The 144,179-nt window shown below is 37.1% G+C and overlaps 1 protein-coding gene, 1 long non-coding RNA gene and 1 pseudogene across 2 annotated transcripts; 1 reads left to right on the top strand and 2 right to left on the bottom strand.

Annotated features, from left to right (window-relative positions):
* Positions 1-33,697: 33,697 nt before the first annotated feature.
* Positions 33,698-34,694, top strand: LOC131874466 (uncharacterized). The gene is made up of 2 exons (XR_009371833.1): positions 33,698-33,958; positions 34,046-34,694. It is a non-coding gene; the product is annotated as an uncharacterized LOC131874466 (long non-coding RNA).
* A 1,017-nt stretch (positions 34,695-35,711) lies between these two features.
* On the bottom strand, positions 35,712-130,299 carry LOC131032426 (uridine 5'-monophosphate synthase). The gene is made up of 7 exons (XM_059218063.1): positions 130,096-130,299; positions 125,168-126,176; positions 112,411-112,494; positions 82,505-82,587; positions 82,260-82,347; positions 81,904-82,161; positions 35,712-35,972 (listed from the first exon to the last, which is right to left on the bottom strand). The coding sequence occupies exons 2-7, from the start codon at positions 125,936-125,938 to the stop codon at positions 35,841-35,843; spliced, it is 1,416 nt and encodes a 471-aa protein (XP_059074046.1). The 5' UTR covers positions 125,939-126,176; positions 130,096-130,299; the 3' UTR covers positions 35,712-35,840.
* A 7,054-nt stretch (positions 130,300-137,353) lies between these two features.
* LOC131033797 (uridine 5'-monophosphate synthase-like) lies at positions 137,354-138,154 on the bottom strand (annotated as a pseudogene).
* Positions 138,155-144,179: the final 6,025 nt, after the last annotated feature.

Below are 144,179 nucleotides of genomic sequence, written 5' to 3'. Positions count from 1 at the left end.
ATGTAGATAGAAGGATTGAACTAGGAGTGTATGTAAAAGTAAGAAAGATTCGCTTGTAGACGGAGATTGGGACACGGGATGAAGCTACAGACCTGAAATTAGCAATAAAATATCAAGACAATGTTGTCCTCCAAGTTTGAGCGAAAGTTGACGGGATGATGGCGCCCGGAGTGCACACGGTCCTCCGAAAAATCCGCGAAATGAAGGGGGATCTGTTCATCTCTGCACAAGGATTCTAAATCTTCAATTATAGCCGCGTACCTGCAACCTACACATAGAAAAGAGAGGACGATTGGGGGGTTAGGGATTAGGGGTTTGCCTTTAGGTCAAACCCCGGTTTTGGAATTAACCAAGAAATGAGAATGTTGTAAATGTAAATGTTTGTAATGTAATCAAGTACTGATACCTTGTTGTAAGAATGTTTGTATTCTTACATGCGAAGGTGTAATGATGTTGTATGTTGTATGTTGTAAGTGATCTCCTCTTCAATGGTTGAATCCTTGTCTTGAATGCAACACCTAGCCTTGAATGGAGACCTAGAATGCTCAATTGCTTGAAGGAATGCTTGAATGCTTGAATGTTTGAATGTTTGAATATCACTTCCGCCTCTTGCCCGCATATATTTTTCCTCCTTTTTTCCTACCACCCTTTCTGGGAGGAGAAATGTAATTTATATACTTGTCAATTAGGGTTAGGAGACTGATTTTTCCGACCTTAGGCCAACCTAGGAACATCATTTTCCAAATTGCAAACTTAAAGACCCGATGCCCAACAAGAGACCGGGCCCAAAATAGGGCCAGGGACCAGGGCGCTGGGCGCCATGGTCCTAAGGGACCAGGGCGCTAGGCGCCATGGTCTTGAAGGACTAGGGTGCTGGGTGCCATGGTCCCACCTCCCAGGACAGCAGGGTGCAAGGAGGATCAGGCCAAGGTGCAAAAAGATGCAATTTTTGATGTCGCAAGCAGGTTTCGGGGTCTCCATTTAGGTTCAACGTTGCGCCACCATCGTGAAGACCCAAATGTAGTCAAAATTGCAAGTATCACAATTTTAGGACGCTACATAAGGATATGGCATGGTCATTATGAAAGGTATCAATGGCAGTTTGTCTTTCATTTTTCCAATCAATAAGTTCAAGGTGGATTAGAGGTAAGGGGTCCTCAGATTGAGATGTTTCGAGGGTATTAAGGGTCATGATAGAGATGTCAAAGTTTTTGATATGTACTTCAATGTCTAGAATGGTACTCTTGTTAGAATGACCTCTTGCAAGTAGCTCCTGATTAACCTTGATTAAGCCCAAGTCAACCGAGTGTGATTCTAATTTAAGTGGGCTAGTTCCTAACATTTTCCCTGCATACATATGAATGACATTGACTCCTACATCTTCTTCATAGCAAGTTTCTTCAACTGATTCTTCAGGAATGATAGGAATCGCATTCCCATTCATTAGAATTTGTCTCACTTGCAACTTGCAATGTGCAGATTTGTTCATATAGTTTTTTATTTGTTTCTTCTATTTTTCTTGCTATATCTTTTCTTCTCTCATATTCAACTTCTTTTGGACTGAGATTGAGTGTTTTCAACCTTGCTATTAGCTCTCCTTGATTTGTACTAGCTTCTTGCTTGTTTTGATTAAGAGTTGATGTTGCTTGGGAAGTGCCTTTAGTTTGTTTTTCTTGTTGATTAGAAGCTTGCCTCTTTCGCCATTTCATGTTTGCTTGTGCTTGTTTCTTGGCAAATGTTTCTTCCCTTTCAATTGCAAGTTGTTCTTGTTTGTTTTCATATTCCTCTTATTGTTGGCTAGAAGATGTGTCCTCTAGTAGAGTAACTTGTCCATACCCTAAGCCTGATTTGTCTATAGCCTGCTGAGTATCAGGTTGGATAGGTTCTGAGATACCTTCTTTTCATTTTCCTACAGGACCCGTTCCAGTGTATCCCATTTTTTGAAGGATGTTAAATCCTTTTCCATATTTTTCGGTAGGTATTCTGACATTGTTGACCTTTTATTGGACGTCTTCATCCTTGTATAGCCATTGTAGCACATCTTTGTCTTTTGTTTCCTCTGATAAGGTCCCAGTACTAACAAATGCTCCATCAAATATTAGAAGATGTTTTACAGTTGGTTGTTGTTTAGATTTTGATGGTTTTTTAGTAGGATTTAGCAGAAAGTGGTAATAGAGATATTGAATATTCTTTGTTCCCTTGATCTCTTAGCTGCATTTGTTTTTCCATACTAGACAAAATTGAGGCAAATGATTTTTCTTTGGATGGTGTGTTTGAAAACGATGCCTCCCTATTATGAGGAACAATGACCTCTTGAGCTAGTTTTAGATTACTACAGTACTGGAATGGATTTGAATCTGCTGAGATCGTGATTTCTTGCCCATTGTAGGGAAATTTCAGGCACAGATGATATGTTGATGGAATAGATTGTATGTCATGTATCCAGGGTCTTCCCAAGAGTATCTTGTATGATAAGTCCAAGTCTAGAACTTGGCATGTTGTGTCTTTCTACAAAGGTCCCACTCTGATGGGTAATATCATAATTCCTTTAGAGGAATTCTCTTCTTCATCATATGCTTTGTGATCTTTTTTCGAGGATCAACTGCATCTTCTGAATAACCTAGAGAACGGACAAGACTTAATGAGAAAATGTTTAAGCCAACTTCCTCATATATTAGGACATGTTTAACACACGTCTTATGAATGAGGACTTCGATATGCAAGGGAGAATTATGGTGATGTTACAAGGACATGTTGTCTTCTTCGGTGAATGATAAGAAGTGAGGGATTGTGAGATGTCCCACCATGGTTTGGAATTGATCTATATCAAGATCCTTGGACACAGTTGTATCTACTAATGCTCTTTCAAGAATTTCTTTGTGTGCAGGTGAAAGCTTTAAAAGTTCTAAGATGGGTATCTAAGCAGGAGTTTTCTATAATTGATCCACTAGGCTGTATTGTTTTGTAGTGGATGATGTGTTAGTTGTAGGACCCGGCAAAACAACTTTGGCTTTGCTTCTTGTGATAGCATGAGCAGGTTCTTGATGTTTTTTTTCTTTAACCATAATCACATTTACCACATTATCATATGCATGAGCATAGTTCACCTTTGCTTTACCCTTACCATTATGTGTTGTTGATGATTCGCCCTTCTCATAGTTAGGAAGTGGAGTTTTGAAAGTTGTATGAGATTCATTTGTCGTATGTCCATCCATAGTTATCACTCCATTACCAATTAAATCTTGGATGACATGTTTCAACCGCTAACAATTATCCGTGTGGTGTCCCTTGTTTCGATGGAAATCACAATAATGGTTGTCGTTCCACTAAGAGGGTTTCACTTGAGGTTCAAAGTTTCTTCCTTTTGGAAAAGTAATCAATTTGTTTGTGAGAAGCATCTTTAATGCTGACCCAAGTGGTTCACCAATGTTTTTAAATTTCCTCCGAAAGAAATTGTTGAAAGTTGATTTTTGGTGATTGTTGTTTTGTTGAGTCGTTGCTGAGTGAGTGGATAAACTGAAAACTGGTTGTTTTGGTTTTACATTGTTGTTATCCACTATTCCATCATTGATGATATTTTGATTTCTATTCCAAAATGTTGGCTTATCATTGTTATAGTTGTTAGTGTTGTTAGGAGGATGAACTCCTTCTTTGTATAGCTTCAACTCACCCTTATTTACCATAGCTTCCTCCATTCTGATTCCATTATCAATCATATTTCCAAAACTTTGATGGCCTTTCATTTTTAGATGATAACTCATTTGATAATTTAGGTTGTCGATGAATATGTCCATTTTCTCGTATTCTACCACCATACGAGGATATCATGAAGCTAACTGCTTCCATCTCTGTAGCAACATCATGAAAGGTTCTCCACTCTTTTGTTTAGCATTACATAGGTCTAGCATTGTGACCTCATGTTGTATGTTGTAAGAGTATTCTGAAACAAACTTATCCACCAATTCTGTGAATGATCTAATTCCAGGTGGAAGTTTAGAGAACCATTACATAGCTAGTCCACTTAAGCTCTTTGGAAATAATCTCATCGGGTAGGTGTCCTCATGTGCAAACTCCATACTCAATTTGCAAAATTCTCATATATGATCTTGGAGATCGGTGCTTCCATCATATTTATCGTGTCTAGGAGTTTCACAACATGTAGTAAATGGTATCATGTTTAGATTTGTGTCGAATGGGTAAGGACAGATTTCTTGAAGTGAGTATCTTCTAACATTTCCTCTCTGCATATCTTGAATCTATGTTTGCAGTGTTTCTATTTGTTTTGTAAGAGCTGTGATAGGATTATCAACATGATGTATTCTTGTATAACCCTGAGTTTGTGTTCTAGTATGATCTTGATCTCTTCTTATATCATCTTGACTATTTCTTGTGACCTCATTAGATTTATCTTTGTTGAGAATTTCTACATCATCCCTTTTGGGAATAGAAGTTTCCTCGTTAGTTCTTGTGTTATTAGGTATTCATGCGTTGTCCTTTTTGTGACTGTAAATCTCTTCATGTCGTTCATTATCATGGGAAGGGTCACTTCTCTTTTGTCCTAATTTTCTCACATCAAAATCTTGGGGGAGTGTAGCACCAAATTTTGCTAACATTAGGAAGTATTTTTCTTTTTCTCCCTCCAATATTCTCTCCATAAATTTATCGAATTTAGGATCTTGTTTGATTTCTCTGATATGTTGTTATGTTATGTCCTCTTCTTATTATATTTCATTTTGGTATTCCATGTTCTTATAATCTTCAGTCATTTCAAATGCCTTTGTTTCTATTTCAGCAATCTTTTGTCTCTGTGCTCTAGTTAAAACAAGCATACATGTGTGTTGAATATTGTGCAAGTATTTGATTGTCTAAAAGGTGTTTCGATAAGTGACCAACTGTCAACGTAGCTATGGTAGAGTGATATGACACGAAAAGATAATTCAAGTGTTTCAAAGTTTGCAAGTTTTGCGATCTCGGTTGTGGAGTGCAATGATGATGATGTTGATAAAACCAAGTCCAATAGGAACGATATATCCTACAATGTGGGACAAGGTTATCCTAATCAAATGTTGTAGTTTCGTTATAGAGGATGATAGATCTTGATGAGAAACTATGTTTTGAGTGATCAGTTTATCAAAGAGGGTGATGATGCACTTTGAGATGTTAGATCTTGGACTTGTTGAAGATGAATACTTGAAAAACCTTGGGGTGCCTAGTTCTAGAATCCAATTTGACAAAAGATAACTTGACCAAGCGAACCAAGAAGACAACCTAAGCACAGAATGACAAATATCGGGTGTTTTTTCTCACTGTAAATTGACCAAGCAAACATGACAGATCTGAAAAAGACATGCAAGGAGACAGCTCTGGACTGACAGAGACAGAAATTCGTATGACAATTTAGATAGTCTGAGACAATAATTCATACAACCCCATATGATAAACTAGGAATACCATACTACAAAGGCATAACCTCGTGTGATACTTCTCACAAAATCAAATGACAAATGATAACACAAAATCCTCTGCTATTCTGACTTGTATAACAATTCCCATAAAAACTAGACGATAAACTATCTTTCTCATACGACAAACTAGAAATCTTGTACGACTGAGGATAGAGCAGAGACAAAAAAATTGCTTTGACAAATTTTTTACCAATGATGTTTGATGTTTTGATTTTGTTTTCCAGTTTTAGATGTCTAAGTTTCTATTTCAGGGATGAAAACACGGAAAACACATGATATGATAAGTGACCTCAAGCACAGCATACTAAATCCTAAAGAAGTTGGCTGAGAGAGAAAACCTTTGCTTGCAAACTTAGGTACACACCCAATAGCTAATCAAAATACAGTCATTGAGTCTCACGCAATGGATTCTCAATGTCATATTATCCGAATCCAAACGCTAATGGGGGCACAATATGGCAAGTGTCTTGGGAGAGTTACTATCTCTCTTGCACAAAGATTATCCCCCTTTCGGAGGTGAATCGAGTAGCTTCTATCTTAGAGTTCATAGTAAGGATTTTTGTTTGGAATTACCCCTTGCAGTCACGCAAACACGATTGAGGCCTATAGCCCAACAAAGTACTAAAATAAGAAGTAGTCACGCAAGCATGATTGAGACCGTGAGGCCCTACTAAATGTACGATATGAGAGATCTCAAAAGATAAAACTCAAATTATCCCATCCTTCGAGACTTTAATCCCAAGAGGCCTATTTTTTAGAGTGAGTCAGAAAGCTTAGGTCTAGTTGTACTCACTTGGGTCATTCTCACAGGGTGATTACTTTTTCCCACTGTGACAGGCCCGCTAAAGGTATTCAAATCTCAAACATAGAAGCGCTTCAAGGGTCGGGATTTCTGATTGTCCAAATTTACAAGAGCATACTCTCCTATCTTTTAGACAACTTCTCAAGCATAGAAAATAAGATGTTCACCATTAACAAAATAAGTGTACCTAGAAAACTTAAGAATACACAAAGTCTTGTTGATTTTCCTTTAGGCAACCTGCAAAACAATTACATTAGTAATCATATTGTTTTGAAGAAATGAAGCTTTGGCAAGCGTAATCTTCAACAATCATTCTGCAAAAACCAGTTAGGCTGCTAGAAAACTCACAAACAAACCAAGGTCAGCATTAGTGATATCCAAATTGAAGCACGCAAACCCTAAAATGCAAATTGTTTTAAAGCATAGAAGCAAAAACTCGTACGAGTATTCTCACCTGCTCGTACGAGTATTCTCACATAACTATGCGAGTGCACAAAGAAACTCATATGGTACTGTAAAGGTACGCGTACGAGATTCCAGAGCAGGGCTGGCCAGAAACCCGTGAGATAGAAGATTTGATGATAAGAGAGGCCAAGAAACTAGATTTCCTACCCCATGGTGGGCACCAAAATGTCATGTGTGTGAAGTAGGATACCTGCAGGTGCAACACAAACACTCAATAGATCATTACAAGCATGGTTAGCAAATTGAAATCAAATGAAAGATAAACCATGACAAAGCGACCTATCGCCTCCTAAGAGATGCGAGTGTGGATTTTCTTTCAGATATGGATAAGAAATCCCAATGACTTGACTACACCTAGATGGAGGATTTAAAATGATATGATATGCAAGCTAGATGAGATTGATTATGCTAGATTGATCCAAGAGGCTAATTAAGCTAATGATATGCATGATTAAGCTATGATGATGATGCAATTAAGCTATAATAGATATTGATTATGCTATATGAATCAACAATTATGCTAGAATATGATCAAATTAAACTAGATCTAAGATGCAATTTCCTATAATAACAATGCTTAAATGATATGCTAGAATGGATATGTCTATAGTAACAATGCCTAAAATGACATGAGATGCAATCCTTTGTGCTCCAAAATGGGGGATATTTATAGGATTTCCAAGGCTAGGGGTGAGGTGGCAAGAATCAACTGTCAAGATTGAGTCTGAAGATATCAAGGGTGAAATTGGAGGAGGTTGGAGAAGAGGTTGGAGGGAGGGACACTTGTCATCTCTTTGGTGACAAGTGTCAAGGAGCCTTGCTCATAAGAGGGAAAGTGTCGAAGGGAGGAGACATGTGGCATAAGTGTCATGTGTCTCAATGGGAGGATATCCAACCTATAGGAGGTTAAAATAAGGAGGTTAGGATGTGCAAGATAGGATAGGGTTAGTTAAACCTAGGGTTAGGTGGAATTGGTTAGGTTAGGGGATTGTTAGGTTAGGTGATTATAAGTTAGAAGGCATGTGGGTAATTTGAATTAATAAATTCAAATAATAGGAAAAGGATAATTAACTTTTAACAACTCATAAATTGATTTGTTTTAATTAATTAGGGGATTAGAAGAAATGAATTAAATGGGGGGAGGATTAATCAGATTAATTAATCAAAGGGGACTATTGAGATCAACCTATTAAATAAATCCTTAGATTTATTAATAAGTAGATGAATGAGGGAATTTAATCAAATTGCTAATGAATTCAATTAAATTGGGAAGGGGGTTTAATTAAATAATTGCTTATTTAATTAATTATCTTCAAACCATTTTTAGGTGTATACAAAAAGAATTAACAATTAAACAAATATATGTGAATTGAAAAGTGTTGTTTTCTTTACCATTCACTCAGCAATACAAAATGATAAATATATGGAGGACAAGCATAGAATATAAATGTGAAAAGTAATGTGGACATATTCAAATATTTATGAATTGTAGAGTGTAATCTAAAATGTAGATAAAATATTAAACACAAGTGAATCCAAAAACACTATTATATAACTTTGTAAACTATGAAAAAATACACCAATTATTTCATAATACTTATAATCAAATATCATTTATTTTGTGTTCAAAGATACATATACATTCAAAATATAAATATAATAAATAATTTAAATTATAGGTGAGCCATAAATTTATGCATAACATAATATTCAAGCTTTAATGGTAAGCACATCACAAGAAAATAGCATACTTCACATTATGTGATGTAGAATAAAATTTAAAGCTAAGAATAAAACATTTTTGGGATAACAACGAGAGAGTTCAGGTCCCAATAACATACTTACAATTTAATATCCAAAAAAAAGATTAAAAGGTCAGAAGAACTACTTGGGGATCTCAAATTATCTCTTACTAACTGGATTGAGTTGTAGTTTCTGTTTCAATTCGTTGGAATGTCATCCATTCGTTGGATCTCCATTTCAATTCCAGACCCCATGATTCCATCATTCCTCGGGCCTTCCCTGCTAAATAAATTCCTTCCCAAATCTTGTCTTCTTTGAATGTTTGGGCACATCTCCGATAGTGCTTTGCTAGCATATCAGGTACCATCAACACAAATGCAACAATTACATTTCTCAGCGAGCTTTATGCAGAGGCAATCAAATTCTCAGTTATGTCAACCTCTGACTATGCCTCCAAATCCTCCATGTTGTCTATCTCTAACTCGGTTTCCATTACTTTGCATAGTTAGTAGAGGTTATAGCTAGGTTCTATTCTCATCCAGTCCTTGGTATGTGTATCATGTTTGACTCTTCCTTCTATTTCTCCCACAACATTCTTTATTTTCTGCATCAAATCTTTTTTTACACTTTGAAACCAAGCATATTCCTATCAAGTATCATTTTTTATGGGAATAAGTTAGTAAGAAGAAAGTTAAACTTGAATATGTTTCTACTAAAGATTATATTGCAAATGTGTTTACTAAGCTCTTGCCAAAAGATGCTTTTGAAAAGCTGAGACAAAAGTTAGGAGTGATTTCACTCCATCATTGAAGTGTTAGATTGCTCAAGGGGAGTATCTATTGTATTATTTTATGCCCCTTTTTTAGTGTGTGTAGGTTTGTTTATGAATTTGTATCAGTCTTTGGTTGATTAGAATTTGATATCAGTCATTGATGTCAAAGGGAGTGCGGTTTCTCAAGGGAGATGTATTGTTTTTCTTGGTTTCATGAGGTTGCAAAAGGAAATGGAGTTTCCATCAATGACAAAGGGGGAGTTTGTTGGAATATCTGTCATTGATGTCAAAGGCTTGTTTTGTATGCTAAGATGTTGTTTGCGAATTTTTGTTGAGTTTCATGTGTGCCTAGTTATTTGAGCTCCCTATGTGCCTAGATGAGAAGCTTGAGTTACTTGATTACCTACTTGAGGTGCTTGTATGCATGTTGGAGCTGCTTAGTTGCTTGGTTGAGCATTGTGTGTATCTACTTCAACTAGTTGTGTGCCTACTTGTCTTCTATCGGAAACTTAGTTAGATTGTTTGCCACATCATCAGATGAATTTTCAAATATGATGACAACATTTCCTTGGTTTATTTGAATATTTGTTTATGACCCCACATGATTGAGGCTCCATGTTCTCTTTTCTAAAGATTGCTTTAATTATATTACTCCGGCTTCAGAATTAATTGAATTTTACTCTATAAGGATGGAGCGTTTCTTTTGGGAGACCACTTCATTAATTCTTTTCAAAAGGAAAACACTATTCATTCGTATTGTGGGAGATAAACTCTTTTACATGTGTTGTGTGAGCTACATCAGGTGGAAGATGTTTTTTTGCAAAGTTCGTGTAGGACATTGCTTGCAGAGTTTGTGCCTATTTTCTTTTAATTTATAACAAAGATGATTTTTAAAGACCTAAAAAGATGGCATAAAAAATACGACCTTTTTTAATTATTGGTGCTATGTAATCACGCCTTTCAGTTTGAGACAACAATATTAAATTCATTGTCTTCATAAAACATTTTTGGCATGGATAAAAGCCTTTATTGGTGTCATTCAATTTCCTTTTTAGGATGGTTGTGTAAATAGAAGATTCTAAAAAAAAATTGTATCTCCTAGATATACGTTTTTCTAAAGAGAGTTTTTTTGGTATTATGGGGTCGTAAAATGTTTGCATTGTGTTGTCACTGATGTCTACGAGTATAGGATGGCTACCGGTATGGGAGATGTATGTGCAGCACTATCATTGATACATACCGGATGTGATATCTTTGATGTCACATAGTTTTCTAGGTCACCGGTAAGGGAGAGAATGTCATTGATGTCAATCAGTATAGGATGGCTACCGGTATGGGAGATGTATGTGCAGCACTGTCATTGATACATACCGGATGTGATGTCTTTGATGTCACCTAGCTTTGCAAGTCATCGGTAAGGGAGAGAATGTCATTCAGCACAATGGCCATTGGAGTCACCAGTACACAAGTTAGTGTTTGACTTGTGTTCAAGATATGGAAAGGAAACCAGTATGATATAACAACCAGTAAACGATGACATCTGTAAGAGAGAAAGATGTTGGTCGATTGATTGTGATGAAGAGGGAGAATGTTATTGTCACGAACCCTATTTTTCCATAATTATTTAATGTGAAATGAAAATAGAACTGATAATGAAATAAGAAAGGATATCGAATGTACTGTTATGAATTATGTACAATTGAATGATCAGTAATAATTTTTATTGTAAATTGGGATCGTCATTGCTAATGAGCGATTGAGTGCAAAGTGAATGCAGGAACAGGTGAACAATGATGAAGGCGAGAACATGGTTTAGGTAGAGTTGTCTTAGCTCTTGTATTTCGTTAGGATAGATGGAATCTTTCACACACCACATTAGGATTTATAATTTGCATCTTGAAAATGTGGATGATTTAAATGATCTTATGGAGTGTTTGTTCAAACTGAAATGATGAAATTGGAATGAGTAGTAGATTGATTTAAATGTTTATATATGTGCATTAATTGCATGATGTGAGTAGTGTTTGAAATAAATATAAGTTGTCTGAGTAATTGTGAAATAGTATGTTTTATGGTTAAAAGAGATAAATGTGTAAATGATTCGAAAACGAATATCGACCCTAGGTTTTTATGTCCTTCTTGTTCAGGTAGGTAAATATATTAAAAGAGTACTTTCGAGTTTAAATTTTGTAAATTGAATAATAGTCCAATATATACATATGAGAAATTTATTCAATTATATACATATATCAATAACCAATTATCATGAAATTTGACTTCGTCAAATTGTTTTGTCTATTCATACGAAATTTGTCTAATAATAATAATTTCATCTATTTGTAAATATTGAATAATGTATTGTATTTATGAAATTAAACTAAGTAATGAAAATTCGATATATATATATCAAAGAAAGGGTTTATTAAAAAACAAAGTTTAATGTTAATATTAAAAGAAGAGTCATTTAATATTATCACTTTATTAAACATGCCATATTACACATATAATATAATATATATCCCTTTATAAAACATAATAACATAGGGTGGCGGGTTGAACAAGGTGTTCGACCGTTTAAAGCAAATGAAATAGCCACTTTGGTCGATGTAAACTCCTCCACCCACGGTAGCCTTCCTCCATCCTCAGTAGCTGTTGTTAAAAGCTTTAAACGCAGATCAAACGGTGGGAGCCAGAGTTAGTTAAGGTAGGCGTAGCTTAAGGAGATACCACCGCCTACCACCACTACCTCCATCAAAACATAAACACCGTGCAAACCTCCTTCCTATTTATAAACCAAACACCACGTGCATGAAACTCCTATTAAAGGATACTCCACGTGCAGATCCAATATGGAAGTAGGCGTAGTTTAAGGGATTACTTCAGTCATATTCAACTTTGATTTCACATCGACCACGTTGCAAACATAAACCGTGATGATTATACACGTGAGGTGGCATGAATTAATAAAAGACATGGGTTATCATCCCACGTAAACACCTTGATCGACATGTATAAGTTATTTATTTAAACTTTGCATATTTTAAGGGAAGTCATTTTTAGTAAAGTGGACATAGTCTTGGAATTAAAAGCCACACGGATAACCAATAATTATGAATTTAACAGCTTAGTGGTGTGGTATTTAATTCATATGACTGCATGGAGATTATAGTTACAACCACATAGTGGAACAACAAATAAGATCCATAGGATAGCAGCAAACATAGCCAAGATTAGAAGAAATAGACGTATGCACACACTCATTCATTCATTCTTTTCTCACATGAGATTAGAAGAGCGATAATTTCTTGAAGGGAGGGTTAGAATAGTTTGATAGAAAGGAAGAATAGTTTGATAGAGAGGTAGAATAATTCGATAGAAAGGAAGAATAGTTGATAGAGAGGTAGAATAGTTTGATAGAAAGGAAGAATAGTTTGATAGAGAGGAAGAATAGTTTGAGATAGAGGAAGAATAGTTGGATGTAGAGGAAGAATAGTTGGATAATATTGTGGAGATTGAGCGATAGAGAGATATAAGAATAGTTGGAGAGAAAGAGAGACTTGTGATCAAGGCGTGGAATCATTTGACGAAGAACGACAAGGTCAACCTCTTTGTACCATCTTGAAAGAAAGAAGGCAAATGTGAAGAGGGAAGCAAATCCATCACCTCAAGCTAGTAACAAGAGCATAAGGAGGTAGGATCTACCTTAATTCTTTGGTCATTATGCAAGGATAGTAAGTGAGTCATGAAGTTATACAATGTTTATTAGAATGAAGTTTGATTAAGTCAAGCCATGATTAGAACAAAATTGTTTGAACTCGCTTTTGAATAGTCTTATGGAGAAATGTATGATGAGGTATATATGATAAAATAACTAAGAACATGCATGGAAGATGTTAAAAGTAGTAGGAATTGCATAAAGATTGCTTTACATATTCTCTAAAGGATGATATAGTTTTAGACCTATGCAATATACTAATGGAAGAGTTAGAGTCGAAAAAGGAATCATTGTTAATTGTTCAAAAATTATGTTCATGTAAATAGAGATACAATAGTGAAATAATTTCTCAAAGGTTGTAGATAAACTTAGTAAAACTCTCCTAAATGAGATTATCCAATCCTCTAAGAATAAAGTAAGAGGTTAGAGAGAGAAACTATGAGATTGAACCACGAAGAAGATGAAATAATAGGATAACGACTTATTAAATAATGAAGTTATTTTGATATCACAAGGAAAGAATTACACTTTGGAATTTTGTATGAAAAGTAAAGATGGTAATCAAGTGCCTCATTTGAAAAGCCTTATAGATAGGCGTTTTATGAACTTGTATCATATTAGATTGTCGTTATGGAAAATTAGTGAAGTTGGTGTGTTAAGTTTAAAATCATGAAAGGTCACATATTAGTATTAAACTAAATATGAGGTTTTGAGAAAAGCAGTAAATGAACCACGACACTTGGAAAGATAGAGAGAGTTTAGATGAGATAAACTTAGAATTCTAAACCATAAGAAATGGAATGCATGTTAATGAGTATGCTATGTTTTGATAATTGAATAAAAGAATGTCTACTCATTTTATTCAATTTTATATGTAAGATACATACATGTGTTACACCTTCTTAATATTTTTAATCTTGTCTTTAAATTGCTTGAAATATAGAAGGGAAAGGTTGTCTTCTTTTAGATGTATATTTGATTATCCATAGAAGATTGTTTCCTATCAGATAGGATTGGTTTTAAATTAAAGATTTATTTTATCAATTTCTATTCAAACAAAATATTGTCTTCTTAGCATAGTATTTTTATCTTGCAAGAAATAGGAAGCTAGAAATAAAAGGCGAAAGATTGTCTTCTGTATGAATTTATGTGAACAAAGCTAGATAGACTTGTGCTTGTGGAAAGTTACCTTCCAAGACGGGTGCCGAATGTGGATTATAGAGAGTATAGTTGCTTTTCCAACTATCTATTTTTGTTGTGAATGGCATTATACTCGGTCGAGTAATCAAATTGAATTAACCATTGAAATAATGAAATTCTTTTATTTTATCCTCTCTATCATATCCTAGATTGATAATGAATGCTTGTTTCTTAAAAGAGTTAGAAAAATGAAAATTCTTGTATCATCTAGGCACGCACCAGATTCCATCTTGCCTTTCGAATTTCTTTTGCTAAGCAATTCGTGCAGGGTCGGGTATTCTTGATTGACCAAGAATTCCGGGGAAGCGTAAGCTTCAAGGTTGGGCGGAAAAAGTGCTTGAATCTTGTTTTCATCTTCATGCTAAAGATTGCATTGGCGATAGCTTAGGTTGCAGATCAACGGATGCATCTCACCCTTTACTTATATTATTTTGTTATCGAACTTATGGCAACTTGAAATGCGTAAGTATTGTATGATTGAAATACTACTTATATCGATTTATTGAATAAAGAATATTTATCTTTTATATAAACTTCGTGTTTACTACGATCTAAATTGAATGATCAAATGAAGCTATGGATGGAAAAATCAAATGAAATAGATTTAGTAACTGATTTATGAATTTATTTAAGAATAAAGAGTATTTTGGCTATATTTGAAAGTTAGCTCGATTTATGTCTTTACAGTTATGAAGAATCACATCAACACCAGAGGAGAAGTATGTGTAGGCCACAAGTATGTTGTGTGGATATCAAATAGTAGGACTCCCACCGGATAAAGATGCAATCACCATTTGAAGAGAAGACTGACAGTGAGTGTGCCCAAACCGGATTACATGTGCCTATTTGAAGATATGTTGCTCAAACAGGGAAGCCACATTGGTGCAATGCAAGACGTAGATGACAAGGATCCACTCCCACCGGTAAGTGGAGCTTATCTCCTATTATGCATGGAATGCATCATAGTCCTCCAAGATAAGAGAGAAGAGTAGAAGGAAGGTGATTGAAGGCTCACACCGGATGAACTGGTGAAACACTAAGTTGCCTTAGGTGCATGAGATTAGGGATGTTTACCAGATCTGCAATGGTAGACATGATGAGTTGTCGGCATAGAGATTGAAGGATATGTTTATCACCTTGACAAACCAGTTGAGATGATGTTTGGGCTGATGATGAAGAAGGCAAGGTTGAGAAGCTATAGACAGAGAGTGCAACCAGAATGCAGATGCCTCTAATGGAAACAGTTGAAGATTGATGACATGGTGTCATCAAACTGCCTGTCAGCAAGTATGTGAACCGGTAAGAGAGAAAAGAGGCTAAGTAATATGCTCCTACCTGATGAAGGCGAGCATGTGATGGACTGATATGTTTGGAAACCAGAAAAGGTGCTCCACATGAAGAGGTGCCAAGTGCGAGGTGATGGCAGAGCGGTTAGGGTATAACCGGCAGAGTTAGTGTGTCGGTAGATGAACCTGGTAATGGTGTTGGTTGGTGATCCTATCCAGACCGACATAGATGACCCAGCAATGACCCAGCAAAGATGGATGTGGATAAAGATGCCACATAGAGTTGATGTGGTAAGCATGCATGGACAGGGCGACATGTTGAATTGGTAAAGTGTCAGGCGGTAAGGTAGATGGTGACAGGTCAACATTTATATCAACTCTGTGTTTCACGGGATGCGTAGCAGAGGTTTGTGGCTCAAGATCAAATGGACAACAGAGATCCAGGACAAAGTGATTGATCAGATTGAAGTAGGTGAAGGATAACACCAAATCATTGTTGGTGATTGACCAAGAGATCAGCCGACAGGTTAGAAGCAAATTGCTAAATGAGGATGGCGTGTTCCAGAAGGCACGACAATGGCGGGATTGATTGATGAGTTGCATTTCATCAATCAAGGAGATTAGATCTCATGAGATCTGATTGGATTTGGTTTCCCTTGAGGTCAATAAAGAAACCCTAACCGCCCAAAGTTTGAATTGGTTTTTGGCGAGAAAACCAGTTTATAAATATGCAAGCCAAAATTGATGATAGTTTTTGTTGAATGATAGGGTGGTGTTGCTAGTGAAGAAGAAGAAGAGATTGAGTGTGAGATAGAATCGGGTTGAAGAGTTCAACCGATAAAAAGTGACGCAGCCGGTAGTCTATCATTGAGTCTGAGAGAAAAATGTACTGGTAGGGATTGAACCGGAAGAGAAGAGGCAAAGAGGATTGTAGAAAAGAGAAGAGCACAATGAGAAACAAAAGAGAATCGGTAAGATGAGTACCGGCAACAATCAGATAGTGGACATCTGACTAAGTGAAGTAGACTGGTGGAGACCAGCAGTATAGCAGAGAGAAGAGAGAAACAGCAAAGAGCAAAACCGGCAGAGAACAAAACTGGCAAAGAAGAAGAAGCTACTAAACTGCTGAAGGTGCAGCAAAAAGTAAGTTGCATCAGGAGATAGGGTTCCAGCTGAGAGGTGAGCAGAGAACCGGCAGAGAATTAGAGAGAGGAGAACCAGAAGAGAGATTTGCAGAAGAGTTACAAAGTTCATTTGTAACATGGCTATTACTTTTGTAATTGATTATATTCATTGAAGATCATTGAGTTGGAGCTCGGTGTAGGGGTTGGCGCTCCTTGGGTTGGTGCCCTAAACATTGTAATAAGATTTTCATTGTGAGGTTGGATTGGTGCAATAGACTCCAATAGCATTTCTCACCGATGTTTTTTCCATCTTGGGTTTTTCTCGTACATCTGGTGTTATGTGATGTCCCTTTCATGTGTGAGTGCATTTGTGTTAGTCTCCCCTCTAACCGGTAAGTCTTCTTTCTTTTAGATCTGCTAATCGGTATACACACATAGGATAGAAAAGAGAAAAGTTTGTAAACCACTAATTCACCCCCCTCTCAGTGGAACATTGTGTCTAACAATTGGTATCAGAGCATAGGTTCCCAGTTGATAAGATTTCTCTAGCTGTTAGATTTTGTCTTAAGGACACAATGGTCTATTTAGTGTCAATCTCAGCTCCGGTATTTGATGGTTTAAACTATTGCATTTGGAGTTGTAGAATGGAAGTTCAGTTGTCCTCTCTAGGGTATGATGTTTGGATGTCTGTTGTAAATGGTTTCCCTAGTAAAGTGAGTCCTCCCACTGATTCAAATGTAGAAAGAAGAAACCAGTGGAATGATGTAGCAATGAAGACTATACTCCGTGGGTTATTTGATGATCTCCTCACAGGTGGACACATGCAGATCGGCAAAAATCTTATGGGAAAGATTGAAGAAGCTCTATGAAAATGAGCCTACCACTGCAGAACCGGTTTGTGAAGAAAAGATGAGAAATGCAACTCATGCATCTATAGATGATGAAGGCAGATCTCATTGTAGCCACAGCAATGATGAAGAAGGAACTCACCTCTTCATAGCTCAAGAATCAAAGGATGAGAGACACATCTGTGAATGATTATGCCGATCACTCCCACTGACAAGATATGTTTGGTAGTGATAGTGAAGATGAAGAAGAAGAAAAAATAGAAGTTGATCTTGAAGAAGAACTTGTAAGTGCACTTGAAGTACTTAGTAGAGTGAGAAATGAGTACAAGTTATTCAAGAATGTTGCAATTGTGGAGCAAAACCGGTTGATCAAATGCTTTGAAAAATCTGAGAAATGTGTCTCAGAAATGAAGAATCAACAAGATGACACCAAGTTGTGCCAGTGTAATGATCTAGCATCTGAGCTAGAAGTAAAAGATAAAGAATATCAACAGCTAGTGGGAGAAATGGAGAGACTCCAAAATGACCTTGAAAAATGTCAGGATGAACTCAAGGTGAGAATATGGTTTGATGGCAGCAGTGATGCCTTGGACAAAATATTGAAAAAGAAAAAGCATGTCAAGGACACCAGAGGATTAAGAAGTGGTGTTGGTGAATGCTCCACCAGCAAGAATGTCCCCCACGATGATATTTTGCTTGTTTCCTCAAATGGAGATAACAAGGGACAAACCTTCATAGTTAGATATGCTCCCGGAAGAAGGTAGATCTAACCACAACCAATGAAGACATGCAGACAAGGATGGAGATTGTTGCTACAATTCAGACCCCAAAGGAAAAGGAAAGATGGGAGAAGACAGGTTCACTGGAAGCAAGAACATGAGAAGACAGCAAAGAAGACCTCCTACCAGTAGACGACAAAGAAATTCTACCACCCACAAGACAAAGCAAGTGTGGAAAAAGAAGAGATCAGATGGAAGAAATGCAGAGAGTGGACAATCCAAGATCCATCCCCGAAGAAGTAGAAATGGAGATGCCAAACTAGTAAGATCTCCACATGCATGGTTGAACAAATTTGTAAGTCATATGCCATTCTTTACCAATTACTGCTTCTCTTGCAAAGATTATGGTCATCGGGCAAATGAATGCATAAAAAGGTTTAGAAATAAGAATGTTAGATGTCCAAGAAGTAATACATATGGCCATAATATGTCAAGATGTAGAAACATGCATAGATCTGCTCCTATGCATAATAAGATGAGTCCTTTTGTTGCCGCAAGAAATGTAAACTATGTATGTTATATATGCAATGGACTTGGGCATAGAAAATATGAGTGCAGGAAGAAGAACTCATAGTTCCATGGCAACCAGTGGAACTACCATGCTCAGTATAGTTGCAGTTATAGAAGATATGAGCAGCAAAGACCTACATGGAACAAGATGAAAAGTGTACCTGCACATGAAAGGAATCCATGGAGATCGGCAGCTGACTACAATGGCATGATCAGAAAAGGAAGAGAAAACCAGTATGTTAGAAGGTTCCCCAATCATGAGATCGGCATGGATGATGTGTGCTATTATAACACTGCTTCCGATTATGTGGCAAAATCTAGAAATGGAAGGACCCATCAGCAACAGAAGGTAAGACCTGCTCCCAAGACTAAAATTGGGATGAAAAATGAAGTCATGCAGGTATGGAAGAAGAAAGAAGAGAGTAGGACCTTGGACTGGCACTGTGCATGAATGCACAGGTAATATCTCCTAAGGCTTAAAGGAGATGCATGACCTTAGCGGGAGTAGTACACTGACCTTATCATTCATCCCCTCAGTGAAGAAGGACACATGGAAGAACAAGTTGTTGTTGGTATAAAGGAAGAAAATGAGACGATAAGTGTGTGTAGTCATTGACTTGGCTACACACCTACAGATGAAAGATAGAACACTACTACATGTGTTAATGGATGGGAAATTTGCAATTGGGATCAGATGCAAATTGACATAGGAAGTCAGGAGTTATAGGAAGGTACTCCAGTAGCGATGATGGACCAGTACAAGAAACTAGTATGTGCATGATGTTACCAGGATGTGTGCTAATAGGTACTTGTGGGTTATGTAAGATAATAAGGTTCGAGATCATTGTATTAGCCCCGATAACATGGAAAGAGGAGGTTATGTCTCAGGATCATGTCATAGGTTGTGGTAGATATAATGAAGTTGATAGATCATTAGATTGATCACATATGCACAGCTCAACTGGTATATGGAGAATATTGGAGCACCAGTTTTGAACCTAACAGGCAATATGGACCTGAGATGTATGACTCGGGGGGAGTTCAGGTACTCATAATGTAGAACAGGCATGCTTGAACTCATGGGTTTACTAGTTGCATCAACTGCACAAGATGGAAATTGTTGTAGGAATACCCAAGAGAATTTCATGAGTATGGATATCCACCTTTCCCAATTGGTAGCACTCATAGTACAATCACAACTGATATCAGAAGGGGAGAGTTGCAGTTTGATCGACAGGTAAGCAGTATTCACTGACACATGGGCCTTCTATTAGTTTCAATCTTTCTTATTCATTAAGGTTTCGGTTCGCATATACACTTGGGTGTTGAACAATTGGTATCAAAGACCCACATCTCAAAATGCAAAGTATGAAAGTTAAAGGAGAAGATGCATCCGGTAGAGCAAAAGGGGAGAAAAATCTATGTCAGTGCCCGGTAAACACAAGGAGGAGAACATGCTTTGACAATTCCCTTTTCCATTGTTGTCAAAGGGGGAGGGAGATTATGTAGTATGTCGCACACTACATGTGTGAGAAACCATGGACCACACAATGGGGGAGAAAGAGAATATGTAGTATTCCGGATACTACATGTGTTGACATCAATGCCAAAGGGGGAGATTGCTGGTAGTGTGTTTTCATTGATGTCAACCGGTATAGGATGGCTACCGGTATGGGAGATGTATGTGCATCACTGTCACTGATACATACCGGATGTGATGTCTTCGATGTCACCTAGTTTTGCAAGTCATCGGTAAGGGAGAGAATGTCATCGATGTCCACCGGTATAGGATGGCTACCGGTATTGGAGATGTATGTGTAGCACTGTCATTGATACATACTGGATGTGATGTCTTTGATGTCACCTAGTTTTGCAGGTCACCGGTAAGGGAGAGAATGCCATTTAGCACAATGGCCATTGGAGTCACCAGTACAAAAGTTTGTGTTTGACTTGTGTTGAAGATATGGATAGGAGACCAGTATGATATAACAACTAGTAAATGATGACATCTGTAAGAGAGCAAGATGTTGGCCGGTTGATTGTGATGAAGAGGGGGAATGTTATCAAGAATCACATCAACACCAAAGGAGAAGTATGTGCAAGCCACCGGTATGATGTGTGGATATCAAACAGCATGACTCCCACCAGATAAAGATGCAGTCACCATTTGAAGAGAAGACTGACAGTGAGTGTGCCCAAACCGGATCGCATGTGCCTATTTGAAGATATGTTGCTCAAATAGGGAAGCCACATTGGTGCAATGCAAGACGCAAATGACAAGGATCCACTCCCACCAGTAAGTGGAGCTTATCTCCTATTATGCACGGAATGCATCATAGTCCTCCAAGATAAGAGAGAAGAGTAGAAGGAAGGTGATTGAAGGCTCACACTGGATGAACTGGTGAAACACTAAGTTGCCTTAGGTGCATGAGATCAGGGATGTGTACCGGATCTGAAAAGGTAGACATGGTGAGTTGTCAGTGCAAAGATTGAAGGATATGTTTATCACCTTGACAAACCAGTTGAGATGATGTCTAGGTTGATGATGAAGAAGGAAAGGTCGAGCAGCTATTGACAGAGAGTGCAATCGAAATGCAGATGCCTCTGATGGAAATAGTTGAATATTGATGACATGGTGTCATCAAAGTTCCTAGTTGCAAGTATGTGAACCGGTAAGAGAGCAAAGAGGATAAGTAATGTGCTCTTAGCTAATGAAGGTGAGCATGTGATGGGTTGATATGTTTGGCAACCGGAAAAGGTGCTCCATCGGAAGAGATGCCAATTATAAGGTGATGGCAGACTGGTTAGGGTATAACTGACGGAGTTAGTGTCTCGATAGATGAACCATGTAATGGTGTTGGCCGGTGATCCTATCCAGACTGACATAGATGACTAAGCAAAGATGGATGTCGATAAAGATGCCACGTAGAGTTGATGTGGCAAGCATGCATGGATAGGTCGACATGTTGAGTTGGTAAAGCGTCAGGCGGCGAAGTAGATGGTGACAGGCCGACATTTATGTTGACTGCGTATTTCACTGGATGCATAGCAGAGGTTTGCAGCTCGAGGTCAAACGGACAACAGAGATCCAAGACAGACTGATTGATCAGATCGAAGTAGGTGAAGGATAATGCCAAACCATTATTGGTGATCGACCAAGAGATCAGCGGATAGGTTAGAAGCAAATTACTAAATGAGGATGGTGTGTTATGGAAGGCATGATAATGGTGGGATTGATTGATGAGTTGCAGTTCATCAATCAAGGAGATCAAATCTCATGAGACCTGATTGGATTTGGTTTGCCTTGAGGTCAATGAAGAAACCCTAACTGTCCAAAGTTTGAATTGTCTTTTGGCGGGAAAACCAGTTTATAAATATGCAAGCCAAAATCGATGATAGTTGTTGTTCAATGATAGGGTGGTGCTTCTAGTGAAAAAGAAAAATCAGTCAGTCAAGTGCTCAATGAGAAGAAGAAGAAGAAGAAGAGACTGAGTGTGAGATAGAATCGGGTTGAAGAGTTCAACCGGTAAAAAGTGAGGCAATCGGTAGTCTACCATTGAGTTTGAGAGAGAAATGTACTAGTAGGGACTGAACTGGCAGAGAAGAGGCAAAGAGGATTGCATAGAAGAGAAGAGAACAATGAGAAACAGAAGAGAACCGGTAAGCTGAGTACCAGCAGCAATCAGATAGTGGACATCTGACTGAGTGAAGTAGACTGGTGGAGAGCAGCAGTGTAGTAGAGAGAAGAGAGAACCGGCAGAGAGCAAAACCGACAAAGAAGAAGAAGAGATTGAACAGGTGAAGGTGCAGCAAAAAGTAAGTTGCATCAGGAGATAGCATTGCATCAGAGAGGTGAGCAGAGAACCGGTAAAGAATTGGAGAGAGGAGAACCGGAAGAGAGATTTGCAAAAGAGTTACAAAGTTCATTTCTAACATGGCTATTACTTTTTTAATTGATTATGTTCATTAAAGATCACTAAGTTGGAGCTCGGTGTAGGGGTTGGTGCTCCTTGGGTTGGTGCCCTAAATCAGGGGTTTGTGCTCCTTGGGTTGGTGCCCTGAATCAGGGGTTTGTGCTCCTTGGGTTGGTGCCCTAAACATTGTAATAAGATTTCCATTGTGAGCCTAGATTGGTGTAGTAGACTCCAATAGCATTTCTCATCGAGGTTTTTCCCATCTTGGGTTTTCCTTATGCATCTGGTGTTATGTGATGTCCCTTTCATGTGTGAGTGCATTTGTGTTAGTCTCCCCTCTAACTGGTAAGTCTGCTTTCTGTTAGATTTGCTAATCGGTATACACACATAGGATTGAAAAGAGAAAAGTTTATAAACCACTGATTCACCCCCCTCTCAGTGGTACATTGTGTTTGTTGGTTCTCAAACCCACAGATTGGAAATCCAAGAGATTTTCAAAATCTCTTACTGATTTCTCAATCAGCCTTAGCCAATGAATGGGAATGGTCAAAGACCAAATTCCTCTGCACTTTAGGCTCCACTAGACCTAGGTGGGTATACCCCAATCTCCCAACCATAAAGAGATTTCTTTATAGTGAATTTAAATTATTTAATCTAGCTGATTACAGGAGTGGCAAACAATTTCCTGCAACTATGCTTTATGTCGTGCTTTTAACTTATTTTAATCTAAAAAATTGAGTATAATTGGATGCGAATAAAAGTTATAACAGAATGTCGCTGGAACTAAGAGTAATTATGAAAGAACAAGGCAAGTAAAAACTAGTAATATATTTCTCCAGTGAGGACTTTGTGCATACTTAATCTATTCACAAGAAACCAGAAACAGACCAGTGCCTTATCTGGCAGTTTACATGTCACTTAATGGACAAATAGTTGTAATCTTTGGAGACAGTGTGAAGAAACAAACTATCACTGCAATATCTTCAATGTATGCTATGAGAACAACAAAAACTATTATATTATCTCTATACCAACAGATGATAGAACATTGCAACAAATCTTCCTCGGATTTATCTGAAAGATTTTAAATCATTAACATCATATGACATGAAATGATCTGAAGATGAAAACATCGAACCTTGTATATTAATTTTTGGGAACAGTTGGTGTACAAAAACTGTAGACTCACAAATAATTCATGATTACACTTGTTTGCACAAAATGGGTTTTCATTTCTGTAGACTTATCTTACATAACATTATAGGTTCCAACACGCAATCTGGAAAGATAATCCTCTCTTAGAGTACGAAATGACTCATCATATATACATGACTTAAAAGATGCGAATGAAAGGACACACCCTTTCATTAGCACAAACTAAAACTAACAAAAAAACTAATTGACTCCCTAATTGCTAAAACAGAACAAAATACAAATGACACAAACTAATGCTTTTCGTCCAGCCGCTGACCACATTTCTGGATATGTCGAAGATATCCTTTGTTCTTGTATGTGCAGGCGTTGAAAATAATATCCCTAACCGCGATCTCTGTTGTAACAAAAAATTTGACATGTTCCCCTGTTTCATTCATGTGCAATGTATCCACACAAGCAATGCTAAGGGCTTAACTGAGAAGAGCTCTGCACTCAGTAATCCACTGATGATTGTCCTTCATGACCCCTGTATCATCCACTACACATGGAAATCCATGATTGACGATCTCTTTACACTCCTCATACTCAATATTTAAATATGTTGTGAATCCTTAATGAGTGTCAATTAGTTCGTTGACCTTGTTGATTCTTTGTTACTCAGAGCCAGATCTTGTAGGAGCATATTTAACCTATCAAGGATCCTCTGGTGCGACATTGTGTTATCCATATTTTTCTGGTAGACGGTCCAGAATTCTTCCAATATCTTCTGGAGATTTTCAAATCATTTAGTCAATAAGACACATGATGTGTCTATCCTTATACTCTGCATCCTTTCCTTCAATTTTTTGTTTTCCTTGTGCAATTCTTCGCACTTATTTTTCAATTTGGATTCATCCATTATCTGTGGTACAGGTTGTCCCCTACTTCTCAAGAGTTCCTCATATAATGCTTTATACTTTCCTGCCTCTTTCACCAACATTTTTATCTGTGCTTTATTTAGCTTCAAAATGTCAACCCCCATATCTGTTGTGACCATGGGATCAACCTCACGACCTTTAACTTCATCATGTGTCCAAAAGCTTTGTCCACATCTATGATTTTTGGCATTTTATTTGGGGGATACAGAGCCCATAGAAGCATGACCTCATCATCTAGATCATACCTTGATCCAATAAAAATATCATCCACACCTTGGATATCCAATTTGAAATCCTTCTTGTCTAAATGGAATAAACTGTCAAAAATGAAAGAAGCACTAAGGTCCCAGCCTGGAAAAAGAATTATTCCTGCTTCTGTTAGGAGTTGCCTTCCCCTCTGAGGGGTCATGCCTTCCAACTCTTCATTTATGTCTACCTTCAGTTTCTAAAGCATCTCTGCCTCATTCTCTGGTGTTACATCAGGCATGGCCTCTCTCAACTTCTTCCCTTTCAAATGATATAAGAAGGATTTAAATTCCTTCAACCTGATGAACTCGTCATCAGATACAAAAGAGGTATGCTCCTCTAACCTGACATCTACGTCTGTGTTTAGTCTTGCAATAGTTAGTTCGTGTGCTTTAGGCTCTTCTTCCCTTTCAGACCTCCTAATTCTTGAAATAGCTTCATTTTCTCTTGACTCGCTCTCTGCCTCTTCTTCCTCTCCTATCTCCTGCAACCATTGTTTCTTCTCATCCTGTTTCCGTTCTAAATCTTGGACTATCTGCATAGCCTCCTTGTCCCTGAAGATATCCTAGGCTTCAACATACTCATGAAAGTAATCACCCAGATTTTTCTTTTTCCTGCCCTGGTGGATATAAGCCCTCAAGGTCATAGTTCTTCCGACCTGTGTGCTCATAGAGGTTGTAATCTTCTATCAACCTCTTGTCAATGATCTCATATGCCTTTGTGGAAACAATTGTGAAATCACCGAAATGTAAGGTCTTGGGCAAGAAAACTTGTTTATGAGCACCGCCGAAATGTTGTGCATTTGAGACACTCATCTGCCTTACAATCTCCAAGTAGGCTATTCTGCCAAGCGCAGGCTTCGACAGCACATAAGGATCTCCTTCAAATCCAAAAACTCTTACATAGGTGAAGTCCTAGCACACATACCAGTCACCCCAATTGTGGTTTACTCTAGGATCTCAATGCTCATGGGGTCTAAGGAATCTTTTGATTTCCTCCAAAAATGACGCATCAAAAGAGACTCCAAAAGCTCTGAATAAAAGATGCACAAAAAATTCTTCAAAGTTGATATAGTGGGATTTTATGAAACGTGAGTCCCACAATGACCACCATAACTATACAGGTTGCTCCTCTCCATCTTTACCACGAATATTCAACTTTAACTCCTCAGACCACATTCCCATGAATCATCCATAAAACAAGACAACATGCATTAACAAAGAATAGAACTTAAAAGATTTGTCGGGCTTATTTTGAAGGCTTAAGAAACCCTCATGTATCTTCTCAATAACATAAGTGGCATAGTCTAATTGTCTCGGCTCATGCATCTGTGTGTCGACAGCAAAGACCAGAGGTCCTATCCGAGCTATATCTGGGACTTCAACTCCTCCCACTTGACTGCATGCCATATAGGTATATTATAGATATTGCCTGAAGATATTGATATCAAATGGGGGCCCATCCTCTTCTGTCAATTTTCCCTTTTCAACCTTATGAATGGCCAAATTCCACCAATTGTACACGGTGTCCATCTTTGTATACTCTTCTTCTAATTTCTCAAAAGACAAAGGAATATCAGATTCAAAACCTATACTAAAAACCTCCTAGATGGTGGCTACTGAGATATGGATGAAAGTGTCACCATTTGGAAACTGAATACATCTTTTTGCAGCATTGTAAGCCCTAGCCAATGTTTTCATCAATTGGACATTCACAAAGACGTTAGGGACTACAAGCTTACCCAATCCAGTCATCCATGGGTTTGAAATTGGGGTCGGCTTATTTCTCCTTGAATAATGATACAAGAACAATTCGTGACCCCTAATCCTGGTCCAGACATTGCCAATTTCCTTGAAATCATCCTCTAACTGGTCACGGATGGGTAGATTAACCTTTGATCTCCGAGATTTGGCTCCTGGTGAGCTCATTTGATCAATCACATCCTGGTTCAACTTTCATTTCTACGCACCTTCTCCCCCTTTAGGCTTCTTAGAAGTGCTTTCAGAGACTTCTATGACCTTCCTCTTACCCTTGGAACTAGAACCCTCCATATTTGAATCCTTCAAGCTTTCTGTAGTTCAATTCTTTGTAGTTTAACTTTGCTTCAATCTCTCTTTTAGTTTCAAACTGTTATGCAAAATCCTTGTACCGACTCTTCATATATAGATTTGACGGATTAGAAGCATTTACTCAATTGAAATCCTACTATGATTTGCCTCATGCGAACACCAATCTACCCGTTCTTTGCATTTAATAATGGTGGGTCGATCCGTTTGCAATCAGAATTCGCAACGGCTAGTTGGGATAACTTTTTCGATAATTCAACCAATTGGAGCCACTCATCCTTTCGGTCGGCATAAGTCTCACCGATCACTTCACCTCCTGGCTATGTTATACTTTCACCTTTATATCATATCGGCGTATGTCATTACAATACACCCTCCTTTTATTCCTCGGTGGCATTCTTCCCATCGGGTTTCGGCATAGCTCCAAATATTTTCCTCCAATAGTGAAAAGTTATTTTGATGAATCCTCCTTAGTAAACTGTATCTCATTGGTTACATAGGGTCACTTTATCGGGTATCGGAACAACTCATTTTATGTTTTTTCGATGACCCAATGATATTTTCCTCATGCTTGCGCTTCTTTTTACCTCTCTGGTCTATCGGCATATGTTTTCCCGATGAAACCTCCCTCTTGTCTATTGTGTTGCAAAACTTATCGGGTGTCGGGACAACCCTTCTTGTCATTTCAGATTCCTCATCGAGTATTGGTGTAGCTGAAAATGTCTTCCTTCGAGGAGACGATGTCATCCCGATGACTTCACCTTGTTACTCTTTTAGTGACCTCATTTCCACCCGCCATGATATTTACCCTATCGGGTATCGAGGTAGCTTTTTCTTACACTGTCCGATGTCCCGATAAATTCAAAACATCCGCTCTGCATTTTCCTTCCTCAGTGTAGGTTATACTGATAACCTCATTTATGTGCCCGACTTTTTCTTCCTCATCGGGTATTGGCGTAACCCAAAACTCCTCTCACCAATGATTTGAGTTATCTCGATGGCTTTGTATTTCTGCCTTTTGGTATTGACTCATTGGAGTAAGTTATGTTGATGACACCGCCTTTGCCACTTAGCCCATTAGGTATCGGAGTAGCGCGGGATGAAATTCTCCGATGACCCGATGTCATCACTAACCTCCACTATGCATTCTCGTTCATCGGTGTAAGATGTGCTGAAAATCTCATCAGTTATCGGCATAACATTTTTCGCATGCCCCTGATGTGTGAATGTTATGTCGATAGGTTCTTTCATGGTCTATGCTATTCGGTCTTATCGGGGTAACTTACACCGATAGCTCAAATTTGATAGTTATGCTTAATCAAGCTCCCCTTCATATATCATTTGCACTGCAACCTTTCATGGAAACTTCATAGGTGCTATTTAAATGACAAAGTCTATGACATAGACCCAGAGAATGTCTTATAAGAATCCCAATACTATCATAATGCAAATCCCTCATGTAGTCCCTATTCAGTGCCAACCCTTAGCATGCCCTAGCGGTACTTGTCCAATTATGAAAAACAAGCCACGGGAGGGTTTTCCTGGTACTGTAACATACTTCCTGCACATAAAATTCAGCAATGAATGCTCTTATGATGAAAATGTACATATAAAACATCAAAGAAAAAGCACAAAATATTTTATAAAATGGTGTACTAACAGTGTCTATCATAAAATACTTTCAGCGGAGCTTGTGGATTTTATGCATTTTTATAAACTACTGGAGCACACAAAAAAAAACTAATCCTTTTTATAAAGGGCGTGTTGGCTTTCTAGTTCGGGTGATGTATGTTTTATTGTTTTGGCTACATATGCTTCAGGTGATGAAATGTCAAATATTTGTGTTCGGTGTGATTTTTCTAGCATGAAACAAGGTTTCCAAAAAGTTTCGCTAGTTGTTCTTATGTGTGCAAGATTAGAATGGCGGGTGTGTGGCTAAGTATTTTCTGTTAGGTTCAGTTCGAGGTCCCAAGCTTGGTCTTATCTCCATTCTTAGAAGAAAATCTTGAGGCATCTAAAAAGAACAAGTCCACTGAAGTTACTAAAGTATGGTGTTTGCTTAATACTTCCCATGCAAGTATTGTAATTAATTTCTATCTTGTATCGATTTTTGCATCAGACTCTCAAATCAAGTTCAAGGATATATATTGGGATCTGAGACTGCAATGTTTGAAAGACTATGTTTGTCCATTTAATATATTTGAAGAAATATACTTGAGATGGTGCTCGGATTGAATTAAGTGTTACAATTTATCAAGAGTTTGGGTTTTGTGTGTGAAGTTGGTGCTTATGAGTTGATGAGTTGGTGATTTAAAGGATTGGTGCCCTTTGTGAGTTGAAGCTCACTTTTGTATTGTTGGGTTGGTGTCCATTATAAATATTAATAATATGAGTTTGTTAATACCATGGTTTTTTACCCAAAAGGGTTTTCCACTAGAAATTCTTGTGTCTAGCTTTCACTGATTTATTTTTCATGCTTTATGTTTGTCTTTGTGGGTTCAAGATTTAAATTCTTCAAATACTGATTCAACCCCATCTCAGTATTTGTTGTGCACTTCTCACACACAACTTCAAACTCAGCTTCATTTATCATTGAATTTAATAGACTTACAACTTATTGCTCTACAGAGTTAGACTCTTATGAGATTGCAAATAAATATAGAAAGTCATGTGTTATATATAGGAAGTCACACACCTACAGAGGATAGTGATGTTTACAATAGTAATATTTTCTAAACTACCCATAAAGTGTGTGAAATATTCATAGTAGTTAATGTAATACCTTTTGAAATATACTCCAAAATATTTCTCAAAATTAATCTTCAAAATAGGTCTCCAATGCTAATATAGAGTGTACAAATCTAGCTAAAATAGCTGGAATTACAATCCCCAATAGCCGATCTATAGAAAGAGATAGCTATGGAAGAAGGTTCAAGCTACAGGCAAAGAAAGAATTGAGCCACCAAGGTGTAGATCTATATGAGGAGTTTGCAACATTTATTCTAAAAGTGAAGCTATTGATTTGAAATGAAAGGACATCGAAGGATTTGAAATCCCTACCATCGATAAGTGAGATGTAATATTTTACTACCTAGCCACTGACTGAAGAAGATGATTGCCACCATCTTATAGGATTTTATAACTATTTTTTTATGCCAGTCAAACGAAAGCCATTATAGTTTGTCAAGTTGAAGGATTGATTTGAATGAGAAAATAAGATGGGATTTTGTGTTGAACTGTCAACCAGAGAAATTTCATGCAATAAAATGGCCCCATCCAAGAGGTCAATCAATAAATCATCTAAACAAAATTGGTAAAAGGTGAGTCAATTTTTAATTAATTGCAACTATTCAAAGAAACACATATGTTGCCAAATCGTGTGAAATATTGCAAAGAAGTGAGGTGGTAGATACCTTAGAAAATACCATAGACTAAAGAAAACATAGTGTTAGAGAAGAAAGAGAGTTCACCATTAAATCTTGTAGTGAAAGTATAAGATAAGATAAGTCAATAAGTTGCCATGTTTCAAGGATACTCAAGGTTGTGGTAAGGAAGGTCGCACTTTGGAAGGAAAAGGGATGAAGCTATTCCTCCTGACTTATACTTGATTGATAGAATTGCATTAAAATCCCCTCCCAAAATAAAGGGTTCATTAGAAAAGCTTGCCAAAACTTTATATTAAATCCCATAGTAGCTATTTCGCAACTATTGAGCTTGGACAAGAAATGTTAAGTGGAAATAGTGATTGTATATAGTGACTTTAATTTTGCTTTGGCTTGAATATTATGCACCTGAATATGTTTAGTATTCCACAAGACTCCTAAACCCCCAGACACTCCAAGGGAGGAGGCCACATATCCCTACTTTTTGCATAACCTAAATGGTTGAATTGCCTCTAGTTTTAAGAATTTTGGCTATTGAAGCATAAGCAAATCTTCCCCAAAAGTTTCCAACTAAGACTTTACAATGCATCTTTTGTTAGGGGCATTTAATCCCCTAACATTCCATGACACAATCTTCATGTTTCTCATGGAAAATGACACATTCTCCACAATCTCATATTCTCATCTAGTGTTGATTGTATCCTTGCTTTGATCTCTTCCTCTGTTTTGGAAAACTTTTGCCTTCTAACACCATTACCTTTAGGCTTTTCATAGAAGACTTCTTGGGTACTGATAAAGGAGTCTGATGAATAACTAATTGAGATAAAAGACTATCTACAGAATCATTCGAGCATATCTCAATTTTCAGCTCCTCTTCATTATTATCAAAATAATCAATTATATGGCAATAGCCATCAAGATAGTGGATAGCTCTTCATCCTTTGATTCTACCGCCCCCGTAGCATAAACATCTTGAGAAACTTGAGGCACAACATCTTCATCTTGAGCTACTTCATATGCTATTTCCTCTATAATTTGCAAACGTGTTTTCAAGAGCATTTTTTCAACAATAAAGTCCATATCTCTTGCTAAGAAGGAATCCTTAAATTTAAAAGAATCCATCTGCCTTGAAGACATTTGCAACTTGCTTTGTTTTGATAATTTCCCTCCTATTAGGCTTGTTGAAGCACCTATGAATGAGCATGTAAGGATTGATAATTTACTGTGCCATTGCATCTCGTGACCAAATCTTACATATAGAGGGAAGCCCTTTATAAACCTCATGGGATTTAAGAGATTGAAGCATATACTGACTATGACCAACTTTATGAGTTAGTCTCCAGTTGTGGTCTTGGAACAATAAAGAGAGTTAACATTTTCATCTAGAGATAAGTTCCAAATGAGGAGAGGACTTGGATGTCGAAATTAGCAAGGTACTTTCAAAAGGCCATGTAGAAATATTTATTTCTAGAAAACGAAGCAAATCTTGCTTTCTAGACACAAAAAATAGGTGAGGGTTGGATATTGGGTCCTCACAAACTATAATATACACCTCCTCCCAAGCCATGCAAGCTGAAGTAAAGTGTCCAGTTGTATGGGTATTTGACTTCACCACCTGAGGGTCTTCCACAATGATCTTTTGAATACGTTTTACAAAGTTGGACTAGATATGAATCTACTTAGGGAAGGGTTTAGACAGATCTATCAAAACACACACCCAAAGAGGAAGATTTGTGTGTTCAAAAGGCTTAAGATCATGCCTAATAAAGATAACCATCTGGTTAGCTAAAATCTGAACAATGTCCAAATCTCTAAACTCAAGTGGGAGAGACAACAAATCGACCTAAAAAGGGGCAAATTTAACAAGGGAAGAAGATGGGTCAAAATTGAGAAATTGGATTTGGGTATATGGCCCAAAACCCTCAAAGAAGGTGGATTTAGATCAATGAGCTAGATATCTTGAAGAATTATCAAAAAAAATGGTAATTAAAAACCCACTCCATCCATATATGTAAAATACTTGCAGTACTCTTGACCAAGAAGAGTTAATCCACGAGGATAGCTTAGAAATATCAAGGATGTACCACAAACCTCATGTGATTCTATATAATCTTCCTTTCAAGCAAACGCAAGATCAGGAGAATTAATTGACCTATTCTACTTATATTCTCAAGAGATTATTCAAACCTTGTGAGTTGAAATGGTTTAGAACTTGAAACCAAGAGTTTGCATGCCCTACAGTTGTGAACAAAATGTTCATCTTTGTGTGCCAAGAAAGAGCTTGATATGAAGTTATGAATTCATATGTCTTGCTTGTGAGTTGGTTAACAAATTGACAAGTGTATACATGTGATCATTACAAATGATTGATTATGTCCTTTTTGATGATGAGTGAATTTTCAAGAACTGATTGATTGTTTGATATTCGAATCGATGAATGCATGATGACTTGATAATTGATTGACATTCAACATTAGATGATTGATCATTATTGATATTTGATGATTAACAATTGATCTATCAATGGTTGCTGATGGAATGATGCATGATGATGAATTTTTGGTGGATTGATAGATTTCTTAATTGATGCTTGAAGGAATTGATATTTCAATGAATTGCCTAGATGACTTGAAGCTAGCATGAATTGCTTGATCAATGGCTTCAATGGGAATTGTTGGTCAATGAATGTTGAGTATATGATTGATCTATATAGAATGAATTGTACGAGTGTTTTATTGTTGTGGTTGATAATTTATTCAATATTCTATTTGATGAATGAATTCATACGTGATGGTCTTTTCAAATGAAATGCTCTCCCCTTATATAACTTCTCATGTGAGGGAGTCACAGTAATTGATAATTAGGTTCTTTGCAAGAGTTACAACCTTTCATAGTTAATCACTACCCATGGGTAATTATATTTTATTTTATTAAAACTCACCAAATTCTTTGGATAAACTTAATGCTGAGGTTGGTTGAACATACATTTAGTCAACTAAATAACCTTTTTAACAAATACCACTAATAAACATTTACACAACCTTTTTAACAAATACCACTAACAAACATTTACACATTGAGACTTATTACTAACCTCATACTAATTATATAATATTTTCAACACACCTCTTCTTTACAAGTATCAAATGCCTTTTTATATCTCCATATACCCCTAAAGAGATGCCTCCTTTTTGGGATAGATGCATCTCTTAAAGAGACATAACTCTTATTAACAAACTATCCTTGTCTACAAACTAACTCATCAAAACTAACTCATCAACAAACTCATTGGTTAAAAAATGCTTTCCAATCAACCTTCATCGAATCTTTGGCTAGAATACCACCTACTGAAACATTTTCTTGCATACAATCATTAGCAACTTAGCATTATTCAAGCATAATAATTTAAAATTTAAATTTTATTTTGGCACCACCCTTGGAGCCCTAGCTCCTCCCTCTCATGTTGATATTTATGTTTTGCTGCGCACCAAAGGAAGCATGGTCGGATTTGGACAATTTTCCAATATGAATGGCACCTCCAAGACTAAAACACTGCTGATGTGAACAGGTTGGATGAAAGCTTAACCTGTGTTAAATTCAATCATACATTCAGCCCTGCAGATTCGTAATCAGTTCCGTACTTTTTTCTGGGCAGGTTATAGGTGTAGAAAACTAAAACTAGAGTGCAAAGGAAGGACAGTCCAGGTTGAGCCATCATTAAGTGCCATTCTTGGTGCTCATATTGCCAATGCACAGCTCATTATTGAGAGGCACCTGCAACTACAGTCATTCCAGGTCAATCTAGCAGCGATTTAGTGGCAGATCAGATTAGATCAGCATGAATAAACGAAAATACCTGCAGATCTGAAAAAGCTCTATACAGCACTGGATAGGGAGGTCATCGCCATTCATTGTACCTGCAGAAGTCAACTGTGGTGTGCTAAAACATTGAGGGTTACACCACAGCGGCAGATCCAGACGCCTATTTCCAGACCAGGTCTATTTTGAGTTGATGCTGAAGTGGATGGTAGCTGAGAACCCAGCAGACCTAGGGTATCTTACTGAGCAACTAATCCAGTCTGAACCAAACCAAATTTGACAGCATCACCGAGGTGCATCACAGTCCAACATTCATTCCTTACTGTAGTTCATTCCTCTATGCACAGTGAAGCGTGCCATTACCTATAATGCTGCTGTTGTAATTTGGGAACCCACTGATGAAGTCGTTGTAAAGACATCTGGTTTTCTCGAAAGTAACATGTACTTAATATTTGCAGAAAGTATCATGGACTGATCTCTTTAGATATGGGTGTTTGTTTGAGAATTATTGTTTCATATCTGGTTATTCATTCCAGTTTACAGTTTTCTGATTATCCCTGTTAGGGTTTTGACAAATTTATAACACCTGTTAGTTTTGAGTTCGGAACCTGGAATTTAGTAAGAACCACTAAAATAAATACAATATTAATTTGAAAATGGAATGGGTAAGCAAATTCCACCATTAGAAATGTATATTTGAATTATTTATAGATATATTTAATACTAATTTATAAAATATTAAAAAAACATTACATTGTTATTAGAAAAATAAATACTATAACTTATTAAAGAAAAACAATTATTCAATTGAATATATATACAAAGATCAAAAATAATAAAGAAATAAGAGTATACTGAAAACATCCAATATAGTTCAGAAGTGTGTATACTCGGCATAAATTTTCCACAATCCTTGTAGTATTTGCAAGAGGATTTCTGGGACAAACTGTGTATCTTTTGCCAAACTGTTTTTCTTTTTTGATACAAAAATAGATATACAGTGTGTCCCAAAAATACTCTGCCAAAGAGTGTATACTCCTTAAAATAGTATCATGGTTCATAAAGTTTATAAAAGTACTCATGATCGGCCATAATTATAATATCAGTGTGTAGATCATTCAATAAATACATAAGCCACTCAAACCACTACTGACATCTAAATTTGATGAAAATGCAGCCTCTTAAAATTTGCCTTTTGCTTTCAGTTTTACAGTTAAAAATCTTATCGATGATTTAAGGTTGAGAATTTCTACTGTATTTCATGCTAATTCGTAATTGTAAAAGAAACAAAAGAATCTTTTCATAAAAAAATTGAATAATAAAACAAGACTAGTGTATGTTTTATAATTTATTTTATGTAGTCATGATAACAGTTACAAGAATAATTATCAAACATGCAAGCAAGTACTTATTTAGTTTTTCTCATCCTTATGATGGATCACTGAGTCTGATCTGAGACATTGATGCTATAAACTAGCGCACAGTTACATGTAACAAGAAACTCAGCTCAAACAAAAACTTTTATTTTAATTAAGTACCAGAAAAACAAGGCATCCACCGGCAGTACCAAAATATTATGAAGAAGGCTCATTGAGTACAAGTTAATTGCATTAAAAACTACCCACATTGAATCATATACCCAAAGACTTTTGATATGCATTCCACCCTGCAGATCGGTATTGTTTTGCTACCCCTGCTTTATCCTTCGCTTTGACAATACCACGGCCCACAATTATTATGTCACTACCCCTTTCCGAAACAACCTGCATCAAAGCACAAAACCACTTGTTTGAATTATTAGGATAGAGGAACCAATTGGTATGCAGGCTCCAATGCTTGTGTATGGTTATAAAAAGATGATTTCTTTTTTAATTTTGAAATTATGAAATCTATCAGTTGTGAATTTATCAGTAGTAATTAAATGAAAAACACTTCATATAACAAGCTAGATCAAAAAAAGCAAAAATCATGTGATGAAACATAGGCAGGCACAGCAAACAAAATGGCTTCTACAGAAGCTTTGAACAAAAATTCACCTTTGTATTTGATGGCATCCTAGCAAAATAATGTTGATGTGGGATTATCTTTGATGAGGTGCTTACCTTAAATCTTTGGTTTAAGCAGTTAACTTGTTAAGTAAGCCAGCATAAAAATTTGAGTCATTCAAACTACCATGTAAGTGTGAGTGGTGCAATGCTAGCCTTAACAACTACTGAGACATTAAAGACTTTTTATTTTAAGTTGTTCATCATATTATGTATCTGAAATTTGAATACCACTATGTAATGTTTTTAGTTCTGACATTCCGAGTTTCCTACAAAAACCTTCTTCAGGAAAATTACAAGATCAATACGAGGTCCTAACCCTTACATAAAGTGGATGACTTTGGCTATCAATATTATAGTCAACTTATTGTCAGATCCATGGGAAAAGTACCCAAGATATAATGACTAAGTGACTGTAGGTGGAGAAAATCGAATCTGAGATCTTATGGCACAAGATTCAGATAATTCAACATCTTATCAATGGAGTACCTACAAAATAACACACATGCAAAACTGAAAACAAACAAAAAATCTCACTACATTGTTCTCCTACCAATCAAGATCTTGTGTTCAACATATGGGTGCTCTCAGAAGCACGTGCACAAGAAGCTATGATGGACAGATATGAAGATATCAAATATGATGAAATGACACAGAGATGAGAAATCAAGGAGATGATGAGCACAATGAACAAATATGAAAACTTGAATGCAAGAGAAAACTTCGAAAATGCAAGCATGCAAATGAAAGATTGAATTGCTAGATGATTGAAAGAGAGAGGGATTGGGTTTAAATAGTTGTTCTCCGGGTGGATCCAGATTGTGGGATGAATATGGGATAATAGTAGATTAGTGGTATAGGAGAAATGGGTGGTAAGGAGTGTTTAGTTTTTTATTTTAAATACATGGAATGAATAAATAATGAAATATACTTTATTTAATGGATTTAATGAATTAATGATATGAATATTAATAATATAAAGGAGAATGAATACATTAAAATATAGTGAATAATGGACAATGGAAATAATGAAATACGACTATGAATATGAATAGTATAATGGAAAATGAGGAATTAATATTATAATGGATCCACCTTGATGATGATTAGAAAATTGAGATTTGATAAGAGGACACTTTTTAAGGGAAATTTTTATGTGTCTACAATGACAATTACCATTCATCCGGAACTGCAAGCCAGATCATTAAAAATGAATCAAGTCAGATGGAATTATGATTTACTCAAATTCGCACATGAAGGCCCCAAAGCAATTTTTGAATATATGAGGAACTCAAACAAAGAGGAATTGTTCTAACACAGTTGAAGATAGAATGAGATGGAAGTGAAATGGCAGTGGAGAATGCACCACCCAGTTAGCATGGCGGATACTATGCATTAATCTTATATATGGTGGATACATCTGTTTTAGGGCTTTCACGTCATTGTATAGAATGCACCACCTAGTGGACATTGTCTTCAACCCTCTTAATAATGGTGTATGGGCCATACCAAAGAGGATAGATCTTAAAAAGGGTTTTGTGAGTCATTTTTGTAAATCAAGCCATACTCAATCACCAACCCTGAACTCATGCAGTGCCCAGTGCTTATGGTGGCAAGCTTGTAATTATCATTAGCTTTTTACATGGAAGTTTGCACTTGCTGCTGAATGCTCAATATGCTTCATAAACTTGGCTCTAATCCTAAGGAGTTTCCACACCAAAGAGTAGCACAGGATAGGTTATATCAATTGACACCAGCACTCAGAAAACCAAACAAAAGGGCCATCTTCAGTAGAGTTAAGAAGCGATCTGTTGTAACCATGTTGAATAAAAGGTGCACTTTCATCCCAAGTGCAAAACTTCTTGGAATTGCACACTCCCAGAAGATGCACTATGGTCCTATTCACCACCTTTGTTTGTCCAGCAATCTTAAGATGGCACAAAATAGACTGTTAACCAGTGTTCCACGATCGGTGGGGACGGGTTTTAAAGACGGGGGACAAAGGGCCTAAGTTTGGGGATGACGAGGGGACGGCAAGGTGGTGTGGCGGGGTGAAGCTGCTGATATAGTTATAAATATACTTATAGTACTTGAAAAACTAGTTTTGAAAAGATGTATAAAAATATAACAGTATAAGAATTACATTTCAAATGAAACTATAGGAAATTAGTAAAATACTAAAATTATAAAATAGCAAAATTTGAAAAACTAAATCTAAATATGAAGATTTCTTGAATGCTAATTGCTAAGTAAAATTTGACAAATGAAATTGTCAAATTGGAGATTTCTATTATATCGAAAATATGAATATCTAATGTCGTATGAGATATCACAAAGTCTATAAAGATGATTACATGATTCATCATTACAATGAGTAGCAAATAAAGATACTAATAGCAATAGCATTAAAAAAGACAAAATGCCAAAATGTCAAAACTCAAAATGTAGCAAAGGGAGGCCTTTAATCATCTACAAACTCCTAAGCACTGGAATTGCTGGACTACTCAAGGTCAACATCCCTCAACCTCACACCAACGAGCCCTGCATCTAAAGTGGTAGGATCATCCTCATCAATCTATGAAGGCCCCTCTGCCTCTACATCCCATCGTGTCGCTGGACTCTCCTTGTACACAAGTGTCTTGCGGTCCATGAGATGCAAAGCACTGTTTACAGCCACAATCTTCTCTGCTCTCTTAGAGGTAAGTTTGTTCCTCTTAAGAGAGTGGATGAAGCTATATGTAGACCAGTTCCTCTCATTAGCTGAAGAACTAGAAACCTGGGATAGAAGACGAATAACTAGAGTGGTGGTCAAAAATTTCGGACCATGACAATTCCACCACAAAAGTGGGTCCTCTTGTGCCATCGTTCCTATATCCATCTTTGTCGTCTCTGAATAGCCCTAAGAGTGGCAAATCTTCCCCAATTAGTGCCAATTATGCCGACATCTCTAGAATCATACATCTTCTCTATGCACCTAAAGAAACTCACGTTCACCTCATCATCCTGAATCGGTGTCACTCTTCCCGATCTAGCCTTGTACCACTTAGGATTCAAGGCAAATGTAACCATATGCAAAGGAGTGTTCAACTTGTCACATTTGCTCTGAATGATTGGTCGGATGTGCTCATTGTAGAATGCTAGAAAGGGGTCCTTCACTCGCACAGCAACCCTCATCTCGTCAAGCATAGAGTCGATACACTCATACACCTCTCCAAGATTAGGGGCATCCCCATCCCCATATTTGATGACCTGGAATACTAGAGAAATGGAGACAATGTATTTCACATTAGTCCAAAACACATCACTCTTCACCATCTCCTTCACCCTTCTCCCCTGCTTTGTCTTGGCCTCGGCCCACCTATACCACTCATTAGTCATAACCATGAGTTGCAATGCCTCTTGCAATTCAATTATTCTCTCCAAGAAAATGAAATAGGATGCATATCTGGTCTCAATTGGTTTCAAGAACTCCTTCGTGAAGGTCCTGAAGAGTGCATGTGAAGTGTGGTGGTTGCAGATAAACATCTACACATCTCTCACATCATTGACCACTCCTCTAATCTAGTCAATCTTCCCCATGTCCTTGAGTGCATTGTTCATTGCATGCACACAACATGGGATCCACCAAATATGTCTATAGGCTGCCTCAATGAGTTTCTCTACTGCTCTACACACATGGGCTGCATCTATCACTACTTGGACCAAATTTTGTGGCCCAACCTCCTCAATAGCCTCCCTGAGGACCTAAAACTGATAATCAACATCTTTGCGATACACTGTACAATCAACTGCTCTAAGGAAGTATGGGCCCTCTGCACATGTGACCATGATGTTGATGAGTGGACAATGGCTAATGTTCATCCACCCATCCATAACTATGCTGCACCCAGATGCCACCCAACATGTTTTCATCTTCTCCATCAAAATATTTATCTTGGAATAGCTCTTATCCAAGATTGAGGTACTCAATTTTGTCTCACCTGGTGGCACATATGATGGTCCTCCCTTCGCCACCATAGACATCATCTCATTACAATGAGACTTTGAAACATGAAATGGGATGCCATTGGCAAAGAAGAACTTGCCAATGGACTCATCTATTTCATCCTTTAGCTGCACATTAAACAAATCAGTTATGGGGTTACTCTACGATGTGTGCAACTTGTGTTTCCATGTTCCCCTAACCTCTCGTGATTGGGGCATGGCACTAGAAGTGAAAGTGGATGGTCTAAACATCATTATGCTCGTCTATGATGCATGAGGAGTAGGATGTTGCACTTGCTGGCCTTGCTAAAAGGCTGCCCTAGCAAACAAAGTAGTAGGGACTGAAGCATATGTGTCATCTAGAATGCCCCAAAGCTTGTTCATCTCAATTTTGTACTCCATATTTTTAGTTTCCTTCAAAAACTTACAATGATCCACACCTTTTCTTATCCAAAAAAGTAAATGTGCATTTACTCTAGTGATGCTACCAAACCATTCAACCCCACAAATGTTGCACTTCCACTTCCTTGTTCCCCCACCTGTACATGATGTACCTTCTACTCTTGAAGCAATCTGTCTTAGAGGTGATCTAGGATCATAAGCACCCCTAGCAAACTGTGCCAACAACTCAGAAGGGCAACCTGTACTAGCTGGTCCACTCGCCATGGAACTAGATTGAGCTCTAGGATCAGCCCCATGGTCACCCCCCTCATTCTCAGGTTCAAATTCTGAATCATGTTCACTATGAGAATGGATTTTCATCTCATCCTCACTCATGTTTAATTCAAATCTGTTAAGTATTATATATTAACAATATAAAATCTAAATTAAATATTTTAAACTACTAAATTTCAGTTTATTAAATGTTAATATTAAAAAGGTAAAAAAATAAAACAAAATAATATCAAATTTAAATTTATTAAATGAATTTTTTCAATAAAAGTTTAGTATAAATAAAATAATATTTAATTTTTATAAACATCCAATATTAAAATTTAAGCGGCATAATTAACTCTTTATAAAAGACAAACAAACCTAAATAAAATTAACTAGGTAAATTAGAAAAACTCTAAAGATGAAATGTGTACGTGCACCGGTATTTCTAGTCGAAGTCGTGAAGTTTTTGGCTCTACAAGTCAACACTCAATGAAAGCACTAGAAAGAAACTTTTCGAACTAAATAGTTGTCACACTTTACTTGCTGATTCAAAATGAAAGGGTAGTCTAAACAATTGAACTTGACGTTGTCATGCTTTGCTCAATAATCAGACTCTTGGTAATGCAAAAAATCATAATAGTTGGCTACATAGCATTGTGCCCTAAGAGAAAAATCCATGCTTGACTATGACTTCTTCGAAACTCACAAAGTAATATAGTGTTTCAACCAACAACAGGCTTTCATTTATCGAAAACCCTAAGAAAAACCACAACCACCTTTTTTCATATGAATTTTCATGCGAATTTCAACAATTTTAATACATTATTTTAATGTTCGTCGAATTTTGAATTTTAGGCATGAAATTGAGAAACACCTTGAGAACCCTATATAAGGCAATCATTTATCATTCACAATCTAAGAATTCACAAGCTATCATTCCAATTCAAGAGTCCTAATTCCTTCATTCAAGAGCAGATCTGAGTACAAGGAGCAAAGCTATAGCAACTTATTTCACAATGGAATTTGTTAAGATTTGTCATGTTATTGCATCAACACTTTCAGCTCAAGATTTCAATGACAAATTCTTCTCTACACCCCATTTCCAAATCTGTACTTTTGTGTTAGCTTCCAATTCTGTATCTTTCTATTTAGGCTAAGTATTGTCGATTTTCCTATCATTTTACCTTGTCATTGCATAGCCACATCAAATCAACTCAAATCAAATGAGGAAATAATCATACAAAGCATCTAGTTCTCCTTTTGGACTGAAGTTGGATCTTGTTGGCTATTTCTTCCAATGAATGTAGTGATTTGGGAATTAAGATCTTAGTTTATGTCTCTAGGCTAAGGCCCCATTTCACTACGCTCGATGCAAATATTAAATGCCTAGGTAACTAAAAAGTAAATGAGATCATTATAATTAAATTCAAAAAATGACACCTAGGACTTAAGTTAACATGTCAATAAGTCCCCACTAAGAAATTTCTAGGTACAAGACATTAATCATTCTAACACAACACCTTAAGTGCAACTTAGGGAGAAGGAATTATTATGCAAATGACGCAAGAAGCAATATGATTACCAATGTACAAATTGTTGGCATTTGACATAACTGATACAGATACAGGTGATGCAGTTGAAGATGGATGACTGCACCGGTAAAGGATAGAAGTCTATTTGTGATGAAGAGATTGAGATTCTATGAATAGATGACATGATCAGTTATTTGTATTGTCATTGCTGGCAACTGATGTCAACTGATGTTCCTAATGTTTTGTTTTGTCATCTAAATGATTTGGTTTACCGGAAGACGGCTAAAGTCTATGAAATAGGACTTTAACCGGTAAAGCAGAGTTGTTTTGATTGGATCCGTTGATCGGCGATGATTGGTGATTTGCGGTTTGGATGGTAAACTTGTATCATGGAAAGGAGTATCTGACTGGAACTGGAACTTCTGGAGATTACTGGAAGGCGTGTTTCAAATTTATGATGAAGTTTTGCTAAGGTTTTAGTAGGGTTTAAAGACTGGTGAAGAAATCATCAAACCGGTAATGATTTCTGTTATGACGGTGATCAACGGTGAGTCTACATAAAGTTGGTAACACGACACAACCCGCGTGAAAGATTTAATTGTTGTTTTGGTGCGATTCAAGGAAGATTTTCTTGGGAATCAGCAAAATGCTTAGTAGAGTGTTTTGAGGATACAGATCGGATTTTCGTGATGGGTTATGATCAACCAACGGTTGATATTGCATTGTAATTTGTTGTAATGATCTATATAGCGATCTATGATGATCTCTTATGATTTGAATTGTAAATTCATGATGTAATTAGGTTTTGTAGCCGACCTAGTTGAGATGACTATTTAGGATGACACAATTGATGTTTATGGTGTTGGTGGTCTTAGAGAATGTGTTAAGCCATCCAAGTGAAGTGTGAGATCTGCTTGAGAGTTGCATAGTGTTGTATATAACTGGATCTAATCAAGCAAGCAGAGAAGTGCAAGTAAACAAATCATTTTCTCATTGTCGTTTCCTAACAGTAGCAGTAGGTTAAATCCCTTAACAGGGTAGGTCCTAACAGGCCTTAAACATTTAAGTCCCCTAATAGGGCAGGTCTCAAAAGAGTGTTAAATCCTCTCATGAGATTGATCCTAACAGATCATCAAGCTCCTAACCGGGCTGCAAGGCAAATTCCCTAACCGGGTGACTCCTAACAGGGTCTGCTCCTAACCGGGCATATTGTAAGCTCCTATAGACCTAAGCTCCTAACAAGGCGTACTTTGAAAGACTACAAATATTTGTGGGTACCAAGTCCCACCGTGGTTTTTCCCTATTTGGGTTTCCACGTCAAAAACTTATGGTGTTCATGTGTGGAATGTTTTTCATGTGATGTTCTTGTTTATTTCATGCAATATTTCTGAAACGTCAGTTATGATGTTTTATCAGAAGTTTATCAGAGGTTACTGGTACTGATAAGTTGTTTGAGAAAGTTTTTTATCTTATTGATGACGTTAATGAGTTGGCAAATGATCAAGTTTATATGATTGCTTTGGTGGTGAAAGTATTGATAAATGATTTGATTAATGTGTTAAGCAAATCTGATAAAGAGGGTATTAGATCTAATTACACAAGTTGAGATATTTGTTAAATGGTTTCAGATCTGAGATAAGTTTGTTTTTTGAGTTAAAGTTTCAATTGGTCTTAATATTGACTCACCCCCCCTCTCAGTATTAATCGGATCCTCATAGGATTAACAATTGGTATTAGAGCTTTGGTCCTCTGTGTGCAGAAGGCTTAACCGCTTGAGGAAAAGATTTTGAGGAATTCAAGATGATGAAGAAAGAGGGTCCCAAGTTCAACAAGGATAATTACAAGATCTGGAAAGACAGAATGAAGATCTACATCAAAGGTCTCGGTGCACAATATTGGAAGCAAGTTGAAACAACATATGTTGGTCCTACTACTACTCCCTTGACACCGAATGAAGTCAAAGAGCAGCAAGATAACATGCAAGCCCTATAAGCTATTGTAAGTACTTTATCTGATTCAGAATATATTGATGTTCAAGGATTGGAAACTGCAGGTGAGGTTTGGGAAAAGTTAGAGACAATCTATGGAGGAGATGAGCATGTTCAAAGAGCCAAAGAGGAAAGCTTGAGAGGAAAGTTCGATGACATGAGAATGCTTAAAGGAGAGAATATTGGACAATATGGTTAGAGAATCAAAGAAGTTGTTGGCGGCATAAAGAGTGTTGGAAGTAAAATAGGAGATGATACAATAGTAAGTAAAATGCTCAGAACTCTTCAACCTCAGTATGCTGTAAGAGTATCGGCAATCCAAGAACTTGGATCTATTTCAAAGGATAAGGTAACTGTTGATTCATTGATTAGTAAGCTTACAGCTTTTGAGTTAAATAGTTTTGACAATAGTGTGACAAAATCTATTGAATCTGCCTTTAAAGCTTTTGTTACCGGTTCATGTGCTAGAAAAGGAAAAGATATATGTCAAAATCATGAGCGCAGGACAAATCATTGAAGTAACCGGGGAAATGAAGACAATGAAGATCAAGTGATGGAACTTGAGCCATTATTAGCAAAACGATTTCCAAGAGGCACTAGTAAGTATAAAGGAAAGCTAGCTTGGAAGTGTTTCTCTTGTAAAAAAATTGGTCATATTGCTGCTAACTGCCCTAACACCGATAAGATAAGAAAGAAAAGTTTAGAAGATTCAAAGGAAAGGGCAAGAAACATTGTTATGTTGCAGTAGATGAAGGAGTGACCAATGAGGAGTCTGAAGAAGAAGCAATGAAGAAATTGTGTTTGTAGCCGTGAAGGAGGAACTGTCAGATGAAAAGGCACTAGCACTAGTATCTCATATGGAGAATAGTGATGAATGGATTATAGACAGTGGTTGCTCACACCACATGACCGGAGATAAAAGTAAGTTCATAACCCTTAATGAATTTAATGGGGTGTTGTTAGATTTGGAAATAACTCTCCTTGCATGGTGAAAGGTAAAGGTTCAATCTCTCTAAATGGGAAGAGTAATGTTGATGACGTATTTTGGGTTGAGTTTAAGAGTGGAGTCTGCAGAATTCTTGGAGGTAAGGGTGAATCGATTGCTACTGGGAAGCAAACTAGAGGTAACTTATTCCATTTGAATAGTAATATTAATAATTGTCTGGTTGCAAGAATGGAAGACAGTTGGTTATGGCATAAAAGATGTTATGTTAATTTTGATAATTTGGTTAAGATAAGCAAGTAAAGTGTTGTAAGAGGATTACCCCAACTTGCCAAACCGGATAGTGGGATATACAAAGATTGTCAAATCGGTAAGATGACCTTTATTTCTTTCAAGAGCAAGAAAGGTATTTTTTAGAATGTTTTAGATTTGGTACATACTGATCTCTGTGGCCCTATGAGAACAAAGAGTTATTACGGTGATAGGTATTTCATGATCTTCACCGATGACTATTATAAAATGATGTGGGTAACATTTTTGGGAGAGAAATCAGAAGCATTTAATAAATTTAAATCATTTAAAGCTCTGGTTGAGAAGGAAACCGGTAAGAACTTGAAGTGTTTAAGATCAAACCTGTGAATTTGTTAAGTATTGTGATAAACAGGGTATAAAGAGACAAATGTCTGCTCCGAGGACACCACAGCAGAATGGCATAGCGGAAAGGATGAACAGAACAATAGTTGAAGCTGCAAGAACCATGTTATTACAGGGTGATATATTCAAAATGTTTTGGAGAGAAGCGGTCAGTACTGTTGTATACACTTTAAACCGGGTACTGGTAAAAAGAGGTAACAATAAGACATCCTATGAGCTATGGTATGGAAAAACTTCTTGTATTAGTTATTTTAAAATCTTTGGAAGTCAATGTTTTATTAAGAGAGATAACTACACTGAGAAATTTGATGCAACATCTGATGAGGGAATTTTTCTTGGTTACTCTTCTAAGAGTAAAGCATATAAATGTTACAATAAGAGAACTAAGAAAATTATTGAAAGTGCTAATGTAAAAGTTGATGATTTATCTGATAAGTTTGAAGGTACAAGCAGATCTGAACCTGAAAAGGATGATAATGAGGAACAGTTTGTGATCATTGAACCAGAAGCAAAGAATAATGAAGAATAGGCAAATGCAGAACTAGGTGCTCAACCAGTTGTTGACATGTATTTTGTACACAATCATACACAGAATAAAATACCAATAGGCATCTTATCCTCTCTTGAGAAAATAGTCTCTAACTGCTGAAGATACGCATGAAGGATCAGTTAGGTAGACTCCAAGGTTCTTTTAGTAGGGTCTCTACGTGTGGACAAGCTTCCAGCGGTATGATGTGATTTGCTGTTTCCTCCAAGGGGCCTTACGTATTCCGAAAGTTCAAGATTTTCTAAACTAAAGGAACTTTCAAAAATAACAAAAGGAGTAGGGTTTAAAAGAGGTCTAATCTAGCCTAACCCTATGAATGACTTAGTATGGATGAGACTTGGCAAGATTCAACCAACTTCAATTTTGCCATAAGATAACAACTCAATTGAAATTAGTGCGATCTTCTAAGGTAATAAAATGATACTCAATACATCAAAGATCAAGGACACTACTACGAAGGTACATATCCAAGATTCAATAATGATTGAAGATTAAAGGACTCAATGTATTCTCCAGTCGACCACGCAAGGCGTTCCTACAATCAGCAAGAAGCTAGTGGTTTGGATTACGAATCGTACCAAATATCAAATCTCACACTTAGTCTTTCAAATTAACAAACTACTTTGATTGAGCACGATTCAAGTAGATCAAACAACCATGAAGATAACTCAAGAAATTTGCAACAAAACACCATAACTTCAATATTTTATTGATTTCCAAGTCATCATGTACAACAATTGCTTGAATTTCTCTCTTCAAAGCTCAATCTTACTACAAAATGAAATTGCTTCTAACTCTAATCTCTCTTACATCAACTATTAACTCTCACTCTATTTCACTATTTCTCTATTACCCAATGAAATGAAAAATGGGGGTATAAATAGCATCCCCAATTACAATGAAAGGTCCAGATTGAAAGTAAATCAATGGACAAGATCATGACACCTAAACCCTAATTAGGGTTTGTTACAAATGGCCTCCTTTTTACTGAACAATATTAAATACATAGCCAAATATTAAATTTGGCACAAAAACCTAGGAGGCATAAACCAATGAGAAATAAGATGTCATGTCATCTGTAACAACCTTTCATCTAGAATCTTATTCCCTTTCCAATTCTCTTTCTTAGCATATGCAATGAATTTTGTCACGATTCCTTCGATTTCTGCGATTGGAATCTCGAGAAGATTCTTCATACTCTCTTCTAAGTGGATGACCTGATCAAATGCATCTAGAAGAGCCGCGTCCCAAGTAGATTCAAGTTCCTTCGTCCTCTCAATCAGGAGCATGATGGCGAACATCTGATCATACTGTTCATCTGTAACATTTGCGTCCTTGCAAAAGATGACCTTGATTCTATCCTCTAATTCCTGCATATCCACCTCAAATACTCTGTCCTGGATCGGATTGATCACCTCCTCAACTTGGCTACATCTAGTACTGATGTCCTCAAAGAAAACATTCTTCATATGGAGTAAGGTTGACCAATGAAACAAACTGTGAGGTTCTCCATCCAAGATCCTCTCCTGCGCTAAAATCTTCCTTGATGTGTGTCTAATAACTTTCAAGACAGGAATGATAACATCCTTGGTATGGGCGAATGCAGCTACTGTTATCATCAAATTGTGGATCATCTCGAGAACCTGGATAGCTTGATGAATAAACTTCATCATCCTTGTTACAAACTCTACGGCCATTGTATGAGATCTATCCATCCAATTACTTGTACGTTGGACCATGTTCCTGAATCTTTCTGCTTCATTGATTGATTGAAGCGGCAATGCTTGTACTGGTGATCTAACTGGATCCTGACGTCCCAAAGGTTCATTGATGTGACTGAAATATGTCCTCCACGCACCGACCTCTCTCTCAAGCTTTTTGTTCTTCTCCATTTCTTCTCTAAGCTTGTCTTTCAATGCCTCAAATGAATCGGTAGCATCATCTAGAGTCTGTTCTGTTGTAGGTGGTCCTAACTCAAAAGTCTGTATATCATATTCTTCTGCTAGGATCTCACCTTCATATTTGTCTGCTGCCGGTGTAGCTATCTGCAATTTCCTGGATCCAGTCTCATCTCGAATCATCTTGGACATCTTGGTAGCCTTTCTCTTCTCTGTTACTTCGTGTGAACGTCCAACAAGGCTCTCTAAATCAATTGCATTGTCTTCGTCCTCTACTACGATCACCTTGGTTAATCTTTCCTTCAACCAATCTGGGATAATTGATCTTGTTTCTTGAACTTGAATCTCTTTATGCATTATTTCTTCTTGTCTGGGAGGAGATGTTATTTCATTGTCTTCTTTGCCTTCATCTAACTCATAGTCTTGGAGAGATCCATCTGGTGAACCATGATGTGCCTGTCCTTCCTCCTGTCTATCGTTCTGTACCATCGACTCCATGGATTCTTCCACTTGAATTGTTCTTTTCTCAGGTCTAGAAGAAGTACCGAATGATCGATCTCTGTTAGCCTCTTGTTTCTTCTTGGAAGACTCTCTCTTTCCAGGTCTCTCTTTCCTCTTCGAACCTCTTGGATGGAGATTGCCCTCACTGGCACATCGAAGGTTACCTTCACCTGAATTTCTAGGATTAGGATTGCCTTCACTCACACTAGCGCCACCTTCGGCAGGTTTCTCTTCCAAAGTGAAAGACATAGCTATGCCTTGTTCTCTCAACTTCTGATGCTGAATGTCAACCCATCTGCGAGTACAAGACAAGACTGGTGCCATCAAAGTATCTAAATCCACGACCTCGGGCTCATTCCAATCCAACCTTATTGATTTGCTTTCTCGATCATAGGAAGACTGGATATGTCTGCCACTGTCCTGAGCTTGGTCGACCACTCTGTAAATCCTGCATTTCCTGATGAAATCCAAAGGCAATCTAGAATGCATTTTTCGTTTCACTTCAAGATCATCTAAGAGATTCATCATAAAATCTTCAATCTGATACTCATGCCTAAACCTTCTACCGACCGTCTCCTCTAAATGTCCATGTGGATCAAAGCTTTCTCTCAAAGCAAAAGATGAAAAAGAGTACAAGGCTAACTCCTTCTCTGCGTCATCCATGGCTAAAGCATTAGGACATACCTCAACTGAATTACCCAAAATGATAGGTACTGGAACTCCATTCTGATGTCTGTGTCTGAATGCCTTCACATATGCTGCCAACTGTCTTGTTACTTCAAGTAACACAATTCTGTCTGTCGGATATCTCGGCAACATGTATGGTGGTAAAGGACATCCATGCACTCTAATATAAGTGAACTTCGGAAACTGAATGAACCAAGCACCGTACCTCTTTATGAATTCCTGGGCATCCTGAGATAACCTGTTGTGAATCCCACCTTGCAACGTCCTTGTGATGTTCATCGTGAAAGTATCATTAACCAACTTATAGTTGCTCCCTGGCGGATGATGCAAGTAGGCATAGGAATCACAAGCTCTGACCTCGCCGGGTCCTCTTCCAATCACTCCTCTGTGAGGTAGTCCTGCGTACTCAACACTCCTGATCAAGGCATAGATGACGTATGAACTCATGTGGAAGGACTTAGTAGCCTTGAGTCTCCTCAACTGTACGTCTAAGCAATGGCTAATCATCCTAGCCCAATGTATTGTACCTTTCCCTTGAACAATCACCTGGATGAAATAAAACATCCACTTCTCGAAATAGAAGGCATGAGGGGCTCCTGCAACTCGGTTGAGCATGGTAATCAAATCTCTGTACTCCTCCTGGAAATCAATCCTGTGCGGTGTGTTCGGGACCTTGCTCAGACGGGGACGGCTTTTGAGTAGCCAGTTCTTATTGATAATGCTTAGACAAGCATCTGGATCATCTTCGTACATTGATCTGGCTCCCTCTATGCTCTTGTATATCATGTCCCTGTGCTCTGGAAGATGGAAAGCTTCACTTATAGCTTCCTCTGAAAGGTACGCCAAAGTGTTTCCCTCATTGGACACGATCGTTCTGGACTGTGGATCATAGTGACGGGCACACTCGATCATCAATTCATGGCACTGAACAGCTGGAGGAAAGCCGGCCGCCTTAATGATACCACTCTCGATTATTCTCCGGGCGACAGGTGATGGCTTACCAATGTAAGGGACCTCTCGAAACTTCTTCGTGCTAAAGTTCCCCAAGTTTGTATCTCCAATGTTGCTCCACTTCGACACGATCTTGGTCTCCACTTCTTCAGTCTTCTGATCTTCTTTCATGAGAGCTGAGCGACTGGTGGATGCTCCCACCTTCGGGGTCGTCATACCTACACAACATTTCATAATGAGAAGCTAGATTTTGCAATAAATAACATAAATTAGAGGAGAATTTTTAGGAAACTTCGTGATAAGTCTTTGAGTTATCATTTCCTAAAATAAAACGATTGAGCTAGGAATTCAAAATTCAAAATTCAAAACTTAAAAATATGACGATGAATAAATAAAGCAATAAAAATCAAATCGCCATACCTCAATAGAGAGCTAACTCTAGAATGCAAAAAGACAAAATTCGCCTAGGCAAAATTGAGGTATGAATGATCTTCAACGTTATCTCCTCAAGAAATCAATTTCGCCACCTTTGTCTTCAATGTGATCTTCAAGTTCACCTTTAACGTGGTCTTCAAATTCTGGCAAATTCGCTCAATATAGATCTATCGCACCACCTTTGATTACTAACGCCACCTTTGGATGAAATTCGCACCACCTCAAACACACTTCGCACTTCCTTCGATTGGGATGAAAGCTCGCACTTTGAATGACAAAACAATGATGTAGAAATAATAGTTTTTACCCCCCTTATATAGCGTTCACATCACAATTCACCCTCAAGGCCGACTTGATAAAATATAGCAATTTCAAACGATTTTTAAAATAAAATAACAAGGCCGACTTACATGCATGAGCGCTCTTGTTCGATTTTTAATGATTAATTAATAATCAATTAAATGCCTTTCGTTTTTTAATTTATAAATTTCGATTTTTAATAAAGGCAAAATAATTAATAAATGCCTAACGCCATATTAAATGCTAATTAAATAGGATTTTCAAAACTCATCGATCTTAGCATTTAAAATAAATTTAAAAAAGGTTTATTTGGCGCCAAAAATTTGAAAATGAAGAAGACGTACCTCATCGCCCTGGTCCCTTGGAGAGGGACAGGAGCGATCCAAGATTTTGTCATAATTCTTGCAATTTTCAACGTTCAACTCCTTCATTTCCACGTTCCAAATCGATCATCTTGTTGGGTTCTTCGAATTAGATTGCCTTGCATGTAGGCATGAGTGTATTTAGATGTATCATCGCCCTTGTCCCTTGGAGAGGGACAGGAGCGATCCTAAGGTTTTCGCTTGAAACTCTCCATTTTAATACGGATTTTTCCTTGTATCATCTTCCAAATGCCATTTAAAACCTTGTGCGTCTTTATCTTAACGTGATTGTCAAAGGATATCATGTGTTTTGGCTAACATCGCCCTTGTCCCTTGGAGAGGGACAGGAGCGATCTCCATGTTTTCACGTTCATCTTGCATCTTTGATCTTCGAACTTCCATCGCTAGGCGAATAACATCATTGCTAGTCCATTCCATGCACGTCCCACTTGCTTTCATGAGGTGTTTGGATGTTATAAGGATCATCGCCCTTGTCCCTTGGAGAGGGACAGGAGCGATCCATGTCTTTCTCCTTTTTGAGCTCAAGTTGGTAACATTTAACCTTGGTTCATCGTTTATTGTCTTTCAAATAGCGTCCTTTACCTCGTACATCCTCGCCTTGCCTTGACTTTGAAGGAGTATGAGTGTTTTTAATGAAATCGCTTTGGTCCTTGTCCAAAGGACAGGAGCGATATAGACTCCTTAGCTTGATTGATAATGTTTGGACGTTCAAAACTCTTGCATGTCATCCTCAAAAGACGTCTTGAACCATTTACAACCTTGTGAAGCCTTGACTCAACGTAATTCTTGCATGAATTGATCAATATACTCAACATCGCTCTGGTCCCTTCCTGAGGGACAGGAGCGAAATTCATCATTGGGAGCTTGTTCTTGTTTATTTCAACTTACAATTATCTTCAACGCGTGCAATGATGTCCTTTCGATCCTTGTGGTAGCTTGATATTTGCTTGTCTCTTGAAATCTATGCCTTAATGGAAATATCGCTCTGGTCCCTTCCCATGGGACAGGAGCGATCTGGGGTCTTAGAGTGCAAATCCTTCCAACGTGACGACCTTGATGCTTGTGTTTGATTGAAAATGTCTTAAGACGTTCTTGCCAACTTGTTCCTTGTCTTGGAAGGTCCTGAACTTGAAGGAACGACCTTGAACTCGCAAAAGAAGCAACATAACCATGGTATCGCCCTGGTCCCTTGGAGAGGGACAGGAGCGAACTTGCTCTTGTGGTCTTCATTTCACTTTGCTAGCTTCCAAATTTATATTCAACGGATTTGTCATGCTCTACTCCATTCATCCATGCCTTGAAATTGTTTGCAACTTGACAAGAAAATCGTTTATAACAAAAATCGCTCTGGTCCCTTCCTGAGGGACAGGAGCGAACTAGGCATTTTGGGACCCTTGTTGACATTTTAAAATATTCAATTTATATTCAATGAGCTCATTTCACCGTCTTCCTTGCTTTCAAATGTAAACTTGTCTTGATCTTGGCCTGGATTTTACTCTATGAAAAATATCGCTCTGGTCCCTGGGAGAGGGACGGGAGCTATAACATACTTCGCCCTGGTCCCTTCCTGAGGGACAGGAGCGATTTTAGCATTCTGAGTCATTCTTCTTCATATTTGCATTTCAAATTATATTCATCTGATAAAACATCTCCCTTTGGACCTCTTCAAATCGTCAAGTCGTCGAAATCCTGCAAGGACAAAGCAAAATTTGATTTGTAGTTCTGGTCCTTCACTGAGGGACAGGAGCGATTTTGCTCCTACAGGCCAAAATAACATGATTTTACAAGTTTAATCAATTCACGAGGCGAAAACAAATCATTCTCAATGCCCGGGATCAAAAATCAAAAAAGTCAAAATTTGGTCAAAATATTCAATTGGACAAAAATTCACATTTCATCTTCAACACTTAGAAGAAATTAAGCTCTGCATTCAACATTCCAATTGAAAAATAGACCAATCTGGCGAAATCATTGCATTCAAAATTGCATCCTAGAAAAGAAGCTCAAAGCTCTCAAAACTGACTGGATTCTGGCTTGAAAAGACGTTAACGAAAACCCTAAGGCTTAACCCTAAATCCAGACAACTGACTGACTAACAAAATCCTAAAAGCGAAAACGAAAAACGAGCAAAAAGAGGGGGTCCCCATTTTCAATGGGGCGATGTGTGAAATGGTCACAACACCAGTAAGCAATGACAGTGAGGAAGAAGATGAAGAACCTGATGAAGATGCAGAACCGGCACAGGCAATACCTAGATATGTCAGATTGAATCATTCACAAGAGCAAATAATTGGTGATAAGAATGCAGGTGTGAAAACCAGGAGAAAGATCAGAGAGAACTCATGTTTGATATCTACAATAGAACCCAAGACAGTTAAGGAAGCACTAAAAGATGATGATTGGGTCAATGCAATGAATGAAAAATTAGATCAAATTGAGAAGAATCAGACATGGTCATTTGTTCCTAGACCAGAGGATAAGAATGTAATTGGAACAAAATGCGTCTTCAGGAATAAATTGGATGAAGAAGGAAGAATTGTAAGAAACAAAGGCAAGGTTAGTCTGCAAAGGGAATGCTCAAGAGAAAGGTGAGGATTATGGTGAAACATTTGCACCTGTTGCTAGATTAGGAGTAAGAATGCTATTGGCATTTGTTGCATATAAGGGATTCAAAGTCTACCAAATAGATGTCAAGTCAGCCTTTCTAAATGGGATTCTAAAAGAAGTAGTATACATTGAACAGCTGGATGGATTTTCCTTGACTGATGATAAAGACATGGTGTGTAAATTGCACAAAGCACTATATGGTCTAAAGCAGGCACCGAGGGCATGGTATGAGAGATTACATGCACATTTGATCAAAATTGGATTCCAACGTACCAGTGAGGACAGCAACATTTATCTGAAAACTGATGGAGAGAAGATGCTGATAGCAGAAGTATTTGTTGATGACATAATTTTTGGTGGAAATGATAATGTGTATGGACTTTGCTAATATAATGAAAAAGCAATTTGAAATGTCTCTAATCGGTGAAATTAAGTTCTTTATTGGCTTACATGTTCAACAAATGGATGGTGGTATCTTTATTTGTCAAACCAAGTATATCAAAGAGGTGTTGAAGGCTTTCGGCATGGAAGACTGCAAATCGGTAGGGACACCAATGGTGACTGGTTGCAAGTTGTCAAAGGAAGATGTTTCCCCTATTGTTAGCGAAAAAGAGTACAGATCTATGATTGGCAAGCTACACTATGTTGTCCATAGCCGACCGGACATTGCTCATGATGTAGGATTCGTGGCTAGATTTCAAAAAGAGCCTAAAGAGAGTCACATGGTGGTTGTGAAGAGAATTTTTCGGTATCTAAAAGGCACAGTAGACTATGGTTTATGGTATCCCTATAAAGGAGATTTTACTTTGGATGTCTTTATTGATATTGATTGGGCAAGTAATGTGGATGATTGGAAAAGCACAACTGGTGGAGACTTTCTACTTCGAGGAAGATTAGTGGCATGGACAAGCAAGAAACAAACTTGTGTTTCTCAATCTACTACTGAAGCTGAGTATGTAGTTGCATCCATGAATTGCACGAAGGCAATATGAATGAGACATGTGCTAGAAGGATTCAAGATAGATATGTCAGAACCGATGACTATCTATTGTGATAATACAAGTGCAATCAACATTTCTAAGAATCCTGTACTTCATTCTAGAACCAAGCACATTGAATTGAAGTATCACTTCCTAAGGGAAAAAGTTCAAGAAAAGGAGGTGAAGTTGAAATATGTGAAGAGTAAAGATCAGTTAGCTGATATCTTTACTAAGCCCTTACCAAAGGCTACCTTTGAGTTTCTCAAAGGTAAACTAGGGGTTAGACCCCTACACCAGAAGAACTAAAATGATGGAGATCCATCAATCCTGTGGATTTCATGTTTATTTTTCACTAAGGATTGATGAAGGTGCAGGCTACTCCTTTGGGGGAGTGAGTCTGATGTAAAGTTCTGATTTAATGCTTTGTTGCAATTCTTCTGATTTGAGTAGCAGAGATGATGGAAGAGGCAACAGTAGAATTGAAGACAAGTGATGCATTTATATCTTTGGCATTGTTGTCAAAGGGGCAGAAGAAATGAATAGAAATCAGATATGGCAGACATGTGAGAAGTTAAAGACGATCAGATTGAGTGAAGCATTGGTTAAGGGGGAGATGACAAAAGGAGGAGAACCGACAGAGATGTGATACCGGCAAGCAAGTTGCAGATGATGATGTTACTTTGATTGTATATCTGATTAGTGTTGCCATCAATGCCAAAGGGGGAGATTGTTGGCATTTGGCATAACTGATATAGATACAAGTGATGCAGTTGAAGATGGATAACTGCACCGGTAAAGCATAGAAGTCTATTTGTGATGAAGAGATTGAGATTCTATGAATGGATGACATGATCAGTTATTTGTTTTGTCATTGCTGGCAACTGATGTCAACTGATGTTCCTGATGTTTTGTTTTGTCATCTAAGTGATTTGATTTACCGGAAGACAGGGTTTATCGGCAGAGACCTATAGTCTATGAAATAGGACTTTAACCGGTAAAGCAGAGTTGTTTTGATTGGATCAATTGATGGGCAATGATTGGTGATTTGCGGTTTGGATGGTAAACTTGTATCATGGAAAGGAGTATCTGACTGGAACCAGAACTTGTGGAGTTTACCGGAAGGCGTGTTTCAAATTTCTGATGAAGTTTTGCTAAAGTTTTAGTAGGGTTTAAAGACCGGTGAAGAAATCATAAAACCAGTAATGATTTTTGTTATGACAGTGATTGACGGCGAGTCTACCTAAAGTTGGTAACACGGCACAACCCGCGTAAAAGATTTAATTGTTGTTTTGGCGCGATTCAAGGAAGATTTTCTTGGGAATCAGCAAAACGCTTAGTAGAGTGTTTTGAGGATACAGATCGGATTTCAATGATGGGTTATGATCAACCAACGGTTGATATTGCATTGTAATTAGTTGTAATGATCTGTATAGCGATCTATAATGATCTCTTATGATTTGAATTGAAAATTCATGATGTAATTAGGTTTTGTGGCCGACCTAGTTGAGATGGCTATTTAGGATGACACAATTGATGTTTATGGTGTCGGTGGTCTTAGAGAATGTGTTAAGTTGTCTAAATGCAGTGTGAGATCTTCTTGAGAGTTGCAGAGTGTTGTGTAAATGATCAAGTTTATACGAGTTGGTAAATGATCAAGTTTATATGATTGCTTTGGCGGTGAAAGTATTGATAAATGATTTGATTAATGTGTTAAGCAAATCTGATAAAGAGGGTATTAGATCTGATTACAGAAGTTGAGATATTTGTTAATTGGTTTCAGATCTGAGATAAGTTTGTTTTTGAGTTAAAATTTCAATTGGTGTTAATACTGATTCACCCCCCGTCTCAGTATTAACCGGATCCTCATAGGATTAACACAAATGATCTCTCACAAACGAAAAAAGGAAAAAAACCACTTGGGAAAAAAAACCCTCTCCAGAAGAGAATGCAAATGAAAATTATGTACAAGTGATAGAATGAGTGATATACGGAGGTCTCATCAATATATCAATATTTGACAATGTTTTATGGAGTACAAACAAGTGTCAAAATGGCAAAAGTCATCCTAGAAGTAGTGATCTAGAATTGATTTTGATAATTTTTGGAATTTTGAATCTATCTAGAATAATTCTAGCCTAGTGTTGGTCTCATGTCCACAATCTTCTATTGGAATTACCCCCCCTTTCTAACGTAGGATGTTCAAGAAGAACTGTTAAAGATGTGAAAATCATTATGAATGTTGTTCTTTTAATTTGTTCTCCATCTACAAGAAATGTAATGGTTTATCATTTGTACGAATGATGGTCTCCTAAGTGCTTCCAATGCTTGCATCCTTAGACAATAGCATATAGCTCTCAATGATATGCTAGGGACTTTCTTACCACAGCAATGAAAGTCAAATTGTGTTAAGCAATTGATGACCAAATTGAGTGAATACTAGTGCAGTACAAGGGGTGTGCTTGAGTCCAACTGTCTTCTATAATATAGTTGTCAATCTGAAGTTGCCTTTGCACCACAATTGGTGACTTAAAATCTTAATCTAAAGGGCCAAGTAATGTAAGGGAAACTAGGTTTAGGAGTCCTATACATATGCGACAACCCTAAAACACCACAAATTTTTTTGAGTGTCTTCAATGTAGCTATTCTTCAATGACAAGGATCTTTGCCAAATCCATGTGTCCCATGTGTGTCAAAAATATGCCCAAGTTAGTGCACTTCCTTCTTGGAATATGAGCAATTATCCAAACTCGCATACTAATGCAAGAATATATTGCGGTTTGAGCAATTGGCATCAACCAAAATCAATTTTTATTTTGTTCTTGTGTTTTCCTAGGTTGTCAAATAATTGATCATGAAACCCCTTCAAATGGAATATAGGGCACCCCATTTGAAATTGTTAATTTTAATATTTTTATAATTGAGATGCCATTATTGGAAAAGAACCTTGAAATTTCTATCTTCTTGTAACTTATCACAAGAGAGTCATGCTTCACAATGTAGGGGGGTTACATTTGATTCCTCATTAAATGGGAAGTTACATTGTAAGAGCACTTTCACCCCACCTAGGCAATTTTTAGCCATCATAAGGGCCTCTTGCACCAAGGTCTGCATGCAAACTTGGGAGCACCACTTGAGTTGTGACTCTCAAAACATGAAATTTTGCACAAGGAGGGCATTTGAATTGAAGAAGCAAGTCTTTTGGAAGGTTAGTACTTAAAATATTGCTTGGAAATGAAGGAGAGTTAACTTCCAATGTGCATTGGTAAACGACCAGAAGGAGAATAGTATTCTTTATTTGTCGTTTGCCAGGAAGCTCCAGTGACGAGATTGGGAACTATTCATGGTGTGGGCGTTTGCATGTAATGGATTTGAGGAGATATTCTTATGCATGTCATTTCTACAGGTCGGGATGGTTGAGTTTGTAAGGTGAAACTCTGTCAAAAGTTCTCCAGCATTGGCTAAAGATGTTGCATGTCATTTTTGCAGATTGAGATATATGAATTTGCAAGGGGAAACTCTATCGAAAAATTTCCCAAAATTGATAGAGGTGTTGCATGTCATTTTGCAGGTCCTAGTACATGTATAATGAGATATTCTTGAAAGAAAAGCTGAGGTACCTGTCCAGAGAGGTTGCATGTGAATCTAGTTAGGGGAGAATTTTGTTAAATTGCTACTATCTTGAGTAAATAAACCAAGTATGTGATGTCCCCGATATAATTAAATAATAAATCTAATTACTTTATTGTAAGGCCCCAAATTTAATAAACAAATCTTTCAGGCCCTTTTATTAATTAGTTTAGGCAAGTTTTGGTTGGTCGCGTCGGCCCGTTTGTAACCCTTTGGGAAGTTTCCCGGAGCCCATATATATGGTCGTGTCAGTCATTGTTGTAGGTATGGGAATTTTGATATTTTGTTCTCTCCTGAGGGAATTCCTAATGGAGTTCTAGTATGGTATCCGCCATTTCGGAGGTGAAAGACCCTCCCTATTTGGTATTTGCAGTTTCAGTGAGGTTCACCTCTCACCCTATTCTGCCTTTGTACTCGTTCCGGATCTGGCAAATCTTGAATTTTATCATTGTTTACTTTCTCTAGTTGCGCATCTGTTAATTTAGTTTACATGCATAAGGGGAACTCCTAATATTCAGAATCCATTACTCCGGAAGACCACCACACAACCGTTGAAGCTCACCGTACCTCTGCACCTTCACCCTACGGCCTCACATTGTACTACCACCCCTCCTCTTCTCACCACTGTACGGCCTTCTTTGGCCCCACCGTACACCTTCCTCACCACCGTACGGCCCTTACATTGTACGACCCCCCCTCACTCTACCGTACGACTCTCCTACCATACAGCCTATCCATCGTACAACCTGTCCCCAACTAGTTTAATAGTCCCTTTTGCCTTGCCAGCTATACCGTACGAACAGGGAACTTTACAGTGGTATCAGAGCTTGTGATCTTGTCAGTCTGTCATGTAGTGGATGCAAGTGTACACCAGAAGGAGGTACTGTTCGGCCGATTGAATGGGGGAACCACAAGATCCTGCAAGAGAAGTCATGGCACTATTAAGGGAGCTAACCAAAAGCCAAGCTCAGCTCAACGACACCCTAACCAGAGGAGAACAACGACAACAAATCATGGAGGAAACCTTACGACAATTGGCCTAGGGAAAAACGAATGGAGAACAGAATGGACAGAGCGATGATTCGGTCACGGGAATGTCAAACGTCTAACGCTCACATTCACGGCCGCTGATGCCGACTTTTCCTCATAAATCAAAAGCGCCACGCGAGGAACAAGAGCCCACCTTTCAGGAGATGCAAGCACAATTGAACCAAGATTGGAGGGATGCAAATCTCGAGGGGGACATCCTTCAAGGGTTATGTGGATCTCCGAATGAAATACTCAGGCGGCAGAAGTCGGGGCCATTATGGACACTATAACCATGACATCAAGCGGAAGGTTGGCAAGATCAACCTGTCATCCTTTGATGGGGCCGGAGCGACCTCGGCACGAGCCTAGGTTCAAAAAGCAGATACTTACTTCCAACTCAACCCGATGCTTGAACATGAAGCTATCAAGTTTGCAGCACTCCACTTGGAAGGGGTCACACATGAATGGTGGCGTCATGGAATGGTCACTCTTGGCCATGACCAAACAACCTCCTATGCCGAATTCATAGAGAAGCTCATAGATCGATTTGAGGGGAAGGATCCAGAACTCAATTTCAAGGAGTTGGCGCAACTAAAGCAGTCGGGATCTGTGGACAGTTACATCACAGAATTCCAGAGACTATCCGTGTTGGTAACTAACATCTCAAAGCGGAGATTGGTGGTCTTGTTCATGGACGGATTGATGGAACCACTGAAAGGTTGGGTGAAAGGGTTCAACCCCAGCACGCTCACGGAGGCAATAAAAAAGGCCCTTAACATGGCAAGATCCTCCTCTTCCAAAAATTTGGCACATACCAAACCACCTTTCATTCCGAGGGAGAAGGATAATAAACCCTTTCCGAAGGGGTCATCGCTCGATGAAGCCACAAGATAGGAATTCAGAAGGAAGAAGCTTTGTTTCACCAGCAAGGAACCGAGACATCGATGTTTGGGCAAAGGAAAGATTCACTATATTGAAGTGATGTCCGATGGAGAAGAGGAGCATGAGGAAAGCGAAACCCCAAGGGAAGAATCTGCCAAAGAAACCAGTATGGCGGAGAGAATCTCCACATTGGTACGAAGGGGTGGCATCATTGCCACACTGTCAGGTACCCCAAGGTGCAAAGTATTTAGAGTACGTGGTGCACTCCAACGGCAACGAGTTCTTGTTATGCTCGACAATGGGGCCTCGCTCAACTTCATAAACTCATCACTCGTCACCCGAAGGGGTTTGTGTACAAAGGAGCATGAAGGGTTCAATGTCAAGGTGGCAGGAGGCAATCTCCTATCATGCACTCACTTGGTTCCGCAACTGAGCATCACCATGGGAAATTATACGGTGACCGACGATTTCTTTGTTGTAGATTTGGATGACACGGATGTCATATTGGGCATTCAATGGATGGAAACCCTCGACCAGTACACGCTGAGCTTCAAAAGAATGGAGTTCTCATTCGAGGTGGATGGTAAGAAAGTGGTTCTCAGGGGAATGTCGAATGGCGGCTCGAGGGAGATTTCCGCCAAAAGGATGGAAGCCATCTTCAGACATGATGAAGTAGACTGGGCAGCACATTGCTTGATCTCAACAAAACCTGTGAAAGAGCAACTGACATACTACCAGGATGAGGGACTTCAGTCAGTTCTGGAGGAGCATAGTTTGGTCTTCGTTGATATTCCACCTGGTATACCCCCACACCAAGGGTTTGAGCACACCATCGAGTTGGAGGAAGGAGCAAAACCCATTATCACCACACCATATCGCCACCGGAAGAAGTTCAAAGATGAGATAGAGAAAACGATCCACGAACTCCTCGATAAAGGATGGATCCGGCCCAGTTCTAGCCCCTTTGCGTCCTCGGTGGTATTGGTGAAGGACGGAAATCTAAAAATGTGTGTCGACTATCGTGCACTAAACAAGAAGACTATCAAGAATAGGTACCCCATTCCCAGGATCGATGGGCTACTAGACGAACTACATGGCGCAATCTATTTCTCCAAGATTGATCTCCGCTCCGGCTACCATTAGATCTGTATAAGGGAGCAAGATGTGGAAAAGACAACCTTTCACTGCCATTACGGACACTATGAGTTCTTGGTCATGCCGTTTGGATTAACCAATCCTCCGTCCACTTTTCAGTCATGCATGAACCACATCTTCAACAAGCAATTGCGTAAGTTCCTATTGGTATTCTTCGATGACATACTCAACTACAACAAGACCTGGGAGGAACACGTGGGGCATTTGGATGAAGTATTGGGGGTTATGGAATCACAATCATTGTACGCCAAAAAGGTCCAAATGTGAATTTGGAATGACCGAGGTCCTGTACTTGGGTCACGTCATCAGCGCCCAGGGGGTACAAGTTCACCACGAGAAGATTCAGGCCATTTTACATTGGCCTCCACCCAAGATTCTCTCGGAGCTGCGTGGAGTTTTTGGTTTGTGTAGTTACTATAGAAGGTTTGTAAAAAGATTTTCACAGCTAGGTGCACCATTGACAAATCTGACAAAGAAAGGATCCTTCCGTTGGAATGCACAAGCGCAACAGACCTTCAACAAATTAAAAGAAGTTATGAGTACGTGTCCAGTTCTGGCACTACCAGACTTCACTCGTCCTTTCATCCTGGAGTGTGATGCCTCGAGGGAAGGCATTGGAGCGGTATTGATGCAAGACCGTCACCCCATTGCATTTGAGAGTTGGAAGCTCTCGAGAGTTGAGCGGTTGTATTCCATCTACAACAAGGAGATGCTCGCCATCCTACACGCACTGACGAAGTTTGGGCAGTACCTTGTCAGGGCAAAGTTTGTTGTGCAGACAAACCACAACAGCTTGCAATACTTCTTGGAGCAGATGGATCTGAATGAACGACAACAAAAATGGGTGAGCAAAGTCCAGGCGTTTGATTTCGACATTGAGTATGTAAAGGGGAAGAATAACGTGGTCGTTGATGCCTTGTCAAGAAGGCCTGCCATATGTTCTTTATCTCATATTTTGGCGTACTGAAAGGAATACTTGTTGGTTGAATACTCCAAGAACACTTTTGCCTGCGAACTGATGGATGGTCAAGTGCAGGATGACCGATACAAGGTGGTTAACAACATCATTTATTACAAGGATAGAATTTATCTGGTACCCGAATCCAAGATGAAGGAAAAGATTCTAAAGGAATTGCACAATTCTCCCTTGGCTGGACACCCGGGATACTTGAAAATCTACAAACAGATCCGTGAAAGGTTTTCTTGGAAGGGGCTTAAGAACGACGTCCTGCAGTATGTGAAGGAATGCTCCACCTGTCAGCAGAACAAATCTGAGCATAACCTACCGGCCGGATTGCTGCAACCTCTGCCAATTCCCGACCAGAAAAGGGATAGCATCTCAACGGATTTCATTACTGGACTCCCCAAAGTGCAAGGAAAGGATTGCATTTTTGTCGTAGTTGACCGACTGACCAAATATGCAATTTTTGTGCCATCCCCACAGAATATCAATCAGTTCAAGTAGTCGAGGTGTTCTTTCGTGAGGTGTTCCGCCTACATGGTTTACCGCAAAACATAGTCAGTGACAGGGATAGCCGTTTTCTGAGTACCTTTTGGATGGAGTTATTTCAGTTGGCAGGAACCGAGTTGTCGCCCAGCATGAGCTACCATCCGCAGACAGACGAACAGACCGAGATTGTGAACAAAGGGCTGGAGGGTTATCTCAAGAACTATGTCTCAGCTCAACAGAAGGCTTGGGTTCGCTGGTTACATTTGGGTGAACATTGTTACAACACCACTTATCACATGTCGATAGGCATTCCACCTTTCATAGCATTGTACGATTATGAACCTTCTCCATTTGTTGACCTGGCATTGGGAGACAGTCGTGCACCGATGGCCAAAGATTGGCTTCAAGAGAGTTTAGATCTCCTCACATCTCTCAAAGACAACTTGCAGAGGGCTCAAAACCAGCAAAAGATGTATGTTGACCGACACCGGATTGAGAGGAATTTTGAGGTTGGTGATCTGGTTTACCTCCAACTTCAACCGCACAGAAAATCCTCCTTGAAGACAAGTGGTAAGGAGAAGCTGAAGCCGCATTTCTATGGACCTTACAGGGTGGTCCGGAGAGTGGGTGAAGTGGCCTACAAGTTGGAGCTTCCTAAGGGGAGTCGGATTCACAATGTTTTCCACGTGTCATGTCTGAAGAAGGCCGTCGGGCAGCGCGTCACAGTGTCCAAGGATCTGCCACCCATCGACGAAGAAGGGAAACTAATTCTGGAGTCGGCGGAGATCATCGATGTCAAAGAAAAGTGGTTGCGAACACACACAGTCAAGGAGTTCCTTGTATGTTGGAAGAATCTACCCATCCAGGATGCCACCTGGGAAGGCGAGCAAATTCTGGGGCATCCAAGTCTGCAATTGCTTGAGGGCAAGCAATTTTTGGCCCAGGAGGACTGTGATGTCCCCGATATAATCAAATAATAAATCTAATTACTTTATTGTAAGGCCCCAAATTTAAACACATAGTCAAGGAGTTCCTTGTACGCTAGAAGAATCTACCCATCGAGGATGCCACCTGGGAAGGCAAGCAAATTCAGGGGCATCCAAGTCTGCAATTGCTTGAGGGCAAGCAATTTTTGGCCTAGGAGGACTGTGATGTCCCCGATATAATTAAATAAAAAATCTAATTACTTTATTGTAAGGCCCCAAATTTAATAAACAAATCTTTCGGGCCCTTTTATTTAATTAGTTTAGGCAAGTTTTGGTTGGTCGTGTCGGCCCGTTTGTAACCCTTCGGGAAGTTTCCCAGAGCCCATATATATGGCCGTGTTAGTCATTGTTGTAGGTATGGGAATTTTGATATTCTATTCTCTCCTGTGCGAATTACTGTTGGAGTTCTGGTATCCGCCATTTCGGAGGTGAAAGACCCTCCCTATTTGGTATTTGCAGTTTCGGTGAGGTTCACCTCTCACCCTATTCTGTCTTTGTACTCGTTCTGGATCTGGCAAATCTTGAATTTTATCATTGTTTACTTTCTCCAGTTGCGTATTTGTTAATCTGGTTTACGTGCATAAGGGGAACTCCTAATATTCAGAATCCATTACTCTGGAAGACCACCACACAACCGCTGAAGCTCACCATACCTCTGCACCTTCACCCTACGGCCCCACACCGTACTACCACCCCTCCTCTTCTCACCACCGTACGACCTACCTTTCTCACCACCGTACGGCCTTCTTTGGCCCCACCGTACACCTTTTTCACCACCGTACACCTTCCTCACCACTGTACGGCCTTCCTTGGCCCCACCGTACACCTTCCTCACCACCGTACGGCCTTCCTTGGCCCCACCCTACGGCCTGCTTGACATCACAGTACGGCCCTTACACCGTATGACCCCCCCTCACTCTATTGTACGGCACTTACACCGTACGGCCTATCCATCGTACAACTTGTCCCCGGCTAGTTTAATAGTCCCTTTTGCCTTGTCAGTTATACCCTTTGCCAAGTTGAACCTTGTATAAAGACTAAAACTAAGAAGTTGCATGCATCTAATTAGAGTTCTTGCAATATCTATGTGCGTTCGAGATTAAATTTGAGAAGTTGAAATCTTTTGGGTATGTCTATTTGGATGTTTGTTGCAAGGACAAAGTTGTCATTCATTTGGCCCCCTATCCTTGACTGCATCCCATATAGTTTATATTAGCAGGAAGTTAAGAGGTGCACTTCTGTATAGATCAACGACCCATAAGCCTTGAGGGTATAGACCCAAGATAGGTAAGGGCTTGGATCTATAAACTTTAAGGGAACCTATTGTATTTGGTCTCTAAGCATTTTGATAACATACATAGACCCTTCTCCCTTAAAACTGAAGTAGTAGCAAGGTCTGATAACTATATTAAGAGCTATGAACAATGAAATTAATCATCTAATGAGGAAAATAAATAAGCACTTGTTAACAACTCATAAGTTGAAGAATATCAATGACTGGCTTCACGATTAGTGTAATATCCCCTGCTGTTATAGGACTAAAAATGCAAGGGATATCGTCAAACACTTAGCTGGCAGCCTGCTGTTCCAAGTCTTAGTCTGTATAACCTGCGTGTTATGCGGTTTCTTGACAGCTGAATGACTTGCGTGTTATGCTGTTTTGTCTGATACAATCCTTCAGACTAGTTTTGACACCATTAATTTCAGTTTGTCACCAAAGAGTACTTGCAAACAATTTACTACCCAATAGGACAACCATCTAAGGTGATAATGCAATTGAGTGCTGTGTGGTTGATGCAATAGTTTGAATAGATATGCAAGAACATATAATTACAGCAGACTGTAATTTTAACAAATAGTTGGCATGCAACCCATATAAACATATGTATATGAAATCAATCTGGTCATCCCTTTATTTTAGAAATCATAGGTTCATTACATTGACCATACTTGCATCAAAACACATTAACTATTAACAGCTAATTTTCAGAACTCTCTGAAGACTTATGACAGTCATAATTTCATGAATACCAACTGAAATACAATGGATACTAAGTGATAAAGCACCTGGAGAATATCGCCTAGGTTTGATGTGATGAAGGAACAATTTTGTGTTGATAGGAGCCTCCACTAATGCCCAAACAAATGATCTTCAAAATCGCCCCTGCTGCAAGTGTAAGGTCTGACAATGATTGATCACCAACTGATAAGTCTTCTTTCAATCCCTGAAAAACTTTGTTGCTCTCTCCCAAAGGCAGGGCTACAACAAATGGTGAATTTTGATGCTAGAACAAGGTGGAATGAGCTAAATCGCGGGTAACTGACTGTTCTGTCTGCTGTAGGTCTGCATGCTGGTAAGAAGTAATTACCGACTCTGATTTCTCCTCTCGACCCCTAAATAAAACCGCTGTCCTTCGCCAAACTTAGCGCTATCACCAAATGTTAGATTCGATCCTTCAGTAGGATAATATCAGCAAAATCGTGGCACTTGAAGGGTCTGGCTGAAATTATCTCAGACCTGCTATATTATCCGAAACCTTTTTAATTCTCCTCCAATCTGCTCCTGATGGAATCGCCTTATGTCTCCAATCATGGTGCTGCCATCATATGGATAGTTCGATGCATAAACCAAAGGTTATGGACAAAATCATGGCAATGGGGGTCTGGTACGATTTGACTTCAGACTGATGTGCCACCTGAATTCACCCCAAAAACCCTTCTGAATTACTCTTAGTGTAATCAACTCCTTAACTATGAGGTCCTATGACCTCCCAAGGTCTTCAAAGTCTTCCTCAAGTCCAAACCTGTCAAATTGGCCTTTGGCCACCAATGAAGCACAATCGAGATGACTGAAGTATCACCTCCTTAATGCAACCCCTCGAGAGATCTTTCACTCCCTCAGTTATGCTATCTATGGGAGTTTTCATTCCCAAAGACACTATTCTGCAGAAACCTCCTAGCTCTACAAAACCCAATCAATATCAAATCCAATCCCCAAGCTGCCTTAAAGCTTCAACTAGATCTCCCTTTATAATTTTTTCACTTAAGTGACTTTATGATATAACTTTTAATTAAGTCACTTTATTAAATTAATTAAATATAAAGTCATCTTTTTAATTTTTTAAATTTATTTGATAACTTTATAAATAATTAACTTAATATTATTAATTAAAATAATTAATTAAGCTATCCATGAAAAATAATAATAATAATTTGGACAACTTAAATAATTCAATTAATTAATTAATTCCTGTCCAAAAATGGGGACATTACAATTAGTCTCTCAATCAATTTTAGTACATTGAAATAGATTAATTATGTTAATCAGGTAAGGGGCATTACAAATGGTATCAGAGCTTTGATCCTGCCATCCTACAGGGTAAAGATGAATCAATGAATCATTCTAGTCAATAAGAAGAAATCTAACAATACGTGTATGTTGTGTTTGCATATATCCATGTGTATGCTTCGTGTCTTTCATGTGTATGCTCCGTGTTTGATTAATATTGGTAGATGACTCAGTTTGAGAAAATTAAAATCGACATTGCTTGAGGACAAGTAAATTTGGGAAGGGTGGACTGTAATGTCCCTACTTTGAAATATAATTTAGTAATAAATGATAATAATAAAATTAAAATACAAAAGAATAAAAACAAAAATAGAATATAAAAGAATATAATTAAATATAATTAAGATTTGATTAAAGTTAATGAATGGTCAAAAGGCATGAAATGATAAGTTGTGACTCCCCCAAATATGAGGTATAAAAGGGAGGAGAGAACTCATTTGAAGAGGGGATAATTTGGGAATGAGAAGTGCAGATCTGATTGTGAAAGGTTGTGTCCCATTCAAAGGGCAGAAATAATGAAGAGTTGCACTCTTTCAAAGGGTGTGTCTCTTGCCAAAGGGCATACATGATGAAGAGGTGTGACCTCTCCCTCACATTGAGAGATATAAAGGAAAGGAATCAAAAGCATCCAGTGACAGCACCATGGATCAGATCAGATCAGAACTGTTATTAAGTTACAGCCAGTAACATCCTTGTTCTTGGTCATATGCATGGGGATGTGTTTAATAAGTATGCTTAATATATGAAGCCCGATAATGTTCTTATGCAGAATAAATGGTAATATTAATATGGACTGCAATATGTATGACAATCATACAATTTCATATATATTCATAATACATTAGAAATTAGTATACTTACAATCTAAATCGAGTTATTACTGTCAGTATTTAAGAAGATGGGAATGAGATGTTCCAAAGAGGGGCAGTCTAAATCCAAGCAATAGGTTTTAAGTCCCAAGATAGGGTGAGGATCAGCGACCCATAAGCCTTGAGGCTATAGACCCAAGATAGGTAAGGGCTTGCATCTGTAAACTCTGAGAGAGCCTATTGTATTTGGTCTCTAAGCATTTTGGTAACATACATAGACCCTTCTCCCTTAAAACTGAAGTAGTAGCAGGGTCTAATAACTATATTAAGAACTATGAATAATGAAATTAATCATCTAATGAGGAAAATAAATAAGCACTTGTTAATAACTAATAAGTTGAAGAATATCAATGACTGGCTTCATGATTAGTCTCTCAATCAATTTTAGTATATTAAAATAGATTAATATGTTAATCAGGTAGGGGGCATTACAAATGACTTTTTCCATGAAGTGAGACAATTCCAATGACTCAATAATATTGTCTGGCATAAGACAATTTTTCCAGCATTTTTTGAGCTTGAAAGCCCACAAGGAAAAGCCTTTCAGCTAACTACCACAAAGTGTTGAGCACACTCTTGATGTAAGTCAAGTGTTCTTCCCATGTTTTCTTATGGATAAGTAGTAATCAAGATAAACAATTATAAATGAAGATGTAAAGGGAGAAATTGCTATTCATTATTCACATGAATGACATGGAAGCACTGATCAAGCCAATGGGCATAACCAACCATTTGAACAAACTTTCACTTGCTTTAAATGTTGTTTTCCAAACATCAAAAAGTTCAACAAGAATCTAATGATATTTTAATTTGAGATGTATTTTAGTGAAGCATCTGGCACCAAACACTAGTGCAACAGGTCTTCTAAACTTGGAAGTAGTCAGCAGGTCTTTGAAGTGATCTTATTCAAGGATTTGTAGTTGATGCACACCTCCATGTACCACCCTTACATGGTGCAAACACAATGAGGCTGCTACAAGAAGTAATGGTCATAACATTTCCTTTCTTTGCAAGATGTCGAATTCGCCACTCCATCTCTTCTTTCTAGCAATGAATTGTACTAGAGGGACATATTAGGAGATAATCTTGGAATCAAATCAAATATATCCTTTAACAAATAATACTAATGTATTCTTGTTGGGGACTAAGAATATCCCTGTGTTTCTCCAATATTTTGTTCCACCACTCTCTTTTTGTTAAGGATTAGCAGTATTGGCTTATCACAAAGATGTCTTTCTTATATTCTAATTGCAGAATCGGAAGCACAAATTTCTTATGCTAACCAAATTCTTGCACTGATTGACACTAAGAAGTGAAGATTAGGGACAATCTTTTTTCCAATATCTATGATAAGTTAATAACATTTCTAGGATTTGATTTGGATTGTATGATATTAGAAAAGCTGTGATTGATCAAGTAAAAAATGAAAAACGTTTCATGGCCACAACATTAGAGAAGACTTCATCTTGGAAACGCTTGATTTTATACATCAAGCGACACATTTCTCTAATGTCCAAGCTGAACCATCCAGTGCTGTATAATTGAGTTTACGTCATCAATGGCAAGTTCAATTTTCGAACCACTTTAGGTGAAATCAAGTTCTTTTAGTTCCTATTGTCAATAATGAAATGTATAAGTTGTTTATTGACCCACAGGTGAGTGTGGAAAATAAATTCTACTGCTTTGAAATCTAAATTTCCCTAATTAGGCTGGCTTTTCAAGCACTGCTATGGTACAACTCAATGCTTTAGTTTGCATGTAGGGCTTTCCATGTGCAGGATCCTTGACAATTGGAAATTTTAATGCTATATCAGTAGCCCATCTTGAATTGCTTCTTTTGCTCTTCAAGTGGTGTGTTCTTTAAGAAGTGATGTAGTGGTTCTTTTCCTTTTACTTTGAATTTGGGTTTACTCCAAATTTAAGGCTTTGTCTAGAGACTTGAATGAGGATTTAGAGTCATCCCTCTAGACTTATGTTTATCTTTTGCATCAAACTTGCTTGCATATCTATAGGGATCCTACTAAAATTGAGATATGAACAAAAATCATGTCAAATTTCATGTCCAGTTTAGCCCTAATCTATATTTCAAAATTGGATATTGCTTAGTTTCTTGGAAATTCAAATTAGAAATCAAGGTACACAAACTATTTGTACAGTCTTGGATAGATTGGTCAAGACTTTGCCGCAATGGAGAAAATTTCACGTATTTATCATCACAGTTCCAAAAAGTGTAATAGATTTCTTTCAAGGGATTGAGAAAAAAATAATGTATTCATATATGAGACAAGTCATCCTCGTGGACAATACAATATCCATCTCACCATTTTTACACAAGAAATTCTTGAAAGAGAAAAAACAATTTTTTAATTAGAGAGTCTACTCATGACATAATAGAACTCTACTAAATTACACCAATTATTTGAAGTGTCATAACCTATCTTACCTTCAAATATAGAAAAATCTAGATATACTTGTACCATTTATTGTGTTTGGTCTCTAAACAGCTTTCTAGTTGATGAGGATGATGGTTCGGGACATTGCAACAATAGTTGCAGACATCGCAAACAAATCACAGATTAGGACATTTTCAGAGCAGAACAAGTGTGATTAAAAAAGAAGGTCAATGTTTTTTGACTCTGAAAATTTGAGATGAAGTCTGGAAAAAAATCATAGATCACAATTAAATTGGGAAAATCACGATTTTTTGGCAATTTCCTATATTTTTTTGGGCAAACAAAATTTGGGTTAGAGGTTTTTCCAATCTCTGAGGTAACTTATTTCTGATTTCTCCCAACCCTAACCAAATTTAACCCTAACCCTAACCCTGACCAACTCTTTTCCCAATTTAATAGAAAAAATATTTATCTTTTGTTTGCCAAGTTATTCCCAAGAATGATTCTTTCTACTACAATTGTGACTTATGAAGAGTTGAGGCAGCAATCAATTACTAATTTCAGTGTCTCCGGCATTCATTTGTCTGCCATCAACTAGGGTCAATGGAAACAACTAGGAAGATGTGATAAGAGTCACAAGTTTCATGACCAAATTTATAGTTTAGACCTCATACAAATGGGCATACAAATGGAAAGAAGGATTGAGATGAAATCAGTCCAATACAATTGATCTAGGCTCCCAGGGTGACTTGAGGAACAGTATACTAAAACAAATTCTAATGTGTTATAAATTTATGAGAAAAAGTGATTTATGAAGAGTTCGATACAAACAATAACCATAGGGATATATGAAAGAGAGTAATGCAGACCGATCCAAGAGGTCATATGTATCAACCAAGACTGAATAAGTTAGGCAATTACTTGATGAATAGCTATTATAAATTTATATACAAATGTGGAAGCTCAGGAAACAAGTTGGCAGTTATAAGGAACAACTGCTCAGCTGTCACTAATTCAAATTCTCATCTATCATTTTCGGTGAATACTGCTAAACAAGTGAGCTGAAAGGACTAACAATGAAAGAGTTATGTTGCATCAGGTAAAATGAGTTTGAACTTTACAGTTTGACCACATGTTTCGAAGATGATAACAAAGTTCATGGTTAAGAGTGCATTCATTGGAGTAACATCATAATTCTGCAAGATGCTCAAAGCCCAGTTTAAGGTGAGCCTTAATGATGCCTCTTTCCATCAGCTACACAATTCCCATGGCTAACTCCATTGGTGGAACTTGAAATGACGGAAAAGATTACAAGGCTCGTTAATTTTTCTGTGGAAATAGAAGCTTCTTAAGAAATCTACCATAAATGCCACCCAAGTTATCATCTTTGAAGCTTTGTAAGAAATTTATCAACACCATGACATTTCTAGTAGCATATGGAATCTACACTGAAAGAGTGCTGTGAAAACTGAACCTAATATCAGTCAGAGTTCTAGCATTTCCAGCATAACCACACAAAGTTTATTCGAGTTGTGAAGCCTGTAAAAGCTCCAGTCTTGTCTACGTCACTAGGTGCATTTGAGGAGCTTAAGCTGATACACTCACAGCCTTTCTCCAGCTTCACACATAACAATCTTTCCACCTTACATCTCCCAGCAGTTCACTATCCCACCAGCCGCACGCATATCATAGAACAAAGATTAATTGGGATTGACTCGCATTTGAATTAAACTATCTAGAATATTATATGCAACAGTTTGTTTTACTTTTTTCCCTTTTTGAGATATCATTCGATGTAACAATCCTTAGAAAAGTAGTGTCTAGTACAGATATCCGTCTAATTTTGTGTCTGTGTTCAGTGAATGTGTATGCACAATGTTGGAAATCCTGTTTATTTTGTATGCAAGCTAAATGCCCAGATAACAATTTTTGGTGGGTGCTAAAAAATGTTCTGCTATTTTATTTCACCCTGTTAAAAAGTATTATGGGATGCCCATGTTTTTACAGCTTCCATGAATCACAGCATCTGTAAGGTGTATAATGTAAAAAGAATTTTGAGTAGTTATTGTTACAGGTTTTGCAATTTGGTAATAGTATATCGTCTAATGAATTAGAAAATAAAAAGTTTTCTTATCAAAAGAAGTTTAAGCTAAAAGCATAGTTCACGGAAATGCATTCCCCCCCCTCCTCAGACCTGTGTTTCCAAGACAGGGACGTTTTTAGGACAGGGAAACGGGGACGTGGCGTCTCCCGCTGTCCCACCACCGCAACCAATGCTCTGCCGGAGATGGGAAAATGTCTCTGCATCTCCTAAGGAGATGTGGAGAGACACCAAGACGTCTCCAAGTCTCCATGGGAGACGTCTTGGCATTTCTCGGGGGACGGGGAGACATCTAGAAGTCCCCCATTGCCCAGCCATAAAAAGGCAAAAAAATTAACTTTTCAAAAATATGACTTATTTTTGGGGGTTGGGGGGTAATCCTAATTGGACATGGACCCCACCCCTTCCCCCAAAACAACACAAAACCACCACATTTGGTAATTTCACTCACATTTTCTAAGTCTGATTTTTTTTCCAGAAAGCTGAAGAGGTAAAACTTGGAGAAGTGTGATTGAAGGAGTGAAAAGAGTGAGTTCAAGTGTGAGAGGAGTGAGAAGGAGCAAGAAGAAGATGAGGAAGAGGATTCTACGACATTATGGAGAGATTTTTCAAGCACAAGGTAGGGTTTTTCTTGTTTTTTGTTTGTTTTATTTTCTGATTTTCAATTCTTTGTTTGTTTAACATGTTTTTTTTTATTCATCTCAAAATCAAATTTGATGTTGAATCTTGAAAGCAAAATGATGAATAAATTATTCATCATTTTGCCCTCAACATTCAATATCAAATTTTTATTTTAAATAATATAAAATTATAAATTGTAAATTTTGTTTTCAAAATTGATTTCTCGAATTTGTATTTCAATTTGTTAAACTAGGCTGAATTTATTTTTATTTTTATTTTTATTTTGTGAAATGCAGTGTCACTATCACAATGAGCTCCAATGACATGAGTGAGGATGAGATGAAAATCCATTCTCATAGTGAAAATGATTCAGAATGAGGGGGGTGACCATGGGGCTAATCCTGGAGCCCAATCTAGTTCCATGGCGAGTGCACCAGCTAGTACAAGTTGCCCTTCAAAGTTGTTGGCACAATATGCTAGGGGTGCTTATGATCCTAAATCTCCTGGAACAAGTGGAAGTGCAACATTTGTGGGGTTGAATGGTTTGGTAGCATCACCAAAGTGAATGCACACTCACATTTTTGGAAAGGAAAAAGTGTGGATCATTGTAATTTTTTGGCAAAAACTAAAATTATAGACTACAGAATTGAGATGAACAAGCTTTGGGGCATTCCCGATGATAGAGATGTTTCAATCCCTACTACTTTGTCTACTAGGGCAGCCATTCAGCAAAGCCAGCAAGTGCAACATACTTCTCCTCATTCATCGCAGACGAGAGTAATGATGTTTAGACCTTAATCCACTTCCACTTCTAGAACCATATCCCAATCACGAGAGGCTAAGGGGGCAAGGAAATGCAAGATGCAGAGTAACCCCATAACTGATTTGTTTAATGTGCAGTTGAAGGATGGAATAGATAAGTCCATTGGCAGGTTCTTCTTTGCCAATGGCATCCCATTTCATGTTGCATGGTCTCCTTATTATAGGGAGATGATGTCTATGGTGGCGAAGGGAGGACCATCATATGTGCCACCAGGTGAGACGAAATTGAGGACCTCGATCTTAAATTAGAGCTATTCCAAGATCAATATTTTTATGGAGAAGATGAAGTCATGTTGGGTGGCATCTGGGTGCAGCATATTTATGGATGGGTGGACGAACATTAGCCATCATCCACTCATCAACATCATGGTCACATGTGCAGAGTGCCCATCCTTCCTTAGAGCGGTTGATTGTAAAGGGCATCACAAAGATGCTAATTTTCAGTTTCAGGTCCTGTTGACGTGTATTTTGTACACCATCATACACAGAATAAAATACCTAAGGGTATCTTATCCTCTCTTGAATAAAGCCTCTAATTGCTGAAGATTCGCATGAAGGATCAGTTAGGATGACTCCAAGGTTCCTTTTGGTAGGGTCTCTACATGTGGATAAGCTCCAGTGGTATGATGTGATTTGCTGGAATCACAAGGGGACTTACATTGAACTTCCGATCTGCTTTGCTGGAACACAGGCTCTGACTAACTTGGATTTAAAAAAATGGAAAAAAGATAAGGGCGAAGAGAGGATCTAATCCTAACACTAAGAATGTAGGAGCAATGATTTGATTTTTGATGAAACTCCAACTAGGTCTTGTTTTGACATCAATGGAACATCTACACAAGGCTAGTGCGATCTTCTAGGGAAGCTTTATGATGTTCAAATCATCACCGCAAGCATAGATACCATCCAAGTTGATGCATATCAATGAAGAGGCAACAAATTGAAATTGAGCTTAGGCTGAATGATCCAGTTGACTACGCAAGGCAAGTCTGCAATCAACAAACTGCTAGTAGTATGGATGTACGAATTCCACCATTAATCAATCACATTTCCTCCATTCATCTAATCATCTACCATCTAAGATTGAAGACTTAACAAGAAACCATGCAAATTGCAAGAAAACGACATATTTCACCATTACTTCAATGAAAATGGAGTTTGTTTACAATCAATGGCAACAATTTCTTGCCTTGTCCTCCTATTCTACTCTAATTGCTATTCTATCAACTATATTCTAACTCTTCCAACTATTTACAACTCTCTCTAATCATTTCTTACAAATGAAATGTTTGGGCTTATATAGTGCCCACAATACAATTTGATGGCTTAGATCAATTCAAGATCAATGGCCAAGATTTTACAATGAAAACCCTAATTAGGGTTTGTTACAACCATTACATAACATTTAATGCTTGACCAATGATAAAATTGTATTGCTTGGACACATGTCCCTTCTAGAAAAATCGACCAATGGATAGCCGGGGTAGGTACATCGAAGTTTGTGCCACCTTCCATGAGTTAAGTACATTGACTCTGGACATGCTGAGGTGGACTTCACTGACTGGAGGAGTGATGACTGGGATGCCACCTCATCTGACACTTGAAGCTTGCTAGATATTCAATTTGATGTCGTTGAGAGGCTATCTTTAATTAACTCTTGTTCTAACTCCTTTTGTCCTTGATGTGCAGGATGATGTACCTCGCCTTGGAACGCTGGGTTGGAAGAGGTCGCCCTTGTCTTGGCTTGATCGTCCTGGCGAAGACCGTCCTGGATCCGGCTTGATTTTCCTTGAAGAGACCTCCATTTGACGCCTACACAACATTTCAAAATTAGTAACATGATTTTGCAATGAATAGATAGAGAGCAAATTTTAGGAAACTTAATGATAAGTCCTTTATTAATCATTTCCTAAAAACGATTGAGCTAAGGCAAAACAAAATTTCAAAATTCAAAATTAAGGCAATGACAATCAAAATTCGAAATTAAAACAAGAGATCTTGCCATACCTTACTTGAGAGCTTAACTCTAAAATGCAAAATGAATAAAATTCGCCTAGGCGAAATTGAGGTATAAATAGTCTTCAATGTTATCTCCTCAAAAGATCAATTTCGCCACCTTTGGATTTCAACGTGATCTTCAAATCTTGCCTCTTTGACAATTCGCTCAAATGGATCTTCAAGTTCGCCTTAACAAATCCTCCTAGTCTCGCACCTTTGACGTGGTCTTCAATCCTTGACAAATTCGCTCCAACGAAGTCTCCAAGATATCGCACCACCTTTATTAGTAAACTCCAAATCGCACTTCTCCCTTGTCTTCCTTAATTCGCATGTAGAAGGATAAAATGATGATGTGAAAATGAAATCTTCCACTCCCCATATATAGCGCTTGGATTGCATTTATCCCTTAGGCCGACTTGAGGATATAAAACAATTTTTTAAATGATTTTTAAATGATTTAGCAAGGCCGACCTCCCTTTGTAGCGCTTCAAATTCGATTTTTATTAATTAATTAATTAATTATTAATGCCTTACGTTTTTAATTTGCAAATTTCGATTTTTAATAAAGGCAAAATAATTAATAAAAGATCAACGCCACATTAAATGCCAAATTAAATAGGATTTTCAATTTTTTATCGAACTTAGCATTTAAGGAAAATTTGAATTGCTTATTTGGCGCCAAAACTATGAAAATGAGAGGGACGTACCTCATCGCCCTGGTCCCTTGGAGAGGGACAGGAGCGATCCATGATTTTGTCTTGATTTTTGCATTTTTCACGTTCAACTCCTTCATCTCTACGTTCAACATTAATCATCATGATGAGCTCTTCGAATTTGATTGCCTTGCATGCGTTCATGAGTGTCTTTGGATGTTCATCGCCCTAGTCCTTGTCCAAAGGACAGGAGCGATCTTCAAATTTCCACGTTCAATATGCATCCTTTTATCTTCGATCTTCATTGTGATGTCCTCCAAACGTCGTCCCTTGCCTCGCTTAACCTCACCTTGCTTTGATCTTGAAGGAATATGAGTGCTCTTGATAGGATCGCCCTGGTCCTTGTCCAAAGGACAGGAGCGATGTGAGCTTTTTACCTTGATTAGCAATGTTTGGACGTTCAAAACTCCTATATGTTATCTTCAAACGATGCCTTAGACCTTTTATTACCTTATGAAATCTTGTTCTTACGTAAATCTTGCACAAAATGACCAATGCATCTAACATCGCCCTGGTCCCTTGGAGAGGGACAGGAGCGATCTATGTCCTAGGATGCGAATTTCATCATTGTGACGACCTTTTAATGTTTGTGCTTGCTAAAGACGCCTTGAAATGTCCCTCGCCACCTTGTCTTGACTTGGATCGACCTTGAACTTGCATAGGAAGTAACATCACCATTGTATCGCCCTGGTCCCTTGGAGAGGGACAGGAGCGATCCTCCTTTTGTAGCCTTTATCTCACTTTGTCAGGTTCCAAGTCTATATTCAACGGATTCGTCTTTCTTCACTCCATTCGTTCATGCCTTGACATTGTTTGTAACTTTGCAAGAAAATCAATTATATCAAAAATCGCTCTGGTCCCTTCCTGAGGGACAGGAGCGAACTAGACATTTAGGACCTTTGTGGACGTCCAAAAAATCTTCATTTTGTATTCAATGCGTCCATCTCATGTTCCTCCTTGCTTTTGAACGTACACTTGTCTTGACATTTGCCTGGATTCTGTCTAATGAAGGAAATCGCTCTGGTCCCTGGGAGAGGGACGAGAGCTACAAGGTACCTCGCCCTGGTCCCTTGGAGAGGGACAGGAGCGATTTTGCTCTTGTGGGCCTCATTTCACTTCATCACCTTCGAAAATTATATTCAACGGATTCGCAATGCCTCCTTTCATTCATTCATGCCTTGAGATCGGTTGAAATTTGGCGAGAAAATCATCTACAACAAAAATCGCTCTGGTCCCTTCCTGAGGGACAGGAGCGAACTTAAGCATTTTGGTCCTTTGTTGACGTTTGATAATCTTCAATTTGTCTTCAACAGATTCGATTGACCTCCTTTCTTGCCTTCGAACATAAAATTTGCTTGGTCTTTGTTCAGGACGTACCTTATGAAGAATTTCGCTCTGGTCCTTCAGTGAGGGACAGGAGCGAATTTGACCCTCTAGGCAAAACTTCATCATTTCTTTGTTCTTGATCAAGTCTGGATGTTCTATCATGCTCATTTCGTCCTTCACCATGCCTTTGATGTCTCGATTCGTCCAAACAAGGTCAGGAATGGCTCAACTAAGCATTTTCGCTCTGGTCCCTTGGTGAGGGACAGGAGCGAAATTTGACTTTTCGCACTCTTTATCAGGATAATTTTAATGGAATATAACATTTAAGTATAAGTGACACAGAAACATAGAAGGAAATGTCACTTATACTTTAAGTTATATTCCATATATACTTTCAGGATGTTTGAGAGTGATTTCAGACCTCCAGGAGTTATATTGCAAAATCTAGTTTTTGGAGGTTTTTTCAGTTTCCAGACTTAGTCAAATTCAGGATCAGGGCATTCCAGACTTAGCCAAATTTCAGGATCAGGACCTCACTCAGGCCGGACTTGCTATCCTATGTGATCCCCTGGGCGACGCTTCAAGTTATATTCATTTGATAAAATGCACCTCTCTGGACCTTTTCACATCGTCAAGACGTTAAAATCCTGCAAGGACAAAGCAAAATTGGATTTGTAGCTCCGGTCCTTCACTGAGGGACAGGAGCGATTTTTCCCTTGGAGGCATTTCTGTGCTCATGAAAATCTTCAATTTATATTCAATGGAAAGATCTCGCCTTTCTCCATCACTTCCAATTCGTAATTCATCTTGACCCTGCAAGAATAGTAAGATATTTGAAAACGAGCTCCCGTCCTTCACTGAGGGACAGGAGCGATTTTGCTCCTACAGGCCAAAATATCATGATTTTACACATTTTATCACTTCACAAGGCGAAAACAAATCATTTGAAATGCCTAGGATCAAAATTCAAAAAAGTCAAAATTTGGTCAAAAATATTCAATTGGACAAAAATTCACATTTCATCTTCAACACTTAGACAAATTTAAGCTCTGCATCAACATTCCAATTGAAAATTAGACCATTCTGGCGAATTCATTTCATTCAAAATTTGCATTCTAGAAAAGGAAATTCAAAAAACTCCCAAAATCGACTGGATTTTGGTCCGAAAAGACGGTAATTAGAACCCTAAGGCTTGACCCTAAATCCAGACAATTAACAAACTAACAAAACCCTAGAAAAAGCAAAGCGAAAACGAACAAAACGAGCAAAAAAAAAATGGGTCCCCATTTGCAATGGGGCGATGTGTGAAAACGTCACAACAGGTCCTCAGGAAGGCTATTGAGGAGGTTGGGCCACAAAATGTGGTCCAAGTAGTGACAAATGCAGCCCATGTGTGTAGAGCAGCAAGGAAACTCATTGAGGCAACCTATAGGCATATTTGGTGGACCTCATGTTGTGTGCATCTAATGAACAATGCACTCAAGGACATGGGGAAGATTGACTAGATTAGAGGAGTGGTCAGCGATGCGAGAGATGCGCAGATGCTTATCTACAACCACCACACTTCACATGCACTCTTCAAGACTTTCGCGACAAAGGAGTTCTTGAAACCAGTTGAGACCAAATATGCATCCTATTTCATTCTCTTGGAGAGAATGAATGAGTTGTAAGAGGCATTGCAACTCATGGTTATGACTAATGAGTGGAATAGGTGGGTCGAGGCCAAGACAGAGCAGGGGAGAAGGGTGAAGGAGATAGTGAAGAGTGATGTGTTTTGGACTAATGTGAAATACATTGTCTCCATCATTTCTCCAGTATTCCAGGTCATCAGATATGGGGATTGGGATGCACCTAACCTTGAAGAGGTGTACGAGTGCATCGACTCTATGGTTGACCAAATGAGGGTTGTTGTGCAAGTGAAGGACCCCTCTCTAGCATTCTACAATGAGCACATCCGGCCAATCATTCAAAACAGATGGGACAAGTTGAACACTCCTTTGCATATGGCTGCCTTTGCCTTGAATCCTAAACAGTACAAGGCTAGACCAGGTAGAGTGACACTGATTCAGGATGATGAGGTGAAGGCGGCGTTCTTTAGGTGCATAGAGAAGATGTATGATTCTAGAGATGTCGGCATAATTTGCACTGAGTGAGGAGGATTTGCCACTCTTAGAGGCTATTCAAATGCGACAAAGATGGATATAGAAACTATGGCACGGGAGGACCCACTTTTGTGGTGGAATTGTCATGGCCCAAAATATTTGACCACCACTCTAGCTATCCATCTGCTATCCCAAGTTTCCATTTCTTCAACTGCTAAGAGGAATTGGTCCACATATAGCTTCATCCACTCTCTTAAGAGGAACAGACTTACCTCTAAGAGAGCAGAGAAGCTTGTGGTTGTAAATAGTGCTTTGCGTCTCATGGACCGCAAGACACTTATGTACAAGGAGAGTCCAGCGACACAGTGGAGCCTTCACAGATTGATGAAGATGATCCTTCCACCTTAGATGCAGGGTTGGTTGGTGTGAACTTGAGGAATATTGATCGTGGGGAGTTTGCACTTGCAAATGATTAGAGGCCTCCCTTCACTACATTTTGAGTTTTGACATGTTGGCTATTAGTATCTATATTTGCCACTCATTGTAATGATGAATCATGTAATCATCTTTATAGACTTTGTAATATCTCATATGACATCAGATATTCATATTTTCAATATAATAGAAATTTCCAATTTGACAATTTTATTTGTCAAATTTAAATTTTATTTACCAATTAGCATTCAAGAAAGCTTTGTATTTAGATTTAGTATTTCAAATTTTGCTATTTTATAAATTTACTAATTATCAAAACTAGTTTTTCAAGTACTATAAGTATATGTATAACTATATCAGCACCACCACCCCGCCACCCCCTGCCGCTGTCCCCCCAACGTCCCCAAACTTAGGCCCTTTGTCCCTCCATCCCCGAAACCCGTCCCTGCATCCCCCCGTCCCCAACGGCCGTGGAACACTGGCTAAAAGTAACAAGAAATAATTCATCTATCATATTGTGTCAATCATTTTTACATCAAATTAATTCTTCCAACCAACATTGCATTCAAATTTGAAACAATTTTTGTAACATATAGAAGCTTCACAAATCCCAATAACAAAAATTGAAAAAAAAATGTAAAACACAAAATATATCAATCTATGGCAGTATAACATCAGGCATATAAAATGAAAACAAGCTTCACAATTCTTGCGAGTAAAAATTAAGTCAAACAAAAGCCTTACAGAATCAGGGGTGTTGTATTGTTGGCCTAGCGAATCTCCTCCAGTGCTCAGCTGTACTCCTGGAGTCATATGAATCAACGAAGGATCTCCAGATCCTACTGCTGACCAAGATGCTGGATTAACAGATATAAACCCAATTACAAAATCCTTATGGTCAGAAGCAATCTTCACAGCTGCATTTGTATATTCACCCTTTGCAAGAGTCCCAGCAGAGCTCATTTCTGCAAGTAACAGTAGACCCCTTCCAAGTGGCAATCCCTTAATAACACCAACTTTTGTTACTTCTATGATACCAATTCTTTAGGGAGAAAATAACATAATTTTGTTGAATCACAAATATAAATCAAGCACCTTACCTTCAATTTCAAACCATCAACTATTGCAGGACCTGGAATAATGTGTGCATTAACAATATCCGCCCACTCCGAAATCTTGAAAATTCCTCTGCACAGTTACTAAGTTATTGTAACACTTTCTAATAGTGAAAGAAGCCTCCATGACAATAAAGTATTAAGAAAGAAAACTAGAACAGATGATATTATCTCCCCGAACGGAAGTAATTTATGCTATAGATTTCAATTTGTTTAGAAATAATACCTACCCTTCATATTGCATGGTAACTGTATTTCCTATGTCAGCAAACTTCCTATCTTCAAAAATTAAAAAATCGTGCTTGTCTGCAATCTTCATTTTCACATAACTTTAAGTCAGACATGCCCAAAACTACATAGAAACATTTAAATATTAATTTTCTTTCCAAATGATCTTCAAACATAACACTTAGTAACATTTATATGTTAATTTATTAGGGTCATTGCATAGAAAATTAATATACATGTGTATATGTGTGTGATAGTAAGATAAGAGGTACTTTCTGAACAATTTTGAAGGAAAATCAGAACACAATTCTATCATTATCAAAAAGAGTTTAAAATCAAAACAATTATGGCTTTTTTTTTTTCTCTCACTCAGAATCAAGCCTCTACCCACAGTGCGTTGCAACAAAAGAGTTTAAAACATATCACAAGATAGCAATACAGACATCAACTCCTGCATCCATCATCATAGAACTGAATCCTATTAACCATGTATACAATCATGCTAAACTTGTGTTGATAATATCAGCAACCTACAAGAGCAAATTTGATTAAAATTTTCAGAGGACGATGCACCTGAAATCATAAGAGAACAAAAATAAGGAGAGTTGAAGAAGATATGAAGCTTCAGGATAAAATCATCCCAAGATTCTCTCTTAGGGATCTTTAAGAACTATGTTACACGACTGTGTCCTTGTCAAAATAAACATGCTGATATACCATACTGGTGTTTCTCAAGAATTCCATAGACAACATTACAATACTTTTGGATAGCATGTATTCAATTATGCAGAAAGAGTTATGAAATACATCAACATTTTAGAGTAAATAATAAATATACAACATTCAAAAAGTCACATTGTTGACGTGTATTTTGTACACTATCAAACACAGAATAAAATACCTAAAGGTACCTTATCCTCTCTTGAATAAAGCCTCTGATTGCTGAAGATATCGCGGAAAAGGATCAATCAAGATGACTCCAAGGTTCTTGTATGTAGGGTCTCTACGTGTGGATAAGCTCTCTGTGGTATGATGTGATTTGCTGGAATCACAAGGGGACTTACACTTGATGCCTGAACTTCTGATTTGCTTTGAATATTGCTGGAACACAGGCTCTTACTAGCTTAGACTTGAAAAAAAAGAAAAAAGATGAGGGCGAGGAAAAGATCTAATCTTAACACTAAGAATGTAAGAGCAATGAATGATCTTTGATGGAATTCTAACTAAGTCTTGTTTTGACATCGCAAGACCATCTCCACAAGGTTAGTGCGATCTTCGAAGGAAAGCTTTATGATGTTCAAATCATCACTGCAGGCATAGACACCATCAGGTTGATGCATATCAATGAAGAAGCGACAATTGAAGTTAAGCTTAAGCTGAATGATTCCAGTTGACTACACAAGGCAAGTCTGCAATCAACAAACTGCTAGTAGTATGGATATACGAATTCCACCATCAATCAAGCACATTTCTTCCACTCATCTAATAACATGAAATCAAATATGAGAAGTATAAAAACCATGCAAATTGTTGAATCGACCCATAAATTTCACCATTTCTTCAATGAAGTTACAAGTCTTTTACAACAACATCTTGGCAACAATCTTTGCCTTCTCTCTCTACTCTACTCTAATTGCTTCCAACTGTTCCTAACTATTCTAACTATTTCTAAACTGCCTTTACAAAATGAAATGTCAGGGCTTATATAGTGCCCTCAATACAATTCGATGGCTTAGATCAATTCGAGATCAATGGCCAAGATTTTACAATGAAAACCCTAATTAGGGTTTGTTACAACCATTACATAACATTTAATGCTTGACCAATGATAAAATTGTATTGCTTGGACACATGTCCTCTCTAGAAAATTCCACCAATGGATAGCCGGGGTAGGTACATCGGAGTTTGTGCCACCTTCCATGAGTTAGGTACATTGAATCTGGACATGCGGAGGTGGAACAATCCGACTGGATGAGCGATGACTGGGATGCCACCTTGTCTGACACTTGTAACTTGGTAGATATTCAACTTAATGTTGTTGAGAAGCTAGCTTTAATTAATTCATCTGGAACTATCTACTTCTTCAACGAACCCTTTGCTTTGACTTCTTGTGTCCTTGATGTGCAGGACGATTGATGTACCTTGCCTTGGAATACTGGATTGGAGAAGTCGCCCTTGATGACGTTAGTCCAAAGAAGGCCGTCCTTGTCGATGCTAGACTGGAGGAGGTCGCCCTTGTCCTTGCTCGATCGTCCTAGAGGAGACCGTCCTTGATCTGGCTTGATTTTCCTTGATGAGAACCTTCCGACTTGTAGATCCTTCGAGTTTGGGAGTCGCCATCTTGATACCTACACAACATTTCAAAATTAGTAACATGTTTTGCAACGTGGAAATATAGACTAGAAAGAGGATTTAAGTTTTAAATTAGGAAACCTCATGATAAATCTTTGAATTATCATTTCCTAAATTTAACTAAGCCACTTGAAATTCAAAATTCAAAATTGAAAATTGAGACTAGGAGAATCTCGCCATACCTCCACTTGAGAACTAAATCTAAGAAAAGATGCAAAATTAAGCAAGTTTGCTAGGCAAAATGTGGATCGAAGTCTTCAAAATGTGCTTCTTCTATCAACTTCACCACCTCTAGCCTTCAACGCTTTGAGGAAAATTCGCTCCACCTCTGGCCTTCAACAAAAATCGCTCCTTCCTATACCAAATTTCGCACCTTGTTGCTCTTCTCCAAATCGCACTTGAGTGAATGAGTGAATGATAGATTAACATCGCTCAAGATACCCCCACTATATAGGCGCTTACCATTGCAATTTCCCATAGGCCGACTTGGAAAATAGGCCAAAAATAAATAAAAATTTAATAAAAGAAGAGGCCGACTTTATAAAAACATTAAATAATACCCCAAGCGCCCCAATTTTATTTTTAAATTAATAATAATTAATTTTAAATGCCTTTATAATTAAAATTTCGATTTTTTAAAGGCATAAATTAATTATTAAATGTTTTGCGCACTTATTAAATGTCAATTTAATTTCAAAAATATTTCAAGGTTTTATCGAAATTGGCATTTAATGTGTCATAGATGATATTGGCGCCTAGGCATGGCAAGATAATGGACATCAACAAGATCGCTCTGGTCCCTGGGAGAGGGACAGGAGCGCCCTTACACTTTAGCCTTGCAATTCTTGTTTTTCACGTTCAACACTTCATCCTGGACGTCCAAAATGGCATTTTACTTGAAATCTTGAGTTTGATCTATTCAATTTTTGGAACGAATGCTCCTTAGAACCATTTTCGCCCTGGTCCCTTAGTGAGGGACAGGAGCGATTTTGCCTTTTGCCCTTTGTTTTTGTCTTTTCCAATTGCCAATGCAAGTTGTGAGGTAGGCAATGGTCATTATTGTTCGTCCTATGCATGTTCAATTCGCCCTCTCAAGACAAAACGAGCTCTTCTAAGGATTTTCACCCTGGTCCTCCAGTGAAGGACAGGAGCGATTTTTGTATTTGAGCCTAAGATTATTGATTCTTGGGGTAATTTCTTTGTTCACCATCTTCTTAAAGGCATTTCTGACTTTGCACAACCTTGCCTTGGCGTGGTCTTGGAAGGAAATGATTGTTTTAATGAATATCGCCTTGGTCCTTGACTGAAGGACAGGAGCGCCTTTTAGTTTATTGCACAAATTCTTAATCGTATCAACCTTGAATCACTTTCTAGACGTAGAATATCATTCCCCCCTTCATCTTGAGTCCTGGAAGCAAGAAATAGTATTTCACAATGCTAGGTAATTAAGTATTTTGAAAATTTCGCTCAGGTCCCTTGGTGAGGGACAGGAGCGCCCTAGCCATTTTTCATCAACTTGATGGCCTTTGTTACTTCATTCCTCCGTGAAACCTTTTAAACATCATTTTGACCTTGCGTCTTGACTTGGATTCGTCCGAATTTGGAGAGGAAGGTTAGCTAATGTGTTTTTCGCCCTGGTCCCCGGGAGAGGGACAGGAGCGATTTTGCATTTATAAGCTCACTTGTGTTTTGCTAGCTTCGAAAATTATCTTCAACGGATCGATTGCGTCTTCCTTCACCCACCTCAAACGCGAAACTTGCCTTCCTTTTGCCAAAAACTTGTCTTGAGGGAAAATCGCTCTGGTCCCTTGGAGAGGGACAAGAGCACCCTGGCCTTTATGAGCTCATTTATGCCTTGTTAACTTTCAAAACTATCTTCAATGGGTTGATTACGTCCTCCTTCGTGCCTTTGATGTCTCAATTTGTCCAAACAAGGTCAGGAATGACTCCACTAAGCTTTTTCGCTCTGGACCCTTGGTGAGGGACACGAGCGATTCGCCTTGGACCCTTGGAGAGGGACAGGAGCGCTTTTCGCTCTGGATCCTCAGTGAAGGACAGGAGCGAAATTTGACTTTTTGAACTCTCCATTAGGACAATTTTTATGGAATATAACATTTAAGTATAAGTTCTTTCTTATACTTTAAGTTATATTCCATATATACTTTCAGGATGTTTGAGAGTGGTTTCAGACCTCCAGGAGTTATATAGCAAAATCTAGTTTTTGGAGGTTTTTCAGTTTCCAGACTTAGTCAAATTTCAGGATCAGGACATTCCAGACTTAGCCAAATTTCAGGATCAGGACTTCACTCTAGCAGGACCTGCTATCCTATTGATCTCCCCGACAGCACTCAAATGCAAAGGCTAACTAACAAAACCCTAAAAGACCCAAAAACAAACCCTAAAAAGCAAAAAAAACATGGGTCCCCATTTGCAATGGGGCGATGTGTGAAAACGTCACAACACACATACATGTACTATTACAGTCATATATACAGATGCTTCCAAAGAATATGCTTAGTGTACTTACAATGAGCCAATATTGTGTATAATTTATGCAATGGAGTGCTATCTAGCACTACTAAACGGCAGGGGAGGGCCCTGACATTTTTTGTTAAAAAAACAAAGAATCTAAAACTGGAAAGTTGAATTCTTTCATGACACAGATGTGTAAGTTCCACAAAGTTTCTTGACAGAGGGATGTGTTGACGTGTATTTTGTACACAATCATACACAGAATAAAATACCCAAGGGTACCTTATCCTCTCTTGAATAAAATCTCTAACTGCTGAAGATATCGCAAGAAGGATCAGTTAGGGTGACTTCAATGTTCTTTTAAGTAGGGTCTCTACGTGTGGATAAGCACCAGTGGTCGTTGTGATTGTTGTGTCATCAAGGGGCCTTACGTTTCCGAAGTGTAGGAACAAGATTTCCTAATACTAATGAATTCTCAAGAAAGATCAAAAGAGTAGGGCTTGCAAGAGATCTAGTCTAATCTAACCCTAAGAATGACTCAATGTGGACGAGACTTGGCAAGATTCTACCAACTCCAATATTGCCATAAAATAACAACTCAATTGAAATTGATGCGATCTTCTAAGGTAACAAATGATTTTTCAATTCATCAAGGATCACAGACACTACCACAAAGGCACATATCCAAGATACAACAATGATTGAAGGTTTAAGTGATTCAAGTTTATCCAGTTGACCACGCAAGGCGTTCCTACAATCAGCAAGAAGCTAGTGGTTTGGAAAGTGAACCTCACCGACGATCAAATCCAACACTTTGTCTTTCAAATTAAAACACTATTTTGATTGAGAATGATTCAAGAAAACGAACAACCATGAAGATAACCACAAGAATTGCAATAAAACACCATAACTTCGATATTTTATTGATCTCAAAGCCATCATGAACAACAATTGTTTGAAATTCCTTCTTCAAAGCTCAATCTTGCTTCTATCAAATTGCTAATCTCTAATCACTAATGCTGATATCTAATCTCTAGTTTCTAGTTACAAAATGAAAAGAAATGAGGGTATATATAGCATCCTCAATTACAATGAACGGTCCAGATCAAAAGAAGATCAATGGCCAAGATTATGACACCTAAACCCTAATTAGGGTTTATTACAAATAGCCCCCTTTTTACTGAACAATATTAAATGCATAGCCAAATATTAAATTTGGCTCGAAAATCTAAGAGACATAGACCAATGACAATTAAGGTGCCACATCATCTATAACAACCTCTCATCTAGGATCTTATTCCCTTTCCAATGCTCCTTTTTAGCATATGCAATGAATCTAGACACGATTCCTTCGATCTCAGCAATTGGAATCTCGGGAAGATTCTTCATTCGTTCCTCCAAGTGGATGACCTGATCGAAAGCCCTGAGAAGAGCAGCGTCCCATTCAGGTTCAAGTTCCTTGGTCTTCTCAATCAGGAGCATGGTAGCAAACATCTGGTCCCGTTGCTCATCTGTAATAACATTCTCATCTTTGCAAAAGATGACCTTGACTCTATCTTCTAATTCTTGCAAATCCACATCTGTCTCAACTTCGATCCTCCTGCCAAAAATAGTACGTAGTACCTCAAACACTCTGTCTTGGATCGGGTGGATAACCTCCTCAACATGATTGCATTTAGTACTGATGTCCTCGAAGAGAACTTCCTTCATCTAGTTTCTCTTCCAATTACCCCTCTGTGAGGTAGTCCTGCATACTCAAAGCTCCTGATCAAGGCATATATGATGTATGAACTCATGTGGAAGGACTTGGTAGCCTTCAATCTCCTTAGCTGTACGTCCAAGCAATGGCTAATCATTCTAGCCCAATGGATTGTTCCTTTTCCTTGAACTATCACTTGGATGAAGTAGAACATCCACTTCTCAAAATAGAAGGCTTGAGGAGCTCCTGTGACTCAGTTGAGTAGTGTTATCAAATCTCTGTACTCCTCCTGGAAGTCGATCCTATGTGGTGTGTTCGGAATCTTGCTCAGGCGAGGACAACTCTTGAGTAACCAGTTCTTATTGATGATGCTCAGGCAAGTGTCTGGATCATCTTCATACATGGACCTGGCTCCTTCTAAGCTTTTATAAATCATATCTTTATGTTCTGGCAAGTGAAGAGCTTCACTGATAGCTTCCTCTGAAAGATAAGCAAAAGTGTCTCCTTCCTTGGACACTATCGATCTGGACTGTGGATCATAATGGCGAGCACACTCGATCATCAACTCATGGCACTGGATTGCTGGAGGGAAGCCGGCCGCCTTGATAATGCCACTTTCAATTATTCTCCTTGCGACAGGTGACGGCTTGCCAATGTAAGGGACCTCTCGAAACTTCTTCACACTGAAGTTTCCCAGGTTAGTATCTCCAATGTTGCCCCACTTAGACACGATCTTGGTCTCCAATTCTTCGTTCTTTTGATCTTCCTTCATGAGAGCTGGACGACTGGTGGATGCTCCTGCCTTTGGGGTCGCCATTGTAACACCTACACAACATTTCATAATAAGAAATAGATTTTGCAATGTATAAACATAAATTAGATTAAAGATTGAATTTAGGAAACTTCATGATAAGTCCTTGAGTTATCATTTCCTAAATACGATTGAGCTACTGGAAATTTCAAATTTTCAAAATTCAAAATTTAAGATCAATATTCAAAATTCAAGACAAGGGAAGACTTCGCCATACCTCACTTGAGAGCTAACTCTAAAAATGCAAAATAAGGAAATCGCCTAGGCAAAAAAATCGAAATTTGAAGTATCAATGCGATCCTCCTCTAGCAAAGGCGCCTTCCTTGTTAACTTCGCCAACTTGTGGGGTCTTCAATGTCTTGATGGCAAATTCGCTCCACTTGAACACAAACCAAGTTCGCACCCCCTTTGAATGGAAATTTCGCACCTCTCCTTGATGAAATTTGCACCTTGTAATTGTCTTCTCCAAATCGCATGCAAAGGATGATTGAATGATGTTTTAAAATGCCATATCACACCCCCTTTATATAAGCGCTTACATCTTCAATCTCCCCTGGGCCGACTTTTGGAAATAAGGCAAAATAAAAACAAATTTTAAATAAAAATCAAGGCCGACTTTTTTAAAATATGGAAAATAAAACCCAAGCGCCCCAATTTATTTATTTAAAATAATAATTAATTAATTAAATGCCTTGTAGTTAATAGCTTCGATTTTTAAAAGGCAAAATTAATTATTAAATGCCCTGTGCGCACCCATTAGATGCCAATTTTAACTAAATATTTCAAGGTTTATCGAAATTTAGCATTTAATGCAATTCAAAATTTATTGGCGCCAAACACGTGAGAGATGTAAAGGGTACAAACCATATCGCTCTGGTCCCTGGGAGAGGGACAGGAGCGATCTAGCATTTTGCTCTTGAATTTCTCCCCTTTTACGTTCAAAACCACTTCCCCTACGTTGAAACTGGCATCTTCATTGGGAATCTTGAATTTGATCTATTCAATTTTGTAGATGAATGCCTCTTAAGATCATTATCGCCCTGGTCCCTGACTGAGGGACAGGAGCGATCTTGCATTTACTCCTTGGTCTTTGCCTCCTTAATCACTAATTTATATCACAAGGCAAGTAACAACTTTATTCTTTCATTCCACGCATACTTACTTGTCCTTTACAAAGCAAATTTGATATTTGAGTGAATATCGCCTTGGTCCTTGACTGAAGGACAGGAGCGAACTTGCCTCTTTGCTCAAGTTGGTCACCTTTTGATGTTTGGTTCCTTGCTTATCATCTTCTCAAAAACATTTTCGACCTTGTGCGACCTCGCCTTGACGTGGTTTTTGAAAGAAATGACCAGTCTAGTGAATATCGCCCTGGTCCTTGACTGAAGGACAGAAGCGAACTTTAGTCTATGGTGCAAATCCTCCATCATATTAATATCAAATTGTCTTCAAGGCGTAAAATGATGTCCTTTATTCCTTCTTGAACGTATGAAATGGGAGTGACATTCAACATTTAAGCACATTTGACTATTTCGCTCTGGTCCCTTAGTGAGGGACAGGAGCGAACTTGGGTAATTTCATCAATTTCCATGGTCCTTGCAACTTTGTTCTTCTTCGAGGCGTTCCAAACATCATTGCCACCTTGTACCTTGGCTTGGAGTGGTTTAAACTTGGAGGAGAATATTAAATAGCCTTGATTTCGCCCTGGTCCTTGACTGAAGGACAGGAGCGAACTTTCACTTGTAAGCTCATTCGTGCTTTGCCAACGTTTAAAACTATCTTCAACGGATCCACTATGCTCCCCTTCATTCACCTTTGACATGGAATTCGTTTCAACTTGGCAAGAAATTTGTCTAAGGAAGAAATCGCTCTGGTCCCTTGGAGAGGGACAGGAGCGCCTAGGACAATATGGGCTTCACTTGGCGTTTTACAATCTTCAAATTATCTTCAATGGGTTCGTTACGCCTCCTTTGCTTGCCTCAAACTTAACACTCACTTGATCTTTGCCCAAAACTTGTTTTATAAGGAAAATCGCTCTAGTCCCTGGGAGAGGGACAGGAGCTATCACTAAAATTCGCCCTGGTCCCTGGCAGAGGGACAGGAGCGATTTTGCTTCTAGGGCCAATTTTCCTCATTATGGTACTTTCAAGTTATATTCAACTGATAAGATGTACTTCCTCTGTTCTTCTCAAATCGCGAAATCATTCAAATCCTTCAAGGACAAGGCAATTTTGGATTTCAAGCTCCGGTCCTTCAGTGAGGGACAGGAGCGATTTTTGTTCCTGGCACATTTCCTTGTTTGCAAATTTCTTCAAATTATATCCAATGGATAGAACATGCCCTCCTTTATATCTTCCAATCCAAAAATCGTCTTGATCCTGCAAGGACAGTGAAATTTTGAGAAACAAGCTCTGGTCCTTCAGTGAGGGACAGGAGCGATTTTTGTCCTTGAGGGCAAAAGTTCAACTTCTTATTGCAAACGACTCAATCCTGGCGCTCTATCATGTTGATTTCACCTTCCATTACATCCTTGACGCTTCAATTTGATCAAAATGAGGTCAAAATGGTCTAAGTGAGTCATTTCGCCCTGGTCCCTGACTGAGGGATAGGAGCGATTTGGCCTTAAACTTTAAAAATTTGCCATTTTGAGTCTCAAAAATCTTTCAAAACCTCCAATTCGTGTTCAACTGCATCTCCTGCTGACCCTGCACAAGACAAATGAAATAAATTAATAACCAAGATGCATAAAATATCATTTTCGCCCTGGTCCCTGACTGAGGGACAGGAGCGATTTCACTTCCATAGGCCAAAATACCAAGATTTTAAGCTCTCAGTCACTTCACAAGGCAAAATTAAGCTATTTCCAATGCCCAGGATCAATTATCAAAATTTCCAAAGATTAGCCAAAAATCACTCAAACAAAATTCATAATTCCATCATTAACACTTAGGCAAAATTTGGACTTGCATTCAAAAATCTGACTGAACCTAGACAAACTCATTTGACCCCCTGACAGATTCACCTTACTTCAAAATTGCATCTTACGAGAGGAAGCTCAACAATCTCTCAAAATTGGACTGGACTCTGGCTTAAAATCATCGAAACGGAAACCCTAAGGCTTAACCCTGGTCCAGACGACTGACTCACCTACTCAAAACCCTAAAAGCAGAGAGAGAAACAGGCAAAACCAAGCAAAAAGAGGGGGTCCCCATTTTAATGGGGCGATGTGTGAAATGGTCACAACAGGATGCAGAGACACGGGGACAGGGAGACCAAGGGCCTAAATTTGGGGATGGCAGGGGGAACAGCAACAAAGCAGCAATGGTGGGGGCAGCACTGGTGGATATAAGTAAAAAACATTGTTAGTATGACTATGCAAGTATTCCACCAGCATACCTGTTGATGTGTGTTTTGTGACACTCTCCAAAACAGAATAAAATACCAAGTATCCTATTTTCTCTTGAACAAGGAAACCTCAAATGCTAAACAATGTGATCAAAAGGTAACCCCAAGGTTTCCTAATGACAGGTCTTGACATTGCAATGGATAGACTCAGTAAAATGATGTGATTTTGCTGTTTTCACAATAAAATACCAAGTATTCTATCTTCTCTTGAACAAGGAAACCTCAAATGCTAAACAATGTGATCAAATAAGGTAACCCCAAGGTTTTCTAATGACAGGTCTTGACGTTGCAATGGATAGACTCAGTGAAATGATGTGATTTTGCTGCTTTTACAAAGGGACTTACGCTTTCACTTCAAAGCAACTGGAACTCGAATACTAAACTGACTTGAACTTCAAATAGAAGACAAAAAGGGATACAAGTATGTCTGTTGCAATATGTTATGGACTCTTTAAAAGACTCTCAATGCCTGTCCCACTCCCTACATTATCATGGATCTGTAATGTAATGTTTTGACTAGATGTCGCTTATTTTGAATCCATTTGCAAACCAAACAGTTTAAAATTGTTGGCAAGTTAATTTTGTAAATGCATTAACTCTGTCGCCAGCCACACCAAGATGTTCCTTAACCGTTGGGTAATTACCTTTCATCTTTGCACCAAAATCTTACAGGTTGGGAAATGCAATCTACCATTGTTTCTGCAGAGAATGATGAATGCATTTGGTGGCATATAGAAGGGATATTTGTTTGGTAATAGAGTTCCTTTCTGAATTTTGCTCCTACAATCCAACCTCCTAATTCTACCAAATCACTTTCCCTCCCTTAAGATTTAGAGTAGTCACCAGCAATGCTGCATGATTGACTCATTAAGGGTAGGATTTTGGGTCTATAAATTATGAAAACTTGATATAGAGAAATAAAGCACCCAATAGCAAAGCTGAAAATCTAAGCTCAAAGCCTGCTCTAAGATGCTCCAAAACAAATATCCAATCTAGCCCGTATATTTGAGTAGAGAATTTTGTTGTTTACTTACAAGGCCTTGGGGAGGATTAGGATTAGTTCATTAAAGAGAGAATCAAAAACAGAATTTAGTGAGAAAAACAAGAATGCCACCTTCAACACAGCACTCTGTTGTGACCATTTCACACATCGCCCCATTAAAATGGGGACCCCCTCTTTTTGCTCGTTTTTGCTCGCCTTTCTCTCTGCTTTTTAGGATTTTGGTTTAGTATGCCAGTTGTCTGGACTAGGGTCAAGCCTTAGGGTTTCTGTTACTGTGTTTTCAGGCCAGAGTCCAGTCCAATTTTGAATTCTTGAGCTTCCTCTCGTAGGATGCAATTTTGAATAAAGTGAATTCGCCAGAGGCTAAGTGAGTTGGTCTAGTTTCAGTCGGAATTTTGAATGCAGAGTCCAAATTTGATTTTTTTTTGTCCGATTGAGTAATTTTGACCAAATTTTGATAATTTTGATAATTGATCCCGGGCATTGGAAATGACTTGTTTTCGCCTTGTGAAGTGATTAAAATCCCAAAATCTTGATATTTTGGCCTGTGGAAGCAAAATCGCTCCTGTCCCTCAGTGAAGGACCGGAGCTTGTTTCTCAAAATTTTATTGTCTCTGCAGGATCAAGATGAATTTCGGATTGGAAATGATAAAGGGAGGCATGTTCTTTCCATTGAATATAATTTGAAGAATTTTACAAACACGGAAATGTGGCAGGAGCAAAAATCGCTCCTGTCCCTCAGTGAAGGACCGGAGCTCAAAATCAAACATTGCCTTGTCCTTGCTGGATTTGAACAATTTGACGATTTGAGGAGATCAAAGGAGATATGTTTCATCAGTTGAATATAATTTGGAAGTGCCTTCGTGAAGAAGATTGGACCTAGAAGCTAAATCGCTCCTGTCCCTCAGCCAGGGACCAGGGCGAAATTCAGTGGTAGCTCCTGTCCCTCTCCCAGGGACCAGAGCGAAATTCCTCATAAGGCAAAATTTGAGCAAAGAGCAAGCAAGTTTTGAGTTTGAGGCAAACAAGGCAAGTGTAATGAACCTATTGAAGACAAATTGAAGATTGCAAGACGCCTGATGAACCCCATATTTGCCTAGGCGCTCCTGTCCCTCAGTCAGGGACCAGAGCGATTTCTCCCTTAGGCCAATTTCTCACCAAGTTAGAACAAACCCCAGGCCAAGGATGGATGAAAGGATGCACAACAAGACCGTTGAAGATAATTTTGGAAATTAGCAAAGTGTGATGGAGCCTACAAGTGAAAATTCGCTCCTGTCCCTCAGCCAGGGACCAGGGCGAAATGTTAGTTATCTTGCCTTCCACTCAAGTTTAAATCACTCCAAGTCAGGATACAGGGTGGCAAGGACGTTTTGAGGTGTCTCGACGAAGAACGAAGTTGCAAAGACCACCAAAGATGAAGGATTTACACTCAAATACCCAAATTCGCTCCTGTCCCTCTCCAAGGGACCAGAGCGAAATGTTCAAATGTGTCCAAATTTATGTTAATTAATCACATTTCAAGTGTTTGAAAGGAAGTAAGGAACATCATTTTGCGCCTTGAAGACAATTGCAAGTCAATATGATGAAGATTTTGCACTAAATGCCCTAGTTCGCCCCTGTCCCTCAGTCAAGGACCAGAGCGAAATTTCTATGGAGGCTTAAGTTTTGGATGTTGATCACGTTTCAAGTGCTCAATAAGGATCAAAGGACCTCATTCTACATTGTGAAGGTGATTGCAAATTGATGGAAACAAAGATGAGCCCAGAATACTAAAGTTCGCTCCTGTCCTTCAGGCAAGGACCAGGGCGATATTCACTATACTAGCCATTTCCTTCAAAAATCATGCTAAGTAAAGGACGTACAAGGTTGCACAAAGTCTAAGGTGTCTTAAGAGGATGATATGCGAGGGAGTTGAACGTCAAAAAGTGAGCAACTAGAACAAGGAGACAAAATCGCTCCTGTCCTTCAGGCAAGGACCAGGGCGATTTTCATTAAATCACTCATTATCCTTCAAAAATCATGTCAAAGCAAGATTATATAAAGTTGAAAGCATCATTTGGAAGGCGATGAACAAGAAGCAAAGGTTACAAGATAGCAAATTTAGGCTAGAACACAAGGTTCGCTCCTATCCCTCACCAAGGGACCAGGGCGAAAACCATTTAAGCATCAAAATGCCTTGTTAAGGACGAATAAGGTAAACTTGGAACGAAGGGATAACGTCATTGCTTGCCACATGATGAAGATTGGTGATCGAAGAAACAAAGATCAAGGAGAAAATACAAGGTTCGCTCCTGTCCCTCACCAAGGGACCAGGGCGATATCAACCTTAGAAGGCATTCATCCACAAAATCAAGTCGATCAAGCTCGAGATTCCTAGCAAAAAAAAATGCCAGTTTCAACGTGGAGATGGTGACTTTGAACGTCGAAGGCGAGAATCAAGGCTAAAATGATAATTCGCTCCTGTCCCTCAATCAGGGACCAGAGCGATATGGTTTGTATCTTTCCACCTCTCCAAATTTTGGCGCTAAAACATTTTTTTTGAATTTTATTAAATGCTAAAAATCGATAAATTCAATTAAATAGCATTTAAAAATTGCGCATGAATATTTAATTCATTATTTTTGCCTTTAAAAAAATCGAATTAATAAAAAAAAAAAAAAGGCATTAATTAATTAATTATTAATTTAAATAAAAATCAAATTGGGGCGCTTGTGTTTTAACTCTCAATTATTTACAAAGTCGGCCTCGGTTTTTATTTAAAATTTGTTTTTAAATCACTTTATTCACCAAGTCGGCCTATGGGGATTAATGAGGTAAGCGCCTATAAAGGGAAGTGGTTTATTTCATTTTTTAATCATCATTTTAAACCTTCATTTACATGCGATTTGGAGTAGACAAAGGGGGTGTGCGAATTTCATAAAGGAGAAGTGCGAATTTAGCAAAGGAAGCGGTGCGAACATCATCCAAAGGAGTGCAAGTTTGAGTTGAGCGAATTTGCCAAAGACTACGTCAAAGACCCCCCAAAGGTGGCGAATTGCTAAAGTGGACGTTCGTTTGAAAGGCATCACGTGGAAAGGCTTCAAGCATCGATTTTTGCCTAGGCGATTCTCTTTATTTTGCATTTTAGAGTTAAGATCTCAAGTAAGGTATGGCGAAATCTTCTTTTGGTTTTGAATTTTGATCGCCATAGCCTTAAATTTTGAATTTTGAAATTTTGAATTCCAGTGGCTCAATCGTTTTTTAGGAAATGATAACTCAAGGACTTATCATGAAGTTTCCTAAAATTAATCTAATCTATGTTATACATTGCAAAATCTAGTTTCTTATTATGAAATGTTGTGTAGGTATGGCGACTCCGAAGGCGGGAGCATCCACCAGTCGCCCAGCTCTCATGAAGGAAGATCAGAAGACCGAAGAAGTGGAGACCAAGATCGTGTCGAAATGGAGCAACATTGGAGATACCAACTTGGGCAACTTCAGTACGAAGAAGTTTCGAGAGGTCCCCTACATTGGCAAGCCATCACCTGTCGCCCGGAGGATAATCGAAAGTGGCATCATTAAGGCGGCCGGCTTCCCTCCAGCAGTGCAATGCCATGAGTTGATGATCTAGTGTGCTCGTCATTATGATCCTCAGTCCAGAACGATCGTGTCCAAGGAAGGAAACACTTTGGCGTATCTTTCATAGGAGGCTATAAGTGAGGCTTTCCATCTTCCAGAGCACAGAGATATGGTCTACAAGAGCATAGAAGGAGCCAGGTCCATGTACGAAGATGATCCAGATGCTTGCCTAAGCATCATCAACAAGAACTGGTTACTCAAGAGTCGTCCTCGCCTGAGCAAGATACCGAACACACCGCATAGGATTGATTTCCAGGAGGAGTATAGAGATTTGATTACAATGCTCAACCGAGTCACAAGAGCCCCTCAGGCCTTCTACTTTGAGAGGTGGATGTTCTACTTTATCCAGGTGATAGTTCAGGGAAAAGGAACGATTCATTGGGCCAGGATGATTAGCCATTGCTTGGACGTACAGTTGAGGAGACTGAAGGCTACCAAGTCCTTCCACATGAGTTCATACGTCATATATGCCTTGATTAGGAGCTTTGAGTACGCAGGACTACCTCATAGAGGAGTGATTGGAAGAGGACCCGACGAGGTCAGAGTTTGTGATTCCTATGTCCACTTACATCATCCGCCAGGAAGCAACTACAAGTTAGTTAATGATACCTTCACGATGAACATCACCAGGACGTTGCAAGGTGGGATTCACAATAGGCTATCACAGGATGCACAAGAACTAGTAAAGAGGTACGGTGCTTGGTTTATCCAATTTCCGAAGTTTACTTATATTAGAGTTCATGGATGTCCTTCACCTCCATACATGTTGCCGAGATATCCGACAGACAGAATAGTGTTACTTGAGGTAACAAGACAGTTGGCAGCTTATGCGAAGGCATTCAGACACAGACATGGAAATGGAGTTCCTGTACCTATCATCTTAGGTAATTCAATTGAGGTATGTCCTAATGCTTCAGCCATGGATGACGCAGAGAAGGAGTTAGCTTTGTATTCTTTTTCATTCTTTGCTTTGAGAGAAAGCTTTGATCCACATGGATATATAGAGGAGACAGTCGGTAGGAAGTTTAAGCATGACTTTCAGATAGAAGATTTTATGATGAATCTCTTAGACGATCTTGAAGTGAAAAGAAAGAAAGATGCATTCTAGATTGCCTTTAGATTTCATCAGCAAATGCAAGATTTACAGAGTGGCCGACCAAGCTCAGGACAGTGGCAGACATCTCCAATCATCCTATGATTGAGAAAGCAAATCAGTAAGGTTAGATTGGAATGAGCCCGAGGTTGTGGATCTAGATGCTTTGATGGCTCCAGTCTTGTCTTGTACTCGCAGATGGGTTGATGTGCAGCATCAGAAGTTGAGAGAGCAAGGCATAGCTATGACTTTCACTTTGGAAGAGAAACCAGCCGAAGGTGGAGCTAGTGTAAGCGAAGGTAATCCGAATCCCAGAAATACAAGTGAAGGCAACCTTCGAAGTGCAAGTGAAGGCAATCTCCATCCAAGAGGTTCAAAGAGGAAAGAGAGACCTGAAAAGAGAGAATCTTCCCAAAAGAAGCAAGGGGCCAACCGAGATCGTTCATCCGGCACATCTTCTCGACCAAAGAAGAGGACACTTGAAGTGGAAGAGTCTATGGAGTCAATGGTACATAATGATAAAGAAGGACAGGCACCTCAAGGGTCACCAAGCGGATCTCTCCAAGATTATGAGTTACATGAAGACAAGAACAATGACGAAGTAACATCTCCTCCCAGAGAAGAAGAAACATTGCATAAGGAGATACAGGTTAAAGAGACAAGATCTGCCATCCCAGATTGGTTGAAGGAAAGATTAACTAAGGTGATCGTGATTGAGGACGAAGACAATGTAATTGATTTAGAGAGCCTTGTTGGACATTCCCAGGAAGTGACAGAGAAGAAGAAGGCTACCAAGATGTCCAAGATGATTAGAGATGAGACTGGATCCAGAAAATTACAGATAGCTACACCGGTCGTGGACAAGTATGAAGGTGAGATCCTAGCAGAGGAATATGACATAGAGACATTTGAGCTAGGTCCATCCACCGCTGAACAGACGATGGATGATGCCACCGATTCATTTGAGGCCTTGAAAGACAAGCTTAGAGAAGAAATGGAAAAGAATAGAAAGCTTGAAAGAGAGGTAGGTGCATGGAGAACATATTTCAGCCATCTCAATGAGCCTTTGGGACGTCAGGATCCAGCAAGATCACCCATGCAGGCACTTCCCCTTCAATCAATTAATGAGGCAGAGAGATTCAGGAGTATGGTCCAGCGTATGAGTACTTGGATGGACAAATCTCATACAGTCGCCATGGAATTTGCAACAAGGATGATGCAGACCATTCACCGAGCTATTCAGGTTCTTGAGATTATCCACAATTTGATGATAACAGTAGCTGCTTTTGCTCATACCAAAGAGGTTACCATTCCTGTCTTGCGAGTAATCAGACAAACATCAAGGAAGGTCTTAGCGCAGGAAAAGATCATGGATGGAGGACCTCACAGTTTGCTTCAGTGGTCAACCTTACTCCAGATGAAGGAAGTTCTCTTCGAGGACATCAGTACTAGATGTAGCCATGTTGAGGAGGTGATCAACCCAATCCAGGACAAAGTATTTGAGGTACTGCGTACTATTCTTGACAGGAGGATCGAAGTTGAGACAGATGTGGATTTGCAGGAATTAGAGGATAGAATCAAGGTCATCTTTTGCAAGGACGCTAATATCACAGATGAGCAACAGGACCAGATGTTTGCTACCATGCTCCTGATTGAAAAGACTAAGGAACTTGAACCTGGATGGGACGCTGCTCTTCTCGAGGCATTTGATCAGGTCGTCCACTTGGAAGAAAGAATGAAGAATCTTCCCGAGATTCCAATTGCTGAGATCGAAGGAATCGTATCAAGATTCATGGCATATGCTAAAAAGGAACATTGGAAAGGGAATAAGATTCTAGATGAGAGGTTGTTATAGATGACATGGCACCTTAATTGTCATTGGTCTGTCTCCTAGGTTTTTGTGCCAAATTTAATATTTGGCTATGCATTTAATATTGTTCAGTAAAAAGGAGGCTATTTGTAACAAACCCTAATTAGGGTTTAGGTGTCATGATCTTGACCGTTGATCTGCTTTTTGATCTGACCGTTCATTGTAATTGAGGATGCTATTTATACCCTCATTTCATTTCATTTTGTAACTAGAAAGAGAGAGAGTTAGAAATTATTGATGCATTAGAGATTAGAGTTTAGAAGCAATTTACTTTTGTAGCAAGATTGAGTTTTGAGAAAAGGAATTCAAACAATTGTTGTACATGATGGCTTTGAGATCAATAAAATATTGAAGTTATGGTGTTTTGTTGCAATTCTCTTGGTTATCTTCATGGTTGTTCATTTTTCTTGAATCACTCTCAATCAAAGTAGTGTGTTAATTCGAAGGACAAAGTGTTGGACTTGATCTTTGGTAGGATTCGCTTTCCAAACCACTAGCTTCTTGCTGATTGTAAGAACGCCTTGCGTGGTCGACTGGAGATATTTGAATCGTTTAAACCTTCAATCGTTATTGTATCTTGGATATGTACCTTCGTGGTAGTGTCCTTGATCTTTGATGTATTGAAGAATCATTTGTTACCTTAGAAGATCGCATCAATTTCAATTGAGTTGTTAATTTATCGCAATATTGAAGTTGGTAGAATCTCACCAAGTCTTGTCCACATTGAGTCATTCTTAGGGTTAGACTAGATTAGACCTCTTGCAAACCCTATCCTTTTGATGTTTTTTTTTTTTAAAAGCTTGTTTAGTTTAGCAAAATCTTCGGCAACGTAAGGCCCCTTGATGACACAGCAATCACAACGACCACTGGTGCTTATCCACACGTAGAGACCCTACTAAAAAGAACATTGGAGTCATCCTAACTGATCCTTCTTGCGATATCTTCAGCAGTTAGCGACTTTATTCAAGAGAGGATAAGATGCCTTTGGGTATTTTATTCTGTGTATGATTGTGTACAAAATACACGTCAACACACTCCCAAAAAACTCAATCTATATGGAACATCAATCAGACATCGTCGGGATTTATGTTAAGGAATCAATAGGTGCAAGAAATGACTCCCAGACAACTAGGACAAGGGATGTTTCCAGCATGTCTCCTCATTCCAGAAGCATAGTAAATATCTGAAAATAGATAACAGATAATAATTAACTCACTCTATTGGAAATATTTACATAAGATAATGCAGAGACATGTGAATTGTTGCAAAAACTAAACAGAAGAATGGCAAAAGGAATGACAATGTACTGGTTGAAATATATGTTGTAAGCTTGTGCCTCTCATGTTAAAATGTGTTATCCATTCTCTTTTACTACCTTAAATTTTAGACCAGTAGTATAACCATTTTCCAAAGTTGCATGGGCATGGACACGGATACGGATACAGATACAGATATGATATCAGCTACGAATACAGCCATTTTTAAACACCCCCAATATGGATACAGCTGAATATGACATTCATTAAAAACAAACACATTTTAAAACAATTTTCCAAGTTATTAGAGGAGATTTTCATTATTTTAAAAGCAAATAGACACCTAATTGCTACATAAATAATTATAAGTTGATTTAACAATTTACAATATGCAGAAACAGTAGAGTTGCATTAGAGGATAACCCAAAAAAATGGGTCGCTGAAATTGAAAAACATTTCATTTGTCTTTCTCATTTGGTGTAGGCTTTGTTTATAAAAAAAAAAATTAAAAATAGCAAAAATTGAAGTTTTTTAAACTTAACTTTAGAAAGATTCACGATAAATTTAAAAAAATTAAATCAGAGTATCTGGCACAGTTGGAAAATCAAGACTTTTTGGACACGTGTGGGTATGGTTTCTGACGTGTATCCCCACCATATCATATCTGTATCTGTATCGGATACAGGGATACACGAAGCCGGAGAGGGGCAGAGGCGTATCCAGCTACTGTGACATTTTCCTTTTGTACAGTATCATCCTCAATGCATGCAGTCAGTGGAGTTTTTATCAAAAAAAGCATTCTGGGTATTAATTACTTTAAAGTTAAAAACAATTCATTGAAAGATCACTTAAGTCTTTAACGACTGTATGCAAACAACATAATGTAGCTATAAAATCATAACTATTTGCAAACCTATTTACACATTTATGAAAATGCACATGTACTGCTAAAGAGGGTTTTAAATCCAAACTTGCAATGCATAATATTAGTGAAAGCTCACATTTATGTCTTTTGAGAAATTATATTCAATAAAACCTAATAATGAATGCTCAAATTCAGTAGCAACCATTAATTTTAGAATCTTTCTATAATCTTTTAAGAAAGTTTTTTCTGGTAGCAAATATCATTCCTTCCTTTGAAAAGGTGTCAATTTTAGTTTTATGCATTCTTTCTATGTCACTCATAGTAATCGGCCTTATTCGGTCCTTCATTCAATGCTCATGGCTTTGCACTCATGTTCCTTTAAAGAAGATCTTGTAACTTTACATGTATGCCACTCAGCATCCATTGGTATTTAAGGGCACCAAGGTTTTTGTAATGTCTCTTTACTTTCAATATATTACTATAAACTTTTTTTTATCAAAGAAAAGAACCAAATCCTAACAGAGAGGTCATTCTTTTTTCAGGATCTAAAGCCTCCATCATGGCAGTGCCAGTCACTACTAACCTTGTTTAATAAAGCTATGAATCCTTCATAAAAATGGTTTGCCTTTCAGTCCTTCCAATACAATGTCATTAAGAGAGAAATTTAATCTGAACCAATAAACCAAAACATAAGCAATGAACTACTCTGTACAATTCAATAAACTATGGGTAGAAAAGTTTAGAAATGCATAATTTAAACATCAAAATTAGAAATCCAATCCCTCATCCATCAATTTATTCTTTTGTTACTCTTGTTCTTGTTTAATGTGGCTTAGCAAGAACATTGTAAACGAAAAATAAGCAACAAACATGGATGCTAGCACACAATTGAGAACAATATTTCCTAATATGTTGTGACACAGTGTAGCTCCTTATAATTCACATTGCTATTATGCAAAAGCAGCAAATTGAAATTGTGTTTTCCTTCCATCTAGTAGAAAAAACTACAGGAGTTTCAGCAAAAAACACTAACAAATTTGTTGCAAATAAATTAAATTTCCGATTCCTTGAGCCTATGACAATTGGCCCAGGACCAATGCACTTGTAAAATATACAAGTTTAATTCTGGATAGCTACTCTGCATACATATAGATTCCATAAAGAATTTGGCTTTAAACTTCAAAGTAGAGACACCAGCAAAGGCAGGAATTGTGTTGACTTCACCAAACAACAGAGAGAACCAGTGATAAAATACGCAAGGAAAATCCTATGCTGCTAAGATGATCAAAGCATGGAAAGCATTTCATCTTGCCTGAGCTCGAAGAAAAACATGGGATCTAAGCCGCCATCTCAATGTAAGCAACATAATCTGGATATTTTATTTGCTAATGATGCTTTGTTGATTGTAGACTATAACTCGGAAGAGCTAGAGAAGCCCAAGGTCTTTGCTTTCAATTCTTCGGATGTTATCATTTTTTTGGATTCAAACTAGGAAATGTGATGAACCTTTCCAATACGTGGGCACCCATCTCAGCTTCAAGATATATTAAGAAAAGACTGGCAATTTAAGAAAAAGACTGATGCCTTGGAATATTTTATGGAGGTCAATCGCAAGAAAGGCCCAACTAATTACAACTGTATCTATGGTTTTTAAACAATTTCATGTTTTGTTTACACTGCACCCAAGAACGTTCTAAAATTTGTTCCACCTGATCCCTTTTTTGGTAGGTGAACGGCGCAGAGGCAACCAAGAAATTTTGAATGTTTGTAGTTAATGTTTAAGCTTCTAATGTTATTTAATGTGTAGAAGTTGATGATTCAACCTCACAATCCCAAGAATCAGCTACAAGCACACCACCTGTCACAAAGAACTATCAAGCAAAGATAATTTGCTCAATACTACCTGAGAATTCTGTATTGATTGCACACAAAGATATGTTACAACAAATGAATGAATCTTTACGAAAGGATGAATGAAAACCCTAAGGCAACTTAAGTTATTATTAGCCTAATTAAATAAAAGCAAAAAGCACCTAAGTTTAACTTAAGTGAATAAAGTAATTAAAAGACCTAATTAATTAAATAATTAGATAATGTCCTAATTACTCCAACACTGACCCTTAGGATGAACTTAGAGAGTAGTTAAAAAGGCTAAGATGAATGCAAAATGCAAGCATGAATGAGTCTTGGCAACAAAGGCCTGATTAGGTATTGTTGTGATGTATTCACACATCGCCCCATTGCAAATGGGGCCCCCACTTTTTTGCTTTCTAGGTTAGTTGTCTTAGCTTAGTTAGTTGTTGTCGAGTCTTTGCTATTAACCTTTTGTTCGTAATTGCTCAGGAGCTGGCCAAATCTTTCTCTTTTGGAGATGAAGTGAGGTTTAACATTCCCTTTGCCCAGCCAAAGCATAATCCCTTCCACTTCTCCCAATCCTGTCAGTGGGTGCCCAAACCCAATCACTCCCATTTCCATTTCCTCCTATTTCTACCTCCCCTAACACTCTTCACTTCCATTTACCATACCTTCTAACTCACCTACCTTCACATCTTCACTTAAACCTACCCTTCCATATTACACCCTCACCTCCCTCCACTAACTTCCTTTCCACCTTACCCCTACCCCTATTCTATCCTAACATCTCCCTTCCCCTCATACCTTCTATCTCACACTCCCTTTAACCTACCATCCACACTACCTACCCGCTTTACCCCTTTATTCCCCTAAAATAACCTATTCTAACCCACATCCCATAAGTCTTACTTCCTTTATTTCCCTAAGCTTACCTCTACCACACACCGATTAACCTACCCTTTCCATCTTATCACCTACCCCCATCCTAGCCTACCCATATCCTATCCCTATCCCTATCCTAACCTAACACCCTACCCCCTTATTCCTTGCCCCTTAAAACTCCCATTATAACCTACATCCCCTTTACCCTTTCATTACCCCCTTATAACTCCCACTCCACTTTATTCCCCAACATATCCTAGCTCCAACCCCTTTTACCTCCCACATCCTAAGCCTCATTCCCCCCCACGTATCTCCTACTTCCATCATTTATATCCCTTATGTCCCCCTTTCCTCCAACATCCCATTCCCCCCTCTTTCTCCACGTAGCAGCTACCCTTAAGATTTCCTACCACTCCCCCCTCATATTTCTCTCCACCTTATCATATCATCCTTTTCGGCCCCACACTCAAAAATGGAGAATCAAATATGATTTTTTTAGGACCTTACTTACTGGGACCCACCAAGCTTTAGCCTGGGGATTTTGGGTGTTTTTAATTACCATGCCACATATTGCTTGGGCCCCACAAAATCTTAAATGGAGATTTTAAAAGCTTGTTTTAAGGCATAGTATTTCCTTTGACTTCCTTTACCACCGTAGCCTTGATTGGGCCCCACCAAACTCCAAGGTGAAGGAAAAAGTTTTTAAGACATTTTTTATTTTTATTTGTTTAAAAGGAAAGCAGCCACCTCATCATTTTATTTGGCTCCTAATATTCCCAACACATGCCACGATGAAACACAATGTAAGGTGTGGCACTTAGGAAATAAACAAGCTGGCCTCTGTAGTGGAAGATGTGTCACATAAACAAAACATTGGGGGGGGATTTAAATTCAAAATCAAATCATAAGAAGAGCAGGGCAGGCCCAAATATGATCTACAGCAGAAGAGCATAAAACTCTCAATTTGAACAAGGCAGAGATAAAGGTAGTTAACTTCCAGCATGGGGGAAAGGTGAATCAGACTTATTTTGAAGGTAATCTCAATCATGTTGATGTGAATTTCACCAAGTGTAATCTTTCAGAGTCCAATCTGATGGAAGGTGAAGAATATTAGATTTCAAGACAGTAGTACCGAGAGATAATTCATTTCCAGATTGAAAAAGCTAATAATGTTGTTAAGTTTTGTTTGATTCTTCTTAATTGAAATTGTCTTTTTTTTTTACTTTCAGGTGAAAAAATAAAAGACTCGGGAAAATCAGAGCAGATCAGACCTAAATGAATTCAGGAAGCAGGATTCAAAAGGAGCAGACCTAATTAGATGCAAGCCATCATTATGATCCAACAGTAAATTTACAATCAGACCTGATTTGAGGTCAATTTCTGCTTGAGATGAAGCAAAAGCAACTTGTTTGAATCCTAGTTTTGTGCTTAATTCAAGGTTGAGGCAGAAGGATCTTAATTTGAATAAAGGAGCAGATTGGGGGTATTTCTACAAACCTGGTCCATATTAGATTCAGGTTGGATTTCATCAATCTGAAAGTGACAGATTTATGCGAAAAGGAAACCTGAATTTTACAAGGAAGAAATGAATTCAACACAATCTAGGACAATTTCATTAAGCACAATTGCTTGGGCAAATGAGGACAAAATCACCGGTTTTCCTGAGACTTGAGCGTGTAAAATTGGAGACCCTGGGCTAGATTATCAAATTTCGCTCATGTCCCTTCCAAGGGTACAGGAGCGAATTCTTCTTAGGCTCTCTTTGTGCTTCTAATTTGGATGGAAATCTCACTTTAGAGTGTTGATTGGAGAGGAATCAAATTGAACTTACCTTTGGGGACGAATTTAAACAAGCTTGAACTTAGAAATTTGGAGAAGAAGTTAAGAATTTGAGCACAAGCATAAAATTCGCTCCTGACCCTTCCAAAGGTACAGGAGCGAATTTTCTTAAAAACACCTTCTTGCTCCTTACTTGGATCCAAACTCACGCCTTCAGGGCTTGATAGAAAGAAAGTTGAGTTATGTGTGCCTTTAAAAGAGAATTCGAACCAAGTTGAACGATGAAGTATGGAGAATTTGAGCAGCATTGTCAATTTCGCTAGACCTCCCCTCTTCCTTCTCATTTGGATCAAATTCATGCTTTTAGGCCTTGAGTGAAGGGGAGATGATTCTTTTATGCCTTTGAAGTACATTGAAATGAAGTTGAATGGCAAAAGGTTAAGGATTTGAGCTATCAAGCAAAATTCACTCCTGACCCTTCCAAAGGTACGGGAACGAATTTTCCTAAGGGTCTCGTACCTCTCTAAGGTACACAAGCAAAATCTCTTGGAAGGACCTCCTATCTCACCTAAAACACTAAGAAGATCTTGTTTTAAGCAAAGTTGGGAGCAGATTGACTTGAGCACGATGAGAAGAGAATTTCAAAAATCAAGTCTAAGGCAAAGTGATAGGAATGAAGCGTGAATTGAGTCAAGAGGAAGAAATTCGCTCATGTACCTTCCAAAGGTACAGGAGCGAAATCTCTTGAAGAAGAATGTTTTGTTAATCAAGATATCAAGACAAGCCTTCTTGAAGGTAATTTAAGCCTTTGTTGCAGCATGAGCCTTCTAATGATAATGAAAATTGAGTATGTGAGTGAGAAAACTAAGATCAGCCCTTAGTTCACTCAGGTACCTTCCAAAGGTACAGGAGCGAAATGGATTGAGGATGAGTAATATGCTAATGATGGTGTGTTGTAAGTCTTCTTCATGGTGGTTTCAAGTGTTCAAGCATCCTAAACTGCATGCAGATCGTGAGAACTAAGCTTGCCTTCATCAAATATTGATGAAAATTTGACTTATATCCTAGCTCGCTCATGTCCCTCTCTAAGGTACCAAGGCGAAATTCTATTGAAGGCAATTGCATTATGGTAAAAAAACGGAAAAAACCAAGAGAAGACTAAGTGCAAGTCAACCTAGAAACATTTGATGAATTAATAAACCAATCTCACTTTGGCGGCAAAAGCAAATTCGAATTTTTAAAGAGAAGTCGGCCAGCTAAAGGGAAATACAATTGATTTATTCATCCAAACAAAGTCGGCTTTCATCAAAGAAGTGCATTCTCCCATAAAGGCGCCTATATAAGGGAGGTTGATTCTTAAATTATTCATCATTCATTTCAAACATTCTTCTTCAAAGAGCGAAATCCTTCAGCAGTTAAGAAGCAAATTCCAGATTTGTCAACAATCTTCACAAGCCGAATTCAACAAGAGCGAATTTGAGGAGCAACTGAATTCATCAAGGCGAATTTCAAAAGCAGATTTCATTAGACAGATTGGTGATTGAGGCGGCAAATTTCAGGTCTTATAGAGATCAGTCACTTTAAGGCACAGAGTACATCCTAACAACAGCAAAATTCAATGAAGGAAGGACTGGATTCATCATAGCAAGAGCAAATTTGCTCAAGCAAAGGACAATCTCCCCTAAACCTGCACCTATCAGACCTGCAAATCACATAAAATCAGAGATTGTAATAGCTATATATCATGTGTTTGATGTTCATTTGTTTGCTTTGCAGCAGGAAAAGAAAGAAATCAGAAAGACCAGGTTGGAGGAAGATTGGAGTAAGGATCTAAAGGAAGAGATCATGCAATCACCCTAAAGCAAGCAAGGATGGAAGAAGGACCCAGCTACATCTATAATTCTCATCATCATCATCATCACATTAAGCAACTGAATAATGTTGAGTATCAAGATATCTCTCAACATCCCTTCATGATGATGAATCAACTCAAGTCTACAAAGCGCAAGATTGAGGTGGCATCTCAGTCACTACTTCACCAATTCGAGGGTTCCACATCAGCATGTCTAGATACAATGTACCTGACTCACTAGTGATGGCACAAACTTCGAGGCACCTACCCCCGTTTCCTATTGGTTCTCATGTATTGAATGTAATTTTCTCATTGGCTAAAAGGTTTTGTTGTAACAAACCCTAATTAGGGTTTTCATCTTGTAATCCTAACCATTCATTCTAAATCAATCTGAGCCATTGAAATGTAAAGAGCTCTCTATATAAAGCCCTGGCTCTTCATTTGTAAAGGTTCATAGTCAGAGAATAGTTAGGAGTTAGCAAAAGAGAGATAGTCAATAATTAGTAGCTCAATAGTACATAGCATTTTAGAGTAGAGTAGAAAGAGAAGGCAAAGATTGTTGTCAAGAGATTGTTGCAAAAGACATGTAAACTTCATTGAAGGAATGGTGAATTCTAAGTGTCGATTTTACAATTTGCATGGTCTCTATACTTCTCAAATTTTATTTCATGTTATTAGATGAATGGAAGAAATTTGTATGATCAATGGTGAAATTTGTATATCCATACTACTAGCGGCTTGTTGATTGCAAACTTGCCTTGTGTAGTCAACTGGAATCATTCAACTTAAGCTTAACTTCAATTATCGCTTCTTCATTGATATGCATCAACCTGACGGTGTCTATGTCTTGAATGCATCGTACCGCAGAGAGCTTATCCACACGTAGAGAGCCTACATATCAGAACCTTGGAGTTACTCTGACTGATCCTTCGGCGAGATCTTCAGCAGTCGGGAAACTTTGTTCAAGAGAGGATTAGGTACCTTAAGGTATTTTATTCTGTGTTTGGTCGTGTACAAAAGACACATCAACACGTATCCATGTACAAACTAATGCAACTCTCACAAACAGAGAAAAGGAGAAAAACCCAATAGGAGAAAACTCCTCTCCAAAAGAGAAGAAAAGAAATGAAAAAGAGTAGAAGTGACTAACCATAAGGACTCCAAATGTCCCACCAAGTACTAAATTGGTCACATAAGTACAATCAATATCCCCCCCATAGGAGAGAAAAGAAGATATGATGTATTTGCCCATAAGCGAGTGTTGAGAACACGGTTATACTGAGAGGGGGGATGAATCGATATAACATCAAACTTCTACTTTTACAACTTAATAACAAAAGCACATAACTCAATCCCAAAGCATATTCATTTCATATAAACATTCACATGAAATCTAACTACCAAGTAATACAAGTAGAACACAAGATATACATGGAATTTAGCATAGATGAAAAACTCTGCAGGTTTTTGAAAGACTCATCCATCTTGTCCCTACGTTAAAGGATCTCAAATTAATGGGTCAAATTTGGTTGGGTCTCATCTAAACAAGACCATAAATCCCTAGATTGAAGCAATTTGGTCATCTAACTATAATACTTATGGGCTGTAAGTTTCTCAATTTGGTCTTCCAACTATAATACTTATGGGCTGTAAGTTTCTCAATAGAAGGTTCCGCCATTGGAATTGATTTTTTCAGAATAGGCAAGGGCTAGGAAATTATGTAAATCTGAAAGATGATGATTCTACCCCTCAACAGCGAGAAAAACTAACCCTTTTGCAACTTTTTACACTCAGAAATGACAAAATCAAGAAATAACTAAATTCTGGAAAAATGGTTGGCAGATCTTAATAGAGCACAGAACCAGTTTTCCAATGCCTACTCATTTGTGAAAAACGAAGTTTGGATATGCAAGATATGGACCCGCAAGCACAACACTGAAGATCTAGCTTCACAAGCCTAGTACGAAAAATTGGAGCAGAATCAGCAAACCAAACCAACACCACTAGATTGGCGACAGACCAGCTTTCCGATGATATCTCGTTTGCGTGATTTCTTCAATTGTTATGAACGCAAAATGTCTTAATCATCTTTGAGCCCCAGTCACCTATTTCCTTGTTCTACATCTTGCCCAATTTTATCTTAATTAGGTTAGAAACATGTCTTGAGCTCTTCTTTGACATGAACTAAGCAGTACAGGCAATCAACTGAATCATGAAGACTTTCAACATCCACTTCAAATCACTCAAAACCAATTAAAAAGGAGAGATTGAGGAAAGAATTCAAATGACAAAACAAGAAAACGTATGCTTTAGTACATGAATGTCTCTTATAGGTAAGAAAAATGATGGAAAAAGAAAAGATGACTAACAACCCTATTTGATAGTTCAACCATCAGGTTGGATGTAGAAGGCTTCAAAACATTCATTGTCTTTTCTTAACAATCTTGCCAAGAAGCAAACAAGAGTTTGGTTATGCTACATTTAGATAAGAAGATATCTGAGAGATGCTTCAAGTTCTAATTAGGATACACAACTGGAAACGTGACCACCAATGAGGTGTCTGCAATAATCAAATGGAGTTCTTTTTATCAATTCACTTCCTGCAGTACTGTCTACCCCACTACAGCTTCAGAAGTGAGCAGAATGCAAAGAGTCCAATTTTTATATAGTTAAGAAAATGTGAAAGATGAGAACACTAAATGTATGAGTGCCTCTGTTGATTGACAGGCCTTTGTCCACATCAATATGTATCATCTTCATGTTTATGTTTTTATTTTTAATTCTTGTCAATTCTTACTACTGTGAAATGTAATCCTGTTTTACTTAGTTGATGTATTTTATTGCTTGGGAAAAATATCAAGGCTAATCATAGTAATCTATGTAAATATTAGATTGGAAGGCTAAAAAAAACTTTTGCCAGAGACAATTGCCCTTTAATATTAGTAGATGGGAAGGCTGGTTGTGATAGTATACTCTCTCAAAAGATGTCTTTCAGGCCCAATTACAATGTCCATTTGTTACCTCATTTCTCCAATAATTAAACTTGAAATACCAGAGACTTAACCTTGTAAACAGCAGGTGGGGCAGAAATAAATACCGCTCTAAGTTGTGCACCAAAATCAGGAGTAAAGTCCGATAATATGTCAACGTGTGTTTTCAATACACAAATCTCAGGGCCAACCTGCAAAATTAAAATATCCAGAAATATCATTAACAAAATGGAAAAGCAGTTAAATATCAAACCAAAAATATCACTACAAAAACCTACTAAGTCAAATGAAGCAAGTATCAAGGTTTACCCAAAAAACATAAAATGCAACAAAAAATCAAAGCATATAGACAACCTGGGAACATAAACTAATAACATATTTTCTAAGAGATAATTTTGATGGAAGAAAGTCAGTAATACAAATATCTAAAAACTAGAAAATTAAAATGAGAATACCGAGAAAATAGCCAAAATGATGCAGAATAATCATCATTAATTCCACAAGAAAAATCAATCAGAAAGGATTGTCAGAACCCAACAATCAATACACGCAGTTAGAAATATTGGAAAAAACACATATGCTATAAATTTAAGGAATAATAACAATCTAGCACTCAAAACTGCAGTAGATGTCCCAGAATACAACCATGTACAGTTTCATATATGTGAATCCAAACATTAAAAAGGAACTAACTGGCTGAATTTATGTATACACTGTACAGATGTATATATGACCAGATCTTGGAGTATGTATTGCCATAGTTCTTGCTAGATAGTAACAGTCATAAATTCTTAAAATATAAATAATTGTTCTTCAGAAATAAATCAAAAAGTGCATTATACAGGGATTCACAAGCTAGTAAAGCAAAAATAACCTACAAGTCATAACAATTTAAAGGTCATTGTGTCTCAGAAGCACAATGCACATATCAGGAACAATGTCTAATGCAAAAACCAAAAGAAGAAACTCAAAGTAGTTTCAATGAAAATGGTGCGTGTAGCACATTTCATACCACCACCAAAGTTGGACTCCGGTCATTGTTTGTTCCCAAAAAGGCATGCAAATAAAACAGATAGCACCGAGCTATTATTCAGAGTAGATATCCCTCAGACATAGCATTTAAGGAAGTGACTAATCACGCAACACTCAACGAGAGAAATCACATGCTCGTAACATAAAAACAACCTACAAGCCAAACTTATTACAAAGTATTGGGTTTCACAAACACTTTAGCTACCCAAATTGCAGATTTTAGCAAGCAGATTTTATTATACAATGTCACAAACAGAAAGAATCATGAAATTTTTACCACCCAAAAAATATGTGAATGAAAGGGACAAGGCCACAAAAAGTTTGGCATGAAGAACAGCCTCAGACCTAACATCTAAGCCAAAAGAAAATTTGTGTGGTGGGTAATTCCCTCAGGGCCTCAGCGTGCATATTCCAAAAGCTTGTTCAAAGAAAACAAGCTGCAGAGAGGTCATTAGCTCAGTGATAAAGCACCCCAGAATACTAATGGTTTATCCTTGGTTCAATTCCTAACAATTCCATGGAAAATAACATGATATCAAAATCAATATAGGACCACAAGGGAACAGGTAATTCACTACCTAAGCAATGCCATACAAAGTCGGTCATAGTGGGGATTTTAAAATCAATAAAATTTAAAGCATCGTAATCCCTGCTACCAAGTATACACTTACATATTGGAGGAGAGATTCGTATGGATGGTGGAGGCGGTATAGATGGCAACCTATAAACAGTGTTGTTTATAGTTCCCGTGATGAGGTACAGAGTTTTGGGGACAGTAAAAAAAATCTAAATTTTGCAGGGTCAGCAAGGGAACAGAGAGCTGACAGATATATACATATACACACAAATGTTTTGTGCTTTCCATTCATTTATAAACCTTGTATATTTTTTGTGTAATACTAAATTATTAAATCCCCAAAGAAAAATATAATAAGAAGGGTTCAACACATTAGTGCTTGTAAAATTGATTTGATCTAAACCTAAGAAATTAATACTCACTGGACTACCATGTGTCAGCTTAATGCACAAAAAATACCAAAAACAACTGCTTGCATTTCATAAAACCCTAATTGATCGAGGAAGAAGGAAATGACTCAGATCAATTGCAAGAAGAGGAAGAAATCCTTGGTGAACATTCATTCATATCACAAAGAGAAGATCCAAATGAAGAATTGCAAGTTGTTCCAAGTGGAGAAATTTCAAGCATCCTTGAAGGAGAACAAATCAAAGTACAAAATTATAAGCAAATTGTCACAATAGAAGTACAGAGTGAAGAGCAATTCAAAGGGGCGCTACAAATGGAGATTGTATTCGAAGAACAACTCAAGAAGATATTTGACAATCAACCTATCAAAGAGGCCCTAGTTTTTGAGGATATGCTTACAGAGCTGCACAAAGATGCATGGTTTATGCAAAATGATAAGCAAGTTGTCACCAGAAAAGCAAATATGAAGAACAATTTGAAGTGGTGCTAAGTCCATTGCCCAAGAGGTCTCAAGAAGAATGAATTTCAAATGCGAGAGGAATGATACATAAACAATTGTGGCCTCTAGTTTTCGAGGATAATGCTTACAGAGCTGCACAAAGATGCATGGTTTATACAAAATGATCAGCAAGTTGTCACCACAAAAGCAAAATATGAACAACAATTCGAAGTGGCGCTAAGTCCAATGCCCAAGAGGTCTCAAGAAGAATGAGTTTCAAATGCGAGAGGAATGATACATCACCAATTGTGGCCTCTTGAAGCTACCGAGGATCTCTTATCATATGACACATTTGAGGACGAAGCATGCCAGGTTGTCTCTTTCCTTACTACTAGTTTTGAAGATTATTAGTTTGATTATGGAAGTTTAGGAAAAACAACTTGTGTATGGATTAACCATGGTCCTAATGAATTGCCACAACTGTTGATATTGCATGATCATTTTGTTGAGTATGAAGGTTGCATTGTGAGAAGTCATTTCTCTGAATTCAAAGATAAATTTGCAAAACATTAAACCATGACCTATGCCTTGATACTGCTGGACATTTTGAGAAATCGTGTTAGGTCTTGTTCATCCTAGTTTTGTTTTCCAATTTTAGAATAGATTTCCTTCCCATCTTTTTTAGTTTAGTTTGCTTGGTTTAGCCTAGTTGTTGGTCTGCCTTGAGTCAATTGGCTCGAGTGGTTTTAGTTTGTTTTCATTAGTTTGGTTAGTTTAGTTAGTTGTTGCTCAGTTTTAGTTTCTTTTGTGGGAAATTTGTTTGTGAGAAAGACATTTTGTTGTTTTTGCATACACTGACATGATTCTGATCTTATGTTTGGTTCATTTCTTGGATAGTTATTTATGAAGTGATTTAGAATCCAAGATTATTCTTCTCTAGCTTTATCATTTGGTTAGGATTTGTCCTCGATGCGGAAGGGAATCATCTATTGTGTCTTGATACTGAAATCTTTCGATTATTATAATTCTTAAACATTTAATTAAATTGCTCTAAGTCATTGTGGTTTCTTAGAAGTCATGGCCAGTGAAAAATCTTAAATCCTACTTCAGCACCACTGTATCTCAAAACCATTATGAGTTTCACTGCTTATGAGACAAAGTGCGAAAAGTGAGAAAAGAAAGCAGTATCACAAGAAAAGAGAAAAAAAAGAATTAAAAAAGAAATATCAAAAAATTTGGCTTTAGGAACATGCAAGTAACTCCATTGTGGCTATGGACACCCAACTGGCAATGGAGCGATATTCGTGAGAATTACGGCGATAACCTCGTCGAGGCTATGGATGCCTAACTAGTAATGAGGCAATGTCTAGGATGCTTTTGAAGTTAGGACTACTCACATAGCTTATCATAGTGGATTCTAAGAGTTACAATGGTCTTATGAGATGGAATGAATACATTTGCACACACTTAATTTGTGATTTTTCTTACCTTTTGAGTATATTTCCTAGTCACTTGATAAGTTGGGTTGTATTATCTAGAGACTCTAGGTTCAAATTGAGTCTTTATCTTTGAAATGTTCAAGAACATTTTTTTGAATTGGCATTAGATGTTGTGACATTTTCACACATCACCCCATTGCAATGGGGACCCCCACTTTTTGCTTGTTAGCATAGGTGTTTTTGCTTAGTTTACATAGCTTGGAAATTTTTGTCTCCTAGCTCTTAAGGAAGGTGATGTCTTGTCAATCCAAAATGAATGTTGAGCAACCCTTGAAATGACTTAAGAGTGCAACACCTTGTCCTTGAAATTGGATAGATCAAGTCAAGAAATTCAAAGGTCGAGAATGGGTAAGTTGAGTCAGGAATTCAAAGTCCGAGATAGGAACTGAATATGCAATCCACCGTCTAGAATAGGAAAATTCCTTTTTTTTGAGATTAGAAATGTGCAATTGTTCCAAGGAATGAAAATGGAAGTTGTCCAAATTCAAGACCAAGGGTGTGATCAAGTCGAGAATTTAAATTTCGGGCCCAGAATCCATAAATAAGCATCAAGACAGAGAATTGAAGGTGGAAATTCACAGTGTTGACACAGCTGCTAAATGTTGTCAAAGTGCAAGAAAAGTTGTCAAATGTTGTCAAGTGAAAGTTGTCAATGTCATCAAGGAAAGTTGTTAGGAAAAGTGAAATGTAGAAAATGCCAAGTGTGGAAAAATGGTGAGGGAATTCAAGGAATGTGATACCAAGACAAAGAAAATTCCTTGTCACTGTTGGATTTTCCGACCTTGACAAGAGGAGAAAATGAGGAAAATTTTGTAAAAACCTCTTGGACAAAATGCCATTTCAAGTCAATCCTTGTTTGAGATAAGGAATTCCAACAATCGAGATTCAAAATCCATGATTGAGGTGTGGAAACTCAAAGTTTAAATGCAAAACCCTAGGTTATTCCACTTCCAAGTCGTGGAATGCAAGTAAATTTCCTTTCTAAGGCGGAAATGAGCTAAAGAAATTTCCTTTTAAGACCTGGAAATATTACAAGATTCCTTGTTTTGAGATTAGAAACGTACAATTGTTCCGAGGAACGAAAATGGAAGTTATCCAAATTCAAGACCAAGGGTGTGATCAAGTTAAGAATTTAAATTTCAAACCTGGAATCCACAAATAAGCATCAAGACAGAGAATTGAAGGTGGAAATTCACAATGTTGACACAGTTACTAAATGTTGTCAAAGTGCAAGAAAAGTTGTCAAAATGTGGTCAAGTGAAAGTTGTCAATGTCATCAAGGAAAGTTGCAACGAAAAGTTAAAAGTAGAAAATGCTAAGTGTGGAAAAATGGTGAGAGAATTCAAGAAATGCAATACCAAGACAAAGAAAATTCCTTGTCAAGGTTGGATTTTCTGATCTTGACAGCAGGAGAAAATGAGAAAAATTTTGTAAAAATCCCTTGGACAAAATGCCATTTCAAGCCAATCCTTGTTTGAGATAAGGAATTCCAACAATCGAGATTCAAAATCCATGATTGAAGTGTGGAAACTCAAAGTTTAAATGCAAAATCCTAAGTTATTCCACTTCCAAGTCCTGGAATGCAAGTAAATTTCCTCTCTAAACTGGAAATGAGCTAAAGAATTCTCCTTTTAAGACCTGGAAATATTACAAAATTCCTTGGCAATCCTTGTGGTGTGCCCTGCATTTCCATTCCAAGGTGAATTTGCACTCTAAATTTCATCTCTCATGTGAAATTCCACTCAAGATTTCCATTCCAAAGCAAGAAACTTGTCTATGGTCAGCAGTGAATATAATGACAGCAGATAGGTCACAGGGCAGAGTAGATCAGATAGGTCACAGGGCAGAGTAGATCAAGTACAATCTACATCAGGTTGAAGATAATTTTTCATTAAAGGTCAGATCCAAAACCCTAAGGAGGTGCGAATTGTGACAAAGAAGAAAGATTTATACCCTGATCAGAGCAGACTTCTATCACAGCAGAGTGGTGAACGTTAAAACAATTCATGAGCAGGTGCAAGCAATTATCCAAGGCAGATCACAAGCAAATTCAGGCAATTGGGCAGGTAGTGCCGTAGATAGGAAGAGCACCTCAAGGTGTTGCTTCAGCTAAAATTCACTAATGATATCCTGATTCAACAAAAAGCAGACTTCTATGGCACTTAATTCAGCAGAGACAGAATATATGGCAACCAGCACTGCCAGTTGTGAGGTCATCTAGTTTTGCAAGTTACTTGCAAGATTGTTTGATCACGAGTTGGATCCCACAATAATTTACTATGATAATCAAAATTGCATCAACTATGAGAATCCAATGTTTCATAATAGGTCCAAGCACATAGAGATTAGGTATCACTTCATTCAAGTCACGATTCAGAAGAGAGCAATTAAGCACTAATATATTTCCACAAATTAGCAGATTGTTGATATTCTAACCAAGCCCTTAGCAAAAGGGAAATTTGAAGCTTTCAATGACAAACTTGGATTGGTGCAGAACTCCTTCCTCACTAAGAGGGAGTGTTGAGTTTTTAGCTTCGCTAGGAAATCCCACACAAGTTCAATGTGAGCATGTTGAGAGTGGTTCAAGAGATTCAAGTTACTCTATTTTGCATCTCACTTTTAGTAAATAAGGAAGCCTTTTATTTTATCTGATTTAGTCTAATAAAATGTAGATATACATTAATGATTTAGAATATTCTTCCAATTCATCTCTTGTAACAGATAAGGAGTTTTTTGGAGATTAGATATTTGCTAAATATTATAAAGATAAGCACAAAATAGACGGAATGTATACAATGATAGCTTCCATGCCACTATGACAAAAAGTTTGTAGAGGTTTCCTTGTAAGTTTTTTTAAAGAATGAAAAACTGATTTGAAGGTGAGATTATCTGAAAATTTGTTTTATGCTTTCATCATTTGAAGTTTCAACTATTGTGTGATTAATGCAACGTTCAGAAATTTAATTTTCTGCTCTTAAATCATTTTTGCTCAGTTACGTAATGAAAGAATGTTAGGACAGCAGTTTCCTGGGTTTGAAGCTTTTGATTTATAATAGATAATAATAATAATAATAAATAATAAAAAATAATAATTAAAAAAACCATATTAAAAAATTATAATAATTACAATTATTATTTAAAATGATATTTTATTGTCAATTTACATCTTGAATTTATATTTACAATGTTTAATAGTTTACTTTATGTATATTGAATAATTTCATTATATTTACAATATACATATATATGTCCATATATAGCATGCACTATATTTTAATTGTGATGAACAATAATGTTCTTAAAACATTTATTAACCGATTGCCTTAGAAGCCGAATAGTCTCCTTTGAACGTGGGTTGACTGGGATGACCTCCACATCGGTTCATGGAGGGTCCCACTAAGTAGAAGGGTAGTGACTCTTCACGTAAGAAGAGCTACCAAGTGGAAAACATCGTGGCTTTTCACCACGATGTGGGGGAGGATAAATACCCTCCCCTCCGTGCCAATTGGGAGAAAAAAAAAATACGAAGATAACCACTCCAGACTGCCAGAAAAGAAGAAAGAGCAAGGATCAGGTCTACCAGCAGATAAAAAGAATAATACGGCAGTGAGAGGTACGAATTGCCTTAACTTTCTGATTTAACATTTAATATGATGGCCAGCATTATAAATTAAAATCAAATCTGTGCATCAATGAAAATAAATTAAGTGAACATTCTTAATTAAAATAATGACAATTAATATGAGATATGTATATCTCTGTCAAACAGTATGTCAAACATAACATATAAATATATGCCTGTGTATACCTCCAAGGATACATAATAGTATAATACTCTTAAATTTGGGTTTGCACAAATTATTGTAATGCTGTGAATATAAGGGATAATAAATTGATTGCAATGAAATAATGATAATAAATAATTAATACAAATTCAAGTAATACTAACAGGAAATGATGATAATCCAATACAAGGAATTAACGTAATAAGATAATTATGACAGATAAATATAACTTATTTGGAGTATCACAAATGATTCATTGTAAATGAGGGACTCTCTCTTAAGTACGCCACTCCATGATGGATGCCTAACACCTGCCACATGGAGCCAAGAGGGGTGAAGCTCTTGGGCTTAAGGAGAGATGGTGGTTGTGATGAGGGAGAACGGCGATAGAACACCTTGCTGGGTACGCCACTCCATGATGGATGCCTAACACCTGCCATATGGAGCCAAGGGGGGATATGGTATTCTGCCCTTGGGCCTAGGAGGGATGGTTTCTTGGACACCCTATCCAACTAGCCTGCCATAGTGTAATGAAGAATTGGATAATTAAGAAGAGCAACTAATCTATAACTGACTTTATCTAACAAATCAGACTGTACCTAGCAAATATAAGAATTTGAATTTGTCTAATAGATCTCACACTCATGGTAAGTAATACAGTAAGATGTACATCACTCAAATATACTTTTTAGTACGTGTAACAATATATGTGTTCTCTGGTTTTTATGCAGGAAAACAGTAAACAGGGGTATTTCCCATAAACTTAACTTACTTATTTTAGATTTGGGTAAATTTGGGTAAAATCTTAAGGCATAACTAATTAGGGGGCATTACAGTGGTATCAGAGCCTGATCTTGCCAGCCTGTAGGGTAAGGATAAATCGATTATGCATTCTAATCAATGAGAAGGGATATATCAACTCCATCCAAAATATGGCAACAACTAAATGACAATGGCAAGACAATATGAGAGATTGTTAAACATTCATGTATTGTGCGAAGAAGACAATCAAGTATATAATAAATACACTAAATGAAGAGGCAATATTAGGGATATCTAAGGTGAAGTATATGAAGAGTTGGTAACAGACTTTTGAGAAAAGATTGTGGATGCTTTATGACAATCTTATGATCAGATTATGGAAGACTTTATAGCAGATTTGTGGAAGAGATTTATTGTGAATTATGGAATAATAATTGGCCCAAGAGATGGTTCTAGTCCTGATTGGACGCTCCTGCCTCTTGTGGATAAAGTGAATTGGCCCAAGAGATGGTTCTAGTCCTGGTTGGACGCTCCTGCCTCTTGTGGATTGGTTACTCCGAGAGATGGTTTTGGTCCTGGTTGGACACTCCTGCCTCTCGTGGCTAAAATGATAGATTGATTGGCCCAAGGGATGGATCTGGTCTTGGTTGGACGATCCAACTTCTTGTGAACTAAGTAAACTATATTTGCATGTGTATGCTTGTATCTGAATACATCCATGTGTCTACTTTGTGTTTTCATGTGTATGCTCCGTGTTTTATGTGTATACTCCGTGTTGGGCATATCTACTACATGAATATTTATGATTACTGACTTCTATCATTGTAAATTCTATTTTTTTGTTGACCTAGAATGATGAGTTTATTTAGGAAAAAAGAATTGCAATTAAGGTCTTACATATGTGTCATGCTTCTAATCCTCTTCCCAATGAATGAGGATCTTAGTTTGTCTCAATTAAACAACCAAACACAGTTCTTACAATTACAATTGACGAGAGAGAACTTTTCTTAAGATTACAAATATTCAGGGGTTAGTTAGGAATCCTTGCATTGGGAAAATTTAGTTAAATTGATCGTTGCTTGAGGACAAGCAATTTTGAGTGGGGCGGGCTGTAATGTCCCCACTTTGAAATACAATTTAATGGTAAATGATAATAGTATATTAAAATTAAAATATAAAAGTATATAATTAAATTTTAATTAAGTTAATGAATGGTCAAAAACATGAAATGAAAAGTTGTGACTCCCTCAAACATGAAATGAAAAGTTGTGACTCCCTCAAACATGAAATGAAAAGTTGTGTGAGATATAAAAGGGAGAAGAGAACCTCATTTGAGGGGGATAATTTGGGAATCAGAGGTGCAGATCTAACTTAAATAAAAGTGCAGATCTGATTGTGAAAGATTGTGTCCCTTTCAAAAAGGTGGAAATAATTAAGCGTTCCACTCTTTCAAAGGGTGCTGGTGGTGAAAGGGTGTGCCTCTTGCCAAAGGGCTTACATGGTGAAGAGGTGTGACCCCTCCCTCACATTGAGAGATATAAAGGAAAGGAATCCAAGCATCCAAGGAGATCACCATCGATCATATCAAATCAGAACTCTTATAAAGTTATGGGCAGTAACATCTTTGTTCTTGGTTGGGGATGTGCTTAATATATGAAGTCTGATAATGTTCTTATGCAGAATTCTGTAGTAATATTAATATAGACTGCAATATGTATGACAGTCATACTTAATCCATAATACATGAATTAGTTGGAAAGAAATAGACTGCACTCAGAATTACATCAACATCACAGGCGGATCAAACTTAAAGATACCTTCAGAAAGCCACACCGAAATTGACTGATTGCTTATAACAGCATCTGGGTATGATTACCAGTGAATTCCTTATGCAGATAGAAAACACATACAAATAAATTAATATGCAGATAGAAAACACATACAGATAGATTAATATGCAGATGTATACAGAAGTTCAATCTACACTCTGATCCAAATGAAAAGAGAATCAAAAGGGAGAATATTTTAGCAGAACAAAATACAATAAAGGGATTGGCAAACTGTTTTCCCTTTAAGAAGATAAAGGAACCCTCTCTCTAACCCTCCCTTATCAATTGAGAATAGTAATCTAAGGCAAGATTTAGGGAAATCCCAAAATGGGACATTACAAGTGGTATCAGACTACACATCATACGTGCTAATGTGATTCTATCCTCCATGAGCAGACCAGACATAGGATGAGAATACATAGTAGAAACACCTACAATAGAACTATGAGACATTGAACTCAGGTAATCACAGTGACTTGGAGAATCTTCACCACATCACACGGGCATAGGGGTACAATACAGTCACAACTCTATAGTAGGCTTGAGGTCACAACTCATCACATAGCATAAATATGGGCACGATAAAGTTGTAGAAGTATAACACACCCACAACATCAAGATAGAAGAATAGTAACCTACATTGCTTGAGGACAAGCAATTTTGAGCAGGGCGGACTGTGACATTCCAAATCTGATAATAGAATTTAATAATAGATAATAATAATAATAATAAATAATAAAAAATAATAATTAAAAAAACCATATTAAAAAATTATGATAATTACAATTATTATTTAAAATGATATTTTATTGTCAATTTACATCTTGAAATTTATATTTACAATGTTTATTAGTTTACTTTATGTATATTGAATAATTTCATTATATTTACAATATACATATATATGTCCATATATAGCATGGACTATATTTTAATTGTGATGAACAATAATGTTCTTAAAACATTTATTAACCGATTGCCTTAGAAGCCGAATAGTCTCCTTTGAACGTGGGTTGACTGGGATGACCTCCACATCGGTTCATGGAGGGTCCCACTAAGTAGAAGGGTAGTGACTCTTCACGTAAGAAGAGCTACCAAGTGGAAAACATCGTGGCTTTTCACCACGATGTGGGGGAGGATAAATACCCTCCCCTCCGTGCCAATTGGGAGAAAAAAAAATACGAAGATAACCACTCCAGACTGCCAGAAAAGAAGAAAGAGCAAGGATCAGGTCTACCAGCAGATAAAAAGAATAATACGGCAGTGAGAGGTACGAATTGCCTTAACTTTCTGATTTAACATTTAATATGATGGCCAGCATTATAAATTAAAATCAAATCTGTGCATCAATGAAAATAAATTAAGTGAACATTCTTAATTAAAATAATGACAATTAATATGAGATATGTATATCTCTGTCAAACAGTATGTCAAACATAACATATAAATATATGCCTGTGTATACCTCCAAGGATACATAGTAGTATAATACTCTTAAATTTGGGTTTGCACAAATTATTGTAATGCTGTGAATATAAGGGATAATAAATTGATTGCAATGAAATAATGATAATAAATAATTACTACAAATTCAAGTAATACTAACAGGAAATGATGATAATCCAATACAAGGAATTAACGTAATAAGATAATTATGACAGATAAATATAACTTATTTGGAGTATCACAAATGATTCATTGTAAATGAGGGGCTTTCTCTTAAGTACGCCACTCCATGATGGATGCCTAACACCTGCCACATGGAGCCAAGAGGGGTGAAGCATCTGCTCTTGGGCTTAAGGAGAGATGATGGTTGTGATGAGGGGGAACGCCGATAGAACACCTCGCTGGGTACGCCACTCCATGATGGATGCCTAACACCTGCCATATGGAGCCAAGGGGGGATATGGTATTCTGCCCTTGGGCCTAGGAGGGATGGTTTCTTGGACACCCTATCCAACTAGCCTGCCATAGTGTAATGAAGAAATTGGATAATTAAGAAGAGCAACTAATCTATAACTGACTTTATCTAACAAATCAGACTGTACCTAACAAATATAAGAATTTGAATTTGTCTAATAGATCTCACACTCATGGTAAGTAATACAGTAAGATGTACATCACTCAAATATACTTTTTAGTACGTGTAACAATATATGTGTTCTCTGGTTTTTATGCAGGAAAACAGTAAACAGGGGTATTTCCCATAAACTTAACTTACTTATTTTAGATTTGGGTAAATTTGGGTAAAATCTTAAGGCATAACTAATTAGGGGACATTACAGTTTTAATATGATATTTCTTTTTATATGAGCAATGATCTCATTTCTGATTTATTTTTTCTATCTTTATCCCAGGCAGACATATTGATACTTATATTACTAGTAAGGGACATTACAGCACTAGTATTGGAGGTCGTGGATTTGAGTACTACCTCCAAAAAACAAATAAAAACTTTCTATCTAGCCAAAAAGAATATAAACAATTAAAACAAAACTGAATGTAACTTTTAAGGAACGAAAATCACACTTACAGATTCTGCAATGCTGAGAAGCTCTTGGGCTGTAGACACATCAGCTGCCAAGGACAGATTAGTCTTCTTTCTCTCCATGAGCTCAAAAAGTCTCTTTCCAGTTGGGTTTTGAGCCAAAAGAGCCCTCTCGCCATAAGAAATCCTTTTCCTTACAACATTAGGAACGGACGATGGCACCGTGGTCTGATTTTCCCCTAAAAACTTGCTTACTGATTCAGCAACCTCCAAAGAGAGCTTCCCATTCTTAACGAGCACACTCACCATCTCAGTAAGCTTAAGGGCAGAATGCAACGTAATCCCATTTTGAGCCAGATTATCCCTCCCTCCCTGTTCTCTATCAATGAGCACCACAGCATCAGTGACATCCAAACCCACGGTTTTTAGGGGCTCCACAGTCTCCAGAACAGATGCCCCACTCGTGACCAGGTCCTCCACAACCAGGCAGCTCTGGCCTGGAGTAAATATCCCTTCAATGGACTTCTTGGTGCCATAGTCCTTCACCTCTTTCCTTCTCATCACCATGGGAATGGAGTGGTTGAGGGACATGCATGTTGCAATGGGCAGGGCAGTGTAGGGTACCCCACAGAGAAGCTCAAACTTAAGGAAATATATCTTTTGCCATATGGTGTCTGCAACCAGCTTGAGAAGATGTGGATATGATACAATGAGTCTAAGATCAATGTATATGGGGGATGTAATCCCGCTCTTGAGCTTGAACTCTCCAAATTTTACAGCTTCTACTTTGTAAAGCTCTAGGATCAATTCTTCCATGGAAATAGATGATGGTTTTTCTTGGTATCACTGCTCCTTTATCGCTTGTGAATACAGTCTACAAAAGCCACTTATATTGTCAGCCATTTAGAGGGCCATTCACCTTTATAATTCTTTACAGACTTCTTTTCTGGAATGGTGCGGCAGCACTAGATCAACACAAGGGCTGCAGGGCAGCGTAGTTCCTGCCCAGTACTGCAAAGGTGGTTTTGGATTTGTTTTGTTTTAAGATAGCAGACTGTAGAAAACAAAGAGATTAGTAGCAAATATACAACGTGTTCATGTTAAGATGCCAATACATACAAGATTGCAATCAAGGAATCAACAAAAGATAGTAGTAACAAACATAATTTGCAGCAATGGACAAAATGGACAAAACAGAGATCAAGAAGACACTTTGTCACATAAAAGAAGTCAGCATAATAAGATGAGACAGTAGACTAGAGTAGTTTGAGCAGCAGTATTTTCAGACTTCAGGGACAGTAGACTAGAGTAGTTTGAGCAGCAGTAGGTGACTCTCTGTCTTTTCTTGAAGACATTTAAGGCAGACCATCAATTGAAGAAAAGGGAGCAAAGGAGATCATATCTGAAATAAGTAATCTGCATTTAGAAAACAGTAGTCTTGTGATCTAGCAAGTGTTGTGGTATAAAATGTGATGAAATTGTTTAACATAATGAGAATCGCTAATCTATCTAGATTCTTTAATTATATATTTAATCTATTTATTCTCCTACAAACAATCATGTCGGGATTAGTAAGAAAACATGATTGGGAGGGCAGAGACAGGTTCTTCATCTAAGTAGACCACCCCATATTGTATGGACGAGGCTTCCTGCCACTTGTAAGGCAAGGGTTGTTTATCATGCCCTTGGGCTTAGTTGCAGCGAATGTTCTAGGCACCCTATTATGCTTTCCTCTCCAATCCTTATGATGGTTGGTTGTTGGAAGTGGAACTAAAGAATAGAAGCAATCATGTATGGATTAGTAAGGAGACATGACTGGGAGGGCAGAGATGGGATCCCTATCTAAGTAGTCCACCCCATGTTGGATGGACAAGATTTCGTACCACTTGTGGGCCAAGGGGTCGTATATCACGCCCTTGGGCTTAGTTGCGGCAAATGTTCCAAGCACCCTATCATGCTCTCCTCTCCAATCCCTACTATGGTTGATTACTGGAAATGAAGTTATAGATTAGATCCAAGTATGTGATGTTATTTAACTTAATTGTCTATTTACTTTAAAAGTTCAATAGCTATTATATGATTTAATTATAGAATACTATTTGTAAACAAATTATGTTGTGGAATTGTTACTTTGGGCCAAAATCAAGTATACCCAATTTGGGGACAGTACAGATTCCTAAGCAAATATCAAGCATTTTGAACTGCTAACACGATTTTCGAAGGGTTTTTGTTTGACTTTTTTGTCCTGTAGAAGCCCTAAACCTTATCATCTGTTTATATTGTGAGTTTTATCTGCCATGAGAAGGAGAAAAGACAGCAAACAAGGATACTAAAGACAAATCCAATGATAGCGCACCCTCTATTTGTTTAAATCACATAGGAACTCCAATGAAATATCTAATTATGGTTGTTCGAATGTGTGTGAAACCAGGTCATAAAGTATATGTGTATGCATACAAGGGATTTATACCGCTCAAGCCAAAGACATCACCTACCGCACTACTTCAGATCTGTTCATTGCTGCTACTTCACAAAAGGAAAAACCCTAACGATTTTCAAATTCCTTTACTTTTTTTCCACTATCTTTTATTTTTCATTTTTGTTTGATTTATTGTTTTTTATGCATTTTTTATAATTTTGGATTTCAACTTTTAATTTATTTGAATAAGTAAATGATTATTATTTTTATTTAATAATATATGTTACCTATTTATTAAAATAATAAATAAATAGGTGTTTATATAATATTATGAAAAATGAATGTTTATTATGACATCTAATTTAAATAAATTGCTATGGAATTAGTATATTGTTTTGAATTTCTAAAATTTATGGTCATTTTTTTCAGAATGGGTATGATATGCAGTATTTTTAACTTAATATATATATATATACCCAATTCCAAATCAGCAACTTAGAGAAAAGGAAGCTTCAAGGATTAAATAGATTTTATCAGCATATTATTGTCAACGAACATTTCAAGTTTATAAATTGAGAAACATCAGAATGAGCCACATACTCCTTATAATTTATATTTTTAAACAAAAATCATGGCTTTCACACATGAAAATTTATATCCCATAATTCACAAATATTTGAAGTTGAAAAATATCATTATTTCATCAGCCCCTTCTGATTGAAAACACCATAAAGCAAAACAATAAGAATCATGAAGCATATAGACAAATAATCCTTTAAAAACATAAAATTTATATTATTCCTTCCAACAGAACTTCAATCTGATGTGTACATTGTCGAAAAGGTGTTCAGGAAACTTATTGAAGATTAATCCTCTTGCTTTCCCTTCTAATTATCATGACAATGAGGAGATGGATGGAGCTGTTCAAACTAAATTGAAGGAACAGAAATGATGTTGCAGTTTTGTTCTTCAGCATGAAATGTCTATTTTATGGTTAGAAAGATGAACAAAATAACATAATTGATCTATATAATTATTTTCTGCCATGTCAACACAAGTCATATAGGAAAATTTAGCTCTTCTGATTTTGGAACCATATACCAACTTTGAAAATTGAAATCAGCTTCGTATTAATAGTTGAAGCATCAAAAAGAAAGTTAATAAACTGTTTTATAAGTCCGTAAAGTAAAAATTTTGAGTCTTGCTATCCACCTATCTCTTTGATTGGAATCATTGTGGACAATCATGTTATATGTTGTAATTAAAAAAATGTTTCTGATTGATAGGAACTGGCCCGTGATATAGTGTTACAAAGAAACATCACTCCATAGGATTTTGGTTTATATATTTGTAATTTTTTTCATGAATAAATCTAATTTTGGAAAACTGTACGCAGACAAAATATTTTTTCTTTACTTCTCTTTTTTTATGAAGCTTCTTGAAACATAGACCGCATGACACAGACTTCCTTTGGGTTTAGATGTCACGATTGAGGCATAATTATTCTAAGAAACAGCCCCAGACTTGCACCCAAGTTCATTCTGGTGAGGCAGGCATCAACAAGAATAGAACTATGGTGTGAGTTATTAAACTCAGCCACTCTCTAGCCAAATAAAAAATATACAGTCCATGGGGTCGTGCTATAATGGTTAAGAAGAATCACCGTAAGGATGTGATCTAGGTTAAAACCCCTCTAAACGCAACAAAGAGATCCATAACTTGAATAAAAACGTGTCAAATTTGTGATGTAATAATTATGGGATACATTTAAAGATGATCCAGGTTCAGTAAGAATGAACTGTAAGACCAGCGCATCCAACATAAAAGGCAGCCTATAATCTCACCAAACATGTACCGGGCCAAAAAAGAACAGAAGCCCTGTTTCCATAAAAAAAATTGCTTTGAGTGCTAATTTTGCAAAACTAAACAGATTCTCGAAGCCAGTCTCCAATTCAAAATACATGTTCTTGTTAAATAAAAACATGTTCTTGTTATACAAGGCTACCCTTGTCCCATAAGTTTTGATGTAACGGTAATGACAGGCATTTGTAAGAATTGCACAGAAAGCCCCCCACTGCAACAAGGCGCCCTATAACCCTGGTGAGCATATGGCGATATTGTGGTGTCACGATTACATCGTACTATAACTCTAGCCGTCATTTGCGAAGGTTCTGAGGTGCAATCGAGTGTGGCTTTATCTTACGAAATCTGGCCTAACCTTACCCCACACCAAATCAAATACCTCATAACCTTGCCCAAAATGACTAGAAAAAATTATTATAAAGACAAACGCAAACACATTCCATCCTCAGATCTAATTGAGAGCGCCCCAAAACCAGCAAAATCTACAAACAAGTTTAATAACCGACAGGACGATTGAAACTAAAATTGTCCTCAAATGCTAAAAACAGTTAAAAATAAATAAAAAATACAGGATTCCAATTATTTTGATTTGTTGAGCAATATTGAATGGTCAGATTGAAAATGCTATGGTTATTAAAGATTAAGATTTCGGGCTTTCTGAGATTAGGGTGTAAAGAAGTAGGCCAGAAACCTGGTTGCGTTGCTCGATGGCGAGGTTTGACAGAGATGGATGCGAAGCTCCTTCAGATTTCGAGACAGCTGTGCCCTCCAAGCCACTTCTTCACCAAAATTGGCCCTGGTTTCTGCTAATCTGTTGATCTATTCTCTCCTAATTTTCATTTCCATATTTTAATAATCAAGTTTAAAAAATAATATGTACTTGAAAAAATGAAACAAGTTATATTTTCTAAAATATTTTCTAAATGGTCCAGAAACCTACAACAGAACTCGCAGACTTCAATTTGGTAAAGCGCCTTTCCATATTTTAATAATCAAGTTTAAAAAATAATATATACTTGAAAAAATGAAACAAGTTATATTTTCTAAAATATTTTCTAAATGGCCCAGAAACCTACAACAGAACTCGCAGACTTCAATTTGGTAAAGCGCCTTTCTGCAAATGTTCCTCTCGAAAAAAATTTACTAAATTTTGATTGGACGGTAAATGTTCTTATTATTAATTGTTATTTTAGTTGTGGAGAAATTTTGCAAAGAAGGTTGAGAGAAAGAACAACTATTTATCATGATGATGGAGGAATATATAGAGGTCAATATTTAGAGGTTATGGATTTTGCTTGTTCAATTGAAGACTAATTCATATCATTTTTGGTGTGGTATATGGAATTGCAAAAGATTAAAAAAAGCTTGACAAATATATCAATTTATATGTTCGGTACAATTTATGTGTGTAATGCATATTGATAATTGCCTTTCACCATGACAAGCTAACTAACTATGCTGACTTTCTAATTTATTTGGGTTTAAGGTATCATTTTTATGGGGCAACCAAAAGGAACAAACTTAACGGTGACATTTAATAGGCAAACAAGAAAAGAATCCTGAAAAAAAAAATGAAAAGAGTTTGAAAAACAATTAGGGCTTGGAAAACAATTACCATTAGTTGGAAATTCCACAACTCACAACTAGACCTACCCTACTTCTATAAAGCTTATACTGTGAGAAAGGAAGAACATAGTGGAGACCTTGTGTACGATACATGAAATACATGAACATGTTTTGTCTCTTGATACAAAATTCCAGCATGATCCAATCCCAAGGCCAAGCATTCAAAGAAAGACAAAGCAAGAAACCCATATGTACAAGACAACATAAACTATTTCCAGCTTCCTCAAATAGCACCAAGCAGAAGTAATCGTTACCCGGATTATGTATTACCCTGCAGAATGCATGCAAAATGTTGAAGCACAGACAAGGCATGTGGATTGTTGATCCAAATGTCTAGAAGAAGTGTGTCCTCTTGGACTGCTATGAATGATTTCCCAGACGGATGCAAAAAAATGCACCTTTAAAGATCTTTAAAAAAAATACTGTCATAAGAAACCTATGAAGCAACACATAAAACCCTAATGGCCAGCTGTGTCCAGTGTCCTGCAGAAACAATAATCCCAAGATTTTTATTTTTCACCCTTCCTCTATATTTGCCTCTTCTCTTGCATTGAATTCTGAAATGCCTCTGTATCCTCCAATGAGACCTTGCCAAAACACATATTCGATAGACAGCCACTAAAGCCCGATCAGATTTCTATAGGGAATATTGAATTAAAGTTTTGCAATAGAAAAACTAAGTGATGCTATTGGCTGTGCAAAACATGTTTAATCATTGTTTAACTCTAGCCCTCGACAATAGTTCCATGCGGGGCAGGAACTAACAAACGACTATTCAAGGCCCTCGTTTTTTCAGATGAACTCATGTTTATAGTTGTAATTGTGAAATTTGGGGTAGCATGCCCATTCTCCATCAATTTTGGGTCATTTTAATGGAATGTTTTTTATATATAAAACATATTAAAATATATTTTAAAATATTATTAAAATATATTTTAAAATATTATTAAAATATATTTTAAAATATTATTAAAATATATCATTTGCAATATGTATAGGAAATTGGTCCATCCATGTGTCCTTGCCTTTTTCACTATCGTTTTTTACTCCTTGGCAGCATAGCACGACATGCTTCAGTTGCAGCGATGTGGAAAAATTCTCCATTGCCTACCTAGTTGTAAACTAGCACTTGCACCTCTAGAAGGTTCAAGGATACGCCGATAGGAAATCAAAGGTAAAATATAAATAAATTTTAATATTAATTATATTAAAATTTAAATCTTTGCATGTATCATAGTATAATTTAATTAGATATATAAATTGTTGAATTTTATTTTTTAATTTAGTTGAACAATAAGTACCCACTTTACATTAATCAAAGTTAAATAAGAGTGTCTCTCTTCTTTTTTTATAGTTCCTAAATAAAAAGTTGTTTACATTAATCGAAGTTAAATTAGAGAGTCTCTCTTTTTTTAGGTCTTATTTAAAAGTTTTGACATTTGTCTACATTGAACAACAATGTTGTCAATGATCAAACCAAAATTTGTAACTATTTTACTACATAATGATAAAAAAATATGTTTTTGAGAAAGAGATTGAAACATCAATTTTTTTTTTCTTGATCATTGTTGTCCAGGATAAATATTGTAATTTATTAATTTTTAATATTTTTTATTAAAGAAAGAAATAGTTGAAAGTATGTAACTTTGAGAGTGCGCAACCAATTATACATACTAAACTTGCTATTGTGAGAGCAATCAGAGGCAAGATGTTCCTTTATTTTGAAAATGGTGTATGAATTTTTTAATTTTAGAATAGCAATCAAAGGAGAATGTAGGCTCTATGATAGATTAATTGTCATGGGTGAAATCCTTACTAATATTCCATTTAAATTTGTAGATCTATTTTCATGCCTAAGAAAAAGTGTGTCATTAGAAGATGTATCTTGTACATTTCATCCATCACTTTTATATTTTGAATATTCTTAAGATTTTAATGACGAAGCTAAATATAATTAAAATATCAAGTGTAAGAAACAAATTGACTACCAATGTAGACCTAAACCTAAAGGTGGACTAGATTGTTTGTCAAATGAGATGAATTAAAAACAAAATAAAATGAACAACATCATTCATTCTAGGCAACTCAAAAAAAATTTCATCTATGAATGCATCTTCATGTTGTGTTATATGTTGCATATTACACAACATGCAATAACTTGTTGTTGCATATTACACAACATGCAATAACTTGTTGCATATTGTGTCATAAAAGAAGTAAATTTTGTATATTAAAAGGTTTCAATTTAATTACTTCAACTTTCAATTTCTAAACATTTTTTTATAAATAATAATAGATTAAATTTGAAAAACATTATAATTTAAATGTTAATAATTAAATGTTAATTTTTAAATTTAAAATTAATTTTACCAAATCAAAATAAAAATTTAATATTACACAGTGAAAGGATTTATTCTATTTGGCTGAGTGAGTGGAGCTGGCCAATTAGGGAAATTGCCCCGACCTTTCTTTATTTTTTAATATAAATTTTGTCTTGCAATATAAAATTGAAAACTATTCTTAAAATAGAAAATTATGAATTATCATCAATTTTCTAAACTACAAATTACAAAAAAATCTCTAAAATCTTAAAATGTTAAAAAAGTAATAAATTAAAAAAAAAAGCATTGAAATATAAATATCTGGAAGTTAATTTTAGTTACAAAGTAGACTCTACATCCTAAAGTATACCTTATATTGCATATTAGATTCTTAGTCAAATTTCAAACTACACTAACATATTTACAAGCTCATACTCCAAATATTTACTCTCCCATTAAAATTAGAATCCATAAAGTTGCTAACATTGTAACAATTAGTTTCAGTTTTTTTACAAGAATTCGATGTGGAGCATGATTTAAACTTTAAATTAGTTTCATTTTTTCCCGTTTACCTGAAAATGGTTAGATGATGGATTAAGCCTGTTTACCGGTGTGAGACAGGTTTGCCGGGTAGATGTGGACAGGGAAGTCCACTTAAAGAAAACCCTATCGGCTAATTAAAAGATGAAAAAAATAAGTGTTCATGTGAGGGTGGACCTGAGTTAGCAGACTTTCTTTTCTTTTCTTTTTTTCGTTTTGTTACAATTAGGTCCTAATTTTTATAAGATATTTTAAATATTTTATTATTATTAGTTTTTTTTTAATAGTTGATAAGAGATTGAGAGTATATTAAAAAAAAATTAATTTAAAAAATTATTATTATTGTATTTGTTGTTTGGAGTAATATAATAGATTGTTTTTACTATTTTGAGCATATTTATTGTGAAATAATATATATATATATATATATATATATATATATATATATATATATATATATATATATATATATATATATATATATATATATATATATATATATATATATATATATATATATATATATATATATATATATATATATATATATATATATATATATATATATATAACTAGCAATTGCACCTTGGTGTGCAATGGGTATGTCGAAAGAGGTGTGTAAGGTGAATTAGGAAAAACATTGGTCTATTTTTTTGCATATAATTGGGTAATACATGAGGTCACTTGTTAGGTCATATTGTTGTTTGTGCAACAAAATTCTCATTAGAGAAGTGATAGCTTCAAATTAATTATGCATCCACTTATTGTGATCCAATCATAATTGAAACAAAACCTTTAAATTGAGAAGAAAATCAAGTTTCATTACCAACAACACATGGTGAGAGCGAGAGAAAGGTTAAGATACTAATAGAAGGAGGGAGAGATAGAGGGGGGAAGAGTGAGAGAGAGATGGGTAAAGCGATAAAGATAGAGATAGAGAAGAAGAAGATAGAGATATAAATAGAGTTAGAGAAAAAGATGGAGAATAAGAAGAGGAATGTGGAGAGGAGGAGAGAGATGTGGAGAGATAAAAGAGAGAGGGGAGAGGATAGATAAAAATGGAAAAGAAAAATAAAAAGAGAGAAAGGGAGAGATAAAGACATAGATAGTAAGTGATATATAAAGAGAGGGAGAGATATAGTGCTAGAGAGATATAAAGATAACTAGATAGAGTTAGAGGGATAGATGAAAGAAGTGATAGGGAGAGATAGATATAGAGAGGAAAAGAGATATAGATAAATAGAGGTCTAGAGAGAGAGAGAGAGAGAGAGAGATGGATGGATAAAAGGAGGAATGTCTAGAGATATAGGGGAGAGAGGAAGATATAGGTAGGGATGAAGATAGAAGGAGAGAGGAAGTGAGAAAATTGATAGAGAGGTCGAGAGAGGTATAGGGAGATGGAAAGATAGAAAGATAGGGGGATATAGAGGAAGAGATAGAGTGGGATCTGTAAATGAAGAGGGAGAGATACATATAAATAGATGGTGATATAGAGTAAGAGATAGATATCTAAGGACATATAGAGAGGGGGGGAGAAGAGTGGGGGAGATATATAATGAGATTGACAAACAAAGAGATCTAGGGATAAACAAATAGAGATGGAAAGAGGATGAGAGAAATAGGGGGAGATAAAGGGAGAGATGCACATGCATTGGAAGAGAAATAGAGAGATGTAGAGATATACATGAAGAGGAAGAGAGAGATGGATAGAGATAAGGAGATAGACAGGGGGATAGGGAGTGAATGAGGGAGGGAGAGATGGGGAGGATTAGAGAGAGAGAGAGAGAGAGAGAGAGAGAGAGAGAGAGAGAGAGAGAGAGAGAGAGAGAGAGAGAGAGAGAGAGAGAGAGAGAGAGAGAATAATAAATAGATTCAGAGGGGGATCTAGATGTATGGAGATAGAGATAGAGGGAGCAAGAAAGATAAATAAGGTGACAAAGACAACTAATAGATAAAAAGGTTTAGACCTTAGAAAGAGGGAGAGTGATAGGGAGGGGGGAATATAGAGCGATAAAACTAAGAGAGAGGAAGAGATGGAAGGAAATGGAAAGGGGGAGAGGGAGACATGGAGATAGAAAGATAAAGATATAGGAAGTGATATGTGAAGAGGTAGAGAGGGATAGAGAGAGAGAATAGGAGAGAAGAGGGAAGAGGAGTGTATAAGATCTAGAGATGGAGATACAGATATAGATACAGATACAGATACAGATACAGATAGAGAGGGGGAAATAGGGAGTATGTGTTTGTGTGAATGAGAGAGATATAGAGATAGAGATAAGGAAGGAGAAATATGGGTTGTGTGTGAGTGAAAGAGATATATATAGAGGGATAAAATTATATAAATAGACATAGTGAGGGAGAGAGGGAGAAAGAGGACATAGAAGTAGAGATATATAAAAAGAGGGAGCGAGAGGGGGAAAGGGAGAGATACAGAGATAGATATAGTGAGAATGGTAGAGGGGGCAAAGAGAGATATACAGAGAGAGGTAAGGAGATATAGATAGCCTAGAGAGAGATATAGATGGAGATGATAATCAAATGGCATGTTACCCTTAGTATAACTCTTCAAGGACACAACCATCTATAAATTATTGGTATGAAATGATTAATCAATAGTTGGTTTCTCTCTCCTACTCTCTTGTTCTAAACATTTAATTTAGGTTTTAAGTTGGAATTTATTTTATTATATAAATTAAAATAAATTTTAAATATTTAAGTACTCTAGAATAAACACAATTTTAACAAGACAAAAATACAAGTTAGATTAATTCTAATATCTTTTAATTATTATTTGTAATTCCATAAAAAGACATAAATAATTAAAATTAAATTTTAATTTAATAAATAAAAATATCTAATAAAAGAAGGTAACATTAAAAACATTCTCATCAAATTAAGAAATATTTTAATTCTAAATATGATTATTCTACAACAACTAAAATTTTGATAAGACAAATAATTATAAATTATTTTTGCCTTAATCCAAAACATTTTGATAAGACAAATAATTATAAATTAAATTATTTTTAATATTTTTTAATTATTATTTGTAATTTCATAAAAAGACGTAAATAACTAAACAATTATTTTCTTACTTTTTCTTTTTCTTTTTTAGAAAATTAGAAAACAAGATAGAATATCTTAATAAAATAAATAATATTGAAAAAACATTCTTATTAGGTTTTTCCTTTATGAACATTCTTTTTCTAATTAATTAATATATTTAAATATGTATTTTTTTAATTTTTTATCATTTAATATATCTTTTCAAAATTTAATATTAATTTAAATAAATGGTTGTGATTAATTCTATAGTCTTGCATCCTTCTCCTCAAATTTGAATTGTTGATTTCAGAATGTGATTGGAAAACTTCATATAGGGTATGCCTTCGGCATAAAATTAAAAACTTTCTATCCAGCCAAAAAGAATAATAATGATTAAAACAAAACTGAATGTAACTTTTAAGGAATGAAAATCAGACTTACAGATTCTGCAATGCTGAGAAGCTCTTGGGCTGTAGACACATCAGCTGCCAAGGACAGATTAGTCTTCTTTCTCTCCATGAGCTCAAAAAGTCTCTTTCCAGTTGGGTTTTGAGCCAAAAGAGCCCTCTCGCCATAAGAAATCCTTTTCCTTACAACATTAGGCACAGATGATGGCACCGTGGTCTAATTTTCCCCTAAAAACTTGCTTACTGATTCAACAACCTCCAAAGAGAGCTTCCCATTCTTAATGAGCACACTCACCATCTCAATAAGCTTAAGGGAAGAATGCAACGTGATCCCATTTTGAGCCAGATTATCCCTCCCTCCTTGTTCTCTATCAATGAGCACCACAACATCAGTGACATCTAAACCCACGATTTTTAGGGGCTCCACAATCTCCAGAATAGATGCCTCGCTCGTGACTAGGTCCTCCACAATCAGGCATCTCTGGCCTGGAGTAAACATCCCTTCAATGGACTTCTTGGTGCCATAGTCCTTCACCTCTTTCCTTCTCATCACCATGGGAATGGAGTGGTTGAGGGACATGCATGTTGCAATGGGTAGGGCAGTGTAGGGTACCCCATAAAGAAGCTCAAACTTAAGGGAAGATATCTTTTGCCATATGGTGTCTGCAACCAGCTTGAGAAGATGTGGATATGATACAATGAGTCTAAGATCAATGTATATGGGGGATGTAATCCTGCTCTTGAGCTTGAACTCTCCAAATTTTACAGTTTCTACTTTGTAAAGCTCTAGGATCAATTCTTCCATGGAAATAGATGATGGTTTTTCTTGGTATCACTTCTCCTTTGAGGTTGGAAATAAATGATGTTTTTTTCAGGGTATCACTGCTCCTTGGAGGTTAGAGGTGTTTATTCAAGTCTGTAAACGAGAAATCGCTTGTGATTACAGTCTACACAAGCCACTTATATTGTTGGCCATTTAGAGGGCCCATTCATCGTTATAATTATTTACAAACTACTTCTTTTCTGGAATGGTGCGGCAACACTAGATCAACACAAACAACTACACAAGGCCCTCATTTTTTCAGATGAACTCCTGTTTATAGTTGTAATCGTGAAATTTGTGGTAGCATGCCCATTCTCCATCAATTTTGGGTCGTTTTAATGGAATGCTTTTAATATATAAAAGATATTAAAATATATTTTAAAATATTATTAAAATATATCATTTGCAATATGTATAGGAAATTGGTTCATCCACGTGTCCTTACCTTTTTCACTATCGTTTTTGACTCCTTGGCAGCACGACACGACATGCTTCAGTTGCAGGGATGTGGAAAAATTCTTCATTGCCTACCTAGTTGTAAATTAAAAGATGAAAAACAAGTGTTTATATGAGGGTGGACCTGAGTTAGCAGACTTTCTTTTCTTTCTTTTTTTTTTCGTTTTGTTACAATTAGGTCCTAATTTTTATAAGATATTTTAAATATTTCATTATTATTAGTTTTTTTTAATAGTTGATCAGAGATTGAGAGTATATTAAAAAAAAATTAATTTAAAAAAGTATTATTATTGTATTTGTTGTTTGGAGTAATATAATAGATTGTTTTTACTATTTTGAGCATATTTATTGTGAGATAATAAAAAAATTAAATAAAATATTTAACTAGCAATTGCACCTTAGTGTGCAATGGGTATGTCGAAAGAGGTGTGTAAGGTGAATTAGGAAAAACATTGGTCTATTTTTTTTTGCATATAATTGGGTAATACATGAGGTCACTTGTTAGGTCATAATGTTGTATGTGCAACAAAATTCTCATTAGAGAAGTGATAGCTTCAAATTAATTATGCATCCACTTATAGCGATCCAATCATAATTGAAACAAAACCTTTAAATTGAGAAGAAAATCAAGTTTCATGACCAACAACACATGGTGAGAGCGAGAGAAAGGTTAAGATACTAATAGAAGGAGGGAGAGATAGAGGGGGGAAGAGTGAGAGAGAGATGGGTAAAGCGATAAAGATAGAGATAGAGATATAAATAGAGTTAGAGATAGAGATGGAGAATAAGGAGAGAAATATGGAGAGGAGGAGAGAGATGTGGAGAGATAAAAGAGAGAGGGGAGAGGATAGATAAAAATGGAAAAGAAAAATAAAAAGAGAGAAAGGGAGAGATAAAGATATAGATAGTAAGTGATATATAAAGAGAGGGAGAGATATAGTTGTAGAGAGATATAATGGTAGAGAGATATAAAGATAACTAGATAGAGTTAGAGGGATAGATGAAAGAAGTGATAGGGACAGATAGATATAGAGAGGAAAAGAGATATAGACAAATAGAGGTCTAGAGAGAGAGAGAGAGAGAGAGAGAGATGGATGGATAAAAGGAGGAATGTCTAGAGATATAGGGGAGAGAGGAAGATATAGGTAGGGATGAAGATAGAAGGAGAGAGGAAGAGAGAAAATCGATAGAGAGGTCGAGAGAGGTATAGGGAGATGGAAAGATAGAAAGATAGGGGGATATAGAGGAAGTGATAGAGAGAGATTTGTAAATGAAGAGGGAGAGATACATATAAATAGATGGTGATATAGAGTAAGAGATAGATATCCAAGGACATGTAGAGAGAGGGGGAGAAGAGTGGGGGAGATATATGATGAGATTGACAAACAAAGAGATCTAGGGATAGACAAATAGAGATGGAAAGAGGGTGAGAGAAATAGGGGGAGATAGAGAGAGAGATGCACATATATTGGAAGAGAAATAGAGAGATGTAGAGATATACACGAAGAGGAAGAGAGAGATGGACAGAGATAAGGAGATAGATAGGGGGATAGGGAGGGAATGGGGGAGGGAGAGATGGGGAGGATTAGAGAGAGAGAGAGAGAGAGAGAGTAATAATAAAATTCAAAGGGGGATATAGATGTATGGAGATAGAGATAGAGGGAGCAAGAGAGAGATAAACAAGTTGACAGAGAAAACTAATAGATAAAAAGGTTTAGACCTTAGAAAGAGGGAGAGTGATAGGGAGGGGGGAATATAGAGCGATAAAACTGAGAGAGAGGAAGAGATGGAAGGAAATGGAAAGGGGGAGATGGAGACACGTAGATAGAAAGATAAAGATATAGGAAGTGATATGTGAAGAGGTAGAGAGGGGTATAGAGAGAGAGCAGGAGAGGAGAGGGAAGAGGAGTGTATAAGATCTAGAGATGGAGATAGAGATAGAGATAGAGATAGAGATAGAGATAGAGATAGAGATAGGGAGGGGGGAATATAGAGCGATAAAACTAAGAGAGAGGAAGAGATGGAAGGAAATGGAAAGTGGGAGAGGGAGACATGGAGATAGAAAGATAAAGATATAGGAAGTGATATGTGAAGAGGTAGAGAGGGATATAGAGAGAGAGTAGGAGAGAAGAGGCAAGAGGAGTGTATAAGATCTAGAGATGGAGATACAGATACAGATACAGATAGAGAGGGGGAAATAGGGAGTATGTGTTTGTGTGAATGAGAGAGATATAGAGATAGAGATAAGGAAGGAGAAATATGGGTTGTGTGTGAGTGAAAGAGATATATATAGAGGGATAAAATTATATAAATAGACATAGTGAGGGAGAGAGGGAGAAAGAGGACATAGAAGTAGAGATATATAAAAAGAGGGAGTGAGAGGGGGAAAGGGAGAGATACAGAGATAGATATAGTGAGAATGATGGAGGGGGCAAAGAGAGATATACAAGGAGAGGTAAGGAGATATAGTAGCCTAGGGAGAGATATAAATGGAGATAATAATCAAATGACATGTTACCCTTAGTATAACTCTTCGAGGACACAAATATCTATAAATCATTGGTATGAAATGACTAATCAATAGTTGGTTTCTCTCTCCTGCTCTCTTGTTCTAAACATTTAATTTAGGTTTTAAGTTGGAATTTATTTTATTATATAAATTAAAATAAATTTTAAATTTTTAACTACTCTAGAACAAACAAAATTTTAATAAGACAAAAATACAAGTTAGATTAATTCTAATATCTTTTAATTATTATTTGTAATTCCATAAAAAGACATAAATAATTAAAATTAAGTTTTAACTTAATAAATAAATAATCTTGAAAAAAAAAGAAGTAGAAGAATTAAAATAAATTAAAAAATAAAATATCTAATAAAAGAAGGTAACATTAAAAACATTCTCATCAAATTAAGAAATATTTTAATTCTAAATATGAATATTCTACAACAACTAACATTTTGATAAGACAAATAATTATAAATTATTTTTGCCTTAATCCAAAACATTTTGATAAGACAAATAATTATAAATTAAATTATTTTTAATTATTATTTGTAATTTCATAAAAAGACGTAAATAACTAAACAATTATTTTCTTACTTTTTCTTTTTCTTTTTTAGAAAATTAGAAAACAAGATAGAATATCTTAATAAAATAAATAATATTGAAAAAATATTCTTATTAGGTTTTTCCTTTATGAACATTCTTTTTCTAATTAATTAATATATTTAAATATGTATTTTTTCATTTTTTATCATATAATATATGTTTTTAAAATTTAATATAAATTTAAATAAATGGTTGTGATTAATTCTATAGTCTTGCATCCTTCTCCTCAAATTTGAATTGTTGATTTCACAATGTGAGTGGAAAACTTCATATAGGGTATGCCTTTGGCATAAAAATCATAATTATTATTATCAAGGATATAATATCATTTTTTGAATAGAGAATGTTGGAAATTTTATAGAAATAAACTCACCTTCTAGAAATTAGTAGATTTTCATCTAACATTAAATGAATATTAATGATGTCGTAACATAATGTATTTAATAATTGGATGGAAAAATTTGTAATTAAATGTATATTAAAAATATATTTATTATTCTATTGTAATCATGTTTTTAAATAATTCTTCAACCAAAAAATAATAATTTATATCAAAATGAAGTACAAACTTACACAATTAAACATGTTTTATACTATATATATTTACATAATTGACTTTATAAAATACAAAATACAAAATAAATAATAATAAAGATAACTGGTATACCGTGTTTGTGTAATTGCAATTCTACAATATTATTTTATATTGACAATATATTCAAGTTTTAATAATATATAAAATATAATTAATCATAATATATATTTCTATAATAAAATAGAGTTATAATAAAATAAAAAATTGATATAAATATTAAATCTCTAGTATATTTATTATTTTTCTTACTCCGCATTAAAATGCGGATAATGCTTGAAAAAAATCAAACCTATGTTGTTGATAGACTAGATTTAGCCCAACATTCTTAATATTTGTAAACATGGACCAATGTTGAATGCAATAAATAATCAACAACCACGTCAAGTTTTTTAGATTTGTAAATATTGGTCACAATCAAATTTAGTTTATAATTGGTAGATGATAGTTCACTTAACATACTTAAAATTTGTAATTGTGGATCACAATTAAATATTAAAGGTTTGTTGGCATGGAACATGATCAAATATAATTCATCATCAATATAATCCATCTTTTGTCACACTCACAAGTTTTTAAACACAAAGTAATATTATTTGATATCATACACTATGCTCCATGTCTTAAAGTTTGTAAGTGTAGATCATATGATAAAATGTATGTCATAATTGATACACCACAACTTGTCCTACATTACTAAGATTTGTAATCATGTCTCACAATTAAATTTAACTGATAATTGGTATCAAAACTTACCCACATTTTCAAGATTTGAAAACCTAGATCATATGCAATTTGGTACCATATAATATACGCTCATATTCTTTAAAATTATAAACATGGTTTACAATCAAATCTATCTACACAATGAGCTCAATAAGAGAGCCTATTAGTTCCATTATAAACCATTTCAAACATAATTTTAAATCTCTTTTAGCCATAGATTACACACATTTTATTTTCCATAAAAAATTGTTTATTTGATCATTAGATAAGGTAAATTTAATAATAAGAAAAAGGCTTTCTTTCTTTTCAATTTAATACATTATATTTATTCCAATATCTCATAAAATGATATAATATTAATATTATATTATAATAATTTTTATTATCAAATTGCAAATTCTCTCTCTCTCTCTCTCTCTCTCTCTCTCTCTCTCTCTATATATATATATATATATATATATATATATATATATATATATATATATATATATATATATATCTAGATATGTATACCTCTCTCTATCCATCAATCTCTCTCCATCGACCTATACCTATACCTCTATAACTATATTTGTATTTCATTATCTTTAAACCTCTGTCTCACATATATCTCTTCTTCTCTCTACCTCTCTCCATATATCACTTCCTATATATATATATATCTCTCTCTCTCTCTCTCTCTCTCTCTCTCTCTCTCTCTCTCTCTCTCTCTCTCTCTCTATATATATATATATATATATATATATATATTTATCTCTTCCATCTTAATCTATCCCTTTCTCCTATCTCTCTTTAACTCTCCCTCTCCTTCTTCGTATCCATCTCCATCTCTCTCTCTCTCTCTCTCTCTCTCTCTCTCTCTCTCTCTCTCAAACTATTACAAACTTAACTTGATCATATTGGCAATGGAGCCTATTTATCTTCTTGATTCAAGGGTTTTGTTTTAATAATGTTTTGATCCTTGTAAGTGGACGCATAGTTGATTTGAAGCTATCACTTCTCCAATGAGAACTTTGTTGCACAAACTACGTTGTTTGCTAAATACCTTGCCCATTGACCTCTCTTACATAAAAAATGTCTGCAAAAAATAAAACAAAATTATTCCTAATTGACATTCCACACCTCTT

The sequence above is a fragment of the Cryptomeria japonica genome, chromosome 3 (assembly GCF_030272615.1).
Source record: "Cryptomeria japonica chromosome 3, Sugi_1.0, whole genome shotgun sequence".
In the NCBI taxonomy this organism is placed as follows: domain Eukaryota; kingdom Viridiplantae; phylum Streptophyta; class Pinopsida; order Cupressales; family Cupressaceae; genus Cryptomeria; species Cryptomeria japonica.
Note: the sequence above shows the minus strand (reverse complement) of the source record. Positions and strands in the feature narration are given on the sequence as shown.

Bases quoted from the DNA above. Each gene is read 5' to 3' on its own strand.
- LOC131032426 (XM_059218063.1), bottom strand. From the start codon at position 125,938: ATGGAAGAATTGATCCTAGAGCTTTACAAAGTAGAAGCTGTAAAATTT. The intron at 82,588-112,410 runs GTATTTATTTCT...GTGAAAATGAAG, and splicing joins TTGGTGCACAACTTAGAGCG to ATTGCAGACAAGCACGATTT. The intron at 82,348-82,504 runs GTAGGTATTATT...GTAACTGTGCAG, and splicing joins GTTACCATGCAATATGAAGG to AGGAATTTTCAAGATTTCGG.